General features: G+C 44.0%; 6 protein-coding genes across 9 annotated transcripts in view; 3 read left to right on the plus strand and 3 right to left on the minus strand.

Moving 5' to 3' along the window:
- Window positions 1-44,953: 44,953 nt before the first annotated feature.
- cwc27 (CWC27 spliceosome associated cyclophilin) lies at window positions 44,954-96,547 on the minus strand. The gene is made up of 14 exons (XM_084197713.1): window positions 96,300-96,547; window positions 95,360-95,456; window positions 95,110-95,222; window positions 94,773-94,916; window positions 94,519-94,617; window positions 94,103-94,206; window positions 93,918-93,987; window positions 93,709-93,788; window positions 93,542-93,578; window positions 93,213-93,394; window positions 69,437-69,543; window positions 54,478-54,587; window positions 54,115-54,227; window positions 44,954-45,689 (listed from the first exon to the last, which is right to left on the minus strand). Exons 1-14 carry the CDS (start codon window positions 96,339-96,341, stop codon window positions 45,527-45,529), a joined length of 1,461 nt encoding a protein of 486 aa, XP_084053839.1. The 5' UTR covers window positions 96,342-96,547; the 3' UTR covers window positions 44,954-45,526.
- Window positions 96,548-96,784: 237 nt separating this feature from the next.
- Window positions 96,785-99,034, plus strand: LOC311123448 (protein SREK1IP1-like). The gene is made up of 5 exons (XM_084197712.1): window positions 96,785-97,066; window positions 97,460-97,504; window positions 97,693-97,851; window positions 98,321-98,393; window positions 98,498-99,034. Exons 1-5 carry the CDS (start codon window positions 97,054-97,056, stop codon window positions 98,661-98,663), a joined length of 456 nt encoding a protein of 151 aa, XP_084053838.1. The 5' UTR covers window positions 96,785-97,053; the 3' UTR covers window positions 98,664-99,034.
- Window positions 99,035-99,245: 211 nt separating this feature from the next.
- LOC311123452 (peptidylprolyl isomerase domain and WD repeat-containing protein 1-like) lies at window positions 99,246-103,763 on the plus strand. The gene is made up of 11 exons (XM_084197716.1): window positions 99,246-99,408; window positions 99,621-99,723; window positions 100,120-100,223; window positions 100,337-100,457; window positions 100,795-101,242; window positions 101,434-101,624; window positions 101,829-102,018; window positions 102,501-102,682; window positions 102,866-102,947; window positions 103,053-103,235; window positions 103,413-103,763. Exons 1-11 carry the CDS (start codon window positions 99,276-99,278, stop codon window positions 103,554-103,556), a joined length of 1,881 nt encoding a protein of 626 aa, XP_084053842.1. The 5' UTR covers window positions 99,246-99,275; the 3' UTR covers window positions 103,557-103,763.
- A 155-nt stretch (window positions 103,764-103,918) lies between these two features.
- LOC311123453 (E3 ubiquitin-protein ligase TRIM23-like) lies at window positions 103,919-112,987 on the minus strand (the record flags this gene model as incomplete). Of its 4 annotated transcripts, none has more annotated exons than XM_084197718.1 (11): window positions 103,919-105,685; window positions 106,120-106,244; window positions 106,798-106,908; window positions 107,019-107,172; window positions 107,252-107,386; window positions 107,601-107,816; window positions 108,108-108,290; window positions 108,800-109,078; window positions 111,282-111,403; window positions 111,819-111,981; window positions 112,889-112,984. In XM_084197718.1, 11 exons carry the CDS (start codon window positions 112,982-112,984, stop codon window positions 105,506-105,508), a joined length of 1,764 nt encoding a protein of 587 aa, XP_084053844.1. In that variant the 3' UTR covers window positions 103,919-105,505. The 4 variants fall into 4 exon arrangements, with proteins under 4 accessions (XP_084053844.1, XP_084053845.1, XP_084053846.1 ...); XM_084197719.1 differs by having other exon boundaries at window positions 103,921-105,685; window positions 107,019-107,148; window positions 107,601-107,837; window positions 112,889-112,987; XM_084197720.1 differs by having other exon boundaries at window positions 103,921-105,685; window positions 107,019-107,148.
- A 292-nt stretch (window positions 112,988-113,279) lies between these two features.
- Window positions 113,280-118,256, plus strand: mzt2b (mitotic spindle organizing protein 2B). Its single transcript, XM_084197714.1, has 4 exons — window positions 113,280-113,591; window positions 113,934-114,151; window positions 114,450-114,625; window positions 117,186-118,256. The coding sequence occupies exons 2-4, from the start codon at window positions 113,958-113,960 to the stop codon at window positions 117,341-117,343; spliced, it is 528 nt and encodes a 175-aa protein (XP_084053840.1). The 5' UTR covers window positions 113,280-113,591; window positions 113,934-113,957; the 3' UTR covers window positions 117,344-118,256.
- Window positions 118,257-125,934: 7,678 nt separating this feature from the next.
- The window catches only part of LOC311123451 (LIM/homeobox protein Lhx5-like), a gene marked incomplete at both ends in the record, with an annotated part of 41,689 nt that continues 23,444 nt past the window's right edge, over window positions 125,935-144,179 (minus strand). Inside the window, one exon of the mRNA XM_084197715.1 lies at window positions 125,935-126,278. Coding sequence (XP_084053841.1) covers window positions 125,935-126,278 — 344 coding nt within the window. The remainder of the gene's footprint in view (window positions 126,279-144,179) is intronic.

Genomic DNA, 144,179 nt, shown 5'->3' on the forward strand with positions numbered 1-144,179 from the left:
AGAATAACATTGACAGGAGAACTGTTGGGTTGCCCTGATAACCTCTAGCTGATGTAATTGACTACATAGTTCTAGCTGATGCAACTAACTACATGTTCTCTTGTGTCTCTAGCTGGTAGCTACCATCTCTCTCTTCTAATGTTGACCAGCTGACTGCAGTCTCACTGACGCCCATTAAAGAATTACTATCAATTACTATGACCTTCTTCCCAGGTCATACCAGGGTCAATTGGCCTGAACAGAAGAGAGAGAGACTCACACACACACACACACACACTAAGGCCTCTCTGTGAGGAAGGAGAACCCACCAGTTCTGCCCTCTCCCATAGCAACAATTCACCTGGTCATTATAATTACAGAGAGCAGAGTTACCGTGCCAACAACTTAATTCCACAGAATGCTTTCTCAACAAATGGCCTGATAATCGTCTGTGCATGTAGAATGTTAATTATATTTCTATGCATGTTAATTAGTTTTCTATGCATGTTAATTCTTTTTCTATGCATGTTAATTATATTTCTATGCATGTTAATTATATTTCTATGCATGATATTTCTATGCATGTGTGTGTACTGTATGTTTGTGTGTGGTCAGACTAAGTAACTTTAAACCATTCAGGAAGGCCATTCTACTTACATTGGCTTCTCAGCTCTCTCATCTCTCTCTCTCTCTCTCTCTCTCTCTCTCTCTCTCTCTCTCTCTCTCTCTCTCTCTCTCTCTCTCTCTCTCTCTCTCTCTCTCTTTTTCTCTCTCTAATCTCTCTCTTTCTCTCTCTCTCTCTCAACGATGACTTAATAGGATAAACTACAGTATCCCTAGTGATTAGTCAGAACTGCTGAGTGTCCACTGAGAAAGTAAAACAGGGGGCAGTGAGAATCTGCACACTCAGGCTAAGCTTGGCTTGGCCCATAGAGGACGTCATCAGAATGACACAGCCAGCCAGGAGCGAAGTGCTGTTTGACTGTGTCAATGACTCAGTTACTAGAAGTTCTAACACATGTAGTGGGTTGGAGTTTTACAAGTGTGGCTGTGTTGAGGGTTAATAACTCTGTCTGTGTCTTTTGAATGCAGTATGTGCTTAATAATGTCTATGTGGTTCAGTGTTTGTTCCAGTGCAGTGTGATTAATAATGTCTATGTGGTTCAGTGTTTGGTGCAGTTTGATTAATAATGTCTATATGGTTCAGTGTTTGGTGCAGTGTGATTAATAATGTCTATGTGGTTCAGTGTTTGGTGCTGTTTGATTAATAATGTCTATGTGGTTCAGTGTTTGGTTTAGTTTGATTAATAATGTCTATGTGGTTCAGTGTTTGGTGCAGTTTGATTAATAATGTCTATGAGTTATGTCGCACATGCAGCTAACAAAAACATATGGAAATGTCTGCTCTACTCAAAATTACAACGAAATAATTGCAGCCTTACCACAAAAGTGGAAGAGGAAAGTGGAAGGGGGAGAAAGTAAGGAACTTGTCTGTCGGCCTTGCATTAAAGAACATAATTGGTTAAGGAAAACTGTGATAAATAAAAAAGTATTTGAGTTTCACTTAAGGACCAAAGGATTGACAGCCGTCCCATATAAATTGCAAAATAGTTGGGAAGAGATTTTTGACGTGCCGATCCCATGGCATAGTGTTTATGAACTGACACGCAAAACAACACCGGATTCAAAAATTAGAATCTTTCAATTTAAATTATTATATAAAATTCTTGCTACCAATAGAATGTTATTTATATGGGGGATACAATCTTCCCAGCTCTGCAGATTTTGCTGTGAAGAGACAGAATCATTAGATCATTTGTTTTGGTTCTGTCCATTTGTAGCTTGTTTTTGGACACAGGTCCAGGAATGGCTAAAGGATTGCAATATTTACCTGGAGCTAACCTTGCAGATAGCATTACTGGGTGATCTGAAAAGTCATAGTCAATCGATCAATAATATAATAATACTTTTAGCAAAAATGTTTATTTTTAATTCACAATCTGTAGAAGCAATGAGAATAGAAAGGTTCAGAACTTTTGTAAAACATCACAGTACGGTTGAAATATATATGGCAAATAGAAATCCTATATGGATGGTGTTAAAATATAGATGGGAGGTATTGAATGGAGTTGAAGGATGGGACTAATAACAAATAACAATAAATAATAACAAGATAACTAATAATGTAAGCATACTGTGTCCATAATAAGTATATAGGTTGTATGTTGGGAGCTTTTGGGAAAGAGCACAGTTAGAAAGATATGGCATATAGAAGCAAACCGGATGGACATCATGAAAATGATCGGAGAGGTTGAGAGTAGAATAAGTTCAGGAGCAAAAACTAATAAAATAGAATTATTGTAAAATTGATCGTGTCCATAAGGTGTAGATAGTAAGTATAGGCTGGAAGTAGAGGCCTGGGCATTGTTGTTCACTAATTTACCCCAAGTAGGGAAAGGGATGGCGGGGTTGAAAAGTAATAAAGGGGAGTATATATAAAAAACATGGGGGATTGGAAGTGATGCAGACAATTACATTGATGGAAGTTAAAATCTATCTGCAATATTAAGCTGATCTACCCCCCCAAAATAAAATAATAATAATAATAATAATAATAATAATAATGTCTATGTGGTTAAGTGTTTGGTGCAGGGCGGTTAATAATGTCTATGTGGTTCGGTGTTTGGTGCAGTTTGATTAATAATGTCTATGTGGTTCAGTGTTTGGTGCAGTGTGATTAATAATGTATATGTGGTTCAGTGTTAGGTGCAGTGTGATTAATAATGTATATGTGGTTCAGTTTTTGGTGCAGTTTGATTAATAATGTCTATGTGGTTCAGTTTTTGGTGCAGTGTGATTAATAATGTCTATGTGGTTCAGTTTTTGGTGCAGTGTGATTAATAATGTCTATGTGGTTCAGTTTTTGGTGCAGTGTGATTAATAATGTCTATGTGGTTCAGTTTTTGGTGCAGTGTGATTAATAATGTCTATGTGGTTCAGTTTTTGGTGCAGGGTGGTTAATAGTGTTTGTGTGTGTGTGTGTGTGTGTGTTTCACCATAGTGTTCGGCACAGTGTGGGCTGGGCCAGCAGATGCGGACGGTGCAGTGTCTCTCCTACACAGGTCAGCCCTCCAGTGACTGTCCCGAGGCCCTCAGACCCCCCAACATGCAGCAGTGTGAGAGCAAGTGTGGCGCCACGCCCATCGCCAACGGAGACGGTGAGTACAGAAACGTGTGCAAGCATACACGCACACGCACACACACACACAGAACCCTCACACAATGATCCAGCCATCCCAATACCAGAATTCCATCCCAGCTCCATTCAGCTGGTGGGATGACACAACTCTTACAGAACACACCACATTGTTCTTCCCAGTGAGGTTGAGCTGGCTGCTGGTCAGAGCAGCCTGGACCCTCCATCCTCTCCCTGCTATGATGGATGTGTGTTAGGATGCATAGAGACAGGCCCAGCCCACACGTCGATGGAGCTGAATGGAAACGTTAGGCAAAGCAGGGTGTGTGGAGACGCTAATGGCTAATGGGATTAGCTTCAGGCTAATTGTCCCGTACAGAAAGAGAGACAGGCAGACAGACAGCAGTGGGGGTATTTCTTACAAAATAAGTCTTACCTCAATGAGACCAACCTGAATTGATAAATAAAATGTATGACAGAAGAGAAAGAAGATGATCTTGCACAAACCGATAACAGTAAGAGCTTAGAAAACACAAATAATAGTCCTCAGAAGACAGGGCCAAAGTGATTGATAGAAAAGTGCGCACCGCTCATTTGAAGTGAGATAATTCCAGACATTCCTTTGGTATAGTGTGTTCTCCTTACGTAAACGTATACAGTGGCTTGCGAAAGTATTCACCCCACTTGGCATTTTTCCTATTTTGTTGTCTTACAACCTGGAATTAAAATGGATTTTTGTGGGGTTTGTATCATTTGATTTACACAACATGCCTACCACTTTGAAGATGTAAAATATTTTTTTTTGGTGAAACAAACAAGAAATAAGAGAAAGAAAAACAGAAAACTTGAGCGTGCATAACTATTCACTAAGTCAATACTTTGTAGAGACACCTTTTGCAGCAATTACAGCTGCAAGTCTTTTGGGGTATGCTTGGCACATCTAGCCACTGTGATTTTTGCCCATTCTTCAAGGCAAAACTGCTCCAGCTCCTTCAAGTTGGATGGGTTCCGCTGGTGTACAGCAATCTTTAAGTCATACCACAGATTCTCAATTGGATTGAGGTTTGGGCTTTGACTAGGCCATTCCAAGACATTTAAATGTTTCCCCTTAAACCACTCAAGTGTTGCTTTAGCAGTATGCTTAGGGTCATTGTCCTGCTTAGGATCATTGTCCAGTCTCAAATCTCTGGAAGACTGAAACAGGTTTCCCTCAAGAATTTCCCTGTATTTAGCGGCATCCATCATTCCTTCAATTCTGACCAGTTTCCCAGTCCCTGCCGATGAAAGACATCCCCACAGCATGATGCTGCCACCACCATGCTTCACTGTGGGGATGGTGTTCTCGGGGTGATGAGAGGTGTTGGGTTTGCACCAGACATAGCGTTTTCCTTGATGGCCAAAAAGCTCAATTTTTGTCTCATCTGACCAGAGTGCCTTCTTCCATATGTTTGGGGAGTCTCCCACATGCCTTTTGGCGAACACCAAACGTGTTTGCTTATTTTTTTTCTTTAAGCAATGGCTTTTTTCTGTCCACTCTTCCGTAAAGCCCAGCTCTGTGGAGTGTACGGCTTAAAGTGGTCTTATGGACAGATACAATCTCCGCTGTGGAGCTTTGCAGCTCCTTCAGGGTTATCTTTGGTGTCTTTGTTGCCTCTCTGATTAATGCCCTCCTTGCCTGGTCCTTGAGCTTTGGTGGGCGGCCCTCTCTTGGCAGGTTTGTTGTGGTGCCATATTCTTTCCATTTTTTAATAATGGATTTAATGGTGCTCTGTGTGATGTTCAAAGATCTGTACTTCTCCACAACTTTGTCCCTGACCTGTTTGGAGAGCTCGTTGGTCTTCATGGTGCCGCTTGCTTGGTGGTGCCCCTTGCTTAGTGGTGTTGCAGAATCTGGGGCCTTTCAGAACAGGTGTATATATATACTGAGATTATGTGACAGATCATGTGACACTTAGATTGCACTCAGGTGGACTTTATTTAACTAATTATGTGACTTCTGAAGGTAATTGGTTGCACCAGATCATATTTAGGGGCTTCATAGCAAAGGGGGTGAAAACATATGCACACACCACTTTTCTGTTATTCATTTTTTTGAATTTCTTGAAAGAAGTAATTTTTTTCATTCCACTTCACCAATTTGGACTATTTTGTGTATGTCCATTACATGAAATCCAAATAAAAATCCATTTAAATTACAGGTTGTAATGCAACAAAATAGGAAAAACGCCAAGGGGGAGGAATACTTTTGCAAGGCACTGTAGCACACACAGAGAGGGAACGCGAGAGAGAGAGAGAGAGAGAGAGAGCGCGAGACAGACAGACAGACAGACAGACAGACAGAGAGAGAGAGAGAGAGAGAGAGAGAGAGAGAGAGAGAGAGAGAGAGAGAGAGAGAGAGAGAGAGAGCGAGAGCGAGAGAGAGAGTTGCCAGGACAACAAATACAAAATCTATCTAGACCCTGTTGCCCTAGAGCACACCAACAATTATACATACCTCGGCCTAAACATTAACACCACAGGTACAGTGGGGGAAAAAAGTATTTGGTCAGCCACCAATTGTGCAAGTTCTCCCACTTAAAAAGATGAGAGAGGCCTGTAATTTTCATCATAGGTACATGTCAACTATGACAGACAAATTGAGAAAAAAATTTCCAGAAAATCACATTGTAGGATTTTTAATGAATTTATTTGCAAATTATGGTGGAAAATAAGTATTTGGTCACCTACAAACAAGCAAGATTTCTGGCTCTCACAGACCTGTAACTTCTTCTTTAAGAGGCTCCTCTGTCCTCCACTCGTTACCTGTATTAATGGCACCTGTTTGAACTTGTTATCAGTATAAAAGACATCTGTCCACAACCTCAAACAGTCACACTCCAAACTCCACTATGGCCAAGACCAAAGAGCTGTCAAAGGACACCAGAAACAAAATTGTAGACCTGCACCAGGCTGGGAAGACTGAATCTGCAATAGGTAAGCAGCTTGGTTTGAAGAAATCAACTGTGGGAGCAATTATTAGGAAATGGAAGACATACTGATAATCTCCCTCGATCTGGGGCTCCACGCAAGATCTCACCCCGTGGGGTCAAAATGATCACAAGAACCACACGGGGGGGACCTAGTGAATGACCTGCAGAGAGCTGGGACCAAAGTAACAAAGCCTACCATCAGTAACACACTACGCCGCCAGGGACTCAAATCCTGCAGTGCCAGACGTGTCCCCCTGCTTAAGCCAGTACATGTCCAGGCCCGTCTGAAGTTTGCTAGAGTGCATTTGGATGATCCAGAAGAGGATTGGGAGAATGTCATATGGTCAGATGAAACCAAAATATAACTTTTTGGTAAAAACTCAACTCGTCGTGTTTGGAGGACAAAGAATGCTGAGTTGCATCCAAAGAACACCATACCTACTGTGAAGCATGGGGGGTGGAAACATCATGCTTTGGGGCTGTTTTTCTGCAAAGGGACCAGGACGACTGATCCGTTTAAAGGAAAGAATGAATGGGACCATGTATCGTGAGATTTTGAGTGAAAACCTCCTTCCATCAGCAAGGGCATTGAAGATGAAACGTGGCTGGGTCTTTCAGCATGACAATGATCCCAAACAGTGGCCTAGCCAGTCTCCAGATCTCAACCCCATACAAAATCTTTGGAGGGAGTTGAAAGTCCGTGTTGCCCAGCGACAGCCCCAAAACATCACTGCTCTAGAGGAGATCTGCATGGAGGAATGGGCCAAAATACCAGCAACAGTGTGTGAAAACCTTGTGAAGACTTACAGAAAACGTTTGACCTGTGTCATTGCCAACAAAGGGTATATAACAAAGTATTGAGAAACTTTTGTTATTGACCAAATACTTATTTTCCACCATAATTTGCAAATAAATTCATTGATTTTCTGGATTTTTTTCCCTCATTTTGTCTGTCATGGTTGACGTGTACCTATGATGAAAATTACAGGCCTCTCTCATATTTTTAAGTGGGAGAACTTGCACAATTGGTGGCTGACTAAATACATTTTTTCCCCACTGTAACTTCCACAAGGCTGTGAACTATCTAAGAGACAAGGCAAGAAGGGCCTTCTAGGACATCAAAAGGAACATAAACTCGACATCACAATTAGGATCTGGCTAAAAATACTTTAATCAGTTATAGAACCCATTGCCCTCCATGGTTGTGATGTCCCGGGTCCACTCACTAACCAAGAATTCACAAAATGGGACAAACACCCAATTGAGACTCTGCATGTAGAATTCTGCAAAAATATACTTTTTGTACAACGCAAAACAATGCATGCAGAGCATAATTAGTTATCAATATCCAGAAAAGAGCTTTTTAATTCTACAGCCACCTAAAAGGAAGCGATGCCCACACCTTCCACCACAAAGCCCTCACCTACAGAGAGATTAACCTAGAGAAGAGTCCCCTCAGCCAGCTGGTTCTGGCCATCACCTACAGAGAGATTAACCTAGAGAAGAGTCCCCTCAGCCAGCTGGTTCTGGGGCTCTGTTCACAAAAACAAACAGACCCAACAGAGCCCCAGGACAGCAACACAATTAGACCCAACCAAATTGTGAGAAAGCAAAAAGATAAGTATTTGGCACACTGGAAAGAATCAACCAAAAATCTGAGCAACTTGGAATGCTATCTGGCCGTAAACAGAGAGTACACAGTGGTAGAATACCTGACCACTGTGACTAACCCAAAACATTTAAAATCCTTGACTATGTACAGACTCAGTGAGCATAGCCTTGCTATTGAGTGAGGTTGCCATAGGCAGACCTGGCTCTCAAGAGAAGACAGGATATGTGCCCACTGTCCACAAAATGAGGTGGAAACTGAGCTGCACTTCCTAACCTCCTGCCAAATGTATGACCATTTTAGAGACACATATTTCCCGCAGATTACACAGACCCACAAAGAATTTGAAAACAAATCCAATACTGATAAACTCACATATCTTTTAGGCGAAATACCACTATGTGCAATCGCAACAGCAAGATGTGTGGTCCGTTGCCATGAGAAAAGGGCAACCAGTGGAGCACAAACAACATTGTAAATACCACCAATACTTATCTGTTTATGCATCTTCCCCCACTATTCATACTACAACTATTTGCACATTGCTAAAACTGTACACAGCTGATAATATAACACTTGAAATGTCTTTATCTTTTTGAAACCTTTGTGAGTGTAATGTTTACTTTCTAATAGTTTTCTGTCGATGTTGTGTATGTTGGTTGATTGTTTATTTCACTTGCTTTGGCAATGTAAACATGTGTTTCCCATGCCAATAAAACCCCTTTGAATTGAGAGAGAGAGAGAGAGAGAGAGGCAGGAACGTTTCAACATACCATTACGTCAATCAGATGGAACATACCATTACATCAATCAGACGGAACATACCATTACACAGAGACATGGAGGGAAGATTTATTATGGGCCGGTCGTTTTCAGAGACAACAGAAACTGTTTCTCTCAACCTTTTTTTGTTCCAGGGACATGCTGGGAGGGCTGCTTATATTAAAACTAACAGCTGAGAACTGACTAAATAGGTGTCAGACAACTATCTGTGGGACTGGCGCCATTGCTCCGGCCGGAGGTTGAGAAATACTGGTCTAGAATGCATTTAATTAATTTGAACAGAACAGCAATATTACAACATGGACACGCGCGTCAACACACACACAAACACAAACACACACACACAAACACACACAAACACATACAAACACATACAAACAAACAAACACATACACACACACACACAAACAAACACACACACACAAACACACACACACACACAAACAAACACACACACACACACACACACACACACAGGTGGTTCATAGACATTCCACTTCTTCTTTCCTTTATTTAACTTTTGTATTTTTCTCTCCAGAATGTAAAGACGTAAACAAAGTGGCATATTGCCCACTGGTGCTGAAGTTCAAGTTCTGCGGCCGCGCGTACTTCAGACAGATGTGCTGCAAGACGTGCCAAGGACGCTGACCCACAGAGAGAGAGAGAGAGAACTAAAGAGAGGAACAGAGGGAACTGGAGGAGAAAGAGAAACACAGGCAGAGGACAGAGTGAAAAACACCTCAAGACCAGTGGAAGAGAAGGAGGAAAAAGGACTAGAGGACACTGTGGACGAGAGACGAAAATAAAAGAGGGATTAACCCGTTCATCACCTCCCCCCCAACCCCAACCCCATCATCAACGTGGAAACCTAACCACTGCTCAGCGGACACGCTGACACAGACATTTATTAGTCACTTCTGTGAAGTGGGAACCTTAGAGGATTATTGTTACTGATGTTATTTTTATTATAATAATAATAATTAATATTATTTTTATTATTTTGTCATCTGTTTGTTGTTGTTGTTTGTTGTTGTTGTTTTTGAATCCAAAGTGCTGGACACATCACACATAGAGCAGAAGCACTGCAGGGATGGATGGATGGAAGGAGTAGCCACTGGAGGGGAGGAGAGAGGGAGAGGAGGAGGGAGTGTAGCTGAAGAGTGGAGGGGGGTTGTAATGGTGCTATGGAAAGACAGACAGTGTGAATATTCCATAAATTACACCCAAACACATCACCAAACCCACCAGTACTGGAATGAACTGTTCAAGATGTCATCACCCGTAGTGTCCTTCAAGCAATTGTATTAAATCTGTCTGTGATTATGCCACATATTGTCAGTGGAGGCCTGGAGGGTAATGGGATGACAGAGCGCATGGTTCTAAAATGTTCTGTGCTGGAACCGGAAAAAAGGTGCAATGTCAGGTGTTATTTCTACTTTCATGTTATCAGAGGAGGTCAGGTACGGTAAATTGTTCTTCTGTTCTGTTAGTTTGTTTTCCTATTTTCTCGTTTCGTTTCTTTTTTCTAAAGGAGGGGTGCCTTAGTTTTGAACAATGCTCACTTTGTGCCAGAACCTTTAAAAAGGAGACCCATGGTTGATGTAAAATTGTGGATTTGTGAATAATCATAAATATTGCAAACTGCACAGTTTGGCATTGAAGTACTGTATTGACTTTGAAGGACCTTAGTTGTTAATATTGTTGTTGTTATTATCATGTAGTTCTGATACTCCACCTCTTGTGAACAAAATGCATTGGAGAATTATTAGTGAACTATACTGTTATCAAACACAGAGGATCTCTGTATCAGTCCTCTCACAGTATATTCTGTAGTTTAGAGATTTCATCAGCATGGGAAGAACTCACAGCCTCTCCAGCACCGTGACTGGAGATAAGTGAAGGGCCAGTACTGAACACACACACACGCACGCAAACACACACACGCACGCACGCACACACACACACTCCCAGCAGTCCCTCCCAGCAGACCATGATGTGTTGCCAGACCACACAGATCCGATCTGCCACAGACAGACTACCTCCAGATAGTGTCACCCCCCTTCTCCTCGTCCTTCCTTCCTTCCTTCCTTCCTTCCTTCCTTCCTTCCTTCCTTCCTTCCTTCCTTCCTTCCTTCCTTCCTTCCATCCTTCCTTCCTTCCTTCCTTCCTTCCTTCCTTCCCTCCCTCCTTTCCTCCCTCCCTCCCTCCTTTCCTCCCTCCCTCCCTCCCTCCCTCCTTTCCTCCCTCCCTCCCTTCCTCTCTGCTCCCCTCTTCCACTCTACTCTACAAAGAGAGAACAAACAGCAAATAACGTAATATTATGCAACTCAATGGTGCTTCAATAATAATAATATTCAGGTGGAGTGCTGTTTGTTTCTGTTGACTCCTCCTTGTTTCTTCTTCAAGTGGGAGGCTTTTCCCCCTGGCTCTTCTCCCTGGCTCTTCTCCCTGACCCTTCTCCCTGGCTCTTCTCCCTGGCTCTTCTCCCTGGCTCTTCTCCCTGGCCCTTCTCCCTGGCTCTTCTCCCTGGCTCTTCACCCTGGCTCTTCTCCCTGGCCCTTCTCCCTGGCTCTTCTCCCTGGCTCTTCTCCCTGGCCCTTCTCCCTGGCTCTTCTCCCTGGCTCTTCACCCTGGCTCTTCTCCCTGGCCCTTCTCCCTGGCTCTTCTCCCTGGCCCTTCTCCCTGGCTCTTCTCCCTGGCTCTTCTCCCTGGCCCTTCTCCCTGGCTCTTCTCCCTGGCCCTTCTCCCTGGCTCTTCACCCTGGCTCTTCTCCTAGGCTCTTCTCCCAGGCTCTTCTCCCAGGCTCTTCTCCTAGGCTCTTCTCCCAGGCTCTTCTCCCTGGCTTCTCTCTGGCTTCTCCCAGGCCCACGGTGCTATATAATTGGTGCTTTCACTCCCACTACTATACAGTGACTATAGGCTGGATCTGATCTGAGCAATATGAACAATAAGACATTAATATCTATATGTTGGTTAATGCTGACAATGTTGTTGTTTGTTTAAAATTATATCTTCTTACCTCACACTGGGAATTTTCATTGATGGTGTAGTACCAACCCACCACTACCACCCCTAACCCCTCACCCCTACACATGGACTTCCATTCAGTTGTATCCTGTATTATTCCTAGTTGTGTCAAACATTCTTCTAATATAAACCCTCCCCAAGTGACATTGCTTCTGGCGTTGGTTGGGGTTGTGAAAAGGGACCGTCACCCGTGTGGAACTGACCAAGCGGACCAGACAGACCAGGCCCAGATGGAGCCATGCTGTGGAGGATAAACCAGTAGGACTTGATGGAACCCCAAGACCAATGGGAAAGACAATTAAGGAGTCACAAATCATACGACTATGCTACTTTTTTTTTGCTGCTGCTACTTTTTGGTAGCCACCTCCAGTGTAACTAAGGACGTTAGGCCCGTGATCTAATCTTTGGTGATGAAATGTTGAACCAGGACGTTTGGACGTTAGTGGACGATGAAAGCTAAAGCATTTGAACTGCATTGAACTCAACATGCTGGTACTTCTTCCAGAGCTGTTTCTATGTTAAATCCTGAGGCTTGAAGTAACAGTTTACTGGCATTGGGACATGGGGCCTACAGACAGACGGACAGACAGACGGACTGACAGAGACACTCTAGAAGATGCTCAATCCAACTGGTACTCATAGCTGTGAACTTAGATGTTATGAATGTCACTGCTTTACCCTGTATCTTCAAGAGCAAGAGAGAAATGAAAAACAATAAGCATTATTTGATTAGTTATGTATATTTTATATTCAGTATTAATGTTGGTACACTGTTAAATTTTTTATTTTTTTGTAAATGATATGCTAATTTATTGCCATGTGTCACTTCTTTTAGATTTGTTCACTGCATGCGAACAGAACGTTAGTCTAGTGAAAAAGAAATGCAGTGAAATAGGCCCCTTCACCAAACTGTTTTAACGTAGATACATTAGGACAATAAAAACAGCAGCTTCTGAAGAGACTCTGTGTTAGCTGGCTTCTGTTTTTTCCTGAAATGTTTGAACAACACTCTTGTGTTTGTGTTTCAAGATTTTAGATCTAAGGACCTTCTCTAAGTACGTTCTAAGACTCTTCTGAGGTTCTAAAAGAGAGTGGACAGACTGAAGGAGCTTAGTGGACTTAGTTGGAGATTTTTGTTCTGGTCCATTATTAACACCCCTGATTCAAGCAGGGTGCTATTTATTCTCCGGCTGTTAAAAGCTTTGGCCACCATACGTAATGTGATACTGGTCAGTCTATTCCCCCAGTACTGGGAACCTGAGGCTCCAACAGCTAATGGCAGCACACCAGAATACTGAATACCTGTTAACACCAACGAACAAGGGCGTCTATTCACTGCAGTAGGCTACCACAGAGCAAGGCTACCCAATCTTAGCCACCCTTACCGGCCGTCAGTATCTGGGCAAGTGGCAAAGTCATAAACCCCACCTATTTCTACAATTGCTCTTCTTAAAATCTAATTTTAAACCTACAACTAAGCTTAACAGTAACCTTAACCACACTGCTAACCTTATGTCTTAACCCTAACCTCGATATAGTGACTTTGTCACTTGCCCATCCAGTGGCGACCACCACTACCTTATAGAGGGTATTGTTCTACATTTCCCAATTCTCCAGAGGGTTACTAAGGAAATGTTGCGATGGAAGTCCACACTTCAGTCTGTCTGATCTGGCTACAGTACCTCCTCCATCCCCACTGGGACCTGGTCTGGTCTGGCTACAGTACCTCCTCAATCCCCACTGGGACCTGGTCTGGTCTGGCTACCTACCTCCTCCATCCCCACTGGGACCTGGTCTGGTCTGGCTATAGTACCGCCATCCCCACTGGGACCTGGTCTGGTCTGGCTACCTACCTCCTCCATCCCCACTGGGACCTGGTCTGGTCTGGCTACCTACCTCCTCCATCCCCACTGGGACCTGGTCTGGTCTGGCTACCTACCTCCTCCATCCCCACTGGGACCTGGTCTGGTCTGGCTACCTACCTCCTCCATCCCCACTGGGACCTGGTCTGGTCTGGCTATAGTACCGCCATCCCCACTGGGACCTGGTCTGGTCTGGCTACCTACCTCCTCCATCCCCACTGGGACCTGGTCTGGTCTGGCTATAGTACCGCCATCCCCACTGGGACCTGGTCTGGTCTGGCTACCTACCTCCTCCATCCCCACTGGGACCTGGTCTGGTCTGGCTATAGTACCGCCATCCCCACTGGGACCTGGTCTGGTCTGGCTACCTACCTCCTCCATCCCCACTTGGACCTGGTCTGGTCTGGCTATAGTACCGCCATCCCCACTGGGACCTGGTCTGGTCTGGCTACCTACCTCCTCCATCCCCACTGGGACCTGGTCTGGTCTGGCTATAGTACCGCCATCCCCACTGGGACCTGGTCTGGTCTGGCTATAGTACCGCCATCCCCACTGGGACTCCTTGGTAAGGAAGTCTAAACAAACACCATCTACATCATCATTTGGCTCAGTAACACCAGCTCCTCCTCATGATAATCCACAGACTCCTGTTACACAGACAGGCAGGCAGATAGACAGACAGGCAGGCAGACGGGCTGTTATGTCTAGTGTGAGCATGTCTCTCTCTCTCTCTGTGTGTGTGTGTGTGTGTGTGTGCAGCAGGCTAGGCTACTGTCCTCCTGGCCAACTGCAGGGGTCTGTGATTACATTACCCTGATACTGAGGAGGAGAGAGAGGGAACAGAGGAGAGGAGAAGAGTAACAGTGGTGAGAGTGATGAAGAGAAGAGGATGAAAAAAAGGTGAGATGTTAGAGGCTGAGGGATTCATAAGCTGCTCTCCAACTGGCAGTCCTGAGTTGGCGGTTTACATGCCTGCCACAACACACAGAGGACAGCTGAGGTCCACAGACACTCTACCAGAAACAATGACATTCCTCAAATCACTAGCCTATATATCACTATAAACACCATATATAGCCTGTATGAAGCTGAAATAATATTGTATGTACAGTTCTGGATGGGTAATATGTTAAGAGGGTTAGGTTAGAAGGTTAGGGGCATGGGCGGATTGGCCATCTGGCAATTCTGGCAAATGCCAGAAGGGCCGGACCATCTTTTATTGGGGTGGGCTGATCGAAATTGACAACAAAACAAAACAAAAACATAATGATCTATATTGAGCATTTGGCTGACCAGTGGGCCTGCCCCTACCAATATGGGTTTCTGATTGGCTGAGCTGAGGTGGCACAAATTCACATTCAAAGTCAAACACACATCATCAAAGAGTTTGACACCCTCTCTGACTGTCAGTCTCTCAGTCAAAACAGAAAAACGGAAAGGTGATGCTGAAAAAGTTGGAGACCAAAAAAGGGACCTGCTAAATGTCTATAATGTCTAAAATTAACTGCCTTATTTACTAAACTTCTGGTTCTGCTGGTCCGAGTGCTGTGTCTGTGACTGTGTCTGTGACTGTGTCTGTGACTGTGAGAAATGACAGATCAGCTGCTGTAGTGCCATCGATGTAGGAAGAAAACACAGATCATGTAGCCTACTGCTGTCAGTTAGGCCTAATATTTTGGCTCTATGTTGTATGGAATATACTTAATATCTACTGTAGTAGGCTAGTTAGGGAAGGGGGATTCAGGGGAACATTTAGACACTAGGCTACTTGCAATATAGCCTAACAAGTCCTTAGATTGGATGGATTTTATAACACATAGGTAAAGCAATAGCCATCTACTAGACATTATACAGTGCTTTTTACTAAACTTTATTATTTATTTATTTTATAGTTTCATTCACACCTGCACTGTTGGAACTCGGAGCTTAAGTATTTCACTGTACGCTGCAACTACATGACTAAACAAAAGTCTAATCTAAAAACACAAGTCATCATGTATTACAATAAAGGTCAATTCGGACGCGGCACTGTCAAATGAAGCACAACGCTGGAAATCAGTCCGCATCCACAACAACTAGTCCCGGCAGGTTGTACAGTGGGGGAAAAAAGTATTTAGTCAGCCACCAATTGTGCAAGTTCTCCCACTTAAAAAGATGAGAGAGGCCTGTAATTTTCATCATAGGTACACGTCAACTATGACAGACAAAATGGGGAAGAAAATTCCAGAAAATCACATTGTAGGATTTTTTATGAATTTATTTGCAAATTATGGTGGAAAATAAGTATTTGGTCAATAACAAAAGTTTCTCAATACTTTGTTATATATCCTTTGTTGGCAATGACACAGGTCAAACGTTTTCTGTAAGTCTTCACAAGGTTTTCACACACTGTTGCTGGTATTTTGGCCCATTCCTCCATGCAGATCTCCTCTAGAGCAGTGATGTTTTGGGGCTGTCGCTGGGCAACACGGACTTTCAACTCCCTCCAAAGATTTTCTATGGGGTTGAGATCTGGAGACTGGCTAGGCCACTCCAGGACCTTGAAATGCTTCTTACGAAGCCACTCCTTCGTTGCCCGGGCGGTGTGTTTGGGATCATTGTCATGCTGAAAGACCCAGCCACGTTTCATCTTCAATGCCCTTGCTGATGGAAGGAGGTTTTCACTCAAAATCTCACGATACATGGCCCCATTCATTCTTTCCTTTACACGGATCAGTCGTCCTGGTCCCTTTGCAGAAAAACAGCCCCAAAGCATGATGTTTCCACCCCCATGCTTCACAGTAGGTATGGTGTTCTTTGGATGCAACTCAGCATTCTTTGTCCTCCAAACACGACGAGTTGAGTTTTTACCAAAAAGTTATATTTTTGGTTTCATCTGACCATATGACATTCTCCCAATCCTCTTCTGGATCATCCAAATGCACTCTAGCAAACTTCAGACGGGCCTGGACATGCACTGGCTTAAGCAGGGGGACACGTCTGGAACTGCAGGATTTGAGTCCCTGGCGGCGTAGTGTGTTACTGATGGTAGGCTTTGTTACTTTGGTCCCAGCTCTCTGCAGGTCATTCACTAGGTCCCCCCGTGTGGTTCTGGGATTTTTGCTCACCGTTCTTGTGATCATTTTGACCCCACGGGGTGAGATCTTGCGTGGAGCCCCAGATCGAGGGAGATTATCAGTGGTCTTGTATGTCTTCCATTTCCTAATAATTGCTCCCACAGTTGATTTCTTCAAACCAAGCTGCTTACCTATTGCAGATTCAGTCTTCCCAGCCTGGTGCAGGTCTACAATTTTGTTTCTGGTGTCCTTTGACAGCTCTTTGGTCTTGGCCATAGTGGAGTTTGGAGTGTGACTGTTTGAGGTTGTGGACAGGTGTCTTTTATACTGATAACAAGTTCAAACAGGTGCCATTAATACAGGTAACGAGTGGAGGACAGAGGAGCCTCTTAAAGAAGAAGTTACAGGTCTGTGAGAGCCAGAAATCTTGCTTGTTTGTAGGTGACCAAATACTTATTTTCCACCATAATTTGCAAATAAATTCATTAAAAATCCTACAATGTGATTTTCTGGATTTTTTTTCATCAATTTGTCTGTCATAGTTGACATGTACCTATGATGAAAATTACAGGCCTCTCTCATCTTTTTAAGTGGAAGAACTTGCACAATTGGTGGCTGACTAAATACTTTTTTCCCCCACTGTATGTTGAATTCAACAGAAGAAAACAGAGCGAGAGACTGCCAGTTCCTTAGTGTAGCCATTTGCTGGATTATACAGCCAAAACATGAAGGAACTGGCAGTCTCTCTCGCTCCTTTTCTCTCTCTGTTTTCCAAAGTGTTACCCATCGTAGTTGTGAATGAATAAACGGTACCCTGTTGGGTTCTATTTAATTATATGTAGCCTAATATTTAAAAACTTAGCTAAGTGGGCAGGGGGAACACTTGAAATGCACTCATTTGAAATATGTAGTTAGGATGTTAAATGGTATTATATAAGCCAATAAGGCATTTATTCTGTGATTTTCTATATGTGTTTATTCATTCACAACTACGATGGGTAACACTTTATTTTATGGGTCCCTAATAAACCATTTATAAGGCATTTATAAATTCTGTGTTCACCATGTATTAATCATTACTCCCATACTAATAAACCATTTACTAATCATTAGTAAAGTATTTTGCAGTCCCAAATCTAAAGTGAGTGCTATTTATACTTTGGAAATACTTTAGAATGTTTTGAGTGACCAGTGTAATTTTTCACAAAAAGATGGGCATGCCATTGGTAGACATTCCTGCTGTACCTGGTAAAAGAACAAGCACACAAACACAGGATGTTTAAGGAAATATATATACATGTGTGAATAACTAGCTTACTAATGATTAATTAATGGTGAGCAAACAGTTTGTAAATTCCTTATAAATAGTAAATTATGGACCCTTAAAATAAAGTGTTACCCTAGGGGGTAGCTGGGCCCAGCACAGGCAGGGTGGTCCCCTGGTCTTCTGGTCCCAGTGATGCTAGGTTTAGCAGCACAGACATCTCAGCTGCAACAGTCAAGTGTAGTGGACGTAGGGAGAAAACAGACAGAGAGAGAGAGACAACAACAACAACACAATTAGACCCAACCAAATCATGAGAAAACAAAAAGAGAATTACTTGACACATTGGAAAGAATTAACAAAAAAACTGAGCAAACTAGAATGCTATTTGGCTCTAAACAGAGAGTACACATTGGCAGAATACCTGACCACTGTGACTGACCCAAACTTAAGGAAAGCTTTGACTATGTACAGACTCAGTGAGCATAGCCTTGCTATTGAGAAAGGCCACCGTAGGCAGACCTGGCTCTCAAGAGAAGAGAGTACACTGCCCACAAAATGAGGTGGAAACTGAGCTGCACTTCCTAACCTCCTGCCAAATGTATGACCATATTAGAGACACATATTTCCCTCAGATTACAGAGATCCACAAAGAATTAGAAAACAAACCCAATTTTGATAAACTCCCTTATCTACTGGGTGTCACGATCGTTGAGAGACGGGTCAGACCAAGGTGCAGCGTGGTATGCGAACATGTTTATTAAACTCAATAAACATAAACAAAACAAGAAACACCGTAACGTGAAGTCCTCAGGCTAAACACATACAAGCCTATACAGGAACAAGATCCCACAACAACGGTAGGCAAACAGGCTACTAAAGTATGATCCCCAATCAGAGACAACGAGCGACAGCTGCCTCTGATTGGGAATCACACTCGGCCAAACCTAGAATACACATCTAGATCCTAAACATAGAAATTCTAACATAGATCCTCACGCCCTGACCAAACCAACTAAAGACAACAGGCCTCTCAAGGCCAGGGCGTGACATTGGGTGAAAAACCACAGTGTGCCATCACAGCAGCAAGATTTGTGACCTGTTGCCACAAGAAAAGGGCAACCAGTGAAGAACAAACACCATTGTAAATACAACCCATATTTATGTTTATTTATTTTCCCATTTGTAATTTAACTATTTGCACATTGTTACCACACTGTATATATACATACTTTGACATTTGAAATGTCTTTATTATTTTGGAACTTCTGAGTGTAATATTTACTGTTAATATTTATTGTTTATTTCACTTTTGTTTACTATCTACTTCACTTGCTTTGGCAATGTTAACATACGTTTCCCATGCCAATAAAGCCCTTAAATTGAATTGAATTGAATTGAATTGAGAGAGAGAGAGAGAGAGAGAGAGAGAGAGAGAGAGAGAGAGCGAGAGAGAGAGAGAGGGAGAGCTTATTGATATTTTGGCTCTATATTATATATGTAATAGTAATTAACCCTTAGGATAGGGGGGACATGTATGACAGCCAGGCGCTTATATTTGCAATATAAGTAGGTAGGCTTTCATAAGGTATTATGAGCCAATGATCATCTATTAGGCATTTCTTCAGTAATCTTTCTTCTTTATCTAATAAATGTGTTTATATATTCACAACTAGGATGTTGCTGGGCCCAGCACAGGTAGTGTGGTCCCCTGGTCTTCTGGTAGCAGTGCTGCGGGAAGGATGCTAGGCTTAGCAGAGACCGATGTGGGCTGGTGTGGCTGAAATGCCAGGGCAGAAATTTTGTCCCAGTCCCACAGCTCCATATTGGGGTTGTTTACTAAAGGACTCTGCTTGCATGAATGGGATCCACCACTGAAACGGCATGTAGAAAAATCTGTTATTTTTCAGAACAAAATAATATGACAGAAAACTACATAGAATACGTCATCAGGCAACAACAAAAAATGACTCAATCCGTAGCATTGAAGATCTGCGCGACATCGTGATAGAAATGTAAAGGCAATGTTCCCACGTTAGTGGAGACTTCATTGATGGTAAACGCTCCATATGTCGATTAGGTCGGAAATTACCTTTACATTTCAATTGCGCTATAATCCTGAACTTGCCGATGCGTATTTAATCAAGCCCTAAATTCTCTACATATAGGCCTATCCATGACAAGATTGATTGTTGGGACTCCTTAAACGTTATGTGCTACTCCAGCATGGTATCGAGATGCTTATCTCACACCTGCCAAGTTCCTCTCCTGGACTCAGTAGTGTATGTATAGTGTTAATCTTACCTGATACAGTAGAAACACTTGGTTTATACAGTGGGGAAAAAAGTATTTAGTCAGCCACCAATTGTGCAAGTTCTCCCACTTAAAAAGATGAGAGAGGCCTGTAATTTTCATCATAGGTACACGTCAACTATGACAGACAAATGGAGATTTTTTTCTCTCCAGATAATCACATTGTAGGATTTTTAATGAATTTATTTGCAAATTATGGTGGAAAATAAGTATTTGGTCACCTACAAACAAGCAAGGTTTCTGGCTCTCACAGACCTGTAACTTCTTCTTTAAGAGGCTCCTCTGTCCTCCACTCGTTACCTGTATTAATGGCACCTGTTTGAACTTGTTATCAGTATAAAAGACACCTGTCCACAACCTCAAACAGTCACACTCCAAACTCCACTATGGCCAAGACCAAAGAGCTGTCAAAGGACATCAGAAACAAAATTGTAGACCTGCACCAGACTGGGAAGACTGAATCTGCAATAGGTAAGCAGCTTGGTTTGAAGAAATCAACTGTGGGAGCAATTATTAGGAAATGGAAGACATACAAGACCACTGATAATCTCCCTCCCCTTGACTTCTACAGCCTCATGCTAAAATCGATTAAATCGTTTTTTTTTCCCTCATCAGTCTACACACAATACCCCATAATGACAAAGCAAAAACAGGTTTTTAGAAATGTTTGCAAATGTATTAAAAATAATAAACTGAAATATCACATTTACATAAGTATTGAGACCCTTCATGAACCATGAACCATGTTGAAGCAGCTTTGGCAGCGATTACAGCTTTGAGTCTTCTTTGGTATGATGCTACAAGCTTGGCACCCCTGTATTTGGGGAGTTTCTCCCATTCTTCTCTGCAGTTCCGCTCAAGCTCTGTCAGGTTGGATGGGGAACATCACTGCACAGCTATTTTCAGGTCTCTCCAGAGATGTTCGATCAGGGTCAAGTCTGGGCTCTGGCTGGGCCACTCAAGGACATTAAAAAAAAATGTATGCACTCACTAACTGTAAGAGCTAAATGACTAAAATGTAAAAAAAATGTAAATTCAGATACTTGTCCCGAAGCCACTTCTGCGTTGTCTTGGATGTGTGCTTAGGGTCGTTGTCCTGATGGAATGTGAACCTTTGCCCAAGTCTGAGGTCCTGAGCGCTCTGGAGCAGGTTTTCATCAAGGATCTCTCTGTACTTTGCTCTGTTCATCTTTCCCTTGATCCTGACTAGTCATCCAGTCCCTGCCGCTGAAAAACATCCCTACAGATGTGACACTTGGCATTCAGGCCAAAGAGTTCAATCTTGGTTTCATCAGACCAGAGAATCTTGTTTCTCATGGTCTGAGAGTCTTTAGGTGCTTTTTGGCAAGCTCCAAGCGGGTTGTCATGAGCCTTTTAATGAGGAGTGGCTTCCGTCTGGCCACTCTGCCATAAAGGCATGATTGGTGGAGTTCTGCAGAGATGGTTGTCCTGCTGGAAGGTTCTCCCATCTCCACAGAGGAACTCTAGAGATCTGTCAGAGTGACCATCTGGTTCTTGGTCACCTCCCTGACCAATGCCCTTCTCCCCCGATTGCTCAGTTTGGCCAGGAGGCCAGCTCTAGGAAGAGTCTTGGTTGTTCCAAATCAAATCCATCAATCAAATGTATTTATAAAGCCCTTTTTACATCAGCAGATGTCACAAAGTGCTATACAGAAACCCAGCCTAAAACCACAAACAGCAAGCAATGCAGATGTAGAAGCACGGTGGCTAGGAAAAACTCCCTAGAAAGGCAGGAACCTAGGAAGAAACCTAGAGAGGAACCAGGCTTTGAGAGGTGGCCAGTCCTCTTCTGGCTGTGCCCGGTGGAGATTACAAGAGTACATGGCCATTAAGGCCAGATTGTTCTTCAAGATGTTCAAACGTTCATAGATGACCAGCAGGGTAAAATAATAATCACAATGGTTGTAGAGGGTGCAACAGGTCAGTACCTCAGGAGTAAATGTCAGTTGGCTTTTCATAGCCCAGCATTCAGAGGACGAGACAGCAGGTGAGGTAGAGAAAGAGAGAGAGTCGAAACATCAGGTCCGGGACAAGGTAGCACGTCCAGTGAACAGGTCAGGGTTCCATAGAACAGTGTAAACTGGAGCAGCAGTATGACCAGGTGGACTGGGGACAGCCAGGAGTCTTCAGGCCAGGTAGTCCTGAGGCATGATCCTAGGGCTCAGGTCCTCCGGGAGGGTAAGGAGAGAGAGATAATTAGAATGATGGAGGCCACTGTGTTCTTGGGGACCTTCAATGCTGCAGACATTTTTTGGTACCCTTCCCCAGATTTAGCAAGCATTTCCCGGTAAAGTCTACAACTGTTGTATTCGGCGCATGTGACAAATAAGATTTTATTTCATTTACATGGATGTAATGTATTGATAAAGCACTCAACAGCTTTCCCTCAATAATGCCACAGCACTGTCCAGAATGAACGGTGGGCGGGTGGTGGGATAGTCCCTCAATACCGCGTCCAGCTTTGAATCAAATGTCCATTGGGGTCTCCCATTTCCTCTCCTGCTAATACAGTCCTTGGCCTTTCTGTACGTTTTCAAATATTTGATTTTGCGTTGACATTGAACGTGGGAACAGGGAACAATTTTTCTCTCATCTCTCGGAAGGTATCTCTTCATAAATATCTTTATTTCTATATGCATGATCAAATTTCGATTGGACTGTGGCATCCGACCACACTGCCAGTAGGCACTTATTGGTTTCTAATGAAGACCATGATCTTAATTCTGGAGGAATTGTAGACGTATCGTTGTCTATAATTACTACCTCAACTGGCCAGTTAGATTTTTTTTCAGAGCAAGGGAACACAGTGACGTTGGCCAAATGTATATGCTTTTGTTGTCAGGATTAATTTAGACTTCAAGGCTATCCGTACAAGGTGATGCGTCATCGACTACCTCCGGAGGAGGCAAGGAAGATCTAATCACAGATCGCAATGTGTCTTTTGATTGTCTACACCTGTTGACAAATTTGGGCTTGATCAGAATGTGGACAAAATCAGGACAACAGACACATGTTATAACCAGGTATAAACGGGGCTTCTCTCTATTTGTCTATGCCTGTTGTCAAGGCTATAACATTAGTCTCTGTGACATAGTTCATGTGTGTGAGAATGAATGTGCTGAAGTGGGTTGCCAGTATGTTAGCTGTCTGAAGTGACAGGATCTGTGGGAGATCTGCTCCTACTGCTGATAAAGAGGTGTACCATAGACACATCCTCTTGCAGACCCGCCTCTGCTCTGTACATGGCAGACAATTATAGACAGTGAGAAAAGCCATTCCCCTCATTAATAAACACTTGTGGCATTTAGAAACACATGCATGCACACACCCATCCTCCCCTCTTCACACACATTGCTGGCAAGCCACAAGTGCATCCTAGATTCTCCTTCAAGGACTCCAAGAAGGTATTTGTTGCTTTAAGCTGTCTGTCCTTTCCTGCCAGGGTTGGGAGAAAGACCAGTGGCAGTGGCTGGTTCTAATCCTCCTCACCTCTAGGCCTGGAAAGCCAGATCCTAGAGCCAGATCCTACCCTGACAGAAACCCAGACCCTAACCTGGCAGTGGGCCAGAGCACCAGTGGTCTGGATTATAAAGTTGCTGCTGGATGTTATTTTTTTTTCTACTGGAGGGGTGAGGATTAACATGAGGACAAATGTCATCTTATTTCAGAGAAGAGAGGATAGCAAGAGCCTCACTGCCTGCCCCTTTGTCCCCCTGTCTGGTTGTCTTCTGCGTGGGTTTGCTTCTCTCAATCAAAGCTAGCTGTGATAGGGGAGAGTGGAATAAGTTGAGCCAAAGGGGTGAGTTGAGCCAAAGGGGTAAGTTGAGCCACCATTGTTTCTAGGAAACCATACACAACATTTATAATTTGACAAAATATTTAGGCAGAGGTATCATTTCATGGAGTCTGTGAAGGAAGAAACCACATGGAAAAAGTGGTAAGCAAGTTAGGTCCAAAAAACGGATTGTCACCAAGTCAAATTACAGTGCCTTGCAAAAGTATTCATCTCCCTTGCCGTTTTTCCTATTTTGTTGCATTACAACCTGTAATTTAAATTGATTTTTATTTGGATTTCATGTAATGGACATACACAAAATTGTCCAAATTGGTGAAGTGAAAAAAAAAAAAAAAAACTTGTTTCATTTTTTTTTTTAAATAAATAACGGAAAAGTGGTGCGTAAATATGTATTCACCCCCTTTGCTATGAAGCCCCTAAATAAGATCTGGTGCAACCAATTACCTTCAGAAGTCACATAGTTAGTTAAATAAAGTCCACCTGTGTGCAATCTAAGTGTCACATGATCTGTCACCTGTTCTGAAAGGCCCCAGAGTCTGCAACACCACTAAGCAAGGGGCACCATCAAGCAAGCGGCACCATGAAGACCAAGGAGCTCTCCAAAAGGGTCAGGGACAAAGTTGTGGAGAAGTACAGATCAGGGTTGGATTCTAAAAAAATATTCGAAACTTTGAACATCCCATGGAGCACCATTAAATCCATTATAAAAAAATTGAAAGAATATGTCACCACAACAAACCTGCCAAGAGAGGGCCGCCCACCAAAACTCACAGACCAGGCAAGAAGGACGAAGTCAGGCGCAGGACACAGAGCTAATCGACAACGTACTTTACTCGTAGGTAACGTAAATAACATAACCTCCACGCAGGGAGGAACAAACCCGCTCACCAGACGACAACCAAACATGAACAAACACGCACAAAACACAGTGGGAGCCAGAGGGTTAAATAGGGAAGAAATCAATACATAATGGGAACAGGTGTGAACAATAAAGATAAAACAAGTAGAACACAGAAACATAGATCGGTAGCAGCTAGTACTCCGGCGACGACGAACGCCGAAGCCTGCTCGAGCAAGGAGGAGGAGCAGCCTCGGCTGAATCCGTGACAGGCAATAAAATAGGAAAAATACCAAGGGGGGTGAATACTTTCGCAAGCCACTGTAATTTTATTGTATTAGAGGTTTCATGATGCTTGTATCTAAACCAAAGTATAAACTTTTAAGATTGTTCTATACATCAGTTGGGGTCTCTATAAGCTTTAATGAGGTCCTAAACCTAGCATGAATGTGCATCATTGTAGCTGTGTGGGCTAATATAGTCAAAATGTTTGCCTTGGGGTAAGTTGAGCCATTGGCCATGGGGTAAGTTGAGCCAATGGTTGAGCCAATGGCAAGTTGAACAAATTGAAGGGTTTTCTTCCCAGGCATAATGCAAGGCATTATCTCTGGGATATGAGGTAACAACAGGGCCTGGACTATGTTAAAAGTGTTTTAAAAAAGAACAAAGTGTGTTAGGTGTTTAGCCTGTGTTAAAAGATGCTTAAAATGATTAAAAGATTGTGTTGAATTGTGTATGGGGAAATAAAGATAGATGTTTTTTAAAATGTAGTGGTAATATTTAATTCAGTAAAGAAATATGTAGGCGGCTTAACTTACCCTGTCCTGCGGCACAACTTACCCCACAACAGGTGTAAATTGTGCCAAGAGACCACTTTTTCTGGACAAGCTATGTTTTCAAAACTGTAATTTAGATGAATTCTGATTATTACTAGGGACACACATCCTGAAATATACAGTATGTAGATATCTTATTAAAAATAATACTATATTTCTTTTGACGGAGTGATGCCGACTGTAAAACATTGCTCAACTTACCTCACTCTCCCCTAATAACACATATCAAACTATACCATACCCAAAGATATGCAGTACTCCTGGTGTCGCCGATGAGATTCTGAAGTGCTTTGGACACGATTCCATTTAAGCAAACCATGTCACGACTAACAGCTACAAAAGGTGTTGGAGACAGGAGACAGTGCATGTGTGTGTGTGTGTGCGTGCATGTGTGTGTATCTGCAGGCATGTGTGTGTGTCTGCGTGTGCATGTGTGTTTGTGTGTATGCGTGTGTGTGTGTCTGTATTGGGTCCAGAAGGAATGTTGGCCTGGCTTGGGTGGGTCACGGCTCCAGCAGCACCTGCTATCTGCTGTGGTCCAAACCTGACCTGGTCTGTTCTCTCCTGGGTTAAACCCTGACCTGGTCTGTTCTCTCCTGGGTTAAACCCAGACCTGTTCTGTTCTCTCCTGGGTTAAACCCTGACCTGGTCTGTTCTCTCCTGGGTTAAACCCTGACCTGGTCTGTTCTCTCCTGGGTTAAACCCTGACCTGGTCTGTTCTCTCCTGGGTTAAACCCTGACCTGGTCTGTTCTCTCCTGGGTTAAACCCTGACCTGGTCTGTTCTCTCCTGGGTTAAACCCTGACCTGGTCTGTTCTCTCCTGGGTTAAACCCTGACCTGGTCTGTTCTCTCCTGGGTTAAACCCTGACCTGGTCTGTTCTCTCCTGGGTTAAACCCTGACCTGGTCTGTTCTCTCCTGGGTTAAACCCTGACCTGGTCTGTTCTCTCCTGGGTTAAACCCTGACCTGGTCTGTTCTCTCCTGGGTTAAACCCTGACCTGGTCTGTTCTCTCCTGGGTTAAACCCTGTTCGCTGCTCTCTCCCACAGCTGACGCCAGCCAGACTGAGTTACTGTACAGAACATCAAAGGATGGGATGTGGGGCTCCTGGGGGGACATCTGTCCACCTCGTCCCTCTCACATCCTGGAAGTTTTATTCTATAGTATGTCATGAACTGTTAGGGTCAACACCTGTAGGTAAATCTTTTAAAAAGAAAATATTATTATTATTGATTTTTGAATAGTACAAAATATACACATACAAATGACAACATACAGTACCAGTCAAAAGTTCGGACAAACCTACTCATTCAAGGGTTTTTCTTTATTTTTACTATTTTCTACATTGTAGAATAATAGTGAAGACATCAAAACTATGAAATAACACATATGGAATCATGTAGTAACCAAAAAAGTGTTAAACAAATCAAAATATATTTTATATTTGAGATTCTCCAAATAGCCACCCTTTGCCTTGATGACAGATTTTCACACTCTTGGCATTCATGAAAAATGTATGCACTCACTAACTGTAAGATGCTCTGGATAAGAGTGTCTGCTAAATGACTTAAATGTAAAAAATTCTCTCAACTAGCTTCACCTGGAATGCTTTTCCAACAATGTTGAAGGAGTTCCCACATATGCTGAGCACTTGTTGGCTGCTTTTCCTTCACTCTGCCATCCAACTCATCCCAAACCATCTCAACTGGGTTGAGGTCGGGGGATTGTGGAGGCCAGGTCATCTGATGCAGCACTCCATCACTCTCCTTCTTGGTCACATAGCCCTTACACAGCCTGGAGGTGTGTTGGGTCATTGTCCTGTTAAAAAACGAATGATAGTCCAACTAAGCCCAAACCAGATGGGATGGCGTATCGCTGCAGAATGCTGTGGTAGCCATGCTGGTTAAGTGTGCCTTGAATTGTAAATAAATCACAGACAGTGTCACCAGCAAAGCACCCCCACACCATAACACCTCCTCCTCCATGCTTTACGGTGGGAACTACACATGCGGAGATCATCCGTTCACCCACACCGCGTCTCACAAAGACACGGCGGTTGGAACCAAAAATCTCCAATTTGGACTCCAGATCAAAGGACACATTTCCACCGGTCTAATGGCCATTGCTCGTGTTTCTTGGCCCAAGCAGGTCTCTTCTTCTTATTGGTGTTCTTTACATTTACATTTTAGTCATTTAGCAGACGCTCTTATCCAGAGCGACTTACAGTTAGTGAGTGCATACATTCTTTTTAATTTTTTCAGACTGGCCCCCCGTGGGAATCGAACCCACAACCCTGGCGTTGCAAGCGCCATGCTGTACCAACTGAGCTACACAGGGCCTTTATTAGTGGTTTCTTTGCAGGATTCGACCATGAAGGCCTGATTCACACAGTCCCCTCTGAACAATTGATGTTGAGATGTGTCTGTGACTTGAACTCTGTGAAGCATTTATTTGGGCTGCAATTTCTGAGACTGGTAACTCTAATGAACTTATCCTCTGCAGCAGAGGTAACTCTGGGTCTTCCATTCCTGTGGCGGTCCTCATGAGAGCCAGTTTCATCATAGCGCTTGATGGTTTTTGCGACTGCACTTGAAGAAACTTTCAAAGTTCTTGAAATGTTCCGTATTGACTGACCTTCATGTCTTAAAGTAATGATTTCTCTTTGCTTATTTGAGCTGTTCTTGCCATTATATGGACTTGGTCTTTGACCAAATAGGGCTATCTTCTGTATACCCACCCTACCTTGTCACAACACAACTGATTGGCTCAAACGCATTAAGAAGGAAATAAATTCCACAAATTAACTTTTAAGAAGGCACACCTGTTAATTGAAATGCATTCCAGGTGACTACCTCATGAAGCTGGTTGAGAGAATGCCAACAGTGTGAAAAGCTGTCATCAAGGCAAAGGGTGGTTACTTTGAAGAATCTCAAATATAAAATATATTTTGATTTGTTTAATACTTTTTTGGTTACTACATGATTCCAAATTTGTTATTTCATAGTTTGATGTCTTCACTATTATTCTACAATGTAAAAAACAGTAAGAATAAAGAAAAACCCTTGAATGAGTAGGTGTGTCCAAACTTTTGACTGGTAGTGTACATCACACAAACATCCACAACATCACCCCTGCCCAGACCCAACTGCTCACACCCCCATCTCCAGCGCCCGCATCACTCTCCTCCACATGGATTCTAAACTGCACCATTTTGTTTCTCTCCATTGCCCGGCACTTAACATTTAGATAATAAAGCATTTGACCTTTCCATTGTGTTAACGATGGAGGATTGGTTGATTATACGTTTTTTCAAGATGATTTACGAGAAAAGTATCGTCCAACCCATCGGGTATCTCACTGCAAACTCATATGCCATGTCTTGAAATATGCAGACAGACAGATTAAAAGTACATTTACATTGTAATACTTCTGATAGCCAACTTTCTAACTCCGGCCATTACTTTTGGACTTTATAGCATTCCCAGAAGGCATGGATTATTGAGTCGTTGCTAGTTTTACACTGAGGACATGACTTTGCCGTTGTGCTGTAGAATTTGTGAATTTTGTAAACGTACATTTTCGTTAGCTGTAATTTCATTAGTTATGTTCCAACATTCCCTCCACCTGTAGGTAAATCTAAGCACACAGCAATAACAAAGGATGGAAAACATCTGATAAGGGATTTATGTTCGTCAATAGTACCACAGCCACAAAGTCATAAACCACGCCTATTTCTACAAATTATCTTCTTCAAATGTAATTTTAAACCTAACTCTAGCCTTAACCCTAACCACACTGCTAAACCTATGCCCAACCCTAATCTTCAATTAAGACCAAAAAATTAATACAAAATTCATGAATGAATAGCCAATTTTGACTTTGTGGCTGTGGTAACAAGTAGAAACCGTGATTTCTGTTTATCATGCTAGTGATTCTATAGGATAATCCAAGTGATACAAAGTACTGCTGAACAGAAACGACTGTGTCTCTCAGCTGTAGAACAGAAATGACTGTGTCTCACAGCTGTAGAACAGAAACAACTGTGTCTCTCAGCTTTAGAACATAAATGACCATGTGTCTCAGCTGTAGAACAGAAACGACTGTGTCTCAGCTTTAGAACAGAAACAACTGTGTCTCTCAGCTGTAGAACAGAAACAATTGTGTCTCTCAGCTGTAGAACAGAAATGACAGTGTCTCTCAGCTGTAGAACATAAATGACTGTGTCTCTCAGCTATAGAACAGAAACAACTGTGTCTCTCAGCTTTAGAACAGAAATGACTGTGTCTCTCAGCTGTAGAACAGAAACGACTGTTTGTCTCAGCTGTAGAACATAAATGACTGTGTCTCTCAGCTGTAGAACAGAAACAACTGTGTCTCTCAGTTGTAGAACAGAAACAACTGTGTCTCTCAGCTGTAGAACAGAAACGACTGTGTCTCTCAGCTGTAGAACAGAAATGACTGTGTCTCTCAGCTGTAGAACAGAAACGACTGTGTCTCTCAGCTGTAGAACAGAAATGACTGTGTCTCTCAGCTTTAGAACATAAATGACTGTGTGTCTCAGCTTTAGAACAGAAACAACTGTGTCTCTCAGCTTTGGAACATAAATGACTGTGTGTCTCAGCTGTAGAACAGAAATGACTGTGTGTCTCAGCTGTAGAACAGAAATGACTGTGTCTCTCAGCTTTAGAACAGAAACAACTGTGTCTCTCAGCTTTGGAACATAAATGACTGTGTGTCTCAGCTGTAGAACAGAAATGACTGTGTCTCTCAGCTTTAGAACAGAAATGACTGTGTCTCTCAGCTGTAGAACAGAAACAACTGTGTCTCTCAGCTTTAGAACATACAGTGGGGAGAACAAGTATTTGATACACTGCCGATTTTGCAGGTTTTCCTACTTACAAAGCATGTAGAGGTCTGTCATTTTTATCATAGGTACACTTCAACTGTGAGAGACGGAATCTAAAACAAAAATCCAGAAGATCACATTGTATGATTTTTAAGTAATTAATTTGCATTTTATTGCATGACATAAGTATTTGATACATCAGAAAAGCAGAACTGAATATTTGGTAGAGAAACCTTTGTTTGCAATTACAGAGATCATACGTTTCCTGTAGGTCTTGACCAGGTTTGCACACACTGCAGCAGGGATTTTGGCCCACTCCTCCATACATACCTTCTCCAGATCCTTCAGGTTTCGGTGCTGTCGCTGGGCAATACAGACTTTCAGCTCCCTCCAAAGATTTTCTATTGGGTTCAGGTCTGGAGACTGGCTAGGCCACTCCAGGACCTTGAGATGCTTCTTACGGAGCCACTCCTTAGTTGCCCTGGCTGTGTGTTTCGGGTCATTGTCATGCTGGAAGACCCAGCCACGACCCATCTTCAATGCTCTTACTGAGGGAAGGAGGTTGTTGGCCAAGATCTCGCGATACATGGCCCCATCCATCCTCCCCTCAATACGGTGCAGTCGTCCTGTCCCCTTTGCAGAAAAGCATCCCCAAAGAATGATGCTGCCACCTCCATGCTTCACGGTTGGGATGGTGTTCTTGGGGTTGTACTCATCCTTCTTCTTCCTCCAAACACGGCGAGTGGAGTTTAGACCAAAAAGCTATATTTTTGTCTCATCAGACCACATGACCTTCTCCCATTCCTCCTCTGGATCATCCAGATGGTCATTGGCAAACTTCAGACGGGCCTGGACATGCGCTGGCTTGAGCAGGGGGACCTTGCGTGCGCTGCAGGATTTTAATCCATGACGGCGTAGTATGTTACTAATGGTTTTCTTTGAGACTGTGGTCCCAGCTCTCTTCAGGTCATTGATCAGGTCCTGCCATGTAGTTCTGGGCTGATCCCTCACCTTCCTCATGATCATTGATGCCCCACGAGCTGAGATCTTGCATGGAGCCCCAGACCGAGGGTGATTGACCGTCATCTTGAACTTCTTCCATTTTCTAATAATTGCGCCAACAGTTGTTGCCTTCGCACCAAGCTGCTTGCCTATTGTCCTGTAGCCCATCCCAGCCTTGTGCAGGTCTACAATGTTATCCCTGATGTCCTTACACAGCTCTCTGGTCTTGGCCATTGTGGAGAGGTTGGAGTCTGTTTGATTGAGTGTGTGGACAGGTGTCTTTTATACAGGTAACGAGTTCAAACAGGTGCAGTTAATACAGGTAATGAGTGGAGAACAGGAGGGCTTCTTAAAGAAAAACTAACAGGTCTGTGAGAGCAGGAATTCTTACTGGTTGGTAGGTGATCAAATACTTATGTCATGCAATAAAATGCAAATTAATTACTTAAAAATCATACAATGTGATTTTCTGGATTTTTGTTTTAGATTCCGTCTCTCTCACAGTTGAAGTGTACCTATGATAAAAATTACAGACCTCTACATGCTTTGTAATTAGGAAAACCTGCAAAATCGGCAGTGTATCAAATACTTGTTCTCCCCACTGTAAATAACTGTGTCTCTCAGCTGTAGAACAGAAAGTGAATCTGCACACTGGTATTATCCTTCCAAAGTGTTTAATAGGACAACGTTTGGACCCCAAACTGAGTCTTCATCTCTCAGTGATTGCTCAGGTTCCTCTGGCCTAGCTGTCCGTACAGCAGGTCACCTTTAGAGGCTTCCAGAAGCCTCCAGTCCCATCATGACTCCTGTCCCCATGTAGAGGCAGAGGCAAGCAGGTAAGTAGATTAAGTCCACAGCGAATCAATAGCCAATCACTTAGCCCCATGGAGCTGTGCCAAGAGAGAGTACTTGAGCGGCCCCAAGGATGAATGAGATAGTGTGTGTGTGTCTCAATGTCTGTGAGTGAGTGTGTTTGTGTGTGTGTGTGTGTGTGTGTGTTAAAGCCAGCAGTAAGGACTCTGAGTCCCCACAGTAGTAAAAGGATGTTGTCTCCTGGCCAAGTGGCCATCACATCTTAATCTCCATCAGAGATTAGTTATACAGGCCGTCCTCCTCCTCCTCCTCTACACAGCTAATGACAGACAGCAGCCTAATGGGGATGAATGGTGATGATGAGGCTGTGGGCACTCTGGGTACTGTACAGTTACAGTAGGCGGTATGGCTGTCTCTGGGTTAGTGCTTCATTGTTATGCTGTGATTGATCTGTGTCTAGTCTAAGAGCTGTAGCTGAGTGAATATGTTTGAGGTTGTCTTCGTCCACCCTGGGAGTCTCAGAACATCAACGGATGACAAAATGACATCATAGAATAACTAAATGACATCATAGAAGCTAGTCTCCCGAGTGGCGCAGTGGTCTAAGGCACTGCATCGCAGTGCTAGCTGTGCCACTAGAGATCCTGGTTCGAATCCAGGCTCTGCTGTAGCCGGCCGCAACCGGGAGACCAATGGGGCGGCGCACAATTGGCCCAGGGTAGGGGAGGGAATGGCCGGCAGGGAGGTAGCTCAGTTGGTAGAGCATGGCGTTTGCAACGCCAGGGTTGTGGGTTTGATTCCAATGGGGTATGAAAATTAAAAAGAATAATGTATGCACTAACTGTAAGTCGCTCTGGATAAGAGCGTCTGCTAAATGACGTAAATGAATGAAATGAATAGAATAACTACTGCAGTGACACCATACACAGCCAGTGAATCCTAACGTGTTCCTCCTTTGGAACCTCCTTTTACTACTTTTATCTTCATTATCAGTGTCCTTTGAATGAGGCTGATGCTACTGGCTAAAAACAGAACCAAATATAGCTTATATATATAATTCTGGCTAATACTGTCACTTAGACATAGTAAAGGAGTCCATATACCAGGCCATAAAAGTGTAATCAACTGATTAAGTGATTAAAGATAACACTAGAGGAATAACACAACATTTTATGGGGGAACATGTGGACTGTGTGTGTGATAAAAGTTAACCTTCTGGTTAATGCTGATTGATTAATCGTAATTATAATATATCAATTCTGATGATATGTCTGGGAGTGTGTATTTATTTAAGTTTAATCAACCCGTCCCGTCATCTTTCTTTTAGGGTGGTAAAATCCATGAAGCAAATTTGCACCCATTTCAGGCATGCTGTACAAAAAGGTACATTCCTCAAATAATTTGTCAAAGTAAAGATGTGAGTATCTACTTAGGTGAAGGATCAATGTCTCTCACTGTCTCTCTGAGGTTGATACTATCTCCCAACTATTCCAGGGGTGGATATGGGAATGGACCTGCTGCTAACATGTGGGTGTAAATAAGGAAATGAAATACACAGGAGCTGGAATACATTGGCAGGTACTATCTCTACCTGGCAAACTCATCTTTGTTGATATTGTCTGCTCTTGTTTTTAAAGTTGGACTCCTTTTGATTGTTGCTTCCGTTAGATGTGGAGACAGAAAGACTGTGGCAGGATGTTTGGGCATGTCTTGAAAAGACATCAGGTCTTGAGGTCAACAGAAAATGTATTTTTCAGGAAATTCACAAAGGTATTCGTATCCCAGCAGGACTACAGACATTGGTACTATGCAAAACACCAATAAAACGCTAAAACATGAGAAAGAGAGGGAGAGAGAAAGAAAGAGGCAGAAGACAGAGAGCTTTTCCTTTGACGTACCTGCCTGAATGAACATGACCAAAAATGTGTGGTGGAGAGGGGAAAAAACAGTTTATCATGCACAAATGAAGGTGTGTGTTCAGTCACAGCCAATAGCAGGTAAGCAACCACTCGCTTCCTGACCATCAATCTCTTTTATATCCTGACCTGGGGCTTTGTCCACTGTACAGGACAGCACAGGGCTGGGAGGGTTACATTCCTTTGATTCTTATCTGGACTGGGAACAGTCAGTCGGACACTGAGAGAGAGAGAGAGACTTTTAGACAACTTCCTGGACAAAAAACTTCACTGCAATAGTGAAGGTGTAAACTTTGCAGTAGAAAGCTTAAACAGTATATTTGACCTTTATGCTTCCCTATCAAATATAAACACTTCAAACAGACAACCTAAGAAAATTAACAACAATGACAAATGGCTTGATGAAGAATGCAAAAACCTAAGAAAGAATTTGAGAAACCTATCCAACCAAAAACACAGAGACCAAGAACCTGAGTCTATGCCTTCACTATGGTGAAACACGAACAAAGTACAGAAATACACTAAGGAAAAATAAGAAACAGCACGTCAGAAACCAGCTCAATGTAATTGAAGTATCTATTGAATCTAATCACTTCTGGGAAAATTGGAACACACTAAACAAACAACAACAACAAGAGCTATCTATCCAAAATGGAGATGTATGGATAAACCACTTATCCAATCTTTTTGGCCCTATAACAAAGAACAAACAGCAAAAACATATACATGATCAATTACAAATCTTAGAATCAGCTATTAAAGACCACCAGAACCCACAGGATTCTCCATTTACATTGAATGAACTACAGGACAAAATACAAACCCTCAAATCCAAAAAGGCCTGTGGTGTTGATGGCATCCTAAATGAAATAATAAAATATACAGACCACATATTCCAATTGGCTATACTTAAACTCTTTAACATCATCCTCTGGCATCTTCCCTGATATTTGGAACCAAGGACTGATCACCCCAATCCACAAAAATGGAGACAAATTCGTCCCCAATAACTACTGGGGGATATGCGTTAACAGCAACCTCAGGAAATTCCTCTCCCATTATCCCCTTATCCTCTCCCATTATCATTAACAGCAGACTCCTACACCTCCTCAGTGAAAACGATGTCCTGAGCAAATGTCAAATTGGCTTTTTACCAAATTACCGTACGACAGACCACGTATTCACCCTGCACACCCTAATTGACAAACAAAACAAAACAAAAGCAAAGTCTTCTCATGCTTTGTTGATTTCAAAAAAGCTTTTTACTCAATTTGGCATGAGGGTCTGCAATATAAATTGATGGAAAGCATACGAAATTATAAAATCCTTGTACACAAACAACTAGTGTGTTGTTAAAATTGGCAAAAAACACACAGATTTCTTTCCTCAGGGCCGTGAGGTGAGACAGGGATGCAGCTTGAGCCCCACCCTCTTCAACATACAGTGGGGGAAAAAAGTATTTAGTCAGCCACCAATTGTGCAAGTTCTCCCACTTAAAAAGATGAGAGAGGCCTGTAATTTTCATCATAGGTACACGTCAACTATGACAGACAAAATGAGAAGAAAAAAAATCCAGAAAATCACATTGTAGGATTTTTAATGAATTTATTTGCAAATTATGGTGGAAAATAAGTATTTGGTCAATAACAAAAGTTTCTCAATACTTTGTTATATACCCTTTGTTGGCAATGACACAGGTCAAACGTTTTCTGTAAGTCTTCACAAGGTTTTCACACACTGTTGCTGGTATTTTGGCCCATTACTCCATGCAGATCTCCTCTAGAGCAGTGATGTTTTGGGGCTGTCGCTGGGCAACACGGACTTTCAACTCCCTCCAAAGATTTTCTATGGGGTTGAGATCTGGAGACTGGCCAGGCCACTCCAGGACCATTGTAGAATAATAGTGAAGACATCAAAACTATGAAATAACACATATGGAATCATGTAGTAAACAAAAAAGTGTTAAACAAATCAAAATATATTTTATATTTGATTCTTCAATTAGCCACCCGTTGCCTTGATGACAGCTTTGCACACTCTTGGCATTCTTTCAACCAGCTTCACCTGGAATGCTTTTCCAACAATCTTGAAGGACTTCCCACATATGCTGAGCACTTGTTGGCTGCATTTCCTTCACTCTGCGGTCCAACTCATTGGGTTGAGGTCGGGGGATTGTGGAGGCCAGGTCATCTGATGCAGCACTCCATCACTCTCCTTCTTGGTCAAATAGCCCTTACACAGCCTGGAGGTGTGTTTTGGGTCATTGTCCTGTTGAAAAACAAATTATAGTCCCACTAAGCCCAAACCAGATGGGATGGCGTATCGCTGCAGAATGCTGTGGTAGCCATGCTGGTTAAGTGTGCCTTGAATTTTAAACAAATCACCGACAGTGTCACCAGCAAGGCACCCCCACACCATCACACCTCCTCCTCCAAGCTTCATGGTGGGAACCACACATGCGGAGATCATCCGTTCACCTTCTCTGCGTCTCACAAAGACGCGATGGTTGGAACCAAAAATCGCTAATTTGGACTCATCAGACCAAAGGACAGATTTCCACTGGTCTAATGTCTATTGCTCGTGTTTCTTGGCCCAAGCAAGTCTCTTCTTTTTATTGGTGTCCTTTAGTAGTGGTTTCTTTGCAGCAATTCGACCATGAAGGCCTGATTCACGCAGTCTCCTCTGAACAGTTGATGTTGAGATGTGTCTGTTACTTGAACTCTGTGAAGCATTTATTTGGGCTGCAATCTGAGGTGCAGTTAACTCTAATGAACTTATCCTCTTTAACACTTTTTTGGTTACTACATGATTCCATATGTGTTATTTCATAGTTTTGATGTCTTCACTATTATCCTACATTGTAGAAAATAGTAAAAATAAAGAAAAACCCTTGAATTAGTAGGTGTGTCCAAACCTTTGACTGGTACTGTATTTTAGGATGTTGTGTGTCCCTGGAAATAATCAGAGTTCATGTAAACAGTACAGTTTTGAAAACATAGCTTGTCCAAAAAAAGTGGTCTCTTGGCACAACTTACCCTGGGTATGGGGTAAGTTGTGCCGTGGGACAGGGTAAGTTAAGCCGCCTCCAATTAAATATTCCACTAACTTTTTAAAACCATGTCTATCTTTATTTCCCCATACATAATTCAACACAATCACAATTGATTTTTTGTATTTTAATCATTTTAAGCATCTTTTAAAACAGGCTTAACACCTAACAAACACTTTGTACTTTTTTATAACACTTTTAACATAGGCCAGGCCCTGTTGTTACCTCATATCCCAGCAATAATGCCTTACATTATGCCTGGGAAGAAAACACTTTTTTTTGCTCAACTTGCCATTGGCTCAAAATATGATTAATTAATTAAAGGATGGCTCAACTTACCCCTTTGGCTCAACTTACCCAACTCTCCCCTACCTGTGTTTTATATTTGTTCCAATGCGAAGATCTGTTCCAGTATCAATCAACTGAACAGTCGGTGCAGAAAACACAGATACTGTAGGAGAAAGTAGAGAAATACAATACTGTATTTAGAGATAATTGATTATTAGCGTGGTTGGTGGCCTGAGAGGTTAGATAGAAGGCCAGTGTCATGACTGGAGTCAGATAGTTTTATAGGTGAAAGGTTTTCTCTGAGTCCTGAGGCTCTAGTCATTGGTGAAGTTCTTCATTCAGTCAGGTAGTGTCAGTCAGTCAGTAAGGCAACACAGCTCTACAGGCTCCACCACCCACACAGTAGAAACACATCAAGTATCCAATCTCTATTCAATCAAACCTGCATGCAATTGTAGGCCTATATTCCACAATGGTCCACAACAGTGGTTGATGTTGTTAATGCTCACAATTGTGCGACCGATGCAATGATACAATGAATTCATCAGATGTTCAGTTGTTGTTAGGAGCTCGGAACAAGAAGGCGTCCTCATCATTTTCAATGAGCAGGATTCCTTGTGGGTTCCAAACTTGGCCTGTTCCATTGGGGACCAGAGTCATTCTCAGATTCCAACAGCCAGGTCTCATTTCTGAAGACTTCCTTCAGAGTTCAACACCATACTAATATTATAGCACCAATGTAGTAATTTCAAATAAAACTTCCCCTTTCCAAGAATCGTCTCCCAGAAATATGGAATAAATTCATACAGTACCTTAAATGGAAATATTTTTACAGTCTCCAACGGGTGGGTTAGATAACAACCTACCGGCATGCAATTTAATGCAAAATGTTCATTCAGTCCGAGGTAAAATATTTCAGAGGTTTCCTTTTTAAGAGTTTAACCTTGGTCTTGGTTGTAGTCTTGGGCTTCATTTATTGTTTTGACTGGTTCCTTTCTATGCTTTAATTTAAGATTTTGGGGAAATAGTCTTCATTCCTGATCAGTCTCGTCCAATCCCTCTGGCTGTGGGGGGTTTCGTGTGGAGGCAGCCTGGCCTCTCTTGGATGCAGTGTCTTGCAAGACCTTGCAGGGGGAATTAATCTCTGTGTTTGTGTTACTGCTCCAGTACCCCCCTTCAGAAGGGGGATATTATGCTAGATCACATCCCCTGGTTGGCATCTCTCCTGACACATCCCCCTCCAGTGGCACTTCTTTAGCCAGGTGTCTGAGGCTCTGGCTCAAATGACACCCTATGAACCCTATCCCCCTTATAGTGCATGCAGTCCACTAAGCCTTAAGTGGTCTGATCAAAAGTAGTGTATAACAATAGGGGCTCTGGTCAAAAGTGGTGCACCACAAGAAATAGTGGGCTCTGGTCAAAAATAGTGCCCTATATAGGAAATAGGCAGTTGTTTTTGCCTTATAAGATGAGGAAGGACAAGCAGCACAAGAGCAATAGGTTTCAGCCAGGCGTGCGGACGAAGCCAGTGACTGTTTTCTAATATGTCATCATCTAGGGAGTTTTACAAGTGGCGCACGCTCACTTGGCTCCACTGTAATGCAAGAAGCACATTTGGAATGAAGAGAAGAGGAAAGAGGGGAGGAAGAACAGGAAGAGAAGGAAGAAGAAGAGGAAGAAGAAGAGAGGGAGGAAGAGAGGGAGGAAGAGAGGGAGGAAGAAGAGGAAAGAGGGGAGGAAGAAGAGGAAGAGAGGGAGGAAGAAGAGGAAGAAGAAGGGGAAGAAGAGATAGAGAGGGAGGAAGAAGAGGAAGAGAGGGAGGAAGAAGAGGAAGAAGAGGAAGAGAGGGAGGAAGACGAGGAAGAGAGGGAGGAAGAAGAGGAAGAGAAGGAAGAAGAAGAGGAAGAGAGGGAGGAAGAAGAGGAAGAGAGGGAGGAAGAAGAGGAAGAGAGGGAGGAAGAGAGGGTGGAAGAAAAGGAAGAGAGGGAGCAAGAAGAGGAAGAGAGGGAAGAAGAAGAGGAAGAGAGGGAAGAAGAAGAGGAAGAGAGGGAGGAAGAGAGGGAGGAAGAAGAGGAAGAGAGGGAGGAAGAAGAGGAAGAGAGGGAAGAAGAAGAGTAAGAGAGAGAGGAAGAAGAGGAAGAGAGGGAGGAAGAGAGGGAGGAAGAAGAGGAAGAGAGGGAAGAAGAAGAGGAAGAGAGGGAGGAAGAGAGAGAGGAAGAAGAGGAAGAGAGGGAGGAAGAGAGGGAATAAGAAGAGGAAGAGAGGGAGGAAGAAGAGGAAGAGAGGGAGGAAGAGAGAGAGGAAGAAGAGGAAGAGAGGGAGGAAGAAGAGGAAGGGAGGGAGGAAGAAGAGGAAGAGAGGGAGGAAGAAGAGGAAGAGAGGGAGGAAGAAGAGGAAGAGAGGGAGGAAGAAGAGGAAGAGAGGGAGGAAGAAGAGGAAGAGAGAGAGGAAGAAGAGGAAGAGGGAAGAAGAAGAGGAAGAGAGGGAGGAAGAGAGGGAGGAAGAGAGAGAGGAAGAAGAGGAAGAGAGGGAGGAAGAAGAGGAAGAGAGGGAAGAAGAAGAGGAAGAGAGGGAGGAAGAGAGAGAGGAAGAAGAGGAAGAGAGGGAATAAGAAGAGGAAGAGAGGGAGGAAGAAGAGGAAGAGAGGGAGGAAGAGAGAGAGAGGAAGAAGAGGAAGAGAGGGAGGAAGAGAGGGAAGAAGAAGAGGAAGAGAGGGAGGAAGAAGAGGAAGGGAGGGAGGAAGAAGAGGAAGAGAGGGAGGAAGAGAGGGTAGAAGAAGAGTTAAAACGTGGCTGCTGAAAAACACATCTCATAAAGTGGCAGTGAAATATGATCTGTGACACAAGAACATTTATACAGGTTAACCATATTAAAGAACAGTGGCCCTGCCTGCCTCGGTTTGTCTTTAACTACCCCCTCTGTTTTCACCGTGAGGCCATTAGAATACAAACACTCAGATGACTAGATCATAGACTTTCGGCACACAGCTCAGGTAGTAAGGGACAGGGTATTGTGACAGAGATGGTCACAGAGACCCAGACAGACAGGGGTAGTAAAAGCACAGTACACGTTGATCAGAGTCAGTTAATATAATCACAGTTTAATTCGGGAGGTATTGAAAGAACAGTGCTGGATGTTGCACCAAGGTCATACTGTTTTACAATAGGTGACAGAGACCTACAGTGGCATTTCTCCTCAGCTCTCGCTCTCTCCTCTGTCTCCTCTGAGCTCTCTCTCCAACTCATTAATAACCCCAATATCAACACACTTCTTTTGGACATGCTCTGGTGACAAATCCCTACCTATAGAGCACGAGAGAAAGACAAAGCCACAAAAAGGCAGTTGGGTTAAGTGCGCCATCCATCCCCTTCTAATTGCACATGGACACAGGCACACACACAGCTCCTGCCCCCATACAGCCAGCTCGCTCCCCTGGGGGCAGGAGCTGTGTGTGTGCCTGTGTCCATGTGCAATTAGAAGGGGATGGATGGCGCACTTAACCCAACCGCCTTTTTGTGGCTTTGTCTTTCTCTCGTGCTCTATAGGTAGGGATTTGTCACCAGAGGACAGGGGACTTGGCCAGGCTGTGAGGACTCATGTCTAGGGGTTAGAGGTCAGACACGTGGTCCACTCCACATCCTGGTGGACAGCAGAGTAGAGCAGCCTGTCCTGTGTTGCTCCACACCTTCACATCTCCCGGCAATGTGAGCCTCGGCACTGCAGGTGTCTAAACATATGACAAAGCAGTACAGGGACAAGAGCATACCAGGAGGAAAGATGTATTTCATATCATGTCAAATGGGTGCTGTGAGGGTAGATCAGAAACAAGGCCTGTAGAGTCTACTGTAGACTGTAGTGTCATCCAGCCCTGTAGTCTACTGTAGACTGTAGTGTCATCCAGCCCTGTAGAGTCTACTGTAGACTGTAGTGTCATCCAGCCCTGTAGTCTACTGTAGACTGTAGTGTCATCCAGCCCTGTAGAGTCTACTGTAGACTGTAGTGTCATCCAGCCCTGTAGTCTACTGTAGACTGTAGTGTCATCCAGCCCTGTAGTCTACTGTAGACTGTAGTGTCATCCAGCCCTGTAGTCTACTGTAGACTGTAGTGTCATCCAGCCCTGTAGTCTACTGTAGACTGTAGTGTCATCCAGCCCTGTAGTCTACTGTAGACTGTAGTGTCATCCAGCCCTGTAGTCTACTGTAGACTGTAGTGTCATCCAGCCCTGTAGTCTACTGTAGACTGTAGTGTCATCCAGCCCTGTAGTCTACTGTAGACTGTAGTGTCATCCAGCCCTGTAGTCTACTGTAGACTGTAGTGTCATCCAGCCCTGTAGTCTACTGTAGACTGTAGTGTCATCCAGCCCTGTAGTCTACTGTAGACTGTAGTGTCATCCAGCCCTGTAGTCTACTGTAGACTGTAGTGTCATCCAGCCCTGTAGTCTACTGTAGACTGTAGTGTCATCCAGCCCTGTAGTCTGCTGTAGACTGTAGTGTCATCCAGCCCTGTAGTCTACTGTAGACTGTAGTGTCATCCAGCCCTGGAGTCTACTGTAGACTGTAGTGTCATCCAGCCCTGTAGTCTACTGTAGACTGTAGTGTCATCCAGCCCTGTAGTCTACTGTAGACTGTAGTGTCATCCAGCCCTGTAATCTACTGTAGACTGTAGTGTCATCCAGCCCTGTAGTCTACTGTAGACTGTAGTGTCATCCACCCCTGTAGAGTCTACTGTAGACTGTAGTGTCATCCAGCCCTGTAGTCTACTGTAGACTGTAGTGTCATCCAGCCCTGTAGTCTACTGTAGACTGTAGTGTCATCCAGCCCTGTAGTCTACTGTAGACTGTAGTGTCACCCAGCCCTTTAGAGTCTACTGTAGACTGTAGTGTCATACAGCTCCCACTACCAAGGAGTAAAATAACAGACAGAGGAGAATGGTAATAGAAGCCATCCCTCCCAGCCGCCTTACGGTAGCCCAGACACAAAGACAGACAGAGACAGACAGCTCAGTCTGGACAAGGGCAGAGGATATAGTGGTGGTGGTAGTGGTGAAGGATCATATTAATGTTATTACCTTCTCATCCTCAGCAGTCACAGATGAACAGACAGACAGACAGACAGCAGCAGCCATGAGCAGTATATCATGGCCAGAGCTAGCCACAGCACAGCAAGGCCAGGGAATGTTAAGTATTCTGCTGGTGTTGCTGGACTGGAGAGTGACATTGTGTTGTCCTCTGTACTCTCTCCAACCACCACTATAGGAAGTCTGTATGTTAAAGCTAAGCTGCTTTTTATTTTCAGCAGAGAAACCTATCAAGCTAATAGCTAGCTCCTTATTTTGAATTTCTTGACTGTTTGATGTCTATTTTATTCTGCACAATATTGAGAGCTTTTTAGAAATTGTTTCTAGCCAAGAGCCAATATTGATATCAGCCACGCACAAGCCAAAAAGGAATGGGTCGCAAACCACCATTGGCATGGCTACAGTAGGTAGTCTGAGGGAAGCATGGTGCCTCTCCCCTGTTTAACATTAGCAGCGGCAGCTCAGGCGCGGGCCAGGCCGACCAGGCTCATAGAGGAACATTAACTCTCCTTCCTGTTCCATATGAGAAGTTAAGCATGAACCCAGAAGAGCAGTAAAAGGCGGCCTGCCGGCCAAACTCAGCTCCTGGTCACACATGGTAGAGAGCTACATCATTTACTCTAACCACTACTACAGGAAGGCAGAGAGGCCAGGCTAGTCTCAAATGGCACCCTATTCTCCGTGTAGTGCACTACTTATGACCAGTACCACCCTATTCTAATCCCCATATTGTACACTATGACTGGAACCATCCTATTCCCTATAATATTAGTGCACAACTTTCGACCGAAGCCTATGGCTCTCAGTTGATGGAGAATGAAAGGAACGCTACATAAAAAGGGAAGCAAGGAGGTTTGATTGTCACTCGTTTCACCACAGCTAAATGATATGTTACTAGCGTCAATATAATGAAATGACTGTGAAATGACTGGGTGAAGGCAGATCATATCTGCTTGACTGTTTTAGCTGACAGGGTTGGAACAGAGAGTAGAAGAAGCCCTACAGACTGACTCATTGTGCATCCCAAGTTTCACCCTATATAGGTCATTCCACGAAATGGGTGCTATTTTAAGTAAGATTGTGCACCAATATTGAATTTTAAAATCCGGTTATAGCAACTGAAGTACACTTTAATATAGGCCACATGGATAAATAACTAAATCCGATTTTTTATATGAATAAAGGGCTTGCTAAAGTGCCAAAATTCTGCATTTTGACATGTCCCTCAGTCAACCCTGTGTCATTTCTAGGAAGATTTCAACCCACTTAATCCCATAATTTCTCCAAGTTTCACCATCATTGTAAAGGTGAAGTGCTGCTTTGATAGTCATTTCTGAAGATTATCATTTATACTCATGTGATTAGTGATGCATTTACATCTGTCCCTCATTTTAAGGTAAACCCTGTTATGCAAACAATTTGACCTGAAAATATCTGTGCAGCGACGCTCCCCATCCAACCTGACAGAGCTTGAGAGGATCTGGAGAGAAGAATGGGAGAAACTCCCCAAATACAGGTGTGCCAAGCTTGTAGCGTCATACCCAAGAAGACTCAAGGCTGTAATCGCTGCCAAAGGTACTTCAACAAAGTACTGAGTAAAGGGTCTGAATATTTATGTAAATGTAATATTTCAGTTGTAAAAAATATATACATTTGTAAAAATGTCTAAACCTGTTTTCGCTTTGTTATTAGGGGGTATTGTGTGTAGATTGATAACTATTTTTATTTATTTAATTCATTTTAGAATAAGGATGTAACGTAACAACATTTTGAAAAAGTCAAGGGGTCTGAATATTTTCAGAATGCACTGTATCCTCCATGCAATTGAGTATTGAAAGAAGATATATTTTAAAGTTAATTTCTTAAAAAGTTTACAGGTCCAAAAGGCACCCCATTTCGTGGAACAACCCATGTAATGCACTATAGTCCCTGGTCACAAGTAGAGCACTATACAGGGAATAGGGTGCCATTTGGGATGCAGATATGGGGTTTAAATAAAGACGGAGTCAGGAACTTAATAGAGCTTTAATACCACTTTTGACAACTTGTGCTGGAGAGCTGTTTTTATGATTCCAGTCATATGTAGTAACACTGACTGTCTCTGTCTACTCAGCAATTGTTTTATCAGATCTGAGGAAGAGTTGGCCTTGGGTACAGATCCAGGATCAGCTTACCTCTCCAATTACTGATCTTAACTATTAGGGGGAACAACGCTAAACTGACCTTAGGTCATTGTCTTGGGGAAACTACTGCAGCAGCTTCTGCCTCTCCTCCCTTTCCCCTCATTGCTCACCGTAGTTAAGGCTGCAAAGTCTTGTAACTTTCCTAAAATTACCAGAAATCCCTGTTGGAGGATTCCTGGAATCAAACACAGAGAGGAATAGAAATGCAGCTGCAAATATCAAAGGCATCTACGTCTTATGAGAAAGGTCATTTATTATGAGTACATGTTCAATACATTGCTCATCAGACATGTTGACATCAATGACTTGTAACATCATCCATCAACCTTACTACTTTACCTGGGTACCTGGTCATTTCTCAACATTTCACAACCTTTCCTTTCCAATACTCACTCAATCACAACATAAACATACATTACTGTAGGACGATAAAAATTCATTATTGGAAATGTGGGTTCAGATTCCAGTTCAAAATGATAGTATCCTTCTATGTCTTGATGACAGAGAGCTTTACATTAGCTATAGCTGTCAGGTCACGTGATTTTCCCTTTTATCAGGGATTATCGTGATGGGCTGGAGTCACGTTAGCCCTGTGTTAGCTACATCAGTCCAGATGTGAATGGAGGCCAACAGCTTCTCAATAACAGCTGTTTTGGTCCTTCATGGCATTCCAGGGTTCAAAGTTCACTCAGTTCAACAGGAAGGAGAGACAGTTGTTTTGAAGTGGTGGGTTAGAGTGGAAGAGAGGAGTGAGGCCTGGTCTGTCACTTGGCCGGGGTTAACCTCCAGGCCTGACCCCTGACCCCTTACTTCTTGGCTTTCTTCTCCATCATGATCTTCTTGCTCTCCTCTCTCCGCCGTTTGTTGACAGGGTTGCGTGGATCATAGATCTCAAACGTGTCTTCATCCTGCATGTTGGCATCCTTGACTTTTCTGGTTTGCTCATCAAACTGGAGAACATGGGCCATCCTAAATCAGAGAGAGAGAGAGAGAGAGAGAGAGAGGAGGTTGAAAGAACAGCTCAGCAAATCACATACCAGTAGGTTAACGACTTACTACCAACAGACTACACCCTGTTTTACTGAGACCTTTACACACAGATCCAACATGGTGAAAGTTGCAAAAACATGGCCAGGTTTCTACTGACTCATACCATTCTAACTTTCCCTACAGACATTAGAAAAAGGCAGATTCAATCAAACCAAGCACCAATGTCCACAATAAACATCAATAATCACAACAAAAAGGGATGCGTCTTTGATTTCCCTAGTGATATGGAACTTTCCCTCTCTCCATCGGTCCCTTCATCATCAATTAAGAAACAATGGCATTCCTCTGAAGCAGGTGTTATGTCATCAAGGAGCCATGGTGGTTAGAGAAGGCACTGTATTGCTGAAAAGGAATAGACTACACCTTTTACACAGCGCAACACAGTAACCAGTGTGCTTATCACACAAGTGTGCTTAACAAGAATAACGCGTACAAAATATGGGGTCGAAATGTTCTGTTCTCTTAGGGAGGAAGAGGAGCAGGAGGAGGATGAAGAGGAAGGTGAGGGGGTAGATGATGAAGAGGAATAGGAACAAGAGAAGGAAGTTGACTGATATGCATTTGGAAGCATGATTGGCTTTCCTGTTGTCCTTTGGGGACTGGCTGCAAGCAGCACCTTCACAGCAGAGAAAGAGAGGGAGAATGGCCGAATCTGAGGAAGCCAGCTTTACAGCCAGCTTTACAGCAGACAGCCGTGATGGAACTGAACTGCCATCCTTTAGGATCAGAGGTTAGTAAATAAAGGAAAAGAGATTAGAATACAGGAGGAAAGGGTTAGAGAGGAGCAGAGAAGAGAGAAGGTAATGGAAGAGGAGATTTTGATGTAATTTATTAAGATGCCATTAGCCGACACGAATGGTGACAGCTAGTCTTCCTGGGGTCCAACACATAACGAAAAATACATTACAGACAAAATACTTTACCATTTACATACATTTAAAAACATTAACATGTAGTTTGTGTGTGCATCTATCAGTTACACATACTGTACATACACAGAAAAAGTAGGTCACATGGGGGAGAGGCGTTGTGCCGTTGTCTTATTTGTTTTTTGAAACCAGGTTTGCGGTTCACTTGCCCTATATGAGATGGAAGGGAGTTCCATGCACTCATGGCTCTGTATAATACTGTACATTTCCTTGAATTTGTTCTGGACCTGGGGACTGTGAAAAGACCCCTGGTGGCGTAAGTGTGTGTGTCAGTGCTGTGTGTAAATTGACTAGGCAAACAATTAGGAATTTCCAACATATTGATGTTTCTTATAAAAACAAGAAGTGACGCAGTCAGTCTTTCCTCAACTCTTAGCCAAGAGAGACTGGCATACATAGTATTAATATTATCCTTCTGATTACAATGAAGAGCAATACGTGCAGCTCTGTTCTGGGCCAGCTGCAGCATAACTAGGTACACTACCGTTCAAAAGTTTGGGGTCACTTAGAAATTTCCTCGTTTTCCATGAAAACATACATGAAATGAGTTTGAATAGGAAATATAGCAAAATGCATAGGAAATGTAGTCATTGACAAGGTTAGAAATAATGATTTCTAATATAAATAATAATTGTGTCCTTCAAACTTTGCTTTTGTCAAATAATCCTCAATTTGCAGCAATTACAGCCTTGCAGACCTTTGGCATTCTAGTTGTCAATTTGTTGAGGTAATCTGAAGAGATTTCACCCCATGCTTCCTCAAGCACCTGCCACAAGTTGGATTGGCTTGATGGGCACTTCTTACGTACCATACGGTCAAGCTGCTCCCACAACAGCTCAATAGGGTTGAGATCCGGTGACTGTGCTGGCCACTCCATTAGAGACAGAATACCAGCTGACTGCTTCTTCCCTAAATAGTTATTGCATAGTTTGGAGCTGTGCTTTGGGTCATTGTCCTGTTGTAGGAGGAAATTGGCTCCAATCAAGCGCCGTCCACAGGGTATGGCATGGCGTTGCAAAATGGAATGATAGCCTTCCTTCGTCAAGATCCATTTTACCCTGTACAAATCTCCCACCACCAAAGCACCCCCAGACCATCACATTGCCTCCACCATGCTTGACAGATGGCATCAAGCACTACTCCAGCATCTTTTCATTTGGTCTGCGTCTCACAAATGTTCGTCTTTGTGATCCGAACACCTCAAGCTTCGATTTGTCTGTCCATAACACTTTCTTCCAATCTTCCTCTGTCCAGTGTCTGTGTTCTTTTGCCCATCTTAATCTTTTCTTTTTATTGGCCAGTCTGAGATATGGCTTTTTCTTTGCAACTCTGCCTAGAAGTTCAGCATCCCGGAGTCGCCTCTTCACTGTTGACGTTGAGATTGGTGTTGTGGGTACTATTTGATGAAGCTGCCAGTTGAGGACCTGTGAGGCGTCTTTTTCTCAAACTAGACACTCTAATGTATTTGTCCTCTTGCTCAGTTGTGCACCAGGGCCTCCCACTCCTCTTTCTATTCTGGTTAGAGCCAGTTTGCGCTGTCCTGTGAAGGGAGTAGTACACAGCGTTGTACGAGATCTTCCGTTTCTTGGCAATTTTTCGAATGGAATAGCCTTCATTTCTCAGAACAAGAATAGACTGACGAGTTTCAGAAGAAAGTTCTTTGTTTCTGGCCATTTTGAGCCTGTAATCGAACCCACAATTGCTGACGCTCAGATACTCAACTAGTCTCAAGAAGGCATTTTTATTGCTTCTTTAATCAGCACAACAGTTTTCAGCAGGACTAACATAATTGCAAAAGGGTTTTCTAATGAACAACGTGCCATTGGAACACAGGACTGATGGTTGCTGATAATGGGCCTCTGTACGCCTATGTAGATATTCCATAAAAAATCTGCAGTTTCCAGCTACAATAGCCATTTACAACATTAACAATGTCTACACTGTATTTCTGATCAATTGGATGTTATTTTAATGTACAAAATAAAAAAAAATCTTTCGAAAACAAGGACATTTCTAAGTGACCCCAAACTTTTGAACGGTAGTGTATATCTTTGCAGCACTTGACCATATGATTGGACAATAATCAAGATAAGATCAAATTAGAGCCTGCAGATCTTACTTTGTGGAGTGTGGCGTCAAAAAAGCAGATCATCCCTTTATTACGGACAGACCTCTCCCCAAGTAATTTAGTCTCCTCAACTTATTCAACAGCCACACCATTCATTACCAGATTCAGCTGAGGTTTAGAACTTACGGTATGATTTGTACCAAAATATAATGCTCTTAGTTTTAGAGATGTTCAGGACCAGTTTATTACTGGCCACCCATTCCAAAACAGACTGCAACTCTTTGTTAAGGGTTTCATTAGCTGTGGTTGCTGATGCTTATATGGTTGAATCATCTGCATACATGGACACACATTAAATTTTTTCCATCATTCTTTATATCATTGATCTTGGCTTCATAATACAGTTTCTTCTTCGTTTTGTCACAATTTCTCAATTTGCAGTAAGTCAGCCAGTCAGATGTGCAGCCAGACTTACTAGCCACTCCTTTTGCCCCATCTCTTTCAACCATACTGTTGTTCAATTCTTTATCAATCCATGGAGCCTTAACAGTTCTAACAGTCAGTTTCTTAACAGGTGGCATTTTATCAACAATTTCATAAATTCATCAAGTGCAGCGTCTGACCAACAAATATTGTATGTTGTTGTGCATGATGTTTCTTTCAATTGACACCGCTTACAGAAATACTTCTATAGACTTTTTATACACAGATTTTAGAGAGAAGATCACAGGGTTAGAGAGGAAAGGGAATGTCTATGTCTATAGGCAGCAGCCTCTAATGTGCCTCTAATGTGCTAGTGATGGCTGTTTAACAGTCTGATGGCCTTGAGATAGAGAAGATCACAGGGTTAGAGAGGAAAGGAAATGGAAGAGAAGCAAAGGGACTGAAATTTCTTCTTTTTTTCTTTTTTTTAAAGAGGTCTTAACCAATCAGTCCCTGCTTTGGTCAACAGCCAGCCACCTTTCAGGAAGATGAATGAAACCACAGCAATAACACAGACATAGATTTAGCTGTCGCGTTCATCAAGCTTTGTTTTCCTCTGCTTAGTCAGTCCGTCTAATCACTCACAGTGGCCTAGTTTCCCCTAGCCTCACACATCATCCACCCAACATCACTTTCTTCTTCTGGAGAACACGTATCTTATAACATCTGTCAGTCAAACCGTCGGTTTGGTTTAAAAAAGCAACTTTCTTAATGATTTCACCTCTATCAACCTGACTCTCTTAGAACACACTGACCGAAAAACTCCAACGCGTTACCTAATAGGCCAAGCCTGTCAGTCAAAACAGTTAACATCAATCTAATAGCGTATAGCTACAGAAGGGAGCGAGAGCAGGAACTCCACAGGGAGACACTTATCTCCCTCACTAACTTTAAGCATCAGTTGTCAGAGCACCTTACCGATCACTGCACCTGTACACAGCCCATCTGAAATTAGCCCGCCCAACTACCTCATCCCTATATTGTTATTTATTTTGCTCATTTGTACCCCAGTATCTCTATTTGCACATCATCTCTTGCACATCTATCATTCCAGTGTTAATACTAATTGTAATTATTTTGCACTATAGCCTATTTATTGCCTTACCTCCATAACTTGCTACATTTGCACACACTGTATATATATGTATTTCTGTTGTATTTTTGACTTTGTTTTGTTTTACCCCATATGTAACTCTGTGTTGTTGTTTTTATCGCACTGCTTTGCTTTATCTTGGCCAGGTCGCAGTTGTAAATGAGAACTTGTTCTCAACTGGTTTACCTGGTTAAATAAAGGTGAAATAAAAAATAAAATAAAAGACAGGTAAAGACAGCGGAGAGGGGCAGGTCACCGGTGTCCATCAGGCGGACACATCTACCCAGCGCAGAGGGATTTGCACCACATGCATAATGCTCCGACAGTGACACGACACACCTGTTTGGAGGGTTCTGATGAAGGCCTTGCGTTACCCAGGGGTCACCGAGCTGCAACCCCGGGTTAATTAAAAACAAGATAAAAAGGGAAGATGCTCTCACCAATTCACAGAAGACGAGAGATGGAAACCAAATCAAACCAGACGAAGAGCTTCAGGCCCCAATCTCTGACGGTTTGCATTAATACAGTGATGTACTACTATTACAGATAGTTATTTTATTTGGGAGGGTGGGTGGGGGGTATTACAGGTAGTTATTTCATTTGGGGAGGGTGGGGGGTTTAACAGGTAGTTATTTTATTTGGGAGGGTGGGTGGGGGGTATTACAGGTAGTTATTTAATTTGGGGGGTGGGGGGGTATTACAGGTAGTTATTTAATTTGGGGGGTAGGGGGGTATTACAGGTAGTTATTTAATTTGGGGAGGGTGGGGGTATTACAGGTAGTTATTTAATTTGGGGGGGGGGTGGGGGGTATTACAGGTAGTTATTTAATTTGGGGAGGGGGTAGGGGGTATTACAGGTAGTTATTTAATTTGGTGGGGTAGGGGGGTATTACATGTAGTTATTTAATTTGGGGGGTAGGGGGGTATTACAGGTAGTTATTTAATTTGGGGGGTAGGGGGGTATTACAGGTAGTTATTTAATTTGGGAGGGGTGGGGGGTATTACAGGTAGTTATTTAATTTGGGGGGGGGGGGGTGGGGGGTATTACAGGTAGTTATTTAATTTGGGGGGGTGGGGGGTATTACAGGTAGTTATTTAATTTTGGGGAGTAGGGGGGTATTACAGGTAGTTATTTAATTTGGGGAGTAGGGGGGTATTACAGGTAGTTATTTAATTTGGGGGGGGTATTGCCATATGAGTTGTGCTGTATGCTGTCAGAACCCCTTTAATCAGCCACTAAGATCATATTCAAATGTTTGTCCTCCTTGTATGTGTGTTGGATGGAGTGTGTCTGAGTGTGCGTCTTGAGTTTGTGTGCGAAGCTAAGTACGAGTGTATTTCTGTCAGCTGGCTTTTCTCTGTGTGTGTGTGTGTGTCTGCCTTTTAGTCTGCTTCGTTGAAGCGTTATGCGTGTGCGTGTGCGTGTGCTCTGCAGTCCCCCTCCTGTGTTCATCTGAACTGGGCAGTAGTAGTAGTAACAGCTCATCTAGGATGTCATGGCTCTACTCTGGCAGACAGGACTCCTGCTGTGCCAGGGTTAGGGTTAGGCTAACCACTACCATCATTTATCTAGCAGCCTCAGTGATGACAGGCACACAGCCTCATCGCCCAGACTTACTCAAAAACAGTGTATGTATGTATGTATGTATGTATGTATGTATGTATGTATGTATGTGTGTGTGTGTGTGTGTGTCAGGCTCTGGCCTCCCACCGTTCAGAGCTCCACAGTCTGCTTATCAAACCCACTCTCTACCCAGAAGCCCCACAAGACTTTCCACTATTTGTTTTTCTTTCACTTTTTGAAAAGAGGGAGGAAAGAGGGAGAGGTGGGGCGAGAGGGGCTCTCTGGCTGGCTTCTGAGAGAGGGAGAGACTGACATCTATGTCTGCGAGCCTGTGTATGTGTCTGTGTGTGTGTTATAAGAATGGTGTGTGTGTTAGCAGAGCGATCTATAAAGTAGAGTTTGTAGACCCAGACACAGATGGAATAGTTTATAGTCCCCTGACTTGACTTGGTTAGTCTGACCTGTAATAACGCTGTAGTTCCTGTACCAGCGCTCTCAGAGTGGCACAGACATCTACTCTACTGGCTGGCGGGGTGTTGTTCTAGACTAGGACTACGGTCCAAATTACACCCTATTCCCTAGATAGTGCACTACCTTTGACCAGAGCCCTGCTAACTGATGTGGCTCATGCAATGGAAAGTATTTTTTGTAATGTCAGTTGAATTGATTCAACAAATCACAGCACAGATTGATGGGTACACTTCCTGCTTTGCTCCTATGGGTAGACTTGCAATGGCCGCCAATCCACCCATTATTGACTTGAATGGGGACGCCCGTTCTATTCATTCTATTTCTATGGTCACAGCTGATTTTCTGATGGTTGCTCTGTCTGGGCAGAGACACCAGGCTATGCAAACACACTGCTGTCGTCATGGTCTTCAATACATTGTTATATCTGAAGTATTGGTGTTTTAACTTTCAGCAACACCAGCTCCACAAGGCCCCTCTCGCTCTCTCTCACACACACCAGCAGAGAGGAGAAACATCAAATTGAAAAACCTAACAGAAATAGGCCATAAATGTGACCGGCTGGGGGAGAATTCCATATGAATCGGATTTGTCTGACAGAAGGAGTGGTGTGAGCCAACAGACTACAGTCCTGAACAGCATGTGTCCTCCTCACTGTAGTGTACATCACATTCTATATCCTCATCCTGTACAGAAACGTCTCTATACATCCTATACTTATAATATAATAATATAATATGCCATTTAGCAGACGCTTTTATCCAAAGCGACTTACAGTCATGCGTGCATAAATTTTTTTTTTGTGTATGAGTGGTCCCGGGGATCGAACCCACTACCTTGGCGTTACAAGCGCCGTGCTCTACCAGCTGAGCTACAGAGGACCACATACTTACAATCCAAGTGTGTTTTCTATGTATATGCAAGTTTCTTACACAGTGGCAACCCAAGGTTGTGTTGTGTGAAAACACACATTAGGAATGACAAACCCTTCAGTCCTGCTATAGGCCTAGGTAGAGACACAACACTGATAACTTCCCAGTCCTGTTTTTAGTTTTAGGTAGTAGCAGTATTAAGTGGTGCGTAATGAGAGCCACTAGACCTAATATTTGCCTGTTGTACTGAGCGGTGACGGTGATGCAGAGCTCAGCCCCGCAGCTGACAGGGCATTATTCACCCCGCTCCTTTGTTATCCACTGTTAGTGTAGCGCTGTGCTCAGGAATGGGAATGGCCTTTACAACACAGCTTAACTCACACACACACACACCCCCCTACTATGACGAGGAAACAAAATACATCTAAATAAGAGAGAGAAACAACATGCCCCTGTTTAATTGTCTGGCAGTCTGTGTTTCTCTGAGAGTAATGAAACTCAAAGCGAAGGCTGGCACCCAGACCATCGCTACATCTATCTAATCTAGAGCAGTTAGTCAGTCAGAGTGTGTTGACTCACTGTAGAAAGTTCAGCAGTGTGTCAAGTCATTAAGGAGCAGTTCCTATGTTGTGATGACTGGCCATTAACACAGACATAACAGATGTGTTACAGGACAGGGGGCGGATGGATGGTGGATGGGCTGCTCTGGCTGGCCCACTAGAACTGGTAGTAGGTTACATCCCAATGGCACCCTACTCCCTATTCAGTGCACTATATAGGGAATAGGATGCATGGGCCCTCGTCAAAAGTAGTGCACTAAAATCGGGATAAACAAAAGTTCAATAAAAAAATGTAACCACAACGTACCATCCTTTGTCGTCGTCCTCTGCCAGCTCCTCAGGGTCCTCCTCAGGGTCCTGGGAAGTCTCAGTGATGGCCGAAGACAGCTTGGACTTGAAACGGTCCAGCAGCGCCATCGTCTACGGGACAATCAGGTTAAAAATCATTGGGTCACTAACACAAATCTTTCACCTCAACCCCCGGTCGTATCAAGAAAATAGACAGTGCAAGGTCATCTATATGTATTTGACTGAAAGACATCATCATTAACGTAATCAACACCCTGATATACAGTAAGCTCCTACTAACCTCATTGAATGATTGAGTGTAGAGAGTTAATGACACCGGATATGAATGGCTCAGTTTTGAGTAATGACACCTGTCTGTTACCTGTGCCTCTCTGCTGGATCCCTTCTTCAGTTTCTGTTTCTTCAGGTCTTCATATTTCTTCTTGCCCTCCAGATATTCCGCCACCGCCTCGCTACCCGGCTTCTTTTCCTCTATAGGGACACAGTAGTTAGCAGTCACTGGCTTATTTTCCTCTACAGGAAGTTAAAAACATAGTAATTAATAGTCAGTTAGTTAACTTGGATATACTCTGGCATAGCCCCGCTGTCTGTCTGGCTTCTTGTCTTCTACAGAAACTTACTACATTTAGTTATTAAACAGTTAATTCATGCGTATCCTGGTTAATTGGGAGAATAGTTAAATCGGGAGAGAATGCAGAGGAAATAACAACCAACATGTAAAAATCATCTGAAGCTCTGCCTCATCATTAGTAAGACAGAAGGTATGTCTGAAATGGCACCCTATTTATTCCCTATATAGTGCACTACTTTTGACCAAAGCCCTATGGGCCCTGATCAAAAGTAGTGCACTACATAGGGAAGAGGGTGCGATTTCAGACGCAGCCAGAAACCCGTCTGGTCACAGTGACAAACACAAAGTGAATGGATGTGATCTGAGGGAATTATCCACTACAGCGCCTGCTGCATGGCCAACAGATCCAGCAGGATGAATGATGGGCTCCCAGTTTAACAAGGAAACCCCTCTCTTTCTGCTCTGCGCCGCGCCAGAGCCAGAGCCAGCCACATCCAACATATTGTAAATGTTCCCAATGAAAAAGAAAGGAGGAAAAACTAGGCTGAATTCTTCAACTTCAGCCTTGAGACTGGATGGAGACTGCGAAGGGAAAGTATACCTCTGGGCAAGGAGGGTTTCAATGAGAAAAACAAGTGGCTCAAATAAGTGGATATAACCTTGTATTATTCAAGCACAACGATGCTTGCAAAGCACAGTAGCAGGTCTACTTACTACTTCAATTCAGTATCTGTCTGCACACTGAAATGAACCTTGGTACTTTGCCAAGAGAGGATACAGAATACAACACATCAAAACTCTGTTGAATGTAGTGCCCTTAAAGAGATAAACATCAACACTCTGTAGAATGTAGTGCCCTTAAAGACATAAACATCAAAACTCTGTAGAATGTAGTGCCCTTAAAGAGATAAACATCAAAACTCTGTTGAATGTAGTGCCCTTAAAAGAGATAAACATCGAAGCATCCATAAACAGTGTCAGTTGAGATTTGGATGAAGTCTAAATGAACTTAAGGACAGAGCGTACTGTCTCTAGTGAAGCAGGTTCTGGCCCTGCTCTTTCAAGGTATCAGCTGATGACAGGTAAGGGATAAAGCCTGTTGGCTGGCCAAGTGGCCATGGGAAGACAGGAGAGAGTACTCACACAGAATATATGAGAGAGGAGAGAGAGAGAAACATTGAGTGCAATGTTTACTGTTCCTTTCTAATAGTTTTTTGTTGTTGTTAAATTACTTTCTTCTGAGTTTTGTTTATTTCACTTGCTTTGCCAATGTAAACAAATGTTTCCCATACCAGTAAAGCACATTTGATTTGATTTGAGAAAGAGCGAGCGAGCGAGTCAAAGGGAGAGAGATTCGTTTCCCATGCCAATAAAGTTCTTAAATTGAATTGAATTAAAAGAGAAAGACATTATGGAGATGGTTAGGAAACCCTGAGGAACATTTCCCACACCCAAGACATGACTAACAAATCACACAGAACATGTTAATGACTAACAGTAAAAATCACAACATGAAAGGGAAAAGAGCAGGTCAAGTTGTGAGACCGGTTCATATGCGACGAGAGCAAGTCAATCTGTGTCAGGACAACCATCATCCCCAGTCCTCTCTCATCTCTGACTGACTGACAGGGCCAAGGCTACATGGTGCTATAAGGCATGAAACCCTTGTGTAGGTGGAGCAGAGAGGTCGCGATACACTAACCCTCCACTATATCTTGTCCATAACTGACCTATTCAGCTTCTTATCTTAATGCTAATCCTTATCGTAATTGATCACTTAGCTTAAAGGCACGGTAAGAGAGACAGTGCTGAGAGCTAAGCAGAAACAGAGGGAGGGGGACCATATGTGAGATAATTGGTGAAACCTAACATAAATTGACTGGAACCAGGTAAGACCTGAGAAGAAATTGTCATCTTTGTGGGGTGAATGAAGTGGGGGGTATAGATCACGAATCAAAGTGTTCCAACACTGTTCCCATACTAAGTCAAATTCCACATGCAGGCCTTGGGTGTGAAGGAGAATCTTCCAACGCATTCTATAAGCTACAGTGGGCCATCTGCAGTTGAAACAATGACAAAGCATTCTCCCTGCCCGTTTCGGTAAAAGGTTGAGGAATTCACATTTACATTTAAGTCATTTAGTAGACACTCTTATCCAGAGCGACTTACAGTTAGTGAGTGCATACATTTTCATACTGGAATGGGGATAGATTCATAGACAAAGCAATGATTGCATGGACTGACCATCCTTGATATCAAAAGTTAACTACGCTCATGAGGCATTACTAACTTATATTCCTCAAAATCAAATGGGTACATATCATAAATGTGTAAGTCTAAAAATGGATGTAACAACTGCAGATTGGACAGAGAGAAAGAAACTAACTTCTTTGTTCTTTCAATGGTTCATGTTTGCTTTGACATATTTATGGAAATTCACAGTTTCTGACATGAAATAATGTAAAAGCTTTGCTGACTTGTTATGCTATTGACTGGAGAGGTGATGTGCAAGGCAAGCATAAACACGGCTGGCCTTCCCTTGATCGGTATGAATGAGGCCAAATAGGCAAATTGGTGTGGAGTAAGGCAGTGCGACTGTGAATGGAGGCAGTACACAAAATACTGCAGATTTTTCAAAATGTTGTGATCTAGATCTTCTGTGTGAATGGTACTCTACTGTGATAATGAATGAATGAATGAATGAATGAATGAATGAATTAATGAATGAGAGGGAGAGAGAGGGGAAGGGGGAGGGAGGAGAGGGTGAGATGAGAGAAAGAGTGCATGTGAGAAAGAGCACACAGAAAAACAGAGTGAGAGAGAGAGAGAGGGTGTGTGTGTTGGGGACCTGCATGTATGTTGATGTTTGGTGCCTTGAGGTGTTAATGTGCTTCTTTTAATCTCGGCGATCAGACGCCCAGGCAGTGATGTCACAGCGGGGGCAGACAGTGAGGAAAGAGCCTACACGTTCTAGTGGCACACTTCTTTCCACAACACCCCTCTGATGTCACAGACTGAGACGACAGCCAGCCAGGCTCAGTCACCTGGCTACTGGAGTCATGGTTATTCTGACTAGCGGGTAACGACCCTAGACCCCGACAGGACAGGACACACAGAGGGGACAAAACAAACAACGTAATGTGTCGCGGACAGACCTCCTGCGTCTGGGCCTGTCATTTATAGCCGTAGTACTGTATGAACGCTGCTGGCTGGAACACTGGGCCACTGTCAGAGAGGCTGGTATGTTTGGCATGCGATCATCATTCGAGGATGTGAGAAATGGTATTTAGAACCCATGATCACAGGTTGAGGCCTATCCTTCAGAGAGATTTTTAAAAACTAGCTCTTCTTTAGATCATAACACTTTAACTGTACTTTACCTTCAACTACTTGGTTTGTATAGCCAAGCATAGGCCTGAATTACATGGCCAGAAAATCGTATAGGCCTGCTATACCAGGGAGTAATGAGTCTGACCAAACCGATCCATAAACAAAATGTTGCTTGTTCACTCTCTAAACAATTTTTAAGTGCTGTGAAGCCGGGCTGTACTGTGCACGGTGTCCTCTCTCAAATTCTGACATCTAGGCTGAACTCTACATTCATCCAGACAATCTCAACTCCTTCTAAAGCAGTTGCCGCATGGGTGTGTCTGAAATGGCACCCTATTTCCTAAATAGTAAACTAATTTGAGCAGAGCTCTATGGGCCCTGCTCTAAAGTAGTCACCTCATAGGGAACAGGGTGCCATTTCAGACGCAGCCCATTCATTTGTTTTCTGAAACGTCTAATTTCACTGAGTTCATACAACAGTGTTTTCTAAACATACGGTCAGCCTCTAAGTTCCCAACATGTAGATGTATTATTTTGTAATTTATTTGTGGGGGGAAATGTAAACACTTCCTCTACTGAAACGGCACAAACTGACATTTGTAAACTCTATTGAGAGATGTTTTGGTCTTTAGTATTTTTTTAAAATGTAATGTCATGAATGTTGAATTTGTAAACCGTTTCGGCAACAGAAGTTCTGCTCTTAAAAATAAATGTATGCAAACAATAAATCTGCAGTACTAAGTTGGATATAAGACTAAAAGGACTATTGGTACAAGATGTAATGAAAAAAAGACACTCCACAGCACTTAGGCAAACTAACTTGGACAACATCTTCCATTCATCAAAATGACCTTATCTTATTACCCAAGTATAGCATCATTGCTAACTAGTTAATTAGCTTACATACAGATGTAGGATCTTAAATTTGATCACCCTGTTGCAGGGGAACTTTCATGCAACGCAATACATTTTTTACTTGTAGTGCATTTTAGGTTTAAAAAGGCTTCTGAAATTCCACTTTGAACCCCTACAAAAATGTCCATTAATTATAATCCACATAATAATTCACATTTCCTGTTGCTGTAGGATTATTTTCCTGCTGTAGCAAACTGTTTCAAATTAAGATCCTACATCTGTAGCAACGTGACAAGTAAGCTTATCTGGCTTGCAGATAAGATATGGGGCCTGATTCAATTCCTCCAGTTACTGGGTTCCCAGGGTTAGTACACTGCGACAATGCACATTTGTACTACTGACCGCAATGAAACAATGTTTACTGTTTAAACCAAAAAGAAACCCACCTCTATGATTCAAATATAAGCCTACTCTCCAGAAGTTTTTTTTATTATATAGGGGTTCTATAGTTACGAGGAGAATCAACTGACACAACAGTCATAACTTTGGTTCCGGTCTCATGCCTTAATTACTGGAGCCTACAGACTCTTATGCTGTGACTACAACTTCTACAGTATAACTACCATCATTCTAACTGTAATAATATAGTGTGTTTAGAGTGAATAGGCAGTTTTCAGAAAGGTTGTCAGTTCACTTCAGGAGGAACTTAATTGAGTAACAAAAAAGTCCAAGGGGGTATTTGGAGTTGGATGGCTATCATTTAGGTCCAGGAAACCATGCAATTACTCTTATTTCACAAGGCATTTTGGCCATGACTACTTCAAATTCTGACCAATCATCGGAATCCTCTAGCAGAGACATGTGAAGTGTTGGGCTGGGGCCACTCTCTCTTGCTCTCCACCGTCCAAGCCTCTTCCCCGGAGTCAATACGGAAGTCTGCTCTGCAGTTCGAGGTGCAAATCTTTCCCTTTGATTTACGAGAGCAAGAAGTGATCTCCTTCCATCTTTCCCGTTCACCCCTAGCGCTCTGCCCCCTCGCAGCAGCCCGGGACTTGCAGGATGCTGAATGATGACTCCCTCGGGGCGCTACACAAGGAACACACTTCACCCTCTCCAGATGTTGTCACTAACTACTATATTTGAGTTTGATGGCCATTCTAACTACATTCCTCCCTTAGCTGTCCCCTGGACCTGAGAGAGCTACAAATCCCAGGCCTGATGTTGTGCCAACAGGGGGTTGTTGTGGACGACGGACTCCTCTTCGTTAGGGAAGGAGGCTCCGCTCTTTCTCCTTTACCAATCAACGTCTTTTCAAGACTAGGCAGAAACCTGTGAACTGACGGAAACCTAATGGCAACATAGAATCATGAGTCAATTGACGTTTCAAAGATCAGCCTTTTTTAATCAATTTCTTCCACATCCAAAATTTGACTGACAAGGCGCCATTGAAATAAAACACTGTGCACACAGGCATAACCTGTATAAATAACTTAGAGTGGTCGAAAGAATGTTGCCACACCATTGAGGGTGGGTATAAAACGGACAGTGTCGCTCTTATTTTTGGCTCTCAGAACCAACACTTATGCCAAGAAAGAGAAAACCAGACTAGAGGAACATGCTATAATTTGTCTTGAAAATTGAAGATATGTCGGTCGAAAATAATAACTCAAAAAGGTACCAAATGTCTCTTTTAGCTCTCTGCTGGGTGAATTCTGAGGAGACAGTTGGCTTTTTCATTTGAATATGACGCCGCATGCCAAGAGAGTGGGTAGTGGCTGCTGCTATTGCCAGTGCATGGAGGAGGAATGAGTTCGCTTTTGGGACTGAGCAAAGACGTGTGTAGCCTGTGTGGACATAGGAAATCCATGGGGACCAGATGAGATCAGTTTGTGTCTGGGATCAGATCAGTTTGTGTCTGGGATCAGATCAGTTTGTGTCTTGGATCAGATCAGTTTGTGTCTTGGATCAGATCAGTTGCCAGTCAAAATACAGTGGGGAAAAAAAGTATTTAGTCAGCCACCAATTGTGCAAGTTCTCCCACTTAAAAAGATGAGAGGCCTGTAATTTTCATCATAGGTACACGTCAACTATGACAGACAAATGGAGATTTTTTTTCTCCAGATAATCACATTGTAGGATTTTTAATGAATTTATTTGCAAATTATGGTGGAAAATAAGTATTTGGTCACCTACAAACAAGCAAGATGTCTGGCTCTCACAGACCTGTAACTTCTTTAAGAGGCTCCTCTGTCCTCCACTCGTTACCTGTATTAATGGCACCTGTTTGAACTTGTTATCAGTATAAAAGACACCTGTCCACAACCTCAAACAGTCACACTCCAAACTCCACTATGGCCAAGACCAAAGAGCTGTCAAAGGACACCAGAAACAACATTGTAGACCTGCACCAGGCTGGGAAGACTGAATCTGCAATAGGTAAGCAGCTTGGTTTGAAGAAATCAACTGTGGGAGCAATTATTAGGAAATGGAAGACCACTGATAATCTCCCTCGATCTGGGGCTCCACGCAAGATCTCACCCCGTGTGGTCAAAATGATCACAAGAACGGTGAGCAAAAATCCCAGAACCACACGGGGGGACCTAGTGAATGACCTGCAGAGAGCTGGGACCAAAGTAACAAAGCCTACCATAAGTAACACACTACGCCGCCAGGGACTCAAATCCTGCAGTGCCAGACGTGTTCCCCTGCTTAAGCCAGTACATGTCCAGGCCCGTCTGAAGTTTGCTAGAGTGCATTCGGATGATCCAGAAGAGGATTGGGAGAATGTCATATGGTCAGATGAAACCAAAATAGAACTTTTTGGTAAAAACTCAACTCGTCGTGTTTGGAGGACAAAGAATGCCGAGTTGCATCCAAAGAACACCATACCTACTGTGACGCATGGGGGTGGAAACATCATGCTTTGGGGCTGTTTTTCTGCAAAGGGACCAGGACGACTGATCCGTGTAAAGGAAAGAATGAATGGGGCCATGTATCGTGAGATTTTGAGTGAAAACCTCCTTCCATCAGCAAGGGCATTGAAGATGAAACGTGGCTGGGTCTTTCAGCATGACAATGATCCCAAACACACCGCCCGGGCAACGAAGCAGTGGCTTCGTAAGAAGCATTTCAAGGTCCTGGAGTGGCCTAGCCAGTCTCCAGATCTCAACCCCATAGAAAATCTTTGGAGGGAGTTGAAAGTCTGTGTTGCCCAGCGACAGCCCCAAAACATCACTGCTCTAGAGGAGATCTGCATGGAGGAATGGGCCAAAATACCAGCAACAGTGTGTGAAAACCTTGTGAAGACTTACAGAAAACATTGACCTGTGTCATTGCCAACAAAGGGTATATAACAAAGTATTGAGAAACTTTTGTTATTGACCAAATACTTATTTTCCACCATAATTTGCAAATGAATTCATTAAAAATCCTACAATGTGATTTTCTGGAGAAATAAAATCTCCATTTGTCTGTCATAGTTGACGTGTACCTATGATGAAAATTACAGGCCTCTCTCATCTTTTTAATTGGGAGAACTTGCACAATTGGTGGCTGACTAAATACTTCCCCCCCCCACTGTAGCCTCTACTCACACTTAAGACAATGACATACATGTAATGAGGGTTTTATCTAATTTCAAATACATTGTATTAACATCTAATTTAATATACAATATCTTTCATTATAAATTACATGAGTGATTTGAGGTGATAAGCTAAAACGGGAATCTTAAAGCTAGAAATAGGTCAGAAGAAAACAGCAGGTTTTAACATATTCTGACAATTACAAACTCTGATTAAACTTCAGGGCCCGTATCCACAAAGTGTCTCAGAGTAGGACTGCTGATCTAGGATCAGGACCACACCTGTCCATTTAATCTTATAAATGATGATCTGAACGGACAAACTGATCCTATAGCATCACTCCTATTTATGGATAAGTGCCCAGGCTTTCATCTGCTACTAGCATTAGCCTAACTGGCTCAGATAGACAGATCTCCCTTTTGTTTTTCCTGGTATTTTGTTGGAGATTGCAGAGTACATGGTGAACATGCCCTCTTCCAAACGGTCCATGACCATTCTTGGCCAAGCAGCATATGGGGTGGGGTGTACGTCCCAAACGGCACCCATTCCCTACATAGGTTCACTACTTTTGACCAGTGCCCTAGTGCACTATATAGGGAATAGGGTGCCATTTGGGATGCAGCCGGCGAGGACTCCGTCCAAGCACAACATGTGCGCAAGCAGGACCAGAATTTCATCCTCTGAGATTTCATTCTCATAAAAAATAAGACAGAGAAATCTAGAACACTTCCATCTTCTTGTGTGTGTTCATCAATAGTATGTTCATCAACAGTGTGTTCATCAACAGTGTGTTTGGCAAGCTGAAAAAACTATCTACATTTTTGGTTGTTGTTCTTGAGCAAACCGTTCGGTCACAATTTAACTGATCAAAACCCGCTCTGAAAACATTTGAGGGCAAACGGCTTTGCAAACACACCAGTCTTCTGCCAACAGTCAGAAATTCAAAATGTCTTTGGGTCTAATGGTCCTCTCCAAATGTCCTCTCTCTATTGAAAGTATAAAATAACAATACCCCTTTCTTTGCCACAAGAATGTGAGGAATGTTGACAGGGTAAGTGCACGGCCATGTACGTATGTTTTGGAAGTGATGTCTGTCTTAATAGCAGACCAGTGAGGTCATGATGGTCCAGAAACATCATGTCAGCAAGTTCACTCACCAGATTCTCCAGAAACATCATGTCAGCAAGTTCACTCACCAGATTCTATCTGTACTTTCTCTAGAGACTACAGTCAAACCCACCACAGCACAGCTGCATCTGGGCTTCTTCGGCATCTGGCCTTCTTCGGTTGACTGCTGCCCGGAGGTTAGGCTGAGGGGTCAGATCTTTGCCCCCCTCGGGGCATTCAATGTGAGGACTGTGACAGACAACAGCCTCCCCATTCAATGCTGTTTAAAGGGTCAAAAGGTTTTCCTGAGCCCACACTAATCCTTAGAGAAAGTAGGGCATAAACCTGCCTGACCATGCAGAGAGGGCATGTTTTATTAATAAACCAAGACTCACTGACCTTGTCTGGGTCACAACAGCAAAGTTTGAAATTCAAAAGGCACTCACATCTGAGCCACCTTTGTTGCAGGCGCATGATAACAATTGAATAAGATTAGTAAAAAGAAGAAACCCGCACACTGCTCTTGATAGTATCACTGCTCTTGATAGTATCACTGCTCTTGATAGTATCACTGCTCTTGATAGTATCACTGCTCTTTATTAAGCTTTACGTATCGGCCTCAAGGCCTTCGTCAGAGCAAAGTTAAAGTGGAGACAAAGTCTGAGTCCGAAATGGCAACCTATTTATTCCCTATACACTGCACTAGTTCTGATCAGACCAAATAGGGTTCTGGTCAAAAGTAGTCAGAGCAATTTATAGGAAATACGGTGGCATTTCGGTCGTGGAAAAACTGCTTTAACACCAGTGACAATCCATCCAGAATGATGAGAATGAGCTTAAACCACCTCCTCCAGTATCTAACCCACCACACCACACAACAGTGCATTCTTCTCCCTCAGCTGAGTTTCAGGATTCACAGTGTTTAAGCAGACATCCAGCCCCCTGCAGAGTCCACTGGCCCGTGACTTCTCTTCTACACATTCCATCCTACGGAATAAAGCCTCATATCCAAAACATCCATGTAATGAGAGGAACCTTCAAAAGAGGCTGCTGCCCTGCCAGAGACACACATTAAGGCCTCCTGGATAATCCTGGCTAGAGCATTAGGCTGGATAACCCTGGCTAGAGCATTAGGCTGGATAACCCTGGCTACAGCATTAGGCTGGATAACCCTGGCTACAGCATTAGGCTGGATAACCCTGGCTAGAGCATTAGGCTGGATAACCCTGAATACACGTGTGGTCCTCTGTAGCTCAGTTCGTAGAGCACGGCGCTTGTAACGCCAGGGTAGTGGGTTCGATCCCCGGGACCACCCATACACAAAAACGTATGCACGCATGACTGTAAGTCGCTTTGGATAAAAGAGTCTGCTAAATGGCATATTATTATACAGCATTAGGCTGGATAACCCTGGATACAGCATTAGGCTGGATAACCCTGGATACAGCAGCAGGCAGAACTGAAGGTTTTGTAGTTTCGTTGTGAGATGCCACAAGACCCCATGGGCCATTTGTTTAGTTGCAAAACAACCTACACACAATCTGGACCTTCTCATCCGTACTTAACTCTGAGCCAATGAGGTTTTGATAATTGTCCAGAAATAGGTTTCATCATCGCCGGGTGTACCGACAAACACTCAGGAGACCGGCGGCATTAACTGAGGCTACATGCCTGTGTGATAACGGCGGAAAAAACAACCACTTTGTTGCCCCATCACTTTGGGCAAAGCTGGTGACCAACCTGCGCCAAGGGCTTTGGTTTTCAAGGGAAGGCAACTCAGCAATTTGTTAAACAAAAATGCAGAGCCTTGGGTAGAAGAAACTGGACGACGGTGTCTGCCTTAAATGTCAGAGACAAGAGGACTGTCTGCTTACATACAGTGGGGGAAAAAAGTATTTAGTCAGCCACCAATTGTGCAAGTTCTCCCACTTAAAAAGATGAGAGAGGCCTGTAATTTTCATCATAGGTACACGTCAACTATGACAGACAAAATGAGAAGAAAAGAAATCCAGAAAATCACATTGTAGGATTTTTTATGAATTTATTTGCAAATGATGGTGGAAAATAAGTATTTGGTCAATAACAAAAGTTTCTCAATACTTTGTTATATACCCTTTGTTGGCAATGACACAGGTCAAATGTTTTCTGTAAGTCTTCACAAGGTTTTCACACACTGTTGCTGGTATTTTGGCCCATTCCTCCATGCAGATCTCCTCTAGAGCAGTGATGTTTTGGGGCTGTCGCTGGGCAACACGGACTTTCAACTCCCTCCAAAGACTTTCTATGGGGTTGAGATCTGGAGACTGGCTAGGCCACTCCAGGACCTTGAAATGCTTCTTACGAAGCCACTGCTTCGTTGCCCGGGCGGTGTGTTTGGGATCATTGTCATGCTGAAAGACCCAGCCACGTTTCATCTTCAATGCCCTTGCTGATGGAAGGAGGTTTTCACTCAAAATCTCACGATACATGGCCCCATTCATTCTTTCCTTTACACGGATCAGTCGTCCTGGTCCCTTTGCAGAAAAACAGCCCCAAAGCATGATGTTTCCACCCCCATGCGTCACAGTAGGTATGGTGTTCTTTGGATGCAACTCGGCATTCTTTGTCCTCCAAACACGACGAGTTGAGTTTTTACCAAAAAGTTCTATTTTGGTTTCATCTGACCATATGACATTCTCCCAATCCTCTTCTGGATCATCCAAATGCACTCTAGCAAACTTCAGACGGGCCTGGACATGTACTGGCTTAAGCAGGGGGACACGTCTGGCACTGCAGGATTTGAGTCCCTGGCGGCGTCGTGTGTTACTGATGGTAGGCTTTGTTACTTTGGTCCCAGCTCTCTGCAAGTCATTCACTAGGTCCCCCCGTGTGGTTCTGGGATTTTTGCTCACCGTTCTTGTGATCATTTTGACCCCACGGGGTGAGATCTTGCGTGGAGCCCCAGATCGAGGGAGATTATCAGTGGTCTTGCATGTCTTCCATTTCCTAAGAATTGCTCCCACAGTTGATTTCTTCAAACCAAGCTGCTTACCTATTGCAGATTCAGTCTTCCCAGCCTGGTGCAGGTCTACAATTTTGTTTCTGGTGTCCTTTGACAGCTCTTTGGTCTTGGCCATAGTGGAGTTTGGAGTGTGACTGTTTGAGGTTGTGGACAGGTGTCTTTTATACTGATAACAAGTTCAAACAGGTGCCATTAATACAGGTAACGAGTGGAGGACAGGGGAGCCTCTTAAAGAAGAAGTTACAGGTCTGTGAGAGCCAGAAATCTTGCTTGTTTGTAGGTGACCAAATACTTATTTTCCACCATAATTTGCAAATGAATTCATAAAAAATCCTACAATGTGATTTTCTGGAGAAAAAAAATCTCAATTTGTCTGTCATAGTTGACGTGTACCTATGATGAAAATTACAGGCCTCTCTCATCTTTTTAAGTGGGATAACTTTTTTTCCCCACTGTACATAGCCATTAGAGGAGAATGTGGCCCAGAGAAGACCACCCTCTTAGAGACTTATCTCACAAAGAGAGATTGAAGACGACCGACCCCAGAGAAAATGACGTTGGGTAAAACTTCACTTTATAAAGAGCATAAAGGGTAAGTAAGGCACAGGAGGTTGGTGGCACCTTAATTGGGGAGGACGGGCTTGTGATAATGGCTGGAGTGGAATAAGTGGAATGTATCAAATACATCAAACACATGGTTTCCATTCGCTCCGTTCCAGCCATTATTATGAGCTGTCCTCCCCTCAGCAGCCTCCACTGAAGTAAGGGTATAGAAGTACTTTTTTTTAACAGTCTATATAAAGTATGTATAAAACCCTTTAGAAACCATTTACAAACCCTTTATTACGTGGTACCTACAGTGCCTTCAGAAAGTATGTATACTCCTCGACTTATTCCACTCTCTTGTTACAGCCTAAATTCAAAATAGATTAAATCGATTTTTTCCCCCCTCACCCATCTACACACAATACCCCATAATGACAAAGTGAAAGAATGTTTTTAGACATTTTTGCACATTTATTGAAAATGAAATACAGAAATATCTAATTTACATAAGTATTCACACACCAGAGTCAATACTTTGTAGAAGCACCTTTGGCAGCGATTACAGCTGTGAGTCTTTCGGAGTAAGTCGAAGAGCATTGCACACCTGCATTGTAAAATATTTGCACATTGTTTTAATAATAATCTTCAAGTTGGTTGTTGATCATTGCTAGACAGACATTTTTCAAGTCTTGCCATAGATTTTCAAGCCGATGAAAGTCAAAACTGTAACTAGGCCATACAGGAACATTCAATGTCGTCTTGGTAAGCAACTCCAGTGTATATTTGGCCTTGTCTTTTAGGTTGTTAACATGCTGAAGGTTGAATTTGTCTCCCAGTGTCTGTTGGAAACCAGACTGAACCAGGTTTTCCTCTAGGATTTTGCCTGTGCTTAGCTCTATTCCGTTTCTTTTTATCCAAAAAAAAAACTCCCTAGTCCTTGCCAATGGCAAGCATACCCATAAAATGATGCAGCCAACACCATGCTTGAAAATATGAAGAGTGGTACTCAGTAATGTGTTGTATTGGATTTACCCCAAACATAACGCTTTGTATTCAGGACATAAAGTTAATTTCTTTGCAGTTTAGTGCATTATTGCAAACAGGATGCAGGTTTTGGAATATTTTTTATTCTGTACAGGCTTCCTGTCAAACGCTTATCTGTTTCACCTGTCTTTGTGCTTGTCTCCACCCTCCTCCAGGTGTCGCCCATATTCCCCATTATCCCCTGTGTATTTATACCTGTGTTCTCTGTTTATCTGTTGCCAGTTCGTCTGGTCTTGTTAAGCTTACCAGTGTTTTTCCCGTACTCCTGTTTTGCTCTAGCCCGTTTTCCAGTTTCAGTATCCTGACCCTGAGCCTGCCTGCCGTTCTGTACCTTGTGACACTGTTCTGGATTACCAACCTCTGCCTGCCCTTGACCTGTCGTTTGCCTGCCCCCTGTTTTTGTAAATAAACTTTTGCTATTTCTGGGTCTTATCCTGAGTCGTGATACTTCCTTCTTTTCACTCTGTCATTTAGGTTAGTATTGTGGAGTAACTACAATGTTGTTGATTGAAAATGTATGCACTCACTAACTGTAAGTCGCTCTGGATAAGATCGTCTGCTAAATGACTAAAATCTTTTTAAAAATGATTCATCCTCAGTTCTCCTATCACAGCCATTAAACTCTGTAACTGTTTTAAAGTCAGCATTGGTCTCATGGTGAAATCCCTGAGCGGTTTCCTTTCTCTCCGGCAACTGAGTTAGGAAGGGCGTCTGTATCTTTGTAGTGACTGGGTGTATTGATACACCATCCAAAGGGTCATTAATAACTTCACCATGCTCAAAGGGATATTGAATGTCTGCTTTTATTTGTTTTGTTTTTTACCTATCTACCAATAGGTGCCCTTCTTTGTGAAGCATTGAAAAACCTCTCTGGTCTTTGCGGTTGAATTTGTGTTTGAAATTCACTGCTTGACTGACAGACCATACAGATACTTGTATGTGTGGTGTACAGCTCTGAGGAGTCCATGCAACTTATTATGTGACTTGTTAAGCACATTTTACTCCTAAACTTATTTTGGCTTGCCATAACAAAGGGCTTGAATACTTATTGACTCAAGACATTTCAGCTTTTCATTTTTAATTAATTTGTAAACATTTCTAAAAACACAATTCCACTTTGACGTTTTGGGGTATTTTGTGTAAGCCAGTGACACAAAATCTCAATTTAATCCACTTTAAATTCAGGCTGTAACACAACAAAATGTGGAAAAAGTCAAGGGGTGTGAATACTTTCTGAAGGCACTGTACATGGTATTTGAAAGTAATTGAGGTAGTGACATACCCTCGTCTTCCTCCTCCTTCTGTGGAGGATTGGCGATGTCCTCTCTTCTCTTTTTGATGGCCAGTAGGTCCTTCTTCAACTGGCGAGACTCTTGACGAAGCTCGTCGCTGTGGATGGAGCAGAGGAGTTCACAGTCATGTATACCACAAATCAACAGGTCAATACCACAGGTGGCAGCTATTACTACTGATGTTACCCAGTCAAATCAGGCTGACTGAAGAGATCCAAGGTTACTAGGTTTTGGCATGTGGTCTAATGTCATAGTTTAAATGACCATTTATTTTTCAAGACCTTTCTATAGGATAAATAGCAATCCACTGTTCTGGGTTTTGACAAATACTTATTGTTCCAAGATACCTACTCTAAGCTTCTCACAATATAATTAGCATATGGAATGTGTGTGTGTGTTCACTGAGCTGTCATAAAACGAGTATAAAACACAATGATCATAGGCAGCGCTTCTATACAGTTTAATGGTTGAAATATGTACATTAAAAACTAGCTTTGCTCTAATAAATCGAGTGGCGCCTTAATTAGGAGTGTTCAAACGGCCTTCCAGGCAGGCCAGGGTTCTGGCACCACTAGAAGGGATGTTGTGGTTGAGTGGGTACAACACAGCGCCATAAAACTCCTGCAGAGTAAAGTCCATATCTCTCTGGGTAACAAGTTACTGATCCCTACTGCGGCCGTTGACCAAATTAACTTGATGAAGTGCTTGAGACGGGGAAACTGGTGCTCAAACTGCCTCCAATTTGTTCCCAGTTAAAAAGACATGTCCTCGGTTGGTTTTTAAATTGTGGCTGGCTATAGTCATACCCTTTGAAAATAAGAATTGCCCTATTTAAGTTGCTCCCTTTATCATAACTTGCTTCCTACGTTTATTTCCATAGATTGCAATTGCAGTAATAAAAAAACAAGGGTTGTTATCTTCAGATGAACTCAAATATGTTTTATTTGATGGAGGCTACACACCTGAAATGACACTAGCCAACAATACTCAGACCTCATATAGAAAGGAACAGACTTCAAGACACAAACAGTGGTATGTATTGGATCTATAAATCAAGTATGCTGCAATTACTGTGCTGAGCCTGAGTGCACATTCTTTTACACTGCAAATGTTCAATCAAGTGTGATTGTCCAGCCTTTCTGACCCTGAATGAGGAGTCCTCCAACAGTGATAAAGTCTGGCCATTGAGGCCAAGACAGGTCCAGACATGATGGGTGTGAGCTGAGGTCTCTGCTGGCTGGTTGCCCAAACCCCCAGCTAGGGAGGGAGGGAAGGAGAAAGATTGAGAGAGAAAGATTGAGAGAAAGAAAGAAAGAGACTGAAGAGGAAGTATGCTCCCTGTGCCAATATTCCTCCTCATACTGTTCCCTTTAACATGACTGCTGAGGCGGAGGCTGCCAGGTCCAGACCAGAGCCCTATACTACCAATCAGGTTTGAGGCGTTAGCGAGGTAACTTTGGTCAACTCTGACTTCAACTCGGGATAACTGGTACCACGAAAGTGGCTCACCTTTTAGCCAGGTACATTTCTGTGGCAACGAATCCTTCAGAACATACCTGCTCCGGGGCAGGCTAACTCAGGGCTAACTCAATTCATCCTGAATGAAGAGTCTCAGCAATGAGTTGAGGACCAATTAAATCAGATACCCTCCCTTTCGCAAAGATTGGGTCATCATCCCCTTCATTTGAGAAAGACGACTTGATTAAATATCTTATTAATCAAAGGTTTCTTTGTGTGTAAAATAAAGTTAAAATACCTCTCCCATTACACATTTAGTAATGACAGCATTTGTTTTCCAAACTGTATGTTCTTCACACGATTCTATTTAGAAAATGTCTAAAGGCAAACTGACAGCCGCAACCAACCATAGATATTTAATCCATAGATGGCGGTTCACATTCAAGTCAAGACTGGCATTCATTGCTAGTGTACCCATGAGTTTAACAGTCAAATTGCCAGGGTTAGAAGTTCCAAAACCCTTCTATGGATTATATGTCTATGGCCACAACGTAACAAGCTGTTCAGAAGAAGGAGTGATAGGAGTGGGAAAAAGGGGCTCATGCATTGATATACACCAAAGCACACCAAAGACGTCATTACTGATCAGTAATAAAATAAAGACGGCATTTCTAAAAGCCTATTTCACACCACAGCCTGCTGAATATGCAAGTTCACTTTTCTTTCATTTTGATTTCGGCACCAATGAAAATGTGGCAATGTTTCAGCATTGTCTCAATGAAGAGTTCGGCGTTCGACTAGCCACATGAACGCGCAGTGTCTGTGCCCAATAATGTTTATACCATGTTTTGTGCTGCTACCCTGTTGTGCTGCTGCCACATGTTGTGTTGCTACAATGTTGTTGTCATGTGGTGTTGCTACCATGCGGTGTTGTCATGTGTTGCTGCCATGCTATGTTGTTGTCTTAGGTCTCTCTTTATGTAGTGTTGTGGTGTCTCTCTTGTCATGATGTGTGTTTTGTCCTATATTTTTTATTTTATCCCATTCCCCGTCCCCGCAGGAGGCCTTTCGCCTTTTGGTAGGCCGTCATTGTAAATAAGAATTTGTTCTTAATTGACTTGCCTAGTTAAATAAAAGTTAAATAAAAAAATAAAAAATACAAGCCTGCTAGAGTTAGCGGCAGATGGACAAGCAATATCAACCGTCGTCGTACGGATGAAGCCTGCCCTGGAATGTGAAGCTAACTGATGCTGGCTAGCTTTAGAAAAGACTGAGGAGATCTAGCTTGCTTCGTAGTATACCACTCAAACTTAGTGGCGTCTGATATGTTGGCCTCCGTAAAATGTATTATGGTGGTTGACTTGACCCCGTCGTCTCTCTTCCATGATGGGCTCCCCAATGTGTTTAAGTAGGGTCTCAGGTATGGGAAGTCTATAAGAAACTGGACGTGTGGCCCAGACACAGCTAGGCATGGTGGGGGTATTTCCCCTCCTTAGAGGCTCAGGTATGGGATGTATATATATATATATATATATATATATATATATATATATATATATATATATATATATATATATATATATATATATATATATATATATATATATATATATATATATATATATATATATATATATATATATATATATATATACACACACTACAGTTCAAAAGTTTGTGGCCACTTAGAAATGTCCTTGTTTTTGAAAGAAAAACATTTTTTTTGTCCATCAAGAAAATACAGAAATACAGTGTAGACATTGTTAATGTTGTAAATGGCTATTGTAGCTGGAAACGGCTGATTTTTATGGATTATCTACATAGGCGTACAGAGGCCCATTATCAGCAACCATCAGTCCTGTGTTCCAATGGCACGTTGTGTTTGCTAATCCAAGTTTATCATTTTAAAAGGCTAATTGATCATTAGAAAACCCTTTTGCAATTATGTTAGCACAGTTGAAAACTGTTGTGCTGATGAAAGAAGCAATAAAACTGGCCTTCTTGAGACTAGTTGAGTATCTGGAGCATCAGCAATTGTGGGTTCCATTACAGCAGGGTTCTTCAATTCCGGTCCTGCACTCACCTGGTGTCCCTGGTCTGAATTAGCCCCTGATTAGAAGGAGAGGATGAAAAACAGAGGTGTTTCGGCCCTCCAGGACCGGAATTGAAGAACCCTGCATTACAGGATCAAAATGGCCAGAAACAAAGAACTTTCTTCTGAAACTCGTCAGTCTATTCTTGTTCTGAGAAATGAAGGCTATTCCCATGCGAGAAATTGCCAAGAAACTGAAGATCTCGTACAACGCTGTGTACTACTCCCTTCACAGAACAGCACAAACTGGCTCTAACCAGAATAGAAAGAGGAGAGGGAGGCCCCGGTGCACAACTGAGCAAGAGGACAAATACATTAGAGTGTCTAGTTTGAGAAACAGACTCCTCACAGGTCCTCAACTGGCAGCTTCATTAAATAGTACCCGCAAAACACCCGTCTCAACGTCAACAGTGAAGAGGCGACTCCGGGATGCTGACCTACTAGGCAGAGTTGCAAAGAAAAAGCCATATCTCAGACTGGCCAATAAAAAGAAAAGATTAAGATGGGCAAAAGAACACAGACACTGGACAGAAGAAGATTGGAAGAAAGTGTTATGGACAGACAAATCGAAGTTTGAGGTGTTCAGATCACAAAGAAGAACATTTGTGAGACGCAGACCAAATGAAAAGATGCTGGAGTAGTGCTTGATGCCATCTGTCAAGCATGGTGGAGGCAATGTGATGGTCTGGGGGTGCTTTGGTGGTGGTAAAGTGGGAAATTTGTACAGGGTAAAAGGGATCTTGAAGAAGGAAGGCTATCACTCCATTTTGCAACGCCATGCCTGTGGACGGCGCTTGATTTGAGCCAATTTCCTCCTACAACAGGACAAAGCACAGCTCCAAACTATGCAATAACTATTTAGGGAAGAAGCAGTCAGCTGGTATTCTGTCTATAATGGAGTGGCCAGCACAGTCACCGGATCTCAACCCTATTGAGCTGTTGTGGGAGCAGCTTGACCGTATGGTACGTAAGAAGTGCCCATCAAGCCAATCCAACTTGTGGGAGGTGCTTCAGGAAGCATGGGGTGAAATCTCTTCAGATTACCTGAACAAATTGACAACTAGAATGCCAAAGGTCTGCAAGGCTGTAATTGCTGCAAATGGAGGATTCTTTGACGAAAGCAAAGTTTGAAGGACACATTTATTATTTATATTAAAAATCATTATTTCTAACCTTGTCAGTGACTACATTTCCTATGCATTTTGCTATATTTCCTATTCAAACTCATTTCATGTACGTTTTCATGGAAAACAAGGAAATGTCTAAGTGACCCCAAACTTTTGAACGGTAGTGTGTATGAGGTATGCGAGTTCCAGATACAGCTGGACATGGTGTTGGTTTGTTTAATGTTATTTCTCCTCTTTAGAGGCTCAGGTATGGGAGGTCTATGATGTACACGTGTGGCTTAGACAAACAGCCAGCCAGCCAGCCACGCTTGGTGTTGGTATGTTTTTCCTCTATTGGGTCTCAGGTAGAGGAGGTATTTGAGGTCTGTGAGCCTCAGACACAGCTTAGCATGGTGTTGGTATGTTTCCTCTATCCATCCAGCAGAGAGACTGTCAGAGCTGGCTCCAGAGCGGGTCCTCAGAGCGGAGGTGGCAGACAGGAGCAGCCTGGATCTCTGTTGGAGGTATCTGAAAACAGTCGCCTGCCCAGTGCCACGTCTCAGTGTGTTTCACAACCATCTCTCTGTGTCTCAGTGTGTCAGAGACGGGCTGGCAGGCTCATTTCCTGGAAGAGCTTGTTTTGGAGAGCCGGGCTGAGTGGACTCAGACATAAGGAGTTAGGGCACTGGGTAAGGTCAGGTCACATTGGCTCAAGATGAAGAAACTTCAGTCCATCTTAAAATATGGGGATCAGGAGACTAAGTTCAATGAACAGCATAATGTTTGCTGATCATGTTAACCACGTAGAAAAATGTAATAATTAATCCAAATGCATTGTTTTGTAGTCAAGGACTTAGTCATGTCCAGTTCATAGGGAGGAGGTACCACAACTTGATGGCATCATCTTAACTGGCAAAACAACTCTGGGCCTGCTAGCTGTTGATATGGTAACTACACAAGCTCTGCTTTATCAGCACAAAGATCTGTATGGAGACAGACCATAGGCTATTTATTCTACTGGGAGGGAGACACTTCTGACGGAGCGATCATTTGTTGCTTGCCTTGACATGCTGCCATTTGAAAAACAAGAGAGACATCTCCAAGGCAACAGCCAAACCATGGCGTGGCTGGCAGCCCCCCGTGCCAATAAAGGAGAGGGGGAACGACGGCGGGAGAGAGGCCAGAGAGGAGGGGAACGACGGGAGGGAAGAGACCCAGCCAGCAACACCTGTTCATTCAATCCTGGGGGCTCAGCACATTCCACACAAAGCCCTACAACACTGCTACACTGACACTGGAGACATTCGTTTGTTTCTCTCTGCAACACACAGGTAAACTACCTACACTGCCTGACTCCATCCGCCTGCCTGTAGAGATGACAGTATCGATGAAGTCGAAAAACACTATTCTTGACCAGACTAGTTGACTTGGCAGCCACCTACATTGAGAGAGTCATTAGATAAAAATAGACGATGTAAAAGCACTTTAACCACTTAGAATCGTGGAAATTGGCCTATATGGATAGGGCCAAATTGAAATGTTTCTAACAGAAGAACTACAGCTGCAGCCAAATAATTCCTTATTTCTTCAAAAATAAATTGAAATTCAAAACAAACTTTTGGGCTCCAGTCCTTGTTATTGGATTTTGAACATTGCAGAACCAATTATATTTTTGTAAACTTTATTTTTGAAATTTTAAACTTAAGACAAATGGAATGGTCAAAATGATTGGCACCCCGGAGCTAGTACTTGTTTGCACAACCTTTGACCAAGATAACTGCCACCAAATGCTTCTTGTAGCCATTAATGAGCTTGCTGCACCTTTCTGGCAATGTGTCCCACTCTTCAGCAGCAAACTGCACTAATTCTTCAATGATTGAGGGGTGCTCTCCACCAACTTCTGATTTCGAGAATGGCGCGGAACACACACTTGAATGCACTCATGACTCTATTCTATGCGGCCGTTTTACGGGCTCCTGACCATTACGCTATTTTGTGTTTTTATGCATTGATCTGAACCTTTTTTGTACATAATGTTTCCGCCATTGTTGAGCTTCTCGACATCAGAAGAGCGATCACTAACCTCAATTTGGATGAAGAATTCCACTTAAATGACTCGGCCGAGCAGGACATACTGCTCACCCGGCCCTAATCCCCGACACTTGGAAGAGGAAAAGACAACGATACAGAGGCCAACGTAGGGGCAGCCTGATGTAACTACGGCGACGAGTGAAGAACAAACTAGAAAAGCTCAGTTCGATACGATCCTATCAACGTGACCTGAAGAACTGTAATATCCTATGCATCACAGAGTTGTGGCTGAACGAGGACATGGTTCATGTAAATCTTGCAGTTTTTTCTATGCATCGGCAGGACAGAATGTCTCGTAAACTCAAGGGCGGGGGTGTGTGCATCTTTGTTAACAACAGCTGGTGCGCGATCTCTAATATTAAGGAAGTCTCAGGGTTCTGCTCGCCTGAGTTAGAATACCTCATGATAAGCTGTAGACCATACTATTTACCAAGAGAGTTTATCTATATTTTTCGTAGCTGTCAATTTATCGCCACAAACCGATGCTGGCACTAAGACCGCACTCAACAAGCTATATAGGGCCATAATCCAACAAGAAAATGCTCATCCAGAGGCAGCGCGCCTAGTGGCCAGTGATTTTAATACAGGAAAACTGAAATCTGTTTTACCTAATTTCTGCCAGCATGTCATCTGTGCAACTAGAGGGAAATAAACTCTAGACCACCTTAAATCCAATAAGGTGTGGGGACCAAAATAGTTGTTACATTTCTACTTATTTTAGAACATTTGCCATTGAGGAAATGAAGAAAGCCCTCTTGTAGCAATACAAAAACATTCCATTATAAATCGCAATCTGGGTCAGGCGGGCATAATTTGAAAACGTATTCTATTGCCAACGTGGCTAGCTAAGTTATAAAATATGATCATACAGTGTTAGACTTTCAAAAGGCACTTCAGACAAACAGATTGTAATTTTGGTGCTCATAAAAAATCAGTGAGTCATGAGTGCATTCAACTGCGTGTTCCGCGGCTAATTTACTTCACAATTAGACAAACATAAGTTGATTCTGTTCAGGACAACCCAGGGTATAACGCATGTTATCCTTGTAACTGTGGATCAAACATAGCGATCATAAACGTTGATACTGTAAATGACATGAGTTTTCAAATATGGAAATATGAAGTGCACATTTTGACGCATGGGTGTGTGGTTTGCTTGTATGACATCAAAGCGGTATTTATTATAATCCTCAACATCTCATCTTTCAGAACACAGACTTCTCTTGATTTACAGCATTGTCTTCACTCCGACAACAGCAAAAGTAGCCCAATTTGAGGGTTTCCAGTTGATAGCACAGGCAAAAGTCAAAATTGGCAATGTCGTAAACATTTATGAAAACAAATGTTAATTTGTTAATTTAAGGTTAGGGTTAGGCATAAGGTTAGCAGTGTGGTTAAGGTTTGGGTTAAAATCACAAAATCACATGGAAATAGGCGGGGTTTATGACTTTGTGGCTGTGGTAACCAGTGTCTACGCAATTTAGCGGGAGGGATGGGGGTATCTTCTTGTCCCATGTAGTGCTCAAGTTTATAACGACTGTCAGTTAAAACCCATACAGGCTGTGAAGAGGAGAACCTGACGTCATGTCAGTTAAAACCATTACAAGCTGTGAAGAGGAGAAACTGACGTCATGTCAGTTAAAACCATTACAAGCTGTGAAGAGGAGAACCTGACGTCATGTCAGTTAAAACCATTACAAGCTGTGAAGAGGAGAACCTGACGTCATGTCAGTTAAAACCATTACAAGCTGTGAAGAGGAGAACCTGACGTCACGTCAGTTAAAACCATTACAAGCTGTGAAGAGGAGAACCTGACGTCATGTCAGTTAAAACCATTACAAGCTGTGAAGAGGAGAACCTGACGTCATGTCAGTTAAAACCATTACAAGCTGTGAAGAGGAGAACCTGACGTCATGTCAGTTAAAACCATACAGGCTGTGAAGGGGAGAACCTGACGTCATGTCAGTTAAAACCATTACAAGCTGTGAAGAGGAGAACCTGACGTCATGTCAGTTAAAACCATTACAAGCTGTGAAGTGGAGAACCTGACGTCATGTCAGTTAAAACCATTACAAGCTGTGAAGAGGAGAACCTGACGTCATGTCAGTTAAAACCATTACAAGCTGTGAAGAGGAGAAACTGACGTCATGTCAGTTAAAACCATTACAAGCTGTGAAGAGGAGAACCTGACGTCATGTCAGTTAAAACCATTACAAGCTGTGAAGAGGAGAACGAAGAGGAGAACCTGACGTCATGTCAGTTAAAACCATTACAAGCTGTGAAGAGGAGAAACTGACGTCATGTCAGTTAAAAACCATTACAAGCTGTGAAGGGGAGAACCTGACGTCATGTCAGTTAAAACCATTACAAGCTGTGAAGAGGAGAACCTGACGTCATGTCAGTTAAAACCATTACAAGCTGTGAAGAGGAGAACCTGACGTCATGTCAGTTAAAACCATTACAAGCTGTGAAGAGGAGAACCTGACGTCATGTCAGTTAAAACCATTACAAGCTGTGAAGAGGAGAACCTGACGTCACGTCAGTTAAAACCATTACAAACTGTGAAGTGGAGAACCTGACGTCATGTCAGTTAAAACCATTACAAGCTGTGAAGAGGAGAACCTGACGTCACGTCAGTTAAAACTCATACAGGCTGTGAAGCAGAGAACCTTATATCATGTAGGCTATAGCGTGTTAATATACAGCCACTGCGTTCCAATTTAGGCGCTTATCAATGACAGAATCTGCCATTTTCAACCCGTATATGGGATGACAGGTTCTGTCAGTGGAAAGGGTTAATTCTATATTACGTAGCTCAATTGGTAGAGCATGGCGCTTGTAACGCCAGGGTAGTGGGTTCGATCCCCGGGACCACCCATACGTTAAAATGTATGCACGCATGACTGTAAGTCGCTTTGGATAAAAGCGTCTACTAAATGGCATATTATTATTATATTATTACTTTACGAGAAGTAGTCATGTAAGCTAGACTAGCTATATATAAAGGCGTATATAGTGCAGTAATTATGCAAAATTGTATTTCAAGAAGTGGCAAACTGTCACAAACGGCCTCAGAAATTGACCAGAGGGGTATACTACAAAGCAGGATCAATGAGTTAGACAGCTAACTTGCTTCAATGTTCCGAAATAACTTCACATTAAGGAATATATGCTTAAAATGGGCATGGATTGATTCAATTGTTTCAACAAACAACCAACATTTAAGTCTAAGTTAATGAATGAACCAGAAACAAAACAAAAATCTGAATGTTAATCAAAGTTAGCTTGCTAACTCATTGATCCTGCTTTGTAGTATATCCCTCAGCTAATGATTGAGAGTGAGCCTGAGTGGAGGTGTACAGTTAAAAATAACAGAAACATCACAAGGTGTGCCCTAGTTTCAGCCAGCCCAATGTGAGGTCTCAGTGGGTATTCATTCAGCCAGATGAAGAATAACACTTCATTGAATTACATGGTAGTGAATATAGTGGCCTTGTGTTAGCAGGCTTTGAAGAGACGCCAGAGTGTGCTGACTCTCTCCGACTGCCTGCCCCTCCCTCCATCAGCCAGGGGGGAGAGAGTCGAGAGACAGACATCCATCCATCCTCTCCTCCTCCACTCCACCCCTCCTTCATCCCACCATCTCAACTGGAGCACAATGCCAGCCATTCAGCACCTGGGACTGTCATCCCACAACACCGTAAGGAGGAGGAGTGAGGAGAAGAAGGAAGAGAGAGAGAGAAGGAGAGAAGAGGTGGAGGAGTGAAAGAGGAGATCAGATGTGGTCAGACAGACAGCCAGCCAGCCAGTTAGACATATGGCTAGGACTAGCCTATATACATTAAACTTAAACTTCCTCCCTCTCTTCTCCTCTTTTCTGAGGAGAGTGAAGCAGGAACAGGTCCTTGTCACTCCTCTCCGCTGGGTCGGCCGGCTCTTAGCCTCTCAGGGGCTGCCAGCGATTGCCGCTCATTCAGACAAATCAAATAGGCGAAACTTAGGGTGCTGTGGATGATTTACTTTTCATAAAGAAAGCACACAAAGTGACTGGCTACGGCCCAGCCAGCTGCTCTCTCTCACCCTCTGCTGCATCAGAGGGCCCAGCCGGCAGCGTTTAACCCTCCAGCGGCCAGACAGACAGAGCGAGAGGGATTCCACTGCCTCAGAGCAGCAGTCTAAACCAGGCCTCTGGTATACCATAGAGAGTGGGATGACAACATCTAAACCCTTTGTCTGTCTGTCTCTGGACTAGACTGAAGCACCAGGCCAGGGCTGGAATCTAGCCAAATTAAAACCCACTACTATGACTGCCATAGAGATTTGGATGAATGTGCTGGAATAACAAGGTGTCTGGGTGGACTGACTGACTCCCCTCAGGGGGGTTGGAGGTGGACGCTTCATGGCTTGGTTCACAGCCAAGCAGTACAGTGAGACTGAGAGGAGGGATCTTACCACAGCACCAGCAGCAGCACAGGCAGGAATCTGCATGACTGTACAGAGAAGGAAAGAAACAATGTGGATCCCTCACGTACCAAGTTGGCTAAATTCCCCACAGGTTCTTCATTCCATTCAGCCCATCAAACACATAAAGAGTCCTAAACACACAAATCTGTTTCCTGAGAGAGAGACAGAGACAGAGAGCGAGAGACAGGCAGAGAGAGAGAGAGTGCCCCATGCTGGGTAGACATGCTAGGTCAAGCCAGCAGAGATGTGTAGACAGACAGACTGTCAGGAGGGGGTCAGGAACTGGATTACCTCTAGCGGTTCTCAAACTAGAGAACAGATTCCAGTGCTTCCTGACCCCCATGACCTTTCGCTGAGAGACCGCTGGGTTATGACCAATCACAACAGACAGGTGCAGCCAATTAGCCACACTGTGTCACCGGTGTGTGTGTGTGTGTCAAGGGTAAGGCCACTTGGGCTTAGATAATTGGTGTCTTGTGTCCCAGTTAAAGGGCAACTCCACCACTTTTCAACCTCATTTTCATCATCTCCAGCACTATAACAGTGTCTACATGTGAAAACTGCCTAAAGAATGTTTCTCTGTGACATCACAGGGTATGATTAAAAGTCAGAAAAACAGTGATTTTGAAAACCTGCAACGAATTTCTAGCCAGACGGAGGGTTTTATCTTGCTCCCTACATCACTGTGAAACTCATAGTGTCTGAAAATCACTGTTTAAATTTTTAACTTGATGATGTTGTCAGGAATAACTTCTTAACTTTAGATTGTTTTCTACAACACACTCCGTTTTCACACACTACATTTACATTTTAGTCATTTAGCAGATGCTCTTATCCAGAGCGACTTACAGTTAGTGACCAAAAGTATGTGGACACCTGCTCATCAAACATCTCATTCCAAAATCATGGGTATTAATATGGAATTGGTCCCCCCTTTGCTGCTATAACAGCCTCCACTCTTCTGGGAAAGCTTTCCACTAGCTGTTGGAACATTGCTGTGGGGACTTGCTTCCATTCAGCCACAAGAGCATTAGTGAGGTTGGGCGATTAGGCCTGGGTCGCAGTTGGCGTTCCAATTCATCCCAAAGGTGTTCGATGGGGTTGAGGTCAGGGCTCTGTGCAGGCCAGTCAAGTTCTTCTACACCGATCTCGACAAACCATTTATTTATGGACCTCGCTTTGTGCACGGGGGCATTGTCATGCTGAAACAGGAAAGGGAAAACTGTTGCCACAAAGTTGGAAGCACAGAATCATCTAGAATGTCATTGTACGCTGTAGCATTAAAATTTCCCTTCACTGGAACTAACCCGAACCATGAAAACCGGCCTAGCCCGAACCATGAAAAACAGCACCAGACCATTATTCCTCCACCAAACTTTACAGTTGGCACTATAATAATAATAATAATAATATGCCATTTAGCAGACGCTTTTATCCAAAGCGACTTACAGTCATGCGTGCATACATTTTTTTTTGTGTATGGGTGGTCCCGGGGATCGAACCCACTACCTTGGCGTTACAAGCGCCGTGCTCTACCAGCTGAGCTACAGAGGACCACTATGCATTGGGGCAGGTAGCGTTCTCCTGGCATCTGCCAAACCCAGATTTGTCCGTCGGACTGCCAGACGGTGAAGCGTGATTAATCACTCCAGAGAACGCGTTTCCACTGCTCCAGAGTCCAATGGCGGTGAGCTTAACACCACCCCAGCTGACACTTGGCGTTGCGCATGGTGATCTTAGGCTTGTGTGCGGCTGCTCGGCCATGGAAACCCATTTCACGAAGCTCACGACGAACAGTTCTTGTGCGGACGTTGCTTCCAGAGGCAGTTTGGAACTCGGTAGTGAGTACAGACGATTTTTACGCGCTGCGCGCTTCAGTACTTGGCGGTCCCGTTCTGTGAGCTTGTGTGGCCTACCACTTCGCGGCTGAGCCGTTGTTGCTCCTAGACGTTTCCACTTCACAATAACAGCACTTACAGTTGACCGGGGCAGCTCTAGCAGGGCAGAAATTTGACTTACTGACTTGTTGGAAAGGTGGCACCCTATGATGGTGCCATGTTGAAAGTCACTGTGCTCTTCAGTAAGGCCATTCTACTGCCAATGTTTGTCTATGGAGATTGCATGGCGGTGTGCTCAATTTTATATACCTGTCAGCAACGGGTGTGGCTGAAATAGCCGAATCCACTGATTTTAAGGGGTGTCCCCATACACTATATATACAAAATATGTAGACACTGGTATTGTGCTGGAGATAATGAAAATGAGGGTGAAAAGTGGTTGAGTTGCCCTTTAAGTGTGAGTTCCATTGTCTGCAGGGCTGAAGGAATGTCTACTGAAATAACAATGGTAGACTATCTTTGTGTGTGAATAAAAGTCTGTAATGACTGTTGTTCTTTAACCCTGGAGCTTGATTGAGATGTGGCCTTTTACTGGCTGACTGACTGGCTGGCTGACTGGCTGGCTGGCTGGCTGTAAAGTGGTCACCAGGATGACCCAGTAGCTGTCCTAAAAAAAAAAACAGTAGCTGTCCTACAACTGTGTCTTTAGTTGTATTATTTCCACACAAAAAATAAATAGTTTTTCTATATCTATAAGTCTACCGTCTATGTTAATGTTTCTAAATGTATGTAAATTGTAAAGTATTATTGTCTATAATGTATTTTTCGTTATGTGTTGAACCCCAGGAAGACTAGCTGTCGCATATTGGCTAATGGGGATCCTAATAAAAGCATAAATCTCCAGGAGGAGGGTTGGCCAGACCCGGTTTAGCATAAAGGCACAGGATTATTTCAGGCCTCCAAAAAACCCAGTCAAATCTAAAGCTTTCCTTCCTTACAGCAGCACACTTCTAGATATGAAGAAAGTATAAACTTTCAAAAGTGGAAGAATTCAACAACATCTGGACATCAGCAGACGTTTTATACGTTTTACTTTCCTTTAAAAAACCTTCAAGTGAATTATTCACCGGTGGGTCCCATTCCAAAAATACCCTGGTTCAGTTCAACTCCTGGTCAGCTGAACATCTCAGAGGACTGCAGCAGTTTCCTAACAGCCAGGGAGCCAGCTCTGCTCTGGCCACATTAACAGCCAGGGAGCCAGCTCTGCTCTGGCCACATTAAAACACTGCAGACCACAACAATGACGCACCTTTGGGACCCAAACACTAATAAAAACACAGGGGAAATGTATGTCAAGAAGGCAGCCATTGCCAAGTTGGTACAACTACGGTATCAAAAAGTCCATGGTAGCATGCATGGGGGGAGATACAGTCCACCACACACAGAGACAGACCACCCCATGGACTGACTCAAAAGGTCCTGCACCTTAAAGCCCCTAACCAAGACATTTCTCAGTTAAAACATGACTAAGATTGGAAAAAGACTGGTCATGGTTATTTGTTAGCAACATAGTGTACATAGATCCATATGGAAGCGTATTCCTTCCCCAGTCATGCCCCGTCGGGTTTAACAAAAATGGCAGCTACCACATGCCCTGCTTTTGGGACTCACTTCAAAGAGGCCCCTGGCACTTCATATAGACTGAGACCTGACTTAATCAATAGGAATGGTGACGAGGTGTTGAGCTCAGATCTCTCTCTCTCTGGTGAATGCTGTGGAGGTGAGTGGTATTGATGTACAGTACATTTGGAAAGTATTCAGACCCCTTGACCTTTTCCACATTTTGTTACGTTACAGCCTTATTCTAAAATGGATTAAATTGTCCCCCCCCCCCCCTCATCAATCTACACACAATACCCCATAATGACAAAGCAAAAACAGGTTTAGACATTTTTGCAAATTTATATAAAATAAAACTGAAATATTACATAAGTATTCAGACCCTTTACTCAGTACTTTGTTGAAGCACCTTTGGCAGTGATTACAGCCTCGAGTCTTCTTGGGTATGACGCTACAAGCTTGGCACACCTGTATTTGGTGAGTTTCTCCCATTCTTCTCTGCAAATCCTCTCAAGCTCTGTCGGGTTGGATGGGGAGCGTTGCTGCACAGCTATTTTCAGGTCTCTCCAGAGATGTTCGATCGGGTTCAAGTCCGGGCTCTGGCTGGGTCACTCATGGACATTCATTAACTTGTCCAGAAGCCACTCCTGCGTTTTCTTGGCTGTGTGCTTAGGGTCGTTGTCCTGTTGGAAGGTGAACCGTCGCCCCAGTCTGAGGTCCTGAGCGCTCTGGAGCAGGTTTTCATAAAGGATCTCTGTACTTTGTCTCCTAGTCCCTGCCGCTGAAAAACATCCCCACAGCATGATGCTGCCACCACCATGCTTCACCGTAGGGATAGTTCCAGGTTTCCTCCAGACGTGACGCTTGGCATTCAGGCCAAAGAGTTCAATCTTGGTTTCATCAGACCAGAGAAACTTGTTTCTCATGGCCTGAGAGTCCTTTAGGTGCCCTTTAGCAAACTCCAAGTGGGCTGTCATGTGCCTTTTCCTGAGGAGGGGCTTCCGCCTGGCCACTCTACCATAAAGGCCTGATTGGTGGAGTGCTGCAGAGATGGTCGTCCTTCTGGAAGGTTCTCCCATCTCCACAGAGGAACTCTGGAGCTCTGTCAGAGTGACCATCGGGTTCTTGGTCACCTCCCTGACAAGGCCCTTCTCCCCCGATTGCTCAGTTTGGTTGGGTGGGCAGCTCTAGGAAGAGTCATGGTGGTTCCAAACTTCTTCCATTTAAGAATATTGTGTTTTTGGGGATCATCAATGCTGCAGACATGTTTTGGTACCCTTCCCCAGATCTGTGCCTCGACACAATCCTGTCTCGGAGCTCTACGGACAATTCCTTCGAAAAAATTAATTTAACCCATTTTAGAATAAGGCTGTAACGTAACAGAATGTGGAAAAAGGGAAGGGGTCTAAATACTTTCCGAATGCACTGTATAGATATACAGTATATAGCTGTATCATGAGGTCGATATACAATAATGGATAATTATGTGACATGTACATACCTGTGTTGTAAAGGTTTGATAAAGGCTCTTTAAGTTCACATTAAAAAGACCCCACCAGCAGTGTGAGTATTGCTTGAGGTTTATTCATCTCTCCTTTAAAAATGGACAGGACCAAATTACGGTTCCCTCTTCAATTCCAATCCGATCATAGTGAAAATAGCGCACACCTCTGACTGATTACGTCACTTGATAAGGTAAATGGAATGTTGTCTGGTCACTAGGCAACTACGGGAAACAATTGCCTGGCAATATGGTAAAGATGTTGTGTAGATGTGAAAAATATTTTGGTTTTTCAGCGAGATTCCTAATTTTTCACACCACACACACACGCATGCGGCAGGACTGTCGTTCAGTATGATCCCCTGCAATTGAGCATAAAGGAATAACTCGGTGGGAGAATGCGTGTGTTCGTGTGACTGACAGGCAGGCCGACGCAAACAGACTATAGGATATTAAACACAAGCGTAGATTGTTTGTCTGTAGACCTGTACCCCAGCACCGTGGTTTGTGTTGGCACAGAATCAAAGAGGAGACAGGTAGGTACACTACACGGCCAGGACAAAGGGGCAATTGTTGTAGAGCAGATCTCCTCTCCTGTCTCTCTCTCTCTCCCCCTTTGTCCTGGCCGTGTAGTGTACCTTCCAGCCTCCTCTTTGATTCTGTGCCAACACAAACCACGGTGCTGGGGTACAGGTCTACAGACAAACAATCTACGCGTGTGTTTAATATCCTATAGTCTGTTTGCGTCGGCCTGCCTGTCAGTCACACGCACACACACGCATGCACACACGCATGCACACACAAAAACCGCAGACACACAGCTGACTGGCGGGGCCGAATCCTTATCCCATTGGGGTTAATATGAGGCAAAACAACCCGCAGCTAGATAACAGAGTTTCTGATAAAGCTGGTGGTGTATGGGAATCAGCACAGTGGCATTGAGAAACATGGATCACAGGATTCCCTCAGTAACTGATTTTGGACAACGGACTTGAGGTTTGTGATGCATCTTTTCAATCTAGGTTACAAAAACTGTCACACCTGTTTTCTCAACCCGACTCTCCCTTCTATCTCTCTGTCTTCCCTGTCAGTCCTCTCGGTCTCCCTCTCTCTCTCCCCCCCCCATCCTCTACTACAGCAGGGTAAGTCATGTAGTGTGGGTGCCAGCATTTCTCTTTCACCTAGCAGGAACTGGCTGCAGTGGACAGGCCAGGTTCATTGAGGTGGGGCCAGAGGCCCGAGGTGTGCATTAGCAGCAGCAGCGGGGGAGGTTGGGGGGGTTCTGCTTGGCTGAGAGGGTGTCACTAGTCCTCATCAACACCCTAGCATCAGAACCGCCAACCCTCTGATTAATTCATTCGTTTATTCAAGGTCACTGCCATTAAAATGCTGAAGGTGTACTTTTACAACAGATAGTCAGTGTTCAATCAGATATGGTGTTTGTCATTGTAATGATCTTGGACTTAGCTACAGTAGTGCAGCTACCTGTAAAGGCTCGCACACATCGCACCAAATGTGGATCTAGAGTTCATCTGCCGATCGTTCAGCTCGCTGTTTTTTAGGGATCACCCGGTGTAGACTTCTTACTGCCGACATTTTCACAGATTCTACATTTAAAAATCGGTGCGCACTCTGTTCAGAGGTTCTCAGTACTCTCGGGCAGCAAATGCTACTTGTGTGTCCCTCTGCATAGGAGCGTCCGCTAAATGACAAAAATGTGGAGAGTGAGGAGTTATTGTTGAGATATCAATGTTGGTATGTAGCCTACAGTACAGTCGTGCTCAAAAGTTGTGAGAATGACACAAGTATTAGTCTTCACAAAGTTTGCTGCTTCAGTGTTTTTAGATATTTTTGTCAGATGTTACTATGGTATACTGAAGTATAATTACAAGCATTCCATAAGTGTCAAAGGCTTTTATTGACAATTACATTAAGTTTATGCAAAGAGTCTATATTTGCAGTGTTGACCCTTCTTTTTCAAGACCTCTGCAATCCGCCCTGGCATGCTGTCAATTAACTTCTGGGCCACATCCTGACTGATGGCAGCCCATTCTTGCATAATCAATGCTTGGAGTTTGTCAGAATTTGTGGGTTTTTGTTTGTCCACCCGCCTCTTGAGGATTGACCACAAGTTCTCAAATGGGATTAAGGTCTGGGGAGTTTCCTGGCCATGGACCCAAAATGTCGATGTTTTGTTCCCCGAGCCACTTAGTTATCACTTTTGCCTTATGGCAAGGTGCTCCATCATGCTGGAAAAGGCATTGTTTGTCACCAAACTGTTCTTGGATGGTTGGGAGAAGTTGCTCTCGGAGGATGTGTTGGTACCATTCTTTATTCATGGCTGTGTTCTTAAGCAAAATTGTGAGTGAGCCCACTCCCTTGGCTGAGAAGCAACCCCACACATGAATGGTCTCAGGATGCTTTACTGTTGGCATGACATAGGACTGATGGTAGCGCTCACCTTGTCTTCTCCGGACAAGCTTTTTTCCGGATGCCCCAAACAATCGGAAAGGGGATTCATCAGAGAAAATGACTTTACCCCAGTCCTCAGCAGTCCAATCCCTGTACCTTTTGCAGAATATCAGTCTGACCCTGATGTTTTTCCTGGAGAGAAGTAGCTTCCTCGCTGTCCTTCTTGACACCAGGCCATCCTCCAAAAGTCTTCGCCTCATTGCGCGTGCAGATGCACTCACACCTGCCTGCTGCCATTCCTGAGCAAGCTCTGCACTGGTGGTGCCCCGATCCCGCAGCTGAATCAACTTTAGGAGACGATCCTTGCGCTTGCTGGACTTTCTTGGGCGTCCTGAAGCCTTCTTCACAACAATTGAACCGCTCTCCTTGAAGTTCTTGATGATCCGATAAATGGTTGATTTAGGTGCAATCTTACTAGCAGCAATATCCTTGCCTGTGAAGCCCTTTTTGTGCAAAGCAATGATGACGGAACGTGTTTCCTTGCAGGTAACCATGGTTAACAGAGGAAGAACAATGATTTCAAGCACCACCCTCCTTTTAAAAGCACCCAGTCTGTTATTCTAACTCAATTAGCATGACAGAGTGATCTCTAGCCTTGTCCTCGTCAACACTCATCTGTGTTAACGAGAGAATCACTGACATGATGTCAGCTGGTCCTTTTGTGGCAGGGCTGAAATGCAGTGGAAATGTTTTTGGGGGGATTAAGTTCATTTTCATGGCAAAGAGGGACTTTGCAATTAATTGCAATTCATCTGATCACTCTTCATAACATTCTAGAGTATATATATAAATTGCCTTCATAAATACTGAGGCAGCAGACTTTGTGAAAATATATATTTGTGTCATTCTCAAAACTTTTGGCCACGACTGTACAGCCTGTCCATCGAATTAATGACGGCCAATGCCATTACTGCAAAGCTGCTGAACCACACTGCTGTATTTCTATGAAGAGGACCTCTGGTATGTTCAGTCATAGAAATAGAATGACTAGAACAGGCTTCCCCATTCAAGTCAATGATTAGTTATATTCATTATTTTTCTATGTATTCAGTAGTACTGCATCATAACGGTTATCACATGATTCATTGAAGGAAACCTATTTTTGCTAGAAAATATCTCTTTTATCGCTGATTTCCTTGTGAACTGAACCAACCTGTCAGACTGGGCGCCCTTGTCTATGCCATAGGTCTACGCAGTACAACATCACCTCCGCCTGGCCAGTCTACAGAATTACAACTACCATACCACTGATTTGACTTCACTTTGTCTTGTACAATAGCACCACTTGTTGGACACCTAGTCAGGTCTCTTAGAGACGTAGTGGTTGAAGGCCCAGTGCAGTCAAAATTCAGTTTTTCCTGTGTTTTATATCATTGTATAACAGCTGATGAAACTAACACTGGAAAAGTGTGAAAACATTTGATCAGTGTTATTTCCTGGAGTTGCTGACCAATAACAAAAAGTTCAAAACCTCTCTGCCAATGACAGCTAGTTTTCCGTTTTCCTTTTCCCACAGAAAACTCCCAGACAGCCCTAGCAAAATTCTTGCTTGAGAAATAGTTTTTTCATAAAAAACTATTTTTGCCCATTTTAATGTAAATCTATTACACTAACCAGGTTTCCATACAACCTTTATATGCGAGCAAAGTACATGTCGGATTAAAAAAATGTAATGACAGGCCTAACAGAAACAGAAAATGTTTCGGTAAACTTTCCAAATGTCGACAAAACACGCTAGACAAGGTGGGATCTTTTTGCGTCTGTAAAATGTATAATGCGAGAAATGTCGGTTGAAACGCTTTTATGTGGAAATATTGATATTATAACCATTATATTGACGTAAACTTGGAGTCGCGATGACATGTTGTGTGGTCCTCCCACTACGACTCGTTGAGAAAGCATGCAGTTTATTAGGTTACAGATAAAGTCAGTTATGATTAACTTCACAGGCTGGTGAAAGTGCAAGGTGATGAGCTTGGTGCTCCTTTCCAATAAATATTGAGGGTCTTATTCTGGTGACATGATCAAATCAAATCAAATGTTATTGGTCACATGCGCCGAATACAACAGGTGCAGACATTACAGTGAAATGCTTACTTACAGCCCTTAACCAACAGTGCATTTATTTTAAACAAAAAAGTAAGAATAAAACAACAACAAAAAAAGTGTTGAGAAAAAAAAGAGCAGAAGTAAAATAAAGTGACAGTAGGGAGGCTATATATACAGTAAAATAAAGTGACAGTAGGGAGGCTATATATACACAGGGGGGTACCGTTGCAGAGTCAATGTGCGGGGGCACCGGCTAGTTGAGGTAGTTGAGGTAATATGTACATGTGGGTAGAGTTAAAGTGACTATGCATAAATACTTACTTAACAGAGTAGCAGCAGCGTAAAAAGGATGGGGTGGGGGGGCAGTGCAAATAGTCCGGGTAGCCATGATTAGCTGTTCAGGAGTCTTATGGCTTGGGGGTAGAAGCTGTTGAGAAGTCTTTTGGACCTAGACTTGGCACTCCGGTACCGCTTGCCGTGCGGTAGCAGAGAGAACAGTCTATGACTAGGGTGGCTGGAGTCTTTGACAATTTTGAGGGCCTTCCTCTGACACCGCCTGGTATAGAGGTCCTGGATGGCAGGGAGCTTTGCCCCAGTGATGTACTGGGCCGTACGCACTACCCTCTGTAGTGCCTTGCGGTCAGAGGCCAAGCAGTTGCCATACCAGGCGGTGATGCAACCAGTCAGGATGCTCTCGATGGTGCAGCTGTAGAATTTTTTTGAGGATCTGAGGACCCATGCCAAATCTTTTTAGTCTCCTGAGGGGGAATAGGCTTTGTCGTGCCCTCTTCACGACTGTCTTGGTGTGTTTGGACCATGATAGTTCGTTGGTGATGTGGACACCAAGGAACTTGAAGCTCTCAACCTGTTCCACTACAGCCCCGTCGATGAGAATGGGGGCGTGCTCAGTCCTCTTTTTTTTCCTGTAGTCCACAATCATCTCCTTTGTCTTGGTCACGTTGAGGGAGAGGTTGTTGTCCTGGCACCACACGGCCAGATCTCTGACCTCCTCCCTATAGGCTGTCTCATCGTTGTCGGTGATCAGGCCTACCACTGTTGTGTCGTCGGCAAACTTAATGATGGTGTTGGAGTCGTGCCTGGCCATGCAGTCATGGGTGAACAGAGAGTACAGGAGGGGACTGAGCACGCACCCCTGAGGGGCCCCCGTGTTGAGGATCAGTGTGGCAGATGTGTTGTTACCTACCCTTACCACCTGGGGGCGGCCCGTCAGGAAGTCCAGGATCCAGTTGCAGAGGGAGGTGTTTAGTCCCAGGATCCTTAGCTTAGTGATGAGCTTAGAGGGCACTATGGTGTTGAATGCTGAGCTGTAGTCAATGAATAGCATTCTCACGTAGGTGTTCCTCTTGTCCAGGTGGGAAAGGGCAGTGTGGAGTGCGATAGAGATTGCATCATCTGTGGATCTGTTGGGGCGGTATGCAAATTGGAGTGGGTCTAGGGTTTCTGGGATTATGCTGTTGATGTGAGCCATGACCAGTCTTTCAAAGCACTTCATGGCTACAGATGTCAGTGCTACGGGTCGGTAGTCATTTAGGCAGGTTATCTTAGAGTTCTTGGGCACGGGGACTATGGTGGTCTGCTTGAAACATGTTGGTATTACAGACTCAGTCAGGGACATGTTGAAAATGTCAGTGAAGACACTTGCCAGTTGGTCAGCACATGCTCGGAGTACACGTCCTGGTAATCCGTCTGGCCCTGCGGCCTTGTGAATGTTGACCTGCTTAAAAGTCTTACTCACATCGGCTACGGAGAGCGTGATCACATAGTCGTCCGGAACAGCTGGTGCTCTCATGCATGCTTCAGTGTTGCTTGCCTCGAAGCGAGCATAGAAGTGGTTTAGCTCGTCTGGTAGGCTTGTGTCACTGGGCAGCTCGCGGCTGTGCTTCCCTTTGTAGTCTGTAATAGTTTTCAAGCCCTGCCACATCCGACGAGCGTCAGAGCCAGTGTAGTATGATTCAATCTTAGACCTGTATTGACTCTTTGCCTGTTTGATGGTTCGTCTGAGGTCATAGCGGGATTTCTTATAAGCGTCCGGGTTAGAGTCCCGTTCCTTGAAAGCGGCAGCTCTACCCTTTAGCTCAGTGCGGATGTTTCCTGTAATCCATGGCTTCTGGTTGGGGTATGTACGTACGGTCACTGTGGGGACGACATCATCGATGCACTTATTGATGAAGCCAGTGACTGATGTGGTGTACTCCTCAATGCTGTCTGAAGAATCCCGGAACATGTTCCAGTCTGTGCTAGCAAAACAGTCCTGTAGCTTAGCATCTGCGTCATCTGACCACTTTTTTATTAACCGAATCACTGGTGCTTCCTGCTTCAGTTTTTGCTTATAAGCAGGAATCAGGAGGATAGAGTTATGGTCAGATTTGCCAAATGGAGGGCGAGGGAGAGCTTTGTATGCGTCTCTGTGTGTGGAGTAAAGGTGGTCTAGAGTTTTTTTCCCTCTGGTTGCACATTTAACATGCTGGTAGAAATTAGGTAGAACGGATTTAAGTTTCCCTGCATTAAAGTCCCCGGCTACTAGGAGCGCTGCATCTGGATGAGCGTTTTCCTGTTGATTAATGGCCTTGTACAACTCATTCAGTGCAATCTTAATGCCAGCATTGGTTTGTGGTGGTAAATAGACAGCTATGAAAAATATAGATGAAAACTCTCTTGGTAAATAGTGTGGTCTACAGCTTATCATAAGATACTCTACCTCAGGCGAGCAAAACCTCAGGCGAGCAAAACCTCAGGCGAGCAAAAAATCATCGACGCTTGGCTACAGTTTGACCAATAAAAATAATCTTGCTCTTTTGTCCATAATCATCTGTCGCAAATTGGATGGAAACCTAGCTAGTAAAGTACTTAACTGTTAGCCTTAAATGATTTTATAAAATATAAAACAGCTGCATTGGAAAAGAGGGGAGTAAACGCTGAACACTGACGTAAACGATAACAACGCTATTATAGCATAACGTGAGTCAACAACATTCCCCAAATTAAAAAGGTGTGTAAATGGCATTTAGGCTATGCTTTGTGGAGTGGATAGTATATCATTTTAGTGTAATCTACCTGCGGTTGGCCCTCTTCCCTCTGTCCTCCTCGCTGGGGTCTGTACTCTTCTTCTTCTTCTCCTCCTCCTTCATCTTCTTCAGCTTCTTAGAGATCCTCTCCCTCATTTCCTGCCTCTCATCAGAGTCATACTCCTCTTCATCACCATCCGCATCTCCCTCCGCAGCCTCATCATCCTCACCCTGAACACGAGAGAGAGAGAGAGAGATGAGAGAAAGCATGGAGAACACTCAGAGCAAAGGTGTTTTCCAACAAGTGGAGTGGAATGCATTATAACGTGATGCATGGTGTCTTCATTGAACAGACAACATGAAGGAATAAGAGCATACCTCTGCTGCTTCTCCAGCTGCACCTTTGGCTTTTTTCCTTCGAACACAAGACAAATAGATTCAGATAAATATTTATTAAATATTAACTCATTAATTTATTAATTGTCCAAACAAGATAAGTTGAGGCAGCAGAGCAAGGTGTCTGTACTGCGTCTCAGTGTACTGACTTGTTGACTGCGGGGACAGAGCTCAGCAGTGGATCATCCTTCAGCAGGTCATGACTGCTTTTGCTTTTCCCTTTCAGTGTCTGGATGAAAAGAAACAACGTGTGTGTGTGTATATATCTGACTGACACAGACGGGGTGACATAATACATAAGATGGCGAGCTTGATTTTAAGTGCAGAATAAGAATAACACTGCTCATGTTATAATTACCTGGCTGACTTGAGTTACCATTTCCTCGTCCTCCTCAGCTTCCTCTCCGAATGACAACAGACTAAAGTTCCTGACAAAACAAGTATGGTCGACCGTTCATAACTACAGTGCCACGCTTCCAAGTCAGCAACAGATTGAGAGTGAGTAGCAGAGAAAGAGTGTATAGTAGTAAATGAATGACCTACTTTGTTGCTTTGGACTGAGATTTCTTTCCCTCTTTTTTGTCTTCATCCTTTTTGGATTTTTTTGTTTCACGTGGAATGATGTCATCGAAGGGAGAATGTAACACCTGCAGAGAAACATTACAAAGATTTAAGGAAACAGAGTCTGACGGAATTGGAACAAATGCAAAACAAATGAATGGTCAAAGTGATAAAATACTATTGTGTGATGTAAACCCATAACCCCATATGGGCCCAGTGTAGCTCAGTTGGTAGAGCATGGCGCTTGCAACGCCAGAGTTGTGGGTTCGATTCCCACGGGGGGCCAGTATGGAAAAAAACATTATTTTTTTTATGTATGCACTCACTAACTGTAAGTCGCTCTGGATAAGAGCGTCTGCTAAATGACCAAAATGTCAAATGTAAATAACAAGCCATACCTCAGTGGTTCGTATCTTGTGTGGATTTAAAGGTCTTTCCTCCTGATCACATTCCACTTCTGCTAACCTGAGCATGTTGTACACTGTATCACCTGTCACCTGCATTGAGGAAAGGAAGATGAATTTACAGGACAAGATGGCTTCTAGAATATATGTTTGATGCAATTAGAATTGAGTTGGCTCTGATTACAAATGCTGCATACTAAAAGCTTTACAAGATGTAAAGATGCATGGATCTTCTTTTGCCGTTTTACCTTTCCAAAGATGGTGTGTTTGTTGTTGAGCTCATCTGCCCGGCCCAGGGTGAAGAAGAACTGGCTGCCGTTGTCATGGGGCCCTGCGTTGGCCATGGCAACCAGGCCTCGTCTGTTGAAGCGCAGTCTGGAGTGGAACTCGTCCTGAGAACAGGGGACAGAACCAACAGCAAAACAAGAATCAGCCCCACTGTTTCATCGTTAGTAACAGTAGTATGGGTGAGCTGGCAAAGGTTCCAAGTAGAAGAATTCCGTTTATGTCTAGTCTAGTCTATCTTTTTGGGGGGGGTTGAACATGATCAGAGATAATGAGGTGATGGAGACAGTGAAAACTTACCTTGAATGGCCGTCCATAAATGGACTCTCCCCCTGTCCCGGTGCCTGTGGGATCTCCTCCTTGGACAATGAACTCTGGCACCACTCTATGGAACGGTGTTCCATCATAGTAGCCTGAGGAAGAGAACAGTACATATTTGCAATAAGATGGTGCGGAATGTGACATGATGAGAATATATAATAAGTACATCAGTATTGTTGACTGACTTTGCATTCTAACCTGCTTGATATAATCAGTCAGTCCTCCTTACCTTCCAGACATAACTGGACAAAGTTTCTGGCGGCCTTGGGAGCCTCTTTGGACCACAGCTCAATGTCGATGTCACCAGCTGAGGTCTTGATCAGAACCTGAAGCGGAGAAGGATATCAATTTACACCACTTCATCACAAAAAAATCTGCCTGGCTTGACAGAATGGTAGTTCTGCAGTGCATACTGAGTGAGTGGGCATAACATAGGTGGAATGATAGAGAATGCTTGCCTGGAAACCCGACATTGAATTGCATTGAATTCTATGTCAGGCAGAAATGAGTGTTTGAATCAGGAAAGTTTCCTCTCACGACCTCTACAAGCCAGAATGTTGAATAAAATGATATTTTAACATACTTTACCGGTTGTCCGTGCAGCAGTCATTTTGGCGGTAGGAATGAGACAATATATCCACAGGAAAGTACAATTACATCAACTTTTCAAAGTGCTGGTAGTGCATTCAGATTTCTAGCAGAACCATGTAAACACGTGCACGGCAAGTACGCATGCATCTCGTGCATGTATTTTTATCTTGTGCATTTGCTTCAGGTGATAGAAATCTGAACGCACTACCAGCGCTTTGAAATATGTATGTAATTATACTTTCCTGTTGATATATTGTCTCACATCCCTACTGCCAAAAGGACCAACCGCACGGACAACGGGTAAAGTAAGTTAAAATATAATTTTATTCAACATTCTGGCTTGTAGAGGTCGTAAGAGTAAACTTTCCTGATACAAACGCTCATTTCTGCCCAATGTAGAATTCAATGCAATTCAACGTCGGGTTTCCAGGCAAAGATAATTTGTCCTGTATGATCATAGTGTATCATGCAAGCCATTGTAGTGACAGTGAGATATTAATGTACTTCATGAAATAATAATAGGGTCTTCAGGGGAACAAATTACAGCCAGGAATTATGATAAGCATGCTCGCGCTCACCTTTCCGTTTGACGGAGGCTCTTGAATGTAGATGTTGCTCATTCTGTCGTTGAGATTAACGAACAACTAGAAATCGAAAATCCGTTATCTGTATTTTCTGCAGTACAATAGATAGCTAATGTACTTTTTTTTTCGAGAATTCACCACTGAGTGGTTTGCAAAGATTTAGCAAATTAGAGATGAATGTCTACATTTGTTGCTAACCCAGATCACTGTCAACCGCCATGTTGTTAAAACATGGGTGCTTTATTTACCTCGAATCAATGGGGGGGGGGGTATTTGCCAAGTCAATGCTTGGAAGCATTTTCCCCTAATATTAGTTCGAGGGTGATATTTTTCAAATATTAACTAACTATTATTGAATATTTGTATGAAAATATGACAAATCTGTGAAAATATAGATTAATCATTATTTTCATATTCACCCCTAAAATGTTTGGTTTGGTCCGTGTGTTACATTGTAAACAACCCCACTAAAACATTGTACAGAACATAAGTTAGCTAGAAGGAGGCTGGCACATTTATCTCGAGAAAACCCTCATTATGAAAGATTTATGAAAAAGAAGAGAGTCAAAAATAATAGTAAGCGAGGATTCTTTCTCAAGTATTGAGCCAAATGTGGTTTTACCAAAGACGGTACAGGGTACTAACCAGTTGATGATTCCTACCGGAGCTATTTTGTAGAGGACCCACAGGGAACTTTGTGGTTCGAAATGTATCAACGCAACAAGGTTTTTGTCAATAAAGTGTGATAATGGCTGCATCAGGTATGTTTGATCCAACTTAAAACTCATCGGTTTTCATATTATAATGGCAATTGGAGGTAGCTAGCTATAGCCTAACTATCGAATAGTTGCTTTTTTATGGAACTAATGGACTGCAAGGTTAGCTAGCTTAGCACCTCTGATTAGCTAGCATGATTGTGCTCAATGTTTAGATAGCTAGCTAAAGTTATTTCGATAATAGTTTGTGTATGTCAGTTCAGCTTCCCTATTCATTTGATAACAGTTGTGTTATGTTATAGCTAGTCTCCATGTGAATCATAGAAGGAATCCGATTGTTTTAGGCGTGGAATATACAGGCCTACGTTTTTGCTACACATCAACAAAGGAAGAAGTTGTCCAATTTCTAAATTATTTGATTTCTCACTTCATTTGCAGGTCCCAATAAGGACATCAGAGCTGGGTGCAAGAAATGTGGTTATCGTAAGTCATCTTTATTGCTTATATCATGTCTCTAACTCTACATATTCAATCCTTGTGAATACAGTTACAGCATGTTATTTGCTGTCCCCTGACCCCTGAGTGTGTCATAATCATACTGTGCTACATACATCTTCTCTCTAAAGTACTTCCCTTCATTACTCACTTCTGTACCTTTGTCATTTTATCAGCGGGCCACCTGACGTTCGAGTGCCGTAACTTTGTGCGTGTGGACCCCCGGAAAGACATTGTCCTGGACGTGAGCAGTACAAGCAGCGAAGAGAGTACGGAGGACGAGCAGGAGGATCTGCCTAACGACAAGCTGGGCCGGGGAGGAAAAGACTCAAAAGGTCAATACAGTACAACAGACAATGTTTTATTTTATTTAACCTTTCTTTTATCAGGGAGTCATACTGAGACCACAGTCTATTTTACAGATGTGCCTTGAATTACAGAAATTACAGAAAAGACACACATCAAAATATAAATACAAAATGCAAGCAGAAAGAAAAACAGTCATAAAAAACAAACACATTCATCCGTACTAAAGTCCTCAATCAGCTTTCTGAATTGTCCTAGATGCACCAAAACATCAAATTTAAGAACATTTTGAAGCTTGTTCCACAAATAACAGAACAATAGTTATGTCATAACAGACTTAGCACTGCTGCATTACTCTGTTATAACACACACAGTTATATGACCTAGTCCCTGCTAGTTATTTATCAATCCTTGGCTTCCATCACCTGTGTTGTGCTCACTTTTATTCAAGTGTTTTTTTGTCTGAATGGTTTTGTGTATTTGTCCTGATTGCTGTAGGTTCCCATGAGGACGCCAGGAAAGTTAAACACAAGAGGAGGAAAAGTAAAGACAGAAAGTCTGAAAGAAAGAGGTACGTCACATTGTCTTTTAATTCCAGTATCTATGAGAAATAATTATGTTTAGTCTCAGTGGTGTTGTATGTTTAATAACTGTGGATGTTGTCATTTTCTGCAGGTCCTTTTCATCGAGTGACGAAGAGGGGAGCAAGAAGAGAAAGAAACACAAAAGCCACAAGAAAAAGGGCAAGAAGGAAAAGAAGGATTGTCACAAGAAGAAGCAGAAGAAGAAACATGAATCTTCCTCAACTGACAGCTCCAGCAGGTCATCTGACACTGATTGAGAAGATGGAACATTTAGGGACAGATTTACTGAGTATTTGCACCTGTCATTTTACAGAGGAATCAAACTAAGACATTAAATTGTATTTAGACACACTTTACCATAATATGTTATACCCTTTTCTTAAACTTTAATTTGATATTTTGTTCTATGTTTTATGTCCTATGGAAAGTAATAGGTGCAGACACAGAGTGTATCTGGCCCTTGCGTTTCACAGATTCAAGGACCATGCGTAAGTCTGGTCAATATAGCCTCTGCTACAAATGAAACAATGGACCCACATTTACTGTTACTTTTTTGACTTTGGTGAACACTGAATGTTTTTTTTTTTTTGTTATTGATGGAATTTGTTATTAAAGGTATTCTATACATAACAAGCTTGTAGATTATCTGATTTATTAGCAAACCGTCTGAACGTTTTATTTTCCAAGTGTTGATCTTTTAAGTAAGGTACCAGAATGGAAAAGGCAGAAGAAAGAAAGGATAGATGCAGAGCCATGTACTTTAATTCCACGTCAGTACTGCAGGGAGCGGTATTAAGCTATTGAGTTTTTCTCCAAGCCCGCGGTGAACGGATACGGAAGCCGAGGGGAACACAGTGAATTCGGCAACAATGGCGGCCACCACAGAGAACGCAGATCTGAAACGAAAACTAGACGAGAATCAGGGTGAAGGAAAAGCTGGAGAAGAGGAGGAATGGGTTGGACCCATGCCAAGCGAGGCTACACAGACCAAGAAGAGAAAAGGTATATGATGGAAAAGCTAGCTAGCGAGTCAAAACAACTTGTCGTAGCTAGCTATGTTAGTGCAATGCTGGAGGTGTGCTAACTTCTGTGCTCCTAGCTATTAAGCTAGCCAGAGTGCCTATTGCTCAAACAATTTCCCAGAACGAAGCTGAAAATAGTGTTGCTCTCAAATTGTGCTTGCTTTTAACAATAGTGGTTTTGTTTTTGTACAGTGCTGGAGTATGAACGTGTGTATTTGGACAACTTGCCATCGGCAGCCATGTACGAGAGGAGCTACATGCATAGGGATGTTATAACGCACATTGTCTGTTCCAAGTAAGTACTGTAACGTTAGATAACTAGCTATTGCATTTTTCTAACTACAGGTATATGGCTCTTTGTCAGTCATCACTAGTTACCACAGCCACAAAGTTATAAACCCCCAAAGTTATGTATCTTCTTAAAATCTGATTTTAAACCTAACTTTAACAGTAACCTTAACCACACTGCTAACCTTATGCCTAACCATGAATTTGGGTTTTCATGAGATTTTACGATATTGCCAATTTTGACTGAGGCAGTGGTACCCTCTTGGTCCCGTACGAGACACTTTAACGTGCTGATTTGTTTACTTCCTGGTTCATTGATTTGTGTTTTTCTGGATGTAAAATGTTACACATGCCAATGGTGATCAGTCTGCCTCTTAAACTCTAGTATTCTTTTCATTTCCAGGACAGATTTCATCATCACAGCCAGTCAGGATGGCCATGTGAAGTTCTGGAAAAAGAAAGAAGATGAGGGGGTAGAGTTTGTCAAACACTTCCGCAGTCATCTGGGTACGAATAATGCCTCTGTATCTTAATACAACCTCAGACTGGGCTTTAGACTGACTGAAATGTAATTTCAGGGCTTGAATTCACTGTTGTCATACTTGTTCTATGTGTTACAGGAGTGATAGAGTGTATTTCTGTCAGTGCTGATGGAGCTCTATTGTGTTCTGTTGGGGACGACCAGGCCATGAAAGTGTTTGATGTGGTCAACTTTGACATGATCAACATGCTCAAGCTGGGGTGAGTTTGCATCTTTTGCTTATTGTTTTTAAAGGTGAAACGTCTAGCAGTTTAGCTTGTTGCCTTAACCAAAAGATATCCCATCTCTCTCCAAAAGAACCATGAGTGTCATAGACTCTGTAGCTCAGCTGGTAGAGCACGGCGCTTGTAACGCCAAGGTAGTGGGTTCGATCCCCGGGACCACCCATACACAAAAAAAAAAATTATGCACGCATGACTGTAAGTCGCTTTGGATAAAAAGCGTCTGCTAAATGGCATATTATTATTATTATTATAGAGTTATGACACATTTTATTCCTAGTTGATCTGCCATTCCTCTGCTCTGTGTGTTGTGTAGTTTCCACCCTGGCCAGTGTGAGTGGATCTACAACCCAGGCGACGCCATCTGCTGCGTGGCCTGCTCAGAGAAATCCACTGGGAAGATCTTCGTCTATGATGGACGGGGAAGCAACGAGAAACTCCACACCTTCGACAAGATGCACTCCTCTCCGCTGTCCCAGATCCGCCTCAACCCTAGATACAGGGTCATCGTCTCCGCAGACAAGGCTGGAATGCTGGAGTATTGGACCGGGCTCCCCAGCGAGTTCAAATTTCCCAGGCACGTGGACTGGCAGTATAAGACTGACACAGACCTTTATGAGTTTGCCAAAAACAAAACCTACCCCACAAGCCTGGCCTTCTCCCACGACGGGAAGAAGATGGCTACCATCGCAACCGACAGGAAAGTCAGGATCTTCCGCTTCCTGACGGGCAAACTGATGAGGGTGTTTGATGAGTCGTTATCGGTAAGTTTCCAACTTTCAGAATCGGGTCTTTACTTTATTTCATATTGCTATTTAAAAACCGTGCTACATCTTATAATCGTTTATCACACGATACTGACAAATTGGTAGCCTAGTATTCACAGTTTCCCACATTTCCCAGTGCATTGTGATCATTTATTTAATCATGGCCCATCTCTGACCTGGTCCTGTAGAAGTTCACAGAGCTGCAGCAAATGAAGCAACAGCTGCCAGACATGGAGTTTGGTCGGAGGATGGCGGTGGAGAGGGAACTGGAGAAGGTGGATGGAATCAGGCTGACCAACATCATCTTTGACGAGACGGGTCACTTTGTCCTCTACGGAACCATGCTGGGCATCAAAGTCATCAATGTGGAGACCAACAGGTAGTGTTTAAATGGTCAAAATGGACTTCACAGACAGTAATATCCTCTAAAAACGCAGTGGTTGTCAGCCATGGAGAGGTACAGGGAGAGCAGGCTTTTTTTGTACCAGCCCTGCACCAAAAAAACCTAATTCATGAAACCCCTTTGTCTTGTGAAAGTGATTAGTCTAAGATGTTTTTATTTCCCACCCGTGTATGTGTTCAGGTGTGTGCGTATCCTGGGGAAGCTGGAGAACATTCGTGTGGTGAAGCTGAGCCTGTTCCAGGGGGTTGCCAAGGCATGCAACACAGCTCCCACCATCGAGATGAAGGCATCAGACAACCCGGCCCTGCAGAGCACAATGCCAGACCCCACCATCTTCTGCACTGCCTTCAAGAAGAACCGCTTCTACATGGTGAATATTCAGTCAACTTTATTTGTCCCTGCAGGGCAATTGTAGCCCCTAAAAGAGAAATGGTATATTACTGTTGCTCCCTTGCAGTGCTGCTATTTATTTGCTATTTTAAACTGGGTGGTTCGAGCCCTGAATGCTGATTGGCTGAAAGCCGTGGTAGATCAGACCGTATACCACGGGTATGCAAAACATTTATTTTTACTGCTCTAATTACATTGGTAACCAGTTTATAATAGCAATGAGGCTCCTCGTGGGTTTGTGATATATGGCCAATATACCACGGCTAAGGGCTGTGTCCAGGTGCTCCGCGATGCGTCGTGCCTAAGAACAGCCCTTACCTGTGGTATATTGGCCATATACCACACCCCCGTGCCTTATTGCTTCATTCTTGGCCATATTTCATATTTCATATATTTCATATTTTCACCCGCATTATATCATTTCCTCAGCATTTGTCACTTTCACTTCTTTTCTCTTTGTAGTTCTCCAAGAGGGAGCCGGAGGACACTAAAAGTGCCGAGTCAGACAGAGACGTGTTCAACGAGAAGCCGTCTAAGGAGGAGGTGATGGCTGCTACCCAGGCAGAGGGGCCCAAGAGGGTGTCAGACAGCGCCATCATCCACACCACCATGGGAGACATCCACATCAAACTGTTCCCTGTCGAGTAGGTCAACCTCTTGGGTGGTCACCCTTGTTTTAGAGGACTTCCCTCAGAGGGCTTCCTTCCCATTTGCAATGCCATGGGTTCTGTCTGTTAACTTTCCTCAGAACCTATACAGTTTTGCAATTATGATACATTTTATGGGACAATTTTACTTATGTTTATGGACTACTTTGTGTATCTCAGGTGTCCCAAAACGGTGGAGAACTTCTGTGTTCACAGCAGGAACGGTTATTTCAATGGCCACATATTCCACCGCGTCATCAAGGTAGGATATTTAATCACTGCTCATTGTTTTGACTTGGTAGTAGGAACTTAATCATGAGATGTGATGGACTATGTTTTGACTGTGTAGTCTTTCCTCTCCACCCAGGGCTTCATGATCCAGACAGGGGACCCTACAGGGACGGGCATGGGAGGGGAGAGTATCTGGGGAGGGGAGTTTGAGGATGAGTTCCATGCCACACTGAGACACGACCGGCCCTACACCCTCAGTATGGCCAACGGAGGCCCCGGAACCAACGGATCACAGTTCTTCATCACCGTCGTGCCTACGGTAACTAAGGGCTCACTCTCTCTGTGAAGTCTGACATTTTACTTTCTCTGTATTCCTTCAGTTGAAGTAATATCTGTGCCTGTTTCGTCAAGTATTGTACCAATGTATATTTCTGCATTATGTACAAAGATGTTCGTTTAGGTTTATTTGAACAGCATTCCCTACTTGTCTTTTTAGCCCTGGCTAGACAACAAACACACAGTGTTTGGGAGGAGTGCCAAAGGAATGGAGGTGGTTCAGCGGATCTCCAACCTCAAAGTCAACCCTAAAACAGACAAACCTTACGAAGACATAAGCATCATCAACATCACCATCAAGTAGTCACATTTCCATCTCACCAGTATGTTGTGTACTATTATTACGTTCCATTTTTACAAAGTAAAAAGTGTTGGATTATTCAAGAATGCATCTTGCCATCTCTGTGGCATTTTCTCTTGGATGTGAGAAATGAAGAATTTGTTGGTTGCTTAGTAACATGTTTGTCAACAGAGCTGTACCTTGAATAAACAAGTGTCTTATTAACATTCATTACAGAACGTTCAGATAGAAATGTGCTGTGTAGATCAGGCATGCCTTTCCTTCATTTTAGACTGGCAAGGGAGTCTACTGACAGAATATATAATCATTTTAGGTATCTAGCTGCAACTTTTCTGAATGGGTCAAACCATATCAGCAACAACATCCAGACATTCGTCAGTTTTTTATTTAATAGCATCACATTAATTATGAATGATTTACAAAAGCCATTAAATTCACAGGTAACAAATGTGTGGATGTGCACTGCCTTTCTAAATGTTTCAAAAACGGAAGATTTCACAAATCGAGAGATCCTTTAACAGAGGGAAAGGCTTCTTCACACATGCAAATTTTTTTTTTTTACATAGATACAAGTAGTAGTACATTACATAGCAATGAGGAAAGTTAATTCAAACCAAAGGATGGTTCCTCCATACAATAACAGAGGAGTTGAAAGGTGTTTGGTTAATGTTTTGACTAAGTTTCACATCAACATGTGGGTAACGTTAATGTAGTATGTAACAATCAGCACTCCAGACAGATGGGCTAAAACCGAAGACAAACCAGGAGTCCTATAGTCAACAGCAGATATGACTTTTCATCTGGGGGTTTTTCTGTAGGGCACAACATTCAGATATAAATATAGTGTGTAGATCATCCTCTGTCAATTAGATGAAGGAATCATGTCTACTCTATACATCTATCTGCAACATGAAGGGTCAAACGTTGCACCCTCCTGAGCACAACCCAGATGTATTAAAGCGGCAGAAAAGGTCATCCAATGCATTCTGCATGACACTCCACAAAACAGGTGGGAGTAAGACTTCATATTATAACACTGTTTAGATGTTTCCCACCACGGCTACTACAATATCTCAGCCAAGTCAGTTTCAATCAACTTGAAGTTTATCCCCCTACCCACCCAACATAAATAGCTTTTTCGCTCAACTGCACTATTTAACCAACGTCAATAATAGCTGAACTCAGCCCACTACCGATGTCATTTTAAGACCTGATGCTGCATTACATGAAATCATCACAAGTCAAGTGCATTGGTACCAATGAAAAAATCTGCAACAACATGGAGTTTCGCCATGAAATTAATCTCATACGATCTGCATTGAGGCGATATGGGAATGTGTAGTCTTATAAACAGGTTAGTTTAGTAAGCTTGAGGGAATCCCTATAACCTGGCCCTGTTTATTAGCATAACCTTTAGCCACGACAGAGCAGAGCACAAAGTATTACGACTAATGATGGATTCACTGGCTGTGGGTTAGAAGCTTATCTGCAGGTTAGGGGTGGGTGTGGTAGGTAGAACAGGGGTATGGGATGTAGGGCTAGGGCCTTAGTATGGGGTGAAAGGTATGAGATTTGGGGTAGGACTGAGGTGGAACTAGGGTGTAGGTTATGAGATGAGACTTTGGTAGGACTGGTCTTTAGGGTATGGGGTAGGACTGGGTCTATCATAAGCCAATCATCAGGTAAAAAGTTTAGGTAGGCGTGACTGGTGTAGGTCTATGGCGGACAGGTCTCTATGGTGTGGATGGGTTAAGGGGATCGTTCTGGGATATATGGTAAGGGGCTGAGACTTGGTAACAAGTCAGTCATCGGGGAAGTCTAGGTCACGTCTAGCCCCCCTGCAGTCTGCAGCAAGGGGAAGTCTAGGCCACGTCCAGTGCCCCCTGCAGTCTGCAGCAAGGGGAAGTCTAGGCCACGTCCAGTGCCCCCTGCAGTCTGCAGCAAGGGGAAGTCTAGGCCACGTCCAGTACGCCTGCAGCCACCAGCTGTCGGGACAGCCAGTCCAGGCCCTCGTGGAGCCCCGTGCCACTGCGGGCGTCACATCCCTGGATGTGCCAGCTCCTCCCACAGCACAGCTTGTGGAGACTCAGCAGCTCTGTCATCTCCTCCACCGACACAGCCCCAGGGACGTCCTGCAGGTGAGGATAGAGGAATCAATGAGTTAATCAGCCAATCAACATTTTAGTCATTTAGCAGACGCTCTTATCCAGAGCGACTTACAGGAACAATTAGGGTTAAGTGCCTTGCTCATAGACATATTTTTCACCTAGCAAGCTCAGGGGTTACTGGCCCAACACTCTAAACCCCTGGGCTAATCAATCAATGTGCGTGTGTATACCTGTTTCTTGGACCAGGGGGCTGTGTATGTGTGTATACCTGTTTCTTGGACCAGGGGGCTGTGTATGTGTGTATACCTGTTTCTTGGACCAGGGGGCTGTGTATGTGTGTATACCTGTTTATTGGACCAGGGGGCTGTGTATGTGTGTATACCCGTTTCTTGGACCAGGGGGCTGTGTATGTGTGTATACCTGTTTCTTGGACCAGGGGGCTGTGTATGTGTGTATACCTGTTTGTTGGTGAAGATGAGCAGCAGGGCGTCTCTCAGCTCCTTCTCTGTCAGCAGTTTGGCCAGTTCACTGTGGGCCTCCATCAGCCTGTCCCTGTGACAGCTGTCAATCACAAACACCACCGCTGGAGAGCGAGAGGAGACAGAAAAAATAAGTCAGGGCCCTATTCACTCAAATTGTCTCTGTATAACATTTTCAAATTCTCTCTTTTCAAAATCAGTAGATTTGTCATAGTTATTGATATATGAGTGTACAAAACATTAGGAACACCTGCTCTTTCCATGACAGACTAACCAGGTGAAACCAGGTGAATCCAGGTGAACGCTATGATCCGTTATTGATGTCCCTTGTTAAATCCACTTCAATCAGTGTAGATGAAGGGAAGGAGACAGGTTAAAGAAGGATTTTTTTAGCCTTGAGACAACATACATGGATTGTGTATGTGCGATATTCAGAGGGTGAATGGGCAAGACAAAAACTGTGAGAAGCATCGGAGTCAACATGGGCCAGCATCCCTGTGGAACACTTTCGACACCTTGTAGAATCTATGCCCCGACGAATTGAGGCTGTTCTGAGGGCAACTCAATAGCAGGAAAGTGTTCCTAATGTTTGGTATACTCAGTGTACAGTACATGTAAGGGAAGCAGGTAATATGAAAGAAAGAGGTCAACAGATACCTTGTGTGTTCAGGTAATAGTGCTTCCAGAGAGGCCGTAGCTTATGTTTCCCACCAACGTCCCAGATGGTGAACTTGAGATTCTTATACTCCACTGTCTCTACATTAAAACCTACAGATGAAGAGGATGAGTGGCTAGTGTCAATACAATTAAGGTACATTTTAATGTAAAAATGTACAATTTGACACTTGCCTACATGACAGACACTGTTGTGGGTTTACCTATGGTAGGGATGGGCTGCATAAACTCGTCCTGTTTCAGCTTGAAAAGGATGGTGGTTTTCCCGGCACCATCCAATCCCAGGGTTACCACCCGGATCTCCATTTTAGGGCCAATGTGGACCCGGTTGTCCTGGAACAGAGAAAACAATGTAGTCTAAATGAAGTTACTAATTATTTTTCAATGGAGAGTGTATCAAGTTTTGTATTCCTACAAGTAGAGCAGAGTGCTGTACCTTGGTGAATGTGACGGGGATACCAGCATCTAGCTGGATGTGGTCAGCCAGCTCAGTGAACTGCTGCTGCTGTTTCTGTAGAGTCTCCAACAGTCTGTTGATCTCCTGCTTGGCCAGGACCACTCTGCAGTCATCCTACAGAGAGAGACAAGGAAGACATCAGTCATGACTTACAATTCAATTTGCCAATGTGATTTTCCTACCTGATTTCAGACCATACAAAAGACCTTGGGAAGACAATGGTAGTTCTTATTGAAAATGACAGGACCATCCAGTGCAAGCAGAGATTGCGTTCCTACGGTGTGCTCTAGAGATGCTATGCCCACCGGTGGCCCATTTTGGCTCCTACCTGCTGCAGTGTCTTCTCGCAGTGCAGGCAGGCTGTGGAGACCTGGGACAGCAGGACGGTCATGTCTTCCTGCTGTTGCCGGAGCCAGATGAGCCTTTCCCTGACGTGGGCGTCCACTACGCTGAGCGCCATCTCCTCCTGTCTGCACAGCGTCTCGTGGAGATCAGCGAAGTACGCCCGTACGCAGGACCGTGCACTCTCTGCCGTGCCTGGGACCTGGGGAACACCCACAGACGACTGAGTCCATCAGGAATACACAGATTACACACAGCATCCTGAAATATAAATACATGATAAACCATAAGCAATGTTATGACTTTTTGGAAGGAAATACAATGACGTTTCCCAGGACATTGAGATGTAGCTATCGTAATTTGTAAATACAGTAACAGCTTTACAGCGATTATACCTCAACTGCATCTATCTCCTATCTATCCACTTTCATATCTAAAGTTCATCTGTTGTATATTATGCAAAAGGTCATTATCCACAGCCAGCTGTTATTACATGTTCAGTGTGCGCCATGCCGATGCTGTCCTCCACTATCCGTTCTCCTCCCTCGATCTGCTGCACGATCCCAACCAGCTTCCTGGAATACTCCGACACCTCCTCTGTGAACGTCCGGATACAGTGGGCCATGTCCAGGATAGACGCACGGATCTGATTGGCTTCTGCCTCCAGAACTGCATGCTACAGGAAGGAAGCAATCAGCAAGGAGAAATTTATGCAATCATAGTAGGGCCGGGACGATACCAGTATCGCGATCCTCATTAGTATCGTGGCAAGGAAACAAAACACGAAGCGGATTTAACTTCTTTAGGAAAACAGCCCTAATATTGAAAACAAACATAATTATGTTGTCATCCAGAGTCACATTTATTTATTCCCAAGCTACACTATAGCATACAATATTTTACATACAGCAGGTTTTTAAAGGACCAAAGAGTTTGGTCTGCTTTGTATTTTCATTTTTGCCATGGAAAAAATATTGCGATACTGGTATCGTCACGGCCCTATATCATACCAGCTGAACTACAAATCAGTACCATTACAAGTGACCATTAATTTAGCTATTCTGATTTGCTTGTTGTCTCTAGTGTTGCTAGGAATGTTGCTTCAGAGCTTGACCTCAGTCAGTCAATAAATACAGCAACCAATAGGCTACTCCCAGCTGACTCATCTTCCTCTGCCTTCCGTACCTTGTGTCCCTGGTGCTTGCCGTACTCTTTGCACACGCAGCACATGAGCGGCCCAGGCTGGCAGAGCTCCTCCTGACAGACGAACTCGATGGCGTGGACCTGGTGCTGCGGGCACAGCGTCTTCTCGTGGGGCTTGTCTGCCAGGGGTACCTGCCGGTGCTTGGCCAGGGTGCGGGTGGAGTGGGTGAGCTGGGAGCAGTCGGCACACAGGTGGGTGGCACACACCGTGCAATACATAGACGCCGTGTGGCTCTCGTCCTCGTCACAGCGGATTATAGACTGGAGGGGAGGGGGAGGACATATGATAGTGTTACATTTCATGTGTCGTTGTCATTAAGTGTCATTGACAATTGGAAGGATGTATGTGAAAGAACTAGGCAGATCGAAGCAAATTCCCATATAGCTTTCACCTATCCTCACTGTGTTTTCAGATAACTGCAGATGAAAGATTGGAACCCAGGGTGGGGGTAACTATAGCCTACCTCAAGATGGGAACCCAGGGTGGGGGTAACTACTGCCTACCTCAAGATGGGAACCCAGGGTGGGGGTAACTACTGCCTACCTCAAGATGGGAAACCAGGGTGGGGGTAACTACTGCCTACCTCAAGATGGGAACCCAGGATGGGGGTAACTACTGCCTACCTCAAGATGGGAACCCAGGGTGGGGGTAACTACTGCCTACCTCAAGATGGGAACCCAGGGTGGGGGTAACTACTGCCTACCTCAAGATGGGAAACCAGGGTGGGGGTAACTACTGCTTACTTCAAGATGGGAACCCAGGGTGGGGGTAACTACTGCCTACCTCAAGATGGGAACCTAGGGTGGGGGTAACTACTGCCTACCTCAAGATGGGAACCCAGGGTGGGGGTAACTACTGCCTACCTCAAGATGGGAACCCAGGATGGGGGTAACTACTGCCTACCTCAAGATGGGAACCCAGGGTGGGGGTAACTACTGCCTACCTCAAGATGGGAACCCAGGGTGGGGGTAACTACTGCTTACTTCAAGATGGGAACCCAGGGTGGGGGTAACTACTGCCTACCTCAAGATGGGAACCTAGGGTGGGGGTAACTACTGCCTACCTCAAGATGGGAACCTAGGGTGGGGGTAACTACTGCCTACCTCAAGATGGGAACCTAGGGTGGGGGTAACTACTGCCTACCTCAAGATGGGAACCTAGGGTGGGGGTAACTACTGCCTACCTCAAGATGGGAACCTAGGGTGGGGGTAACTACTGCCTACCTCAAGATGGGAACCCAGGGTGGGGGTAACTACTGCCTACCTCAAGATGGGAACCTAGGGTGGGGGTAACTACTGCCTACCTCAAGATGGGAACCTAGGGTGGGGGTAACTACTGCCTACCTCAAGATGGGAACCTAGGGTGGGGGTAACTACTGCCTACCTCAAGATGGGAACCTAGGGTGGGGGTAACTACTGCCTACCTCAAGATGGGAACCTAGGGTGGGGGTAACTACTGCCTACCTCAAGATGGGAACCTAGGGTGGGGGTAACTACTGCCTACCTCAAGATGGGAACCCAGGGTGGGGGTAACTACTGCCTACCTCAAGATGGGAACCTAGGGTGGGGGTAACTACTGCCTACCTCAAGATGGGAACCCAGGGTGGGGGTAACTACTGCCTACCTCAAGATGGGAACCTAGGGTGGGGGTAACTACTGCCTACCTCAAGATGGGAACCCAGGGTGGGGGTAACTACTGCCTACCTCAAGATGGGAACCTAGGGTGGGGGTAACTACTGCCTACCTCAAGATGGGAACCCAGGGTGGGGGTAACTACTGCCTACCTCAAGATGGGAACCCAGGGTGGGGGTAACTACTGCCTACCTCAAGATGGGAACCTAGGGTGGGGGTAACTACTGCCTACCTCAAGATGGGAACCCAGGGTGGGGGTAACTACTGCCTACCTCAAGATGGGAACCCAGGGTGGGGGTAACTACTGCCTACCTCAAGATGGGAACCCAGGGTGGGGGTAACTACTGCCTACCTCAAGATGGGAACCTAGGGTGGGGGTAACTACTGCCTACCTCAAGATGGGAACCTAGGGTGGGGGTAACTACTGCCTACCTCAAGATGGGAACCCAGGGTGGGGGTAACTACTGCCTACCTCAAGATGGGAACCTAGGGTGGGGGTAACTACTGCCTACCTCAAGATGGGAACCCAGGGTGGGGGTAACTACTGCCTACCTCAAGATGGGAACCCAGGGTGGGGGTAACTACTGCCTACCTCAAGATGGGAACCCAGGGTGGGGGTAACTACTGCCTACCTCAAGATGGGAACCCAGGGTGGGGGTAACTACTGCCTACCTCAAGATGGGAACCCAGGGTGGGGGTAACTACTGCCTACCTCAAGATGGGAACCCAGGGTGGGGGTAACTACTGCCTACCTCAAGATGGGAACCCAGGGTGGGGGTAACTACTGCCTACCTCAAGATGGGAACCCAGGGTGGGGGTAACTACTGCCTACCTCTCCTATGCCTGTGAGGGCGTCCTCTGCCATGCTCGACTGGCTGGACGCTCCATTCTGCAGCCTCTCCAGAAGCTCCAGCAGGGCAAAGTTCTTCTTCAGACCCCACACACCAGAGTCCCCTAAGAGGGACAGAGTGAGAGAGAGACAGAGAATTAGTCAATAAAAAGCATTAATTCATCATCAAATCATTCACACATTTCCCAGAGGCGATAGACTGAAAACTTACAAGTAAACAAGTGAGACGTTAGACCTTATATTGTGATGGATGTTACATGGGCGGCAGGTAGCTTAGTGGTTAAGAGCGTTGTGCCAGTAACCAATTGCGTTGTGCCAGTAAAAAAAGTTGCTGGTGCTAATCCCTGAGCCGACTAGGTGAAAAATCTGTCGATGTGCCCTTGAGCAAGGCACTTAACCCTAATTGCTCATGTAAGTCGCTCTGGATAAGAGCGTCTGCTAAATGACAAAAAAAAAAATCACGCTCACTGACACAGGAACACAATAGGCCTGTATAGGAACTAAACCCTACGGACTCACCCAGCTCTGTGACCTGTCTGTCGAAGGGGCAGCGGATGGCTCTACCATGCAGGGGCAGCCGGGTCAGACAGTCATGACAGACTGTGTGACCGCAGAGCAGCAGCCGGGGGACCTTGTCCCCCTGGAGAGAGAAGACATCCTCACACACCCCACACTCCAACACCTGGGGACAACACACATACAGGTCGAGTCAACCACACACATAGGTTGAGTTTACTTAGATGGACCCCTTGTCATTGCATATCATTTCAATATTGAATTTCTGCATGGACTGAGATTAAGAATATGGATTACCTTATTGTCCATGTCAAAACTTAAGCTATGATGTCAAGCTGCATTAGGCTAGAGTGTGTCATGTTTCCCGTAGGCAAATTCATCTTGCTTCTCATGGAACTACTTTGGTTACTGTAGTGTAGTGTTGATGAAAAGACACACAGGTTACACATAAGGGTTTGTTATTAAAGTGCGTAGCTAGCTAGTGCGCCAACACTAGCCTGCGTGCGAAATCTCAATTGTCATTGACGTTGTCGTGCAAAACGGCACAATTTTATGACGGTGTTAAATGTCCTTTTACGAGGGTGATTCCTGAATCAACAGTACCTAACTACTGACTGTTCCGATTGCACACTCAGAATGTTCTACACAAAGAAGTAGCAAGCCAGTAGCAAGTTAACAAACGTTAGACTGGGCATCAACAGTAGTTAGCTATACTATAGCTAGCGCGTTAACGTTAGCACGCTATGCTGCTAATATGCATCCAAGCCCAAGCAGTTACATGGTTGATACAAAAAGCTGTGATCATGGCACTTGATTACAGACAGAATCACCATCTGGGTTTTTTGGATTGCATGTCTATTGTCTACGCAGACAAACAAAAAATGCAGGCCGATCGTTTGACACTGCGTTGACGCCCCGGCCGCAAAACAGCAGCATCCGAATTCGGCGAAGACAAAAAGGCAGAATTGAGAGTTCCCCCGATCCGAGCGCCCTTGTCGGTAGTTTGAGCAAACGACCTATCCCCTCCAAACGTTGTTTATATGCTTATTTAGACGTTGAAATATTCAACCAACCTTCACTGTGCTACTTGTGGCCCCTCTGCCGTGCCGGACACAGACGTCCATCGTTGCTGCGGTCCCCTGCTTGTTTACACCCACAGCAGCAGCCATCCTAGAACTAGGACTAAACCATTCACACGGCTAAAGCGTGGAGTCGAAAATGCATATGCGGAATATCTGTAGACCACCAACAAAATAGAACTATAAAATGTAACTTTGGTGCTTATCTTGTGTTGGATCGATAAGAAATAGAAAATACGTTTCGGTTATATAAAAAGAACTACAATGAAACTGGCGACTATTCATGACCCCTTATATGGACATGGAAGAGTCCGTTTGCATCGGTTCCACGGTTTTTAGATTTTAGCGCCATCTTGCGTTTTTGCTGCAACACTTACGCACTTTCCTTTTTTAATAATAATAATAATATAATAATATGCCATTTAGCAGACGCTTTTATCCAAAGCGACTTACAGTCGTGCGTGCATACATTTTTTGTGTATGGGTGGTCCCGGGGATCGAACCCACTACCTTGGCGTTACAAGCGCCGTGCTCTACCAGCTGAGCTACAGAGGACCACTAATATAACCGTGACGTTGATATTCCGCGCCTATGTTTTGAACAACACGAATGACAACCGCCAAAGCAAACAGCCTGAGTATTCCCACTAAATAAGTACCACATTCATTCAATAACGTCTACCCCACATAGCGTCGAGGTAAGAAGCTTTTCATGTGCAATAGTGTTATCAAAGTTGAGATACTTGGCAAGCGGACACCGCGCATTCTCATTCCTATGAGTGGATGCTCGGCGCCCTATGTTAGATAGCTACTTTAGCTACGTTTCGTAGCCACATTCACAATTCTTGCCAAACAAACAGATTGCTAGCTAGCTAAAGTTGCTAAAATTACATTGAAATGTTGTATGATACTAGAGACGTGCAAACCACCAATGAGTGGGCCCATCAAGAAAATGTAAACAATGGAGCAAATTTATTACATTCACATTTTCTGATTGAATAGCTAATGAGATTCTCTCATACTGTTCTCCTGTCCTCCAGAGCTCCAGGTGACTGTGACCCATCATGTCTCACTCTCAGCAGCAGTCTGCCCCCGGGCCCCTCCCCACGGCCCCAGACTCCCCCGCCATGGGCGTGACGGTCAGCGGCAACGTCACCAAGTATGCCATGAAAAAGAAGAAGATCCTCAACGCCGAGGAGAGTGAGCTATTTGAGCTGACGCAGGCCGCAGGCATTGCCATGGACCAGGAGGTCTTCAAGTACGTCTGAGAGGGGGCATCTCAATAGTCTAACTTGGCTTCCTTTCCTCATCACAATCCCGTCTTTCTGTCTGGCCAACAACATTATTCTGAGCTGGTATTTTTAACCCATCTTATACTACAGACCTATACTCTGGCTAATGCATTGATCAGGCCAATACACTGACTGACTGACTGACTGACTGACTGACTGACTGACTGTGTGCGTGCGTGCGTGCGTGCGTGCGTGCGTGCGTGCGTGCGAGAGCGCGAGTGTACACTGTACTCTTAGTTTAATCCCTGTCCTCTCCTCCTGTAGGATCATTGTGGACCTGTTGAAGATGAACGTGGCTCCACTGGCTGTGTTCCAGACACTGAAGGCCATGTGTGCTGGCCAGAGGATAGCTGAAACCTCCATGGGAGACTCCTCCACAGCCTCCTACCCCAACACCACCACTACCACCACAGCCTCCTCAGCCCCTACAGAACCCAGAGGTCAGTAGGGTCTGGATCAGGGGGTGAGAGAGCTAGAGAAGAGGGGTTGTGGTTTCCTGTTCCACAACAATACTGCTTTCTCACTGGTAGCCCAGCCAGAGTATACAGCTCATTGTTTCCTCTACCATAACAGTATGTCTCTCGGTTAGGGACAGACAGAGAAGAGGGTTAATGTTTCTATAGCCTTGGAAGTGCAGGCTTCTCACGTTCTGTTAGAAAGCCTTGGGAAGTTCCCTTTATGAAGACGATAAAAAAGGGTGGAATGTGGTGGAGTCAAGATGGAAACTAGTGTCGCTTATCAAACCAATTCAATATTTAGCATGGGTGGTGCTTCAACAAAACTAACGCCGTATAGCCTACTAAAATGTTGTCCGACACAGTAGGAAAAGCGAGACACGGACAAAACAAACGAAATACCTCTCCTGAGGGGAAATGTCATTTCTACTCAAAGCCAATCAAATGTGAGCATTGAATGCCAGCAAAAACCAATACTAAAGTTCTCCAGACTTCCACTAGTTTAGTCAACAAGACAAGATTTGGAAGGATAGCCACGTGAGACTCTCTACCATAACACTACCTGTATGTCTGTCTGTTGGGTAAGGACAGACAGAGAATGATTGTTTTTATTATTTAGGTGGAATATAATATATTGATCTCTTTCTGTCTGCTTTGCTTGCTTTGCAGCCTTCTGCTTAAACCCCTGTATCCTGCTCAGACAAGATATTCCCCCCTTTCACTTCCCCAGCTGAGCCTCTACACCTAATCTTCCAATGTCTCCTACACTCCTCACTAACTAATACACTTCACTCCATTGTGGCCTTGGCCAGCCAGCTGAATTGAAATTAATGGAGAAGAGAATAGCATACATTGGCCTCCAGTCAAACACAAACTTTACAATGTTACCTGTGTATTTCAGTTTGCGCTCTAACTCCTCCTATTCTTCTGTACATGTGTTACTGGTGTGTACGCACAAACCCTCTGTGTGCGTATGTATCTCTCTGCTGAAGAAGAGGACTCTGTTGTGTCTGGCCCTAAGAGCTCTAAGCCCCCTGCGCCTCCCCCCACCTCCTCCTCCACCTCCTCCTCTGCTGACCCCAGGCCCACCAGGGTCAACTCTAAGATGGTCTACGACACCTGCTCTCCTCACTCTCAAGGTCCCTTTTTCACTCACTCCTCCTTTTCTTCACTCTATCCCTCCATCTCTCTTCAGAAACTCTTCAACTTCTCTGTTTGTTTGCCTGTCTGGCTCCAGTACTTCAATGTCTTCACCTTGTGCACTGAGTTTACTTGTAGAGTGTGTAGGAGCTTCACAGTTTGTTTGCGTGTGGACTCAGGTATACTCAGTGGGACAGTTTATTAGGTACACCAACCCCGTTCACAAAAATGGTTCGTTCCTGCATACAGTGAGTCACGTGGCCGTGGCATGCTATATAAAGCAGGCAGACAGGCATCGAGGCATTCAGTTACTGTTTGATTTGAATGTTAGAATGGCTAAAACGAGTGACTTAAGCAACTTTGAGCGTGGTATGATCGTCGGTGCCAGGCCGGCCTCCTGGGCATTTCACACACGACAGTGTCTAGGGTTTACCGAGAATGGTGCGACAAACAAAAAACATTCAGTCAATGGCAGTCTTGTGGGCGAAAACAGATAGTTGATGAGAGGTCGAAGGAGAATGGCAAGAATTGTGAAAGCTAACAGGCGGGCCAAAATAGGCAAATAATGGCGCAGTACACCAGTGGTGTGCAGAACGGTATCTTGGAACGCACAACTTGTCTGCCCTTTCACGGATGGGCTATTGCAGCAGACGACCACACCGGGCTCCACTCCTATCAGCTAAAAACAAGAAGAAGCAGCTACAGTGGGCACGTGATCACCAACACCAGACAACTGAGGAGTGGAAAAACATTGCCTGGTCTGACGAATCCCGGTTCCTGTTGTGTCATGCTAATGGCAGAGTCAGGATTTGGCGTAAGCAGCATGAGTCCATGGCCCCGTCCTGCCTGGTGTCGACGGTACAGGCTGGTGGTGGTGGTGTAATTGTGTGGGGAATGTTTTCCTGGCACACGTTAGGTCCCTTGATACCAATTCAGCAACGTTTCCATGCCCCGAAGAATTCAGGCTGTTCTGGAGGCAAAGGGGGGTCCGACCTGGTACTAGATAAGTGTACCTAATAAACTGTACTCTGAGTGTATGTGCGTTTGTTCGTTAACCTCGTCTTGCTTTTTTTGTGTTTTTGTGTTTTCTCAGCTCATGTAAACTGTAGCCCTATATTTGACAAAAACGTTTGTGATTGCATGGTTTTCAATTTGATTCACCAGGTTGAGGGGGAGGGATTTTCCCCATAGGGCGAATTAGGAAGAGGTAACTAAGTCTAGACTGAATAAAGTGTTCCATCTTCATCGCTGTCCGTCATGCTCTCATAAGTGTCTCATTGGTCTCTCATCTGAACATGCTCATCTGCATGTTCTTATCCTGCCCCAAACACAGCCACTTCGCCTTGCATGACAGCTACACACACACTGCCAACCATCCTTCTCACCCTTCTCTTTGTGTTTGCAGTGCGTAGTAAAGCGGGTGCGGGCCACGGGGAGAAGAGCAGAGAGGGTTCCAGCCAGAGGGTGCCACGCCAGCCCAGCGCCACCAGGGGGCAGAAGACGACCAAGAGTTCTGGAAGCAGCAGCTCCTCCTCACAGATCACCCCAACTACCACCAACTAGACCCCACAGAAAGGAGGGCTGACTGATGGGGCACCTCACAAGTCTTAAGATGTTTCCTCTCCTCGTCTTCTTTCCTTCATCTACATTAACGGCTAATTCATCTCCTCTCCTCCTCCTCGGTTGAATTAAGGTAAATTAATATAAGAGAGTTGTTTTAGTGAAAGTATGTACCTAGTCCACCATGTTGCTTTCACCTCTCCTATGCTTCCACGTCAGATGAGTAGAGGAGGAACCTTGTTCAAGATACAGTATTGAGATTCAGAATCAGTGTGACCACTAATGCTTACCTCATGGTCACTAGTGTCGATTTTTGGCCTGCCAAAAGGCTGGGAGAAGTGCCTCTTAGAACTGGTCCATAGTCCGTTGGGATATGTTGGCGTATAATGGTTGGGTTGAGGATATGGGTCGACAGAAACTGTTCCTAGATCAGTACCATGGGCTCATACTTTAGATAGGATTTAAACCATTCTGTCTTATAAAAGGGGTGCCATCTGCAAATACTATTTTATACTTATGTTTTGTGATTGTTGTTTTTATACCATGAACATGCATAGAGGAGTTGTCTGAATTGCTCACCATTACAGCACTTGTGGAACCAAACATTTTCATACTATCTTGTCACAATAAAAAAAGAACACTTTTGGGACCTCTATACAAGGTGTGTTGGTTGTCTTCTTTGTCTACCATGCTGAAATCCAACACAATACTGGGTCTTTTGTTGTCATTTCCTTTGGCTTAGCGAGAGTTACTAGAGTACAGCCAATTCTGTTGCCTCTCCTGTCCAACACAATATAGACTGCTGTTGTATTCTGCCTGATACCCATGAGGAGAAAGAGTGTGAAAGAGGCAGAAGTTAATGCTGCACATGCTTGTCCCAAAATGTTGTCAAAATAAAAAAGAACACTAGAACTCTACAAGCTGCTGTGTGTTATTTTCTCTGTCCACCATAATGAAACCCAACACAATACAGTCTACTGTGTCATGCGTATACCTAGGAGATGGTGAGTAAAATATGGTGGAGTGGTGGGCTTTGAGATGTTCTGTCTACTGTGATGCTACAGCTGGGAAGAGACAGAGCAAAGCACCGCACAGGTCACTTCTCTGGGACTTAACAATGTCTCATTGTATAGCATTGGCTCAATTCATACATTCTGTTATTGATACCACTGGTATTCTAAAGGTGTCCTCTTCCTTTCTATCTCCCTGTCTGTAAATACTGAATATATACACTGCTCAAAAAAATAAAGGGAACACTAAAATAACACATCCTAGATCTGAATGAATGAAATAATCTTATTAAATACTTTTTTTCTTTACATAGTTGAATGTGCTGACAACAAAATCACACAAATTATCAATGGAAATCAAATTTATCAACCCATGGAGGTCTGGATTTGGAGTCACCCTCAAAATTAAAGTGGAAAACCACACTACAGGCTGATCCAACTTTGATGTAATGTCCTTAAAACAAGTCAAAATGAGGCTCAGTAGTGTGTGTGGCCTCCACGTGCCTGTATGACCTCCCTACAACGCCTGGGCATGCTCCTGATGAGGTGGCGGATGGTCTCCTGAGGCATCTCCTCCCAGACCTGGACTAAAGCATCCGCCAACTCCTGGACAGTCTGTGGTGCAACGTGGCGTTGGTGGATGGAGCGAGACATGATGTCCCAGATGTGCTCAATTGGATTCAGGTCTGGGGAACAGGTGGGCCAGTCCATAGCATCAATGCCTTCCTCTTGCAGGAACTGCTGACACACTCCAGCCACATGAGATCTAGCATTGTCTTGCATTAGGAGGAACCCAGGGCCAACCGCACCAGCATATGGTCTCACAAGGGGTCTGAGGTTCTCATCTCGGTACCTAATGGCAGTCAGGCTACCTCTGGCGAGCACATGGAGGGCTGTGCGGCCCCCCAAAGAAATGCCACCCCACACCATGACTGACCCACCGCCAAACCGGTCATGCTGGAGGATGTTGCAGGCAGCAGAACGTTCTCCACGGCGTCTCCAGACTCTGTCACGTCTGTCACATGTGCTCAGTGTGAACCTGCTTTCATCTGTGAAGAGCACAGGGCGACAGTGGCGAATTTGCCAATCTTGGTGTTCTCTGGCAAATGCCAAACGTCCTGCACGGTGTTGGGCTGTAAGCACAACCCCCACCTGTGGACGTCGGGCCCTCATACCACCCTCATGGAGTCTGTTTCTGACCGTTTGAGCAGACACATGCACATTTGTGGCCTGCTGGAGGTCATTTTGCAAGGCTCTGGCAGTGCTCCTCCTGCTCCTCCTTGCACAAAGGCGGAGGTAGCAGTCCTGCTGCTGGGTTGTTGCCCTCCTACGGCCTCCTCCACGTCTTCTGATGTACTGGCCTGTCTCCTGGTAGCGCCTCCATGCTCTGGACACTATGCTGACAGACACAGCAAACCTTCTTGCCACAGCTCGCATTGATGTGCCATCCTGGATGAGCTGCACTACCTGAGCCACTTGTGTGGGTTGTAGACTCCGTCTCATGCTACCACTAGAGTTAAAGCACCGCCAGCATTCAAAAGTGACCAAAACATCAGCCAGGAAGCATAGGAACTGAAAAGTGGTCTGTGGTCACCACCTGCAAAACCAGTCCTTTATTGGGTGTGTCTTGCTAATTGCCTATAATTTCCACCTGTTGTCTATTCCATTTGCACAACAGCATGTGACATTTATTGTCAATCAGTGTTGCTTCCTAAGTGGACAGTTTGATTTTACAGAAGTGTGATAGACTTGGAGTTACATTGTGTTGTTTAAGTGTTCCCTTTATTTTTTTGAGCAGTGTATGTTATATGCAGTATATCCATTCAGGTTCATGGTTCTTCTGACATTCTCCAGTGAATCTTGTATAAAAGACAAATAATATTACTGTTTGAAATGTTTACTGTTCATAGTCGACTATTTGACTCTAATAAATACTTTTTGCCAGTGCAACATTCTGTTAATTGAGTTGAGCCTGTAAGGTATGTGGTGACCTTATGGCCTCTCCCTGAATGGCTGGTGTGATATGACAATGGAATCCAGTGTATTGTCTTCTCTCTCAGGGACAGACTCAAACGTTTACTGAGATGTGTCTCTGTTTTCTTTGGCCTCCAGGGGGAACTGAAGGCACTACATTTTGTCTGTGTATAAGGAAGTAGTGTTTGTTTGTTTACACGTATTTGTGTTTCAGGGACACTTGTGTGCACGTTCGTGTGTGTGTGTCTGAGTAACACCCCTAGAGTCGACGTTCGCGCACCTGCGGAAATCTAATTATCATAATAAACAATTATCTGGTGTTAATCCACCGCGTGCACCGATGTCAGCCTTCCGCATCTGCAGCGAGTGGAAGAGCTACAGCGGTGTTTGTCAGACCAGGAGACATCCGGAAAATCGTTCTCACGAAAACGTCTGTATTGTCCGAACCGTTTAGCCTACAAACAATTATGACCCCGCAGTGGAAAGATAAGACTCTCACGAACACGTAAATGTCAGTTTTGCTCTAGGACGCCCACAAGCCTCTTCTGACAGCCTGGTATCATAGACTAGACGTAACATAGGAAACGTAATTCCGGGATATGAAATTAGATTGACATGTTACATTTGGTATGGTAACATATCATACTAAATCGAGTACCACATAATACCCATAAAACCTAGAGATCAAACAGGGAAATGGTTCCAATCTTTTTTCCACCATTAATTTTTCCCATAGGGGATTTTAGAAACACTTAAAATAAGGGCTGTGTTTTGTGTAGGCTTACCCTGTTGTGAAGTTTTGATAACCGTGTAAATCTCTTTCGGACAAGGTGACTTTTATCAATATATTTTCCAAAACGTCACACCAGGCTAAGCTTATACGAAACACAGACATATTTTAAGTGTTTCTAAAAATCCCCTATGGGAAAAATGAATTGTAGAAGAACTATTGGAACCATTTCCCTGTTTGACCGCTAGGTTTTATGGGTATTATGGCACCTCCACTGTGGGGCTCTATGGAGTGTATCTCATATTTATGCTACGTACAGAATAATACGAAATGCTCTGAGACCAGGTTGCAGCATCTGAAGGTAGCAGGTACCAGTTTAAAAAATGAATTGAAGTAAATATGGAAGTAGTTTAGTGCCCCCAAAAAGTGTTAAATATTGGTTTTAAAAAAATAACAATATTTCCTGATCTTTCTTATATCTCTCAGATATAGGACACACACATCAAAACAAACTTCCTTTTGATTTATTTTTTGACCATTTGTTTTTCCATTTCAGTCATTTAGCAGACGCTCTTATCCAGAGAGACTTTACAGTTAGTGCATACATTTTTTAATTATTTTTCATACTGGCCCCCCGTGGGAATCGAACCCACAACCCTGGCGTTGCAAGCGCCATGCTCTTCCAACTGAGCTACACGAGGCCTGTCCATGTATGAATCTGTTATTCAATGCGTTTCTATGGGCTAATAGCAGTAAGGCCAAATTCAATGTTTTATCAAATAATTTATATATATATATATATATATATATGTTTTTATACCTAAAGGGGTCTTAAAATTCCAAATCAAATACCCCCCACCAGGCTTAGACTCTTAATGATGTGTCCTCTTCATAGGGTAATATGAATTCCCTGCCCCAGGCAGCAATGACAAGAGGGGAAGTAGGATAGGAGTACATCCATCAGTGTGTGATGAAGGGAGGGGGGTTATGGACTGGGAACCCAGTGTAGCTGTGCTCATGGGGGGCTGAAGAGGGAAAGGAAATGGCTCATTGTAATGGCTGGAATGGAACAGTATCAAACACATCAAACATATGGAAAACACGTTTGACCCGTTCCATTTATTCCATTATTCCATTTCAGCCATTACAATGAGCCCGTCCTCCTATAGCTCCTCCCACCAGCCTCCACTGGAATGGGGATAGGTGGGATGGAAAGTTGGGGAGGGGAACAAGCAGGTGATTTATAGCAGTTCCACGAGGCCTCCTCCTCTCCTCTGCTCTTTCCCATAACAGCAGAGCAAGTAAATTAATTACAAAATAACCAATGTGTTAACGGCCGTGTGTGTGTGTGTGAGTGTGTGTGTTTGTGTGCGTGCGTGCATGATAAACAAGGGATGTTTGGATGAAAAGAAGGTGAAAGTCATTCGAGGTGTTTGTTTCCAGGCAGTAGCAGGTCAGCCTCTGAGCCCCTGGCCTGTGTGTGTGTGTTTATATACAGCACTGTTTGTGTTGGTGCTCCTATAGAATCAGCTGGTTCCTTCTCTTCTCTCTCTCTCTCTCTCTCTCTCTCTCTCTCTCTCTCTCTCTCTCTCTCTCGCTCTCTCTCTCTCTCTCTCTCTCTCTCTCTTCTCTATTACTCTCTTGCTCTCTCTCTCTCTTTCTCTCCCTCACTCTCTCTGAGAGATGGAGTGATACAGGCCTCTGTTTTGGGCAGAGGAGAGGAGAGGCTCAGGGGAGTAAACAGGAGAGAAGGAGGAATAAATCAAGGGATCAGAGGGATGCTGGTGATGAACCAGTGGTGGGTGAGGACCACGTCCACCGCTGTGGTGTGTGTGTGCGTTTGTGCGTGCGTGCAGACCACGGCTTGCTCCAGACTCCCACAGGGGGAGGTGTGCGTGTGTGTGCGGAGCCTGTCTCCTCTCACATTACCCCTTACATTAAAACCAGTCGGGGGGAAAATTACTGCAGACCTAAGCAACCCTGAGTCCACCTGGGCCCATGGAGAGAGGGATGCAGCCGGAGGAGGGGATAAAGAGGTGTAAAAGAGGGAGGGGGATAAGGCTGGAGCCTCACTAGGAGTGGGATGGAATAGCCTCTATATGCTGGTCTGAAGTCAAGTTTGTTGTTTTCCCCATAATGGTTCAGGTGAGGGTAAGCTGATCCTAGACTTGTACCTTAGGGACAAATTCTACCCTGAGCAGGTGGAAGAGAAGTAGGTTGATGATAAATCTGGTAAGACAATGGCCCCGTCCACAAACTACCCCCTAGCCCCTAGCCCCTACCCCCTAGGCACTTGTGTTGATCCGAAATGATAGGCTAGGTGTTAGTAATAAAGGAAAAGGTTGAGCTGCTATTATTGCTTGCCCAAATAGCATAGAATCCTCTCCTACCAGTTAGTAAGGGTTGGGTGACTCCATTCTTTGTATCAAACAGAGGTTTGAGAAACCAAGCGCCAATGTAGTGCAAGAGGAGATGTTTTATTATTATCAGTACTATTTACATTGAAACAATACCCCCCACCCATTTTCCTCTAACCGTATGCACGCACACACAAACTTACACACGCAAACACACACACACACACACACACACACACACACACACACACACACACACACACACACACACACACACACACACACACACACACACACACACACACACACACACACACACACACACACACACTTACACATGTAAATACGCACACACACACACACACCCACACACACACATACTCTCTCTCTCTCATTGTGGAGATATACTGTACCACAATAAATATGGAGAGCAATAATAGGATAGAAGTAATAACAGATAGTATGCATTACATTGTTTGAAATCCAAACAGTGTGTATGTGGTTGGTATTTACTTCGTCGTTTGCCCAGACAGTGTACTTGTCATTTTGTGGCTAATTGGTCGTCCTTCATTTTGGCCGTGTGTGTGTCTGTGTGTGTGTGTGTGTGTTTGTGTGTGTGTGTCTGTGTGTGTATGTGTCTGTGTGTGTGCCTGCATGCCTACATATGTGTCCCTGAAGACGAGTCCTAAGGCACACACACACACACAATCAAACACACATCACACACGCGCACACACACACTCCTTGACAAACTTGTACCCCCGCACATTGACTCAGTACCGGTACCCCCTGTATATAGCCTCATTATTGTTATTGTATTGTGTTACTTTATTTTTTTATATTTTTTTACTTTAATTTATTTAGTAAATATTTTCTTAACTCTATTTTCTTAAAACTGCATTGTTGGTTAAGGGCTTGTAAGTAAGCATTTCACGGTAAGGTTGTATTCGGCACATGTGACAAATAAGATTATATTTTATTTTATTTGACACACGGCTGATGGAAACCCCTCTCTGTAGTTGTCCTATCTGACCACTAGGTGGGGATGGTTGCCAGGCTGCCAGGTAGACAGATGGGTAGCAAGTCACAGATGTTGTCTGGCTCCTCCTACAGTTCTCTGTCTATTGAAGAAGGAGACCTCAGCTGCTGAAGGACGTTCTCCATTATGGCTTCAATGTTCTTTTGAAAATAATTTCCATTAAAACATGCTTTTCAAAAAAGGGACACTAACAAAGGGAAGATCAGGAGAAGTGGAGAAGGAGAGGAGAGGAAAAGAGAGGGACTGACAGGGGTGCCTGGATGGGCGTGAGGGATATGTGCATGGAGGGGGCCTTGATTAGAGAGGGGTAGGTGTGGGTGTGTGTGTATGCATGGCTTATGTATGTGTGTGTTCTGAATAACCATATAGAGATCCCATACGAGAACAGCGAGACCATCTATCAGGAACACCTCACTAGAACTGATGATGAAAATGGTAAGGAATGTATGTGCATGTATATTGTGTAGAATTCCAGAATAATTAATGTATGTAATTATGGGTCTTTATGAAAGCTGCAGTAAAGTTGTTCAAAGGCTATCGAAGGGATCACATAAATGTTGTCAATGACAATGTCTTTGATATCTAACATGTTTACCTGGCTACCCCAAATGACTCTCCTGCTTTCACATTAACTGACTGTTGTCATCTCTGTCGTCAAGCAGATATCTGCTCTACACTACAGGCCCCTGAAGGGTTTATCTTGTTGGTGTTGAAGCTAAAAGCAAAGGTGGTTGTGCTTAGAAACAGTTAAAACACTGAACGAGTGCATTTGTCTGTATTAGAGCATTGTATTGGAAGCAATATTACAATAGGAGACTGGTGTACCAGTAAAACATATGTTATGCAGAAGAGGAACTGACCAGTTAGGCCTACAACATTATGCCTTTAAGAAACAGTAGACTAGAATAAAAAAACAAGACAGTTTTGAAACCAAAAAATAAAATACATAAATCATCCCTTTTGGCTTGTATTCTTTCTTTATCTCTCTCCGCAATATCAAGTGTCCTTAATCTCCATCAATGGATACCTTGATCTCTTCTCGGGTGGGGGGGATATGGGGACAAGAGGAACCGCCGAAGCGTCTATCTTTTTCCAATCCCAGTTCATTGTTTCCAGAGGTGGGTGGGAGTGTATTTCTACTGACGGGGCTGAATAGGGCGGCGAATAGTATAACAAAGTTGATATTTTTCCAGCAAAGCCGCCCCATCTTCCATCCTCAGTCCATCACGTATGTGAAGGATAAGAGTTAGGGGGAACAATTCCATTTCAACTCCATCAATTCAGCAAGTGAATTCAAAATCCCAATCCGTGAATAGAAAAATCCCCATTAACAAATACATAAACAGCATTTTTAATTCAGAACTACTGATACATAACGTCTTCAAATTCATATCCCGAGTTGATTGAATCGAAAATGGGAAGTTCACCCTCCCTCCCAACGAAACCCTCATCCCATTCCCAGACCCAGACATCCCCCCTCTAGTCTACCAGACGGTGGTCTCTCCCATCTCTTGTCCGGGGTGGGACATGGGGGCACTGTAGCTGGAGTTACTAGCCAGGGAGAAGGGTGGGCTGGGCCCCCCTCCGTATGCCTCCCCAGGGACAGGCTGCAGGGAGCTGGGCAGGCCGGGCTCTGGGCTGGGGGTGTCTGCGTGGGAGATCATGTCCGTGAACCTATTGTCGTCAGAGGGGTGATGGGCTGACACAGAGCCCTCCATGGCCCCTCCATGGATGTAGGGGGATTCTGCTGGAGACTGAGCCTGAGAGGAGGGAGGGCCATGGGGGAAGAATTCGTAGTTTCCACCTCCGTAGTAGTCACCCTGGTACTCTGTAAGGGGAGAGACAATTATTTGATTAGAAAACGAATCCTCTAATTAGGAAATTCATTGTGCAGCACACAGATGACGCAATCTATATAGAAACATTCAAAATCACTGACATTGAATCTCACACACTTTTAAAAATAGACAAAAGTTTTTTTTAAAGAATTGCAGTATTGAGTAGCCTAAGTGACATTATAACATTTCAAGGACGTGAAGGGAGCGGTTTAGTTCACTGGTATAGCTGAAAAGTGAAAGAGAAGAAAGGGAAGAAATGGGTTAGGGAATGGTTTGGTTCACTGGTACTAGGATAAGGAAATAAATGGGTTAGGGAATGGTTTGGTTCACTGGTACTAGGATAAGGGAAGAAATGGGTTAGGGAATGGTTTGGTTAATGGTACTAGGAGAAGGGATGAAATGGGTTAGGGAATGGTTTGGTTCACTGGTACTAGAAGAAGGGACGAAATGAGTTAGGGAATGGTTTGGTTCACTGGTACTAGGAGAAGGGATGAAATGAGTTAGGGAATGGTTTGGTTCACTGGTACTAGGAGAAGGGACGAAAAGGGTTAAGGAATGGTTGGTTCACTGGTACTAAGAGAATAAACGCAATGGGTTAAGGAATGGATTGGTTCACTGGTACTAGGAGAAGGTACGCAATGGGTTAGGGAATGGTTTGGTTAATGGTACTAGGAGAAGGGACAAAATGGGTTAGGGAATGGTTTGGTTCACTGGTACTAGGAGAAGAGACGAAATGGGTTAGGGAATGGTTTGGTTCACTGGTACTAGGAGAAGAGACGCAATGGGTTAGGGAATGGTTTGGGTACTAGGAAAATGGACAAAATGGGTTAGGGAATGGTTTGGTTCACTGGTACTAGGAGAAGGGAAGAAATGGGTTAGGGAATGGTTTGGTTCACTGGTACTAGGAGAAGGGACACAATGGTTTAAGGAATGGTTTGCTTCACTGGTAAGAGAAGGGACGAAAAGGGTTAAGGAATGGTTGGTTCACTGGTACTAGGAGAAGGGATGAAATGGGTTAGGGAATGGTTTTGTTCACTGGTACTAGGAGAAGGGAAGAAATGGGTTAGGGAATCGTTGGTTCACTGGTACTAGGAGAAGGGACGAAATGGGTTAGGGAACGGTTTGGTTCACTGGTACTAGGAGAAGGGACGAAATGGGTTAGGGAACGGTTTGGTTCACTGGTACTAGGAGAAGGGACGAAACGGGTTAGGGAACGGTTTGGTTCACTGGTACTAGGAGAAGGGACGAAATTAGTTAGGGAATGGTTTGTTTCACTGTTACTAGGAGAAGGGACACAATGGGTTAGGTAATGGTTTGGTTCACTGGTACTAGGAGAAGGGACGAAATGGGTTAGGGAATGGTTGGTTCACTGGTACTAGGAGAAGGGACGCAATGGGTTAGGGAACGGTTTGGTTCACTGGTACTAGGAGAAGGGAAGAAATGGGTTAGGGAATGGTTTGGTTCACTGGTACTAGGAGAAGGGAAACAATGGGTTATGGAATGGTTTGGTTCACTGGTACTAGGAGAAGGGACGCAATGGGTTAGGGAATGGTTTGGTTCACTGGTACTAGGAGAAGGGATGAAATGGGTTAAGGAATGGTTTGGTTCACTGGTACTAGGAGAAGGGACGAAATGGGTTAGGGAATGGTTTGGTTCACTGGTACTAGGAGAAGGGACAAAATGGGTTAGGGAATGGTTTGGTTCACTGGTACTAGGAGAAGGGACGAGATGGGTTACGGAATGGTTTGGTTCACTGGTACTAGGAGAAGGGAAGAAATGGGTTAGGGAATGGTTTGGTTAATGGTACTAGGAGAAGGGATGAAATGGGTTAGGGAATGGTTTGGTTAATGGTACTAGGAGAAGGGATGAAATGGGTTAGGGAATGGTTTGGTTCACTGGTACTAGAAGAAGGGACGAAATGAGTAAGGGAATGGTTTGGTTCACTGGTACTAGGAGAAGGGATGAAATGAGTTAGGGAATGGTTTGGTTCACTGGTACTAGGAGAAGGGACGAAAAGGGTTAAGGAATGGTTGGTTCACTGGTACTAAGAGAATAAACGCAATGGGTTAAGGAATGGATTGGTTCACTGGTACTAGGAGAAGGGACGCAATGGGTTAGGGAATGGTTTGGGTACTAGGAAAAGGGACGAAATGGGTTAGGGAATGGTTTGGTTCAATGGTACTAGAAAAAGGGACGAAATGAGTTAGGGAATGGTTTGGTTCACTGGTACTAGGAGAAGAGACGAAATGGGTTAGGGAATGGTTTGGTTCACTGGTACTAGGAGAAGGGACACAATGGTTTAAGGAATGGTTTGCTTCACTGGTAAGAGAAGGGACGAAAAGGGTTAAGGAATGGTTGGTTCACTGGTACTAGGAGAAGGGAAGAAATGGGTTAGGGAATGGTTTGGTTCACTGGTACTAGGAGAAGGGAAAAAATGGGTTATGGAATGGTTTGGTTCACTGGTACTAGGAGAAGGGACGCAATGGGTTAGGGAATGGTTTGGTTCACTGGTACTAGGAGAAGGGATGAAATGGGTTAAGGAATGGTTTGGTTCACTGGTACTAGGAGAAGGGACGAAATGGGTTAGGGAATGGTTTGGTTCACTGGTACTAGGAGAAGGGACAAAATGGGTTAGGGAATGGTTTGGTTCACTGGTACTAGGAGAAGGGACGAGATGGGTTAGGGAATGGTTTGGTTCACTGGTAATAGGAGAAGGGACAAAATGGGTTAGGGAATGGTTTGGTTCACTGGTACTAGGAGAAGGGACGAGATGGGTTACGGAATGGTTTGGTTCACTGGTACTAGGAGAAGGGAAGAAATGGGTTAGGTAATGGTATGGTTCACTGGTACTATGAGAAGAGAAGAAATGGGTTAGGGAATGGTTTGGTTCACTGGTACTAGGTGAAGGGACGAAATGGGTTAGGGAACGGTTTGGTTCACTGGTACTAGGAGAAGGGACGAAATGGGTTAGGGAATGGTTTGTTTCACTGGTACTAGGAGAAGGGACGAAATGTGTTAGGGAATGGTTTGGTTCACTGTTACTAGGAGAAGGGACACAATGGGTTAGGGAATGGTTTGGTTCACTGGTACTAGGAGAAGGGACGCAATGGGTTAAGGAACGGTTTGGTTCACTGGTACTAGGAGATGGGACGAAATGGGTTAGGTAATGGTATGGTTCACTGGTACTATGAGAAGAGAAGAAATGGGTTAGGGAATGGTTTGGTTCACTGGTACTAGGTGAAGGGACGAAATGGGTTAGGGAATGGTTTGGTTCACTGATACTAGGAGAAGGGACACAATGGGTTATGGAATGGTTTGGTTCACTGGTACTAGGAGAAGGGACACAATGGGTTATGGAATGGTTTGGTTCACTGGTACTAGGAGAAGGGACGAAATGGGTTAGGGAATGGTTTGGTTCACTGGTACTAGAAAAAGGGACAACATGCGTTAGGGAATGGTTTGGTTCACTGGTAATAGGAGAAGGGACAAAATGGGTTAGGGAATGGTTTGGTTCACTGGTACTAGGAGAAGGGACGCAATGGGTTAGGGAATGGTTTGGTTAATGGTACTAGAAAAAGGGACGAAATGAGTTAGGGGATGGTTTGGTTTACTGGTACTAGGAGAAGAGTCGAAATGGGTTAGGGAATGGTTTGGTTCACTGGTGCTAGGAGAAGGGACACAATGGTTTAAGGAATGGTTTGGTTCACTGGTACTAGGAGAAGGGACGAAATGGGTAAGGGAATGGTTTGCTTCACTGGTAGGAGAAGGGACGAAAAGGGTTAAGGAATGGTTGGTTCACTGGTACTAGGAGAAGGGATGAAATGGGTTAGGGAATGGTTTTGTTCACTGGTACTAGGAGAAGGGAAGAAATGGGTTAGGGAATCGTTGGTTCACTGGTACTAGGAGAAGGGACGAAATGGGTTAGGGAACGGTTCGGTTCACTAGTACTAGGAGAAGGGACGAAATGGGTTAAGGAATGGTTGGTTCACTGGTACTAAGAGAATAAACGCAATGGGTTAAGGAATGGATTGGTTCACTGGTACTAGGAGAAGGGATGCAATGGGTTAGGGAACGGTTTGGTTCACTGGTACTAGGAGATGGGACGAAATGGGTTAGGCAATGGAATGATTCACTGGTATTAGGAGAAGGGAAGAAATTGGTTAGGGAACGGTTTGGTTCACTGGTACTAGGTGAAGGGACAAAATGGGTTAGGTAATGGTATGGTTCACTGGTACTAGGAGAAGGGAAAAAATAGGTTAGGGAATGGTTTGGTTCACTGATACTAGGAGAAGGGACACAATGGGTTAGGGAATGGTTTGATTCACTGGTACTAGGAGAAGGGATGCAATGAGTTAGGGAATGGTTTGGTTCACTGGTACTAGGAGAAGGGACGAAATGGGTTAGGGAATGGTTGGTTCACTGGTACTAAGAGAATAAACGCAATGGGTAAAGGAATGGATTGGTTCACTGGTACTAGGAGAGGGGATGTAATGGGTTAGGGAATGGTTGGGTTCACTGATACTAGGAGAAGGGAAACAATGGGTTAGGGAATGGTTTGGTTCACTGGTACTAGGAGAAGGGATGCAATGAGTTAGGGAACGGTTTGGTTCACTGGTACTAGGAGAAGAGACTAAATGGGTTTGGGAATGGTTGGTTCACAGTACTAGAGAAAGGATACAATGGATTAAGGAATGGTTTGGTTCACTGGTACTAAGAGAAGGGAAGAAATGGGTTAAGGAATGGTTTGGTTCACTTGTACTAGGAGAAGGGATGCAATGGGTTAGGGAATGGTTTGGTTCACTGGTACTAAGAGAAGGTAAGAAATGGGTTAAGGAAAGGTTTGGTTCACTGGTACTAGGAGAAGGGACGAAATGGGTTAGGTAATGGTATGGTTCACTGGTACAAAGAGAAGGGAAAAAATGGGTTAGGGAATGGTTAGGTTCACTGGTACCAGCAGAAAGGACTTAATGGGTTAGGGAATGGTTTGGTTCACTGGTACTAGGAGAAGGGACAAAATGGGTTAGGGAATGGTATGGTTCACTGGCACTAGGAGAAAGGACGAAATGGGTTAGGGAATGGTTTGGTTCACAGGTACAAGCAGAAAGGACGCAATGGGTTAGGGAATGGTTTGGTTTACTGGTATTCGGAGTAGGGACGCAATGGGTTATGGAATGGTTTGGTTCACTGGTACTAGGAGAATGGATGAAATGGGTTATGGAATATTTTTGTTCACTGGTACTAGGAGAAGGGAAGAAATGGGTTAAGGAATGGTTTGGTTTGCTTGTAATAGGAGAAGGGACAAAATGGGTTAGGGAATGGTTTTGTTCACTGGCACTAGGAGAACAGAAGAAATGGGTTAGGGAATGGTTTGGTTCACTGGTACTAGGAGAAGGGACGCAATGGTTTAGGGAACGGTTTGGTTCACTGGTACTAGGAGAAGGGACGAAATGGGTTAGGGAATGGTTTGGTTCACTGATAATAGGAGAAGGGATGAAATGGGTTAGGGTAAGGTTTGGTTCACTGATACTAGGAGTAGGGACGAAATGGGTTAGGGAATGGTTTGGTTCACTGGTACTAGGAAAGGGACGAAAAGGGTTAGGGAATGGTTTGGTTCACTTGTACTAGGAGAAGGGACGAAATGGGTAAGGGAATGGTTGGTTCACTGGTTCTAGGAGAAGGGACCCAATGGGTTATATAAATTGTTTGGTTCACTGGTACTAGGAGAAGGGACAAAATGGGTTAGGTAATGGTATGGTTCACTGGTACTAGATGGGACGCAATGGGTTAGGGATCGGTTTGGTTCACTGGTACTAGGAGAAGGGACGAAATGGGTTAGGGAACGGTTTGGTACACTGGTGCTAGGAGAAAGGACGAAATGGGTTAGGTAATGGTATGGGTCACTGGTATTCGGAGAAGGGAAGAAATGGGTTAGGGAACGGTTTGGTTCACTGGTACTAGGAGAAGGGACGAAATGGGAATAGTTTGGTGAACTGGTACTAGGAGAAGGGACGAAATGGGTTACGGAATGGTGTGGTTCACTGGCACAAGGAGAAAGGACGAAATGGGTTAGGGAATGGTTTGGTTCACTGGAACCAGCAGAAAGGACGCAATGGGTTAAGGAATGGTTTGGTTCACTGGTATTCGGAGCAGGGACGCAATGCGTTATGGAATGGTTTGGTTCACTGGTACTAGGAGAAGGGATGAAATGGGTTATGGAATGGTTTTGTTCACTGGTACTAGGAGAAGGGAAGAAATGGGTTAAGGAATGGTTTGGTTTGCTTGTAATAGGAGAAGAGACAAAATGGGTTAGGGAATGGTTTTGTTCACTGGTACTAGGAGAAGGGACACAATGGGTTGGGGAATGGTTTGGTTCACTGCTACTAGGAGAAGGGAAGAAATGGGTTAGGGAATGGTTTGGTTCACTGGTACTAGGAGAACGGAAGAAATGGGTTAGGGAATGGTTTGGTTCACTGGTACTAGGAGAAGGGACGCAATGGTTTAGGGAACGGTTTGGTTCACTGGTACTAGGAGAAGTGACGAAATGGGTTAGGGAATGGTTTGGTTCACTGATAATAGGAGAAGGGATGAAATGGGTTAGGGTATGGTTTGGTTCACTGATACTAGGAGTAGGGATGCAATGGGTTAGGGAATGTTTTGGTCACTGGTACTAGGAAAGGGACGAAAAGGTTTAGGGAATGGTTTGGTTCACTTGTACTAGGAGAAGGGCCGAAATGGGTTAGGGAATGGTTGGTTCACTGGTTCTAGGGGAAGGGACCCAATGGGTTAATGAATGGTTTGGTTCACTGGTACTAGGAGAAGGACCGAAATGGGTTATGGAATGGTTTTGTTCACTGGTACTAGGAGAAGGGAAGAGATGTGTTAGGGAATGGTTGGCTCACTGGTAGTAAAAGAAGGGACGCATTTGGGTTAAAGAATGGTTTGGTTCACTGGTACTAGGAGAAGGGATGAAATGGATCTAGGAATGGTTTGGTTCACTGGTACTAGGAGAAGGGACAAAATGGGTTAGGGAATGGTGTGGTTCACTGGCACTAGGAGAAAGGACGAAATGGGTTAGGGAATGGTTTGGTTCACTGGAACCAGCAGAAAGGACGCAATGTGTTAGGGAATGGTTGGCTCACTGGTACTAAGAGAATGGACACATTTGGGTTAAGGAATGGTTTGGTTCACTGGTACTAGGAGAAGGGACGAAATGGGTTACGGAGTGGTAGGTTCACTGATACTAGGAGAAGGAACGAAATGGGTTAGGTAATGGTATGGTTCACTGGTACTAGATGGGACGCAATGGGTTAGGGATCGGTTTGGTTCACTGGTACTAGGAGAAGGGACGAAATGGGTTAGGGAACGGTTTGGTACACTGGTGCTAGGAGAAAGGACGAAATGGGTTAGGTAATGGTATGGGTCACTGGTACTAGGAGAAGGGATGAAATGGGTTAGGGTATGGTTTGGTTCACTGATACTAGGAGTAGGGATGCAATGGGTTAGGGAATGTTTTGGTCACTGGTACTAGGAAAGGGACGAAAAGGTTTAGGGAATGGTTTGGTTCACTTGTACTAGGAGAAGGGCCGAAATGGGTTAGGGAATGGTTGGTTCACTGGTTCTAGGGGAAGGGACCCAATGGGTTAAGGAATGGTTTGGTTCACTGGTACTAGGAGAAGGGCCGAAATGGGTTATGGAATGGTTTTGTTCACTGGTACTAGGAGAAGGGAAGAGATGTGTTAGGGAATGGTTGGCTCACTGGTAGTAAAAGAAGGGACGCATTTGGGTTAAAGAATGGTTTGGTTCACTGGTACTAGGAGAAGGGATGAAATGGGTTACGGAGTGGTTGGTTCACTGATACTAGGAGAAGGAACGAAATGGGTTAGGTAATGGTATGGTTCACTGGTACTAGGAGAATGGAATAAATGGGTTAGGGAACGGTTTGGTTTACTGATACTAGGAGAAGGGACGCAGTGGGTTACAGAAATTGTTTGGTTCACTGGTACTAGGAGAAGGGACGAAATGGGTTAGGTAATGGTATGGTTCACTGGTACTAGAAGGGACGCAATGGGTTAGGGATCGGTTTGGTTCACTGGTACTAGGAGAAGAAACGAAATGGGTTAGGTAATGGTATGGTTCACTGGTACTAGGAGAATGGAATAAATGGGTTAGGGAACGGTTTGGTACACTGGTGCTAGGAGAAAGGACGAAATGGGTTAGGTAATGGTATGGGTCACTGGTACTAGGAGAAGGGAAGAAATGGGTTAGGGAACGGTTTGTTTCACTGGTACTAGGAGAAGGGACGAAATGGGAATAGTTTGGTGAACTGGTACTAGGAGAAGGGACGAAATGGGTTTGGGAATGGTTTGGTTCACTGGTAGTAAGAGAAGGGAAGAAATGGGTTAAGGAATGGTTTGGTTCACTGGTACTAGGAGAAGGGACAAAATGGGTTAGGGAATGGTTTGGTTCACTGGTACTAGGAGAAGGGACGAAATGGGTTAGGGAATGGTATGGTTCACAGGCACTAGGAGAAAGGACTAAATGGGTTAGGGAATGGTTTGGTTCACTGGTACCAGCAGAAAGGACTTAATGGGTTAGGGAATGGTTTGGTTCACTGGTACTAGGAGAAAGGACGAAATGGGTTAGGGAATGGTTTGGTTCACAGGTACAAGCAGAAAGGACGCAATGGGTTAGGGAATGGTTTGGTTCACTGGTATTCGGAGTAGGGACACAATGGGTTATGGAATGGTTTGGTTCACTGGTACTAGGAGAATGGATGAAATGGGTTAAGGAATGGTTTGGTTTGCTTGTAATAGGAGAAGGGACAAAATGGGTTAGGGAATGGTTTTGTTCACTGGCACTAGGAGAACAGAAGAAATGGGTTAGGGAATGGTTTGGTTCACTGGTACTAGGAGAAGGGACGCAATGGTTTAGGGAACGGTTTGGTTCACTGGTACTAGGAGAAGGGACGAAATGGGTTAGGGAATGGTTTGGTTCACTGATAATAGGAGAAGGGATCAAATGGGTTAGGGTAAGGTTTGGTTCACTGATACTAGGAGTAGGGACGAAATGGGTTAGGGAATGGTTTGGTTCACTGGTACTAGGAAAGGGACGAAAAGGGTTAGGGAATGGTTTTGTTCACTTGTACTAGGAGAAGGGACGAAATGGGTTAGGGAATGGTTGGTTCACTGGTTCTAGGAGAAGGGACCCAATGGGTTATAGAGTGGTTTTGTTCACTGGTACTAGGAGAAGGGAAGAAATGTGTTAGGGAATGGTTGGCTCACTGGTACTAAGAGAAGGGACGCATTTGGGTTAAGGAATGGTTTGGTTCACTGGTACTAGGAGAAGGGATGAAATGGGTTAGGGAATGGTTTGGTTCACTGGTACTAGGAAAGGGACGAAAAGGGTTAGGGAATGGTACTAGGAGAAGGGACGAAATGGGTTAGGGAATGGTTGGTTCACTGGTACTAGGAGAAGGGACTCAATGGCTTAAGGAATGGTTTGGGTCACTGGTACTAGGAGAAGGGACGAAATGGGTTACGGAGTGGTTGGTTCACTGATACTAGGAGAAGGAACGAAATGGGTTAGGGAATGGTTTTTGTTCACTGGTACTAGGAGAAAGGATGAAATGGGTTAGGGAATGGTTTGGTTCACTGATACTAGGAGAAGGGACGCAGTGGGTTACAGAAATTGTTTGGTTCACTGGTACTAGGAGAAGGGACGAAATGGGTTAGGTAATGGTATGGTTCACTGGTACTAGATGGGACGCAATGGGTTAGGGATCGGTTTGGTTCACTGGTACTAGGAGAAGGGACGAAATGGGTTAGGGAACGGTTTGGTACACTGGTGCTAGGAGAAAGGACGAAATGGGTTAGGTAATGGTATGGGTCACTGGTACTAGGAGAAGGGAAGAAATGGGTTAGGGAACGGTTTGGATCACTGGTACTAGGAGAAGGGACGAAATGGGAATAGTTTGGTGAACTGGTACTAGGAGAAGGGACGAAATGGGTTACGGAATGGTTTGGTTCACTGGTACTAAGAGAAGGGAAGAAATGGGTTAGGGAATGGTTTGGTTCATTGGTACTAGGAGAAGGGACAAAATGGGTTAGGGAATGGTGTGGTTCACTGGCACTAGGAGAAAGGACGAAATGGGTTAGGGAATGGTTTGGTTCACTGGAACCAGCAGAAAGGACGCAATGGGTTAGGGAATGGTTTGGTTCACTGGTATTCGGAGCAGGGACGCAATGTGTTATGGAATGGTTTGGTTCACTGGTACTAGGAGAAGGGATGAAATGGGTTATGGAATGGTTTTGTTCACTGGTACTAGGAGAAGGAAAGAAATGGGTTAAGGAATGGTTTGGTTTGCTTGTAATAGGAGAAGAGACAAAATGGGTTAGGGAATGGTTTTGTTCACTGGTACTAGGAGAATGGACACAATGGGTTAGGGAATTGTTTGGTTCACTGCTACTGGGAGAAGGGAAGAAATGGGTTAGGGAATGGTTTGGTTCACTGGTACTAGGAGAACGGAAGAAATGGGTTAGGGAATGGTTTGGTTCACTGGTACTAGGAAAAGGGACGCAATGGTTTAGGGAACGGTTTGGTTCACTGGTACTAGGAGAAGTGACGAAATGGGTTAGGGAATGGTTTGGTTCACTGATAATAGGAGAAGGGATGAAATGGGTTAGGGTATGGTTTGGTTCACTGATACTAGGAGTAGGGACGCAATGGGTTAGGGAATGTTTTGGTCACTGGTACTAGGAAAGGGACGAAAAGGTTTAGGGAATGGTTTGGTTCACTTGTACTAGGAGAAGGGCCGAAATGGGTTAGGGAATGGTTTGGTTAATGGTACTAGGAGAAGGGAAGAGATGTGTTAGGGAATGGTTGGCTCACTGGTAGTAAAAGAAGGGATGCATTTGGGTTAAAGAATGGTTTGGTTCATTGGTACTAGGAGAAGGGATGAAATGGATCAAGGAATGGTTTGGTTCACTGGTACTAGGAGAAGGGACAAAATGGGTTAGGGAATGGTGTGGTTCACTGGCACTAGGAGAAAGGACGAAATGGGTTAGGGAATGGTTTGGTTCACTGGAACCAGCAGAAAGGACGCAATGTGTTAGGGAATGGTTGGCTCACTGGTACTAAGAGAAGGGACGCATTTGGGTTAAGGAATGGTTTGGTTCACTGGTACTAGGAGAAGGGATGAAATGGGTTAGGGAATGGTTTGGTTCACTGGTACTAGGAAAGGGACGAAAAGGGTTAGGGAATGGTACTAGGAGAAGGGACGAAATGGGTTAGGGAATGGTTGGTTCACTGGTACTAGGAGAAGGGACCCAATGGCTTAAGGAATGGTTTGGTTCACTGGTACAAGGAGAAGGGCCAAAATGGGTTAGGGAATGGTATGTTTCACTGGTACTAGGAGAAGGGACGAAATGGGTTACGGAGTGGTTGGTTCACTGATACTAGGAGAAGGAACGAAATGGGTTAGGGAATGGTTTTTGTTCACTGGTACTAGGAGAAAGGATGAAACGGGTTAGGGAATGGTTTGGTTTACTGATACTAGGAGAAGGGACGCAGTGGGTTACAGAAATTGCTTGGTTCACTGGTACTAGGAGAAGGGATGAAATGGGTTAGGTAATGGTATGGTTCACTGGTACTAGATGGGACGCAATGGGTTAGGGATCGGTTTGGTTCACTGGTACTAGGAGAAGGGAATAAATGGGTTAGGGAACTGTTTGGTTCACTGGTACTAGAAGAAGGGACGAAATGGGAATAGTTTGGTGAACTGGTACTAGGAGAAGGGACGAAATGGATTACGGAATGGTTTGGTTCAATGGTATTAGGAGAAAGGACGAAATGGGTTTGGGAATGGTTTGGTTCACTGGTACTATGAGAAGGAAAGAAATGGGTTGAGGAATGGTTTGGTTCACTGGTACTAGGAGAAGGGACAAAATGGGTTAGGGAATGGTGTGGTTCACTGGCACTAGGAGAAAGGACGAAATGGGTTAGGGAATGGTTTGGTTCACTGGTACTAGGAGAAGGGACGCAATGGGTTAGGGAATGGTTTGGTTCACTGGTACTAAGAGAAGGGAAGAAATGGGTTAAGGAATGGTTTGGTTCACTGGTACTAGGAGAAGGGACAAAATGGGTTAGGGAATGGTGTGGTTCACTGGCACTAGGAGAAAGGACGAAATGGGTTAGGAAATGGTTTGGTTCACTGGAACCAGCAGAAAGGACGCAATGGGTTAGGGAATGGTTTGGTTCACTGGTATTCGGAGTAGGGACGCAATGCGTTATGGAATGGATTGGTTCACTGGTACTAGGAGAAGGGATGAAATGGGTTATGGAATGGTTTTGTTCACTGGTACTAGGAGAAGGGAAGAAATTGGTTAAGGAATGGTTTGGTTTGCTTGTAATAGGAGAAGAGACAAAATGGGTTAAGGAATGGTTTGGTTCACTGGTACCAGGAAAGGGACGAAAAGGGTTAGGGAATGGTACTAGTAGAAGGGACGAAATTGGTTAGGGAATGGTTTGGTTCACTGGTACTTGGAGAAGGGACCTAATAGGTTAAGGAATGGTTTGGTTCACTGGTACTAGGAGAAAGAATGAAATGGGTTAGGGAATGGGTTGGTTCACTGATACTAGGAGAAGGGACGCAGTGCATTAGGGAATGGTTTGGTTCACTGGTACTAGGAGAAGGGACGAAATGGTTTAGGGAATTGTATGGTTCACAGGTACTAGGAGAAGGGACAAAATGTGTTAGGGAATGGTTTTTGTTCACTGGTACTAGGAGAAAGAATGAAATGGGTTAGGGAATGGGTTGGTTCACTGATACTAGGAGAAGGGACGCAGTGCATTAGGGAATGGTTTGGTTCACTGGTACTAGGAGAAGGGACGAAATGGGTTAGGTAATGGTATGGTTCACTGGTACTAGGAGAGGGGAAGAAATGGGTTAAGGAACGGTTTGGTTCACTGGTACTAGGAGAAGGTACACAATGGGTTAGGGTATGGTTTTGTTCACTGGTACTAGGAGAAGGGTTGAAATGGGTTAGGGAATGGTTTTGTTCACTGGTACTAGGAGAAGGGACGCAATGGGTTAGGGATCGGTTTGGTTCACTGGTACTAGGAGAAGGGACACAATGGGTTATGGAATGGTTTTGTTCACTGGTACTAGGAGAAGGGACGAAATGGGTTAGGTAATGGTTTGTTTCACTGGTACTAGGAGAAGGGACGAAATGGGTTAGGGAATGGTTTTGTTCACTGGTACTAGGAGAAGGGACGAAATGGGTTAGGGAATGGTTTGGTTCACTGGTACTAGGAGAAGGGACGAAATGGGTTAGGGAATGGTTTGGTTCACTGGTACTAGGAGAAGGGACGCAATGGGTTATGGAATGGTTTTGTTCACTGGTACTAGGAGAAGGGAAGAAATGTGTTACAGAATGGTTTGGTTCACTGGTACTAGGAGAAGGGACGAAAAGGGTTAGGGAATGGTACTGGGAGAAGGAACTAAATGGGTTAGGGAATGGTTTGGTTCACTGGTACTAGGAGAAGGGACGAAATGGGTTAGGGAATGGTTTGGTTCACTGGTACTAGCAGAAGGGACGACATGGGTTAGGGAATGGTTTGGCTCACTGGTACTAGGAAAGTGACAAAAAGGGTTAGGGAATGGTACTAGGAGAAGGAACGAAATGGGTTAGGGAACGGTTTGGTTCACTGGTACTAAGAGAAGGGTTGAAATGGGTTAGGGAATGGTTTTGTTCACTGGTACTAGGAGAAGGGACGACATGGGTTAGGGAATGGTTTGGTTCACTGGTACTAGGAAAGTGACGAAAAGGGTTAGGGAATGGTACTAGGAGAAGGAACGAAATGGGTTAGGGAACGGTTTGGTTCACTGGTACTAGGAGAAGGGAAGAAATGGGTTAAGGAACGGTTTGGTTCACTGGTACTAGGAGAAGGTACACAATGGGTTAGGGTATGGTTTTGTTCACTGGTACTAGGAGAAGGGTTGAAATGGGTTAGGGAATGGTTTTGTTCACTGGTACTAGGAGAAGGGACGCAATGTGTTAGGGAATGGTTTTGTTCACTGGTACTAGGAGAAGGGACGCAATGTGTTAGGGAACGGTTTGGTTCACTGGTACTAGGAGAAGGGACACAATGGGTTATGGAATCGTTTTGTTCACTGGTACTAGGAGAAGGGACGAAATGGGTTAGGTAATGGTTTGTTTCACTGGTACTAGGAGAAGGGACGAAATGGGTTAAGGAATGGTTTGGTTCACTGGTACTAGGAGAAGGGACGAAATGGATTAGGGAATGGTTTGGTTCACTGGTACTAGGAGAAGGGACGAAATGGGTTAGGGAATGGTTTGGTTCACTGGTACTAGGAGAAGGGACGAAATGGGTTAGGGAATGGTTTGGTTCACTGGTACTAGGAGAAGGGACGCAATGGGTTATTTAATGGTTTTGTTCACTGGTACTAGGAGAAGGGAAGAAATGTGTTAGGGAATGGTTTGGTTCACTGGTACTAGGAGAAGGGACGAAAAGGGTTAGGGAATGGTACTAGGAGAAGGAACTAAATGGGTTAGGGAACGGTTTGGTTCACTGGTACTAGGAGAAGGGACGAAATGGGTTAGGGAATGGTTTGGTTCACTGGTACTAGGAGAAGGGACGACATGGGTTAGGGAATGGTTTGGCTCACTGGTACTAGGAAAGTGACGAAAAGGGTTAGGGAATGGTACTAGGAGAAGGAACGAAATGGGTTAGGGAAAGGTTTGGTTCACTGGTACTAAGAGAAGGGACGACATGGGTTAGGGAATGGTTTGGTTCACTGGTACTAGGAAAGTGACGAAAAGGGTTAGGGAATGGTACTAGGAGAAGGAACGAAATGGGTTAGGGAACGGTTTGGTTCACTGGTACTAGGAGAAGGGACGAAATGGGTTAGGGAATGGTTGGTTCACTGGTACTAGGAGAAGGGACGAAAAGGATTAGGGAATGGTACTAGGAGAAGGGACGATATGGGTTAGGGAATGGTTGGTTCACTGGTACTAGGATAAGGGACCCAATGGGTTAAGGAATGGTTTGGTTCACTGGTACTAGGAGAAGGGCCAAAATGGGTTAGGGAATGGTATGGTTCACTGATTTTAGGAGAAGGGACGAAATGGGTTAGGGAATGGTTTGGTTCACTGGTACTAGGAAAAGGGATGCAATGGGTTAGGGAACAGTTTGGTTCACTGGTACTAGGAGAAAGGATGAAATGGGTTAGGGAATGGTTTGGTTCACTGGTACTAGGAGAAGGGACACAATGGGTTAGGGAACTGTTTGGTTCACTGGTACTAGGAGAAAGGATGAAATTGGTTAGGGAATGGTTTGGTTCACTGATACTAGGAGAAGGGACGCAGTGGGTTAGGTAATGGTATGGTTCACTGGTACTAGGAGAAGGGACGCAATGGGTTAGGGAACAGTTTGGTTCACTGGTACTAGGAGAAGGGACGCAATGGGTTAGGGAACGGTTTGGTTCACTGGTACTAGGAGAAGGGACGAAATGGGTTAGGTAATGGTATGGGTCACTGGTACTAGGATAAGGGAAGAAATGGGTTAGGGAATGATTTGGTTCACTGATACTAGGAGAAGGGACACAATGGGTTAGGGTATGGTTTTGTTCACTGGTACTAGGAGAAGGGACGAAATGGGTTAGGGAATGGTTTGGTTCACTGGTACTAGGAGAAGGGACAAAATGGGTTAAGGAATGGTTTGGTTCACTGGTACTAGGAGAAGGGACAAAATGGGTTAGGGAATGATTTTGTTCACTGATAGTAGGAGAAGGGAGACAATGGGTTAGGGTATGGTTTGGTTCACTGGTACTAGGAGAAGGGACGAAATGGGTTAGGGAATGGTTTGGTTCACTGGTACTAGGAGAAGGGACAAAATTGGTTATTTAATGGTTTTGTTCACTGGTACTAGGAGAAGGGAAGAAATGTGTTAGGGAATGGTTTGGTTCACTGGTACTAGGAGAAGGGACGAAAAGGGTTAGGGAATGGTACTTGGAGAAGGAACTAAATGGGTTAGGGAACGGTTTGGTTCACTGGTACTAGGAGAAAGAATGAAATTCGTTAGGGAATGGGTTGGTTCACTGATACTAGGAGAAGGGACGCAGTGCATTAGGGAATGGTTTGGTTCACTGGTACTAGGAGAAGGGACGAAATGGGTTAGGTAATGGTATGGTTCACTGGTACTAGGAGAAGGGAAGAAATGGGTTAAGGAACGGTTTGGTTCACTGGTACTAGGAGAAGGTACACAATGGGTTAGGGTATGGTTTTGTTCACTGGTACTAGGAGAAGGGTTGAAATGGGTTAGGGAATGGTTTTGTTCACTGGTACTAGGAGAAGGGACGCAATGGGTTAGGGATCGGTTTGGTTCACTGGTACTAGGAGAAGGGACACAATGGGTTATGGAATGGTTTTGTTCACTGGTACTAGGAGAAGGGACGAAATGGGTTAGGTAATGGTTTGTTTCACTGGTACTAGGAGAAGGGACGAAATGGGTTAGGGAATGGTTTTGTTCACTGGTACTAGGAGAAGGGACGAAATGGGTTAGGGAATGGTTTGGTTCACTGGTACTAGGAGAAGGGACGAAATGGGTTAGGGAATGGTTTGGTTCACTGGTACTAGGAGAAGGGACTTAATGTGTTAGGGAATGGTTGGTTCACTGGTACTAGGAGAAGGGACGAAAAGGATTAGGGAATGGTACTAGGAGAAGGGACGAAATGGGTTAGGGAATGGTTGGTTCACTGGTACTAGGATTAGGGACCTAATGGGTTAAGGAATGGTTTGGTTCACTGGTACTAGGAGAAGGGCCAAAATGGGTTAGGGAATGGTATGGTTCACTGATTTTAGGAGAAGGGACGAAATGGGTTAGGGAATGGTTTGGTTCACTGGTACTAGGAGAAGGGATGCAATGGGTTAGGGAACAGTTTGGTTCACTGGTACTAGGAGAAAGGATGAAATGGGTTAGGGAATGGTTTGGTTCACTGGTACTAGGAGAAGGGACACAATGGGTTAGGGAACTGTTTGGTTCACTGGTACTAGGAGAAAGGATGAAATTGGTTAGGGAATGGTTTGGTTCACTGATACTAGGAGAAGGGACGCAGTGGGTTAGGTAATGGTATGGTTCACTGGTACTAGGAGAAGGGACGCAATGGGTTAGGGAACAGTTTGGTTCACTGGTACTAGGAGAAGGGACGCAATGGGTTAGGGAACGGTTTGGTTCACTGGTACTAGGAGAAGGGACGAAATGGGTTAGGTAATGGTATGGGTCACTGGTACTAGGATAAGGGAAGAAATGGGTTAGGGAATGATTTGGTTCACTGATACTAGGAGAAGGGACACAATGGGTTAGGGTATGGTTTTGTTCACTGGTACTAGGAGAAGGGACGAAATGGGTTAGGGAATGGTTTGGTTCACTGGTACTAGGAGAAGGGACAAAATGGGTTAAGGAATGGTTTGGTTCACTGGTACTAGGAGAAGGGACGAAATGGGTTAGGGAATGATTTTGTTCACTGATAGTAGGAGAAGGGAGACAATGGGTTAGGGTATGGTTTGGTTCACTGGTACTAGGAGAAGGGACGAAATGGGTTAGGGAATGGTTTGGTTCACTGGTACTAGGAGAAGGGACAAAATGGGTTAAGGAATGGTTTGGTTCACTGGTACTAGGAGAAGGGACAAAATGGGTTAGGGAATGGTTTGGTTCACTGGTACTAGGAGAAGGGACAAAATGGGTTAGGGAATGGTTTGGTTCACTGGTACTAGGAGAAGGGACGAAATGGGTTAGGGAATGGTTTGGTTAATGGTACTAGGAGAAGGGAAGAAATGGGTTAAGGAATGGTTTGGTTCACTGGTACTAGGAGA

Source organism: Coregonus lavaretus (genome assembly GCF_964263955.1).
Source record: "Coregonus lavaretus genome assembly, contig: HAP1_SCAFFOLD_932, whole genome shotgun sequence".
NCBI lineage: Eukaryota > Metazoa > Chordata > Actinopteri > Salmoniformes > Salmonidae > Coregonus > Coregonus lavaretus.

Excerpts from the sequence above, each read along its gene's own strand:
- mzt2b (XM_084197714.1), top strand. The coding sequence starts at position 113,958 with ATGTCTCACTCTCAGCAGCAGTCTGCCCCCGGGCCCCTCCCCACGGCC. Across the intron at positions 114,152-114,449 it reads ATGGACCAGGAGGTCTTCAA|GATCATTGTGGACCTGTTGA; the intron begins GTACGTCTGAGA and ends CTCCTCCTGTAG. Across the intron at positions 114,626-117,185 it reads AGCCCCTACAGAACCCAGAG|TGCGTAGTAAAGCGGGTGCG; the intron begins GTCAGTAGGGTC and ends TTGTGTTTGCAG.
- cwc27 (XM_084197713.1), bottom strand. The coding sequence starts at position 96,341 with ATGAGCAACATCTACATTCAAGAGCCTCCGTCAAACGGAAAG. Across the intron at positions 93,395-93,541 it reads CAGCTGGAGAAGCAGCAGAG|GGTGAGGATGATGAGGCTGC; the intron begins GTATGCTCTTAT and ends TCTCGTGTTCAG. Across the intron at positions 54,588-69,436 it reads GAAGGAGGAGGAAGACGAGG|AGGAAAAGAAGCCGGGTAGC; the intron begins GTATGTCACTAC and ends GTGTCCCTATAG.
- LOC311123448 (XM_084197712.1), top strand. Across the intron at positions 97,505-97,692 it reads GTGCAAGAAATGTGGTTATC|CGGGCCACCTGACGTTCGAG; the intron begins GTAAGTCATCTT and ends TCATTTTATCAG. Across the intron at positions 98,394-98,497 it reads AGAAAGTCTGAAAGAAAGAG|GTCCTTTTCATCGAGTGACG; the intron begins GTACGTCACATT and ends CATTTTCTGCAG.
- LOC311123452 (XM_084197716.1), top strand. The coding sequence starts at position 99,276 with ATGGCGGCCACCACAGAGAACGCAGATCTGAAACGAAAACTAGACGAG. Across the intron at positions 99,409-99,620 it reads ACAGACCAAGAAGAGAAAAG|TGCTGGAGTATGAACGTGTG; the intron begins GTATATGATGGA and ends GTTTTTGTACAG. Across the intron at positions 101,243-101,433 it reads TGTTTGATGAGTCGTTATCG|AAGTTCACAGAGCTGCAGCA; the intron begins GTAAGTTTCCAA and ends CTGGTCCTGTAG.